At 44.0% G+C, this 121896-nt stretch overlaps 1 long non-coding RNA gene across 1 annotated transcript; it reads right to left on the reverse strand.

Moving 5' to 3' along the window:
* Nucleotides 1-71250: 71250 nt before the first annotated feature.
* Nucleotides 71251-117485, reverse strand: LOC129145695 (uncharacterized). The gene is made up of 4 exons (XR_008551614.1): nt 117385-117485; nt 103110-103273; nt 101215-101874; nt 71251-72458 (listed from the first exon to the last, which is right to left on the reverse strand). It is a non-coding gene; the product is annotated as an uncharacterized LOC129145695 (long non-coding RNA).
* Between the last annotated feature and the right edge of the window lie 4411 nt (nt 117486-121896).

The raw sequence follows: 121896 nt of genomic DNA on the forward strand, positions 1-121896 counted from the left end.
TACTCAAAACAAAACAAAACAAAACAAAAACTTCATGGATTAAGGACAGAATGCATAAAAAAATTTCCAGTATTATGTCAAAGAAACCTTAGTAAATGTCAGGTGTATTTCCAGGTCTATTCAGTCCTTTGTAGGAAAGTATTTTACTCTCAACAGTTCCATCAATAGGAATCTGTTGAGATCTTTTCTCCCTATATTTCCAGAAACAATTTCTGTAGATGTGAAACAATTGAATTATACAATATTACAAGGTGACAATCACCATTGACAATTTACATACATACCAGATACTACTGTTAACATTTTGTACATACCAAAGTTTTACCATTTTCCCAAGTGACAATGCTTCCCTTCCAGTTTTACTTCATTAGGTAAAAGCCAAATAGAACAAATTCATGTAATGCCTTCCCAGGAGGAAAAGGAGAAACTTCGTGGAGTGTCTCAGGAGCTCTACTGAGGTTCCACAAAATTTCCTTGCATCAGTCAAATAACAGGCTACCAAATTTGTACTTGAATTTAGATTTCTGGGAAGCTTTGCCATAAATATCAGAAAATTAACAGAAACAACAATATTCAATCTCTATGAAGGCACCGGCTTAGTTCAGTAGCACAATGTTGACAATCAAACCATAACTTTTTGTTTTTCTCATAACTGGAGACTCTTTTTTTTTTTTTTCCAACATCTATGGGCACCATGTATACCAATTTGTCGATCACTGGAGGTCAAGACGGTTAGACACAAGGACATACAGACAGACAACATATAGACACAAAGAGCTCTTTAGTTACCATTCATCACGCGTGGGATATCCCGTGCAACTGCAGTTTGTCTGATAGGCCAAAGTAACAATAAAAAAAACAAGCAGAAAAAAACTTCAGAAAAAACTTCAAAGTAAAAAAAAACAAAAGTTGATAGGAAATAACAAAATCAAGATTAAAAACCTTTCTATGTAAAAAAAATACTGTCAGCATATGCATGATCCTAGATGTTATTTCACATCTCCTAAACTTTGAAAGGAAGAGATTGGTTAGAGCATGTTAGTTTTTTTTTCCTCAGGGTTTCTTCAGAAAAAAAAAAACGAGTTCTTGGGTATCCTGCAACAATAACTGGAAAAGAAGTCAGTAACATTCAAGTTTCTTTCTGTTTCTTAAATAAATATCTCAAGTCTTCAATGGGTTCACAAGACCAGTGGGACTTCGTCTCTGGGTCAGTTCCTCCTGGCGCTTTCTTAACTCTGGAATGATGTGCCCAGGGTTTTATACCTGCAAGTGTCAGAGGAGTATGTGTGCTCAGCAAAACGTCATATGGACCAGTCCATTTTTCTGACAGCTGGTTTTGGGCATCCCCACTCTGCCAGGTCTTCAGTAAGACCTGATCTCCAGGTTTGAAGGGATGCAATGGTTGATCGGGAGGCATAGAGATCCTCGAGGTTGCAAAGTTATGAATTACTGCCAGAACCTCCTGGATGTGTTTCACATATGGCGTGATCCGGCAATCTTGAGCTGTTTCCGGACTGGCTTTCAGAACTGAGGCCTGGAAGGGTCTTCCGAACACAATTTCAAAGGGGCTTAATTGTAGCCCACTTCTAGGTGCCACTCTTATGCGGAGGAGGGCAAGGGATAGTACCTGGTCCCAACGAAGTTGTGTTTCTTGGCACAGTTTTGCCAAGGTTTTCTTTAAGGTGTGGTTCATTTTCTCCGTTTGTCCAGAAGACTGCGGTCTCCGTGCAGCATGCAATTTCTAGCTGATCTGTAATGCACTGCTTACTGCATGGGTGACGTCAGAGACAAATGCCGGCCCATTATCACTCTGGATAGAATCTGGCAACCCAAAGTGAGGAATTATCTCCTTCAGCAGCTGTTTTGCAACTTCGGAAGCTTTTTCCGTCTTTGTGGGAAATGCTTCCACCCATCCCGAGAACGTATCCACAAAAACCAACAGGTATTTGAAGTTGCCTGTTGTTCTAGGCATTTGTGTAAAGTCCACCTGCCAGTCCTCAAAAGGGCACTTGCCTCGATATTGAACCCCAATGGCTTTAGGGTGGGAGTCAGTCTTGGGGTTATTCCTGGCACATAGTTGACAACCTCGGGTGATCCGTTGTGCTATTTTATGCAAATATGGTCCCTTCAAATATGGGTGCACAGTTTCTAATAAGGCATCTTTCCCATAGTGGGATCCTTCGTGAAGATGTTTTAGCACCGGATATACCAGGGCCTCCGGGAGGAGTATCATCCCATGGGAGTTTACTCTCCAAGTAGAGCTGGGGTCCAACTCAGTAAATCCCCATGCACGAGCTCTCTCCTCATCCCACTCGGTGTATTCAGGAGCATACTGAGTCAGGTCCACAAGAGGGATGAGTGCACTCTGGAGGGCAGAACGGGCAGCGGCCTTAGCTGCCCGATCAGCTGCCCTGTTGCCCTTTGCCAAGTCAGACCCACCCTTTTGGTGGCCAGGACAGTGCATCACAGCGACAGCTGATGGTAAAGCTACTGCCTTTAAGAAGGCCAGGATTTCTAATGGGTGTTTGACGTCCTTGTTACTAGCCGTAAGAAGTCCCCTCTCCTTCCAAATGGCCCCAGGCATGTGGAGAATCATAAAAGAGTATTTTGAGTCAGTAAATATATTGACTCTTTTACCTTTTGAGAGTTCCAAGGCATGGGTCAAGGCTATTAATTCGGCTTTCTGTGCTGATGTACCTGCCGGAAGAGCCTTGGCCTCCACGGTGTTCTGGAGCGTCACCACTGCATATCCAGCACATCAACGGCCTTGATCCATAAAGCTGCTGCCATCTGTAAATAGCTCCCACTCTGGATCCGGCAGAGGCTGGTCCGTTAGATCTGGTCGGCTGGCATACACTGTGTCTATGGTTTCTAAACAGTTATGGATTAAAGTGTCATCCTCAGGTCCGTCTGCATTGCTTGGAAGCAGTGTGGCAGGATTCAGGGAATTAGAAACCTGCAGTTTCACATTAGGATTGTCCAACAGAGCTGCTTGATATTTTCCCATTCGCCCAGCGGTTAACCAAAGTCCACCCTTCCGCTCCAGCAATGTCAAGACCTGATGTGGCAGCCACTGCACGCAAGCATGGAGGCCATCCCTTAGTGGTGTGGTCCAGCTGTTTGGACAGATATGCAACGGGCTGCATTTCTGGTCCCAACAATTGGATCAGCACTCCTAGGGCAACCCCCTGTCTCTCATGTACATAAAGTCTGAATGGCTTCCTAAGATCCGGAAGTCCTAATGCTGGTGCTGAAATCAACTTTACTTTTATTTCATCAAAAGCCTTTTGACATTCCGGAGTCCAAGACAAAGATTCAGAGTCCAGGCCTTTGAGAGCATCATATAAAGGTTTTGCTATTAGTCCAAAATTAGGAATCCAAATCCTACAAAACCCAGCCATACCCAAAAATCCGCGCAACTGTCGCCGGTTACTGGGGATCCTAAGGGCTGAAATTACCTGTTTTCTTTCCGTCATCAGGCTCCGTCTGCCTTTCTTGATTTCAAACCCCAAATATGTCACAGTTTGTTTGCATATCTGTGCCTTGTTAGGTGACACCTTGTAGCCACACTTTGCCAGGTGGTTCAGTACCACTATGGTATTTTCCAGACAAGATTCGTAGTCTGGACTTGCAATCAATAAATCATCTACATATTGCAATAAGACACCCTGGTTTAGTTGAACCTTCCTGAGATCCCTGGCCAGTATTTCCCCAAAAATAGTTGGGGAGTTCTTAAACCCCTGTGGAAGCACAGTCCAGCAATACTGGAGAGTGCTCTTGGACTTAGGGTCCTGCCACTCAAAGGCAAAAAGCAGTTGATCCTGGACATCAGTTGGAATACAGAAAAAGGCATCCTTCAGGTCTAATACTGAAAACCACCCATAGTCACCAGGTATGGCAGTTAATAGGGTGTACGGATTAGGCACAGTGGGATGTAAATCCCGAACAATGTCATTAATGGCCCTTAAATCTTGGACAAAACGGTACTCGCCTGTATGGGGTTTCTTCACTGGCAGAATTGGAGTATTGTATGGTGAGCGACAGGGCCGAATGAGTCCAGATTGAAGGAACCTTTTCAATACTGACTCAATTCCCCTCAAGGCCTCCTCCCTTAAGGGGTATTGCTTCCTCCTCGGGGTTCTGCTCCCCTCTATCACTTCTATCTTTACAGGCGCTGCATTTTTCGCACGTCCTGGGGTTCCATCAGCCCATACCCATTTACTTACTCTCTCAACAATTTCTGGAGGTAAAATTTCACTTTTTGGTGGAGCATCTTGAGTAAGCAACATCTGGAACCGCAGAGCATGCTCTGGAGGCACCTGTAGGTGAAGCCTCTGATTTTTGGGTGAGAATATAATTCGTGCGTTGAGCTTACTTAAAAGGTCACGACCAAGGAGAGGGATTGGACACTCTTCCATGTACAGGAAGCTGTGCTGGAGCTGTGTGGTGCCCGGCCGGCACTCCAAAGGTTTCAGGAAGGGTGTCTGTTGTGACTTCCCTGTAACCCCAGTGACTGCTGCAGTCTTTTTGCTCATTTTAGTTAATTTCGAATTCAAAACTGAGTATGTTCCTCCAGTGTCCACCAAGAAATCAATCAGACGATCCCCCACAGCGAGGGTTACCCGGGGCTCCGAGGGGGTTATTTTGATGGGTTTAAGATCTAGTGGAACCCCTGGGCACCCCTATTCTTCATCTGAACCTTCTCCATGAACTATCATTTGTCTCCTTTCCTCCACACTTGGCTCCCGATTCCTTCTACTCTGTCTATATTCCCTCCTATCTTCACCTGAGACCCTACTCTGTGCTATCACTGGTCTCTTGTCCTCTGTGCTGGGCTCTCGATTCCTTCTCCGTCCGTATTCCCTGTCATCATCTGAGCTTCCACTCTGTGCTAACATCTGTCTTCTTTCCTCTCTCCTTGGCTCCTGGTCCTGTGTGCTCCTCCTGTATCCCCTCCTGTAACCCCTGCGGGAATCATCCTGTCGTGGTGTCCTCTGTCTTCTCTGCTGCCTTCTGTAATTACTGCGTCTGCCGCTTCCCTGTAACCTGGGACAACTGTACTTCCAATGTCCCTCTTCCCTACAGAAAGCACACTGATCTCTTCCTAGGGGTTCACGTCTCTGTCCATTACTGCTTTCCCGAAACCCTGGCCTGTGCTCTCTTTGTACAAAAACAGTCGCAGGTTTCAGTCTCCTGTCCTCTCTCCTGTCCTCTCTATTATTATAAACCTTAAACGCTAAGTCCACTAGCTGGGACGGACTCATCTCTGTGACGCCGTCTACCTTTGCTAACTTTCTCCTGTCTGGAGCACTATATGTGATGAACGCCATAGTGAACACACAAGCATTTTCTGGGGCATCTGGATTTATATCCGTGTGGTCTGTATACGTCTGAATAATCCTCTCAAGGAACTCTGATGGATCCTCATCAGCCCCTTGTGTAAGTTCCAATATTTTGTTAAAATTTTTTTGTTTGGGGATTCCCTGCTCCAGTCCTACCAATAAACATTTTTTATACAGCTTTAACTGCGCCATTCCTCCATCGTTGGGGTCCCATTCAGGATCTACCTCTGGGACAGCAACCTCTGGCTCTGGGGATTGGCTATCCTGTTGGCGGAGACGTTCAGCTTCCTCCCTTGCTTTCCTCACTACTATCCTCCGCTCATCTAGACTTAGTAAAACTTGTAACAACATCTGTATATCCGCCCAGTTAGGGCGGTCGGAGAGAAAAACGGAGGCAAACAAGTTCGCCATCCTCTTAGGAGCCTGCTGGTACGAGGGAACAGAGTTCCTCCAAGTTAGGAGGTCCCCAGTGCTAAAAGGATGGTGCAACCAAAAGTACCCGGCAGGTTTCCCCTCTTCATTCACGCCACCCATCGGCAACTGGCGAAGAGGAAACTGTCCTGCCACAGGGCGATCGTTACTGCCAAAATGGGTGCCGCTCCTAGTGTGGGGAGGAGACGCCATTATAACTACCTCCCTGGAGGGCAATGGAGGCTGTGAAGCCTCAGGAGTCTGTGCGGGAGGGGCCTCTTCACGTGGAAAAGGCCTTTGTCCAGATGAGTTTAAGGTATTTAGCAAATGAATCTCCTCCTCCTCTTCTAACTCTGCTCTTCTGCAGTCCTCATGGGAAGGAGAACATTTATCTCTTCTCTGCACCATTATCCTAGCCTTCTCCTGCGCCATATCCCATTTATGGAGGGCGGCCTGTATCTGGTCCTGCATACTTTTAAAAGCGGACTCAAAAACGTTACGATTTTCATCCCTCACACTGTTAATAGCTAAATCAAAAGCCTGATTTTGTTGTTGCACTCGATCCTGCATGCTTTGAAAAGCTGACTCAAAAGTCTGATTTTGTTGTTGCATTTGATACTGCATGCTATGAAAAGCTGACTCAAAAGTCTGATCTTGTTGTTGCACTTGATACTGCACGCTTTGAAAAGCTGACTCAAAAGCCTGATTTTGTTGTTTCATAGCTAAGTTAAGAGCTTGAATTTGTTGCAGCACATTCTCAGTATGTGAAGTATAACCACTACTTTTCTCATAGAAACAAGAATGTAGCACATGGCGCCTATGCACATTACCAAAAAAACACCTAGAAGCACAGACTGCAAAGGGATGGCTTGTAAACCATTCACATATGTATACAGAATTAAAATCATGTGCCATAAGCTAGGTCTAATCCAATTATTTACACTTATCAAACTGGTGGTAATATTTAACAGAAAAAGGCTACTTAAATTCAAGGCCGGAAAAAAACTAAAAGAACTCAAGTTAGGGATTAAACTGCTGAAGTTCATGGTTGAGGCCACGTTTGGGTCAAAACCACACCCACAACAGCCGTATGTGCGGAAAAAAAAAGACTTTTCAAGACGTGAAACAAAGAGTTTCACTGCGAGTCCTGCAGACCTAATGCGCTTTTATGGTGACCAACGCAAGAAAAATTACTTTGGGCTGGTCAACCATGGGTGAAACTTGCAAATCACGTTGGGTGCCAAGCTGTTAGAGAGCAGCCCCGATATTGAACGGGTTCCTGGCTGTGGGTCCTCACCCGCGCGCTTTAAAAGGGACTTATGAATACTCTACTACAGACACACACAAAAGGTTAATAAAAAGGTTTATTTACAAGAGAAAAGGAAATAAGGAAAATGTACAACTCAGGGAGAAAATAGGGAAATAAAGTCTTTAATGCGTCCTACCCGATCCGACGACCTGGAAACCCAAAGTCACTCTCAGAGCTGGCCGGACGCTGCGAGCTGGCCGAGGGCCAAAAATGGGGGACCCCCAAAGCCCACGTGTCTGCCTTTTATATCCACCTGGCTGCTTAACCCCACCCTCAGGTCCCAGCCACCTTCCCTTTGGTGGTGATGGGATTTGGAGTTCCCAGTGTCTTTGACTTTGACCTAGGGTGGGGGTGGAGTCCACAAAGCCTATATGGAATTAGCTTTGGGACATCCTTTTCCCCCTAACAGTTGTAAGGAGTTACCAATATTTTATCAGAGGCATGGCCAAAGATGGTTATAGTTAGCTCAACCAGTCACAAAACTGCTGTCGATTTATTCTCGAATGTGTACTCTAACAGCTACCATACCAATCAGCCCTAAATAAACAGGAATGAATTAGCAGGAGTCGACTATGGTGCCTTCTGGCTTATCAAGAGTTTTCTTCTGCTTGGAGCTTGGCTCACCTCTGACATTCAACTTTTATCTTTAACTGTAAAGTAAAAGACCTTCTGTGGAACCAAGCTTAGCCGAGGTTTCGCCATTTTGTATATATCCTCCAACTTGATATGTTACTTCTTGTCCAGCCGCATTCCGGAGATAGTTTTAGCAGTCACAACCCTCACTCCACTTGGTGACGAAAAAGCAGACCACCCCAGCCTCCAATGAGGGCAGTCCTATCCATAAATGGGACAGCATCTCTACCTGTCCAATTGTTAGGGGGAAATGATGTCCTGAGTTAATCCCATACAGGCTTTGTGGACTCCACCCCCACTCCAGACTAAATCCGATCGGGTGGCTAAGGCCGCTGCCCGTTCTGCCCATTCTGCCCTCCAGGGTGCACTCATCCCTCTTGTGGACCTGACTCAGTATGCTCCTGAATACACCGAGCAGGATGAGGAGAGAGCTCGTGGGGATTTACTGAGTTTGACCCCAGCTCCACTTGGAGAGTAAACTCCCATGGGATGATACTCCTCCCGGAGGCCCTGGTATATCCGGTGCTAAAACATCTTCACGAAGGATCTCACTATGAGAGAGATGCCTTATTAGAAATAGTGCGCCCACATTTGAAGGGCTTGTATTTACACAAAATAGCACAACGGATCACCAGAGGTTGTGAATTATGGGCCAGGAATAACCCCAAGACTAACTCCCACCCTAAAGCCATTGGGGTTCAATATCGGGGCAAGTGTCCTTTTGAGGACTGGCAGGTGGACTTCACACAAATGCCTAGAACAACAGGCAATTTCAAATACCTCTTGGTTTTTGTCGACACGTTCTCGGGATGGGTGGAAGCATTTCCCACAAAGACGGAAAAAGCTTCCGAGGTTGCCAAACAGCTACTGAAAGAGATAATCCCTCGCTTTGGGTTGCCGGACTCTATCCAGAGTGATAATGGGCTGGCATGTGTCTCTGACGTCACCCATGCAGTGAGCAGTGCATTACAGATAAACTGGAAATTGCATGCTGCATGGAGACCACAGTCTTCTGGGCAAACAGAAAAGATGAACCACACCTTAAGAAAACCTTGGCAAAACTGTGCCAAGAAACACAACTTCGTTGGGACCAGGTACTATCCCTTGCCCTCCTCCGCATAAGAGTGGCACCTAGAAGTGGGCTACAATTAAGCCCCTTTGAGATTGTGTTTGGAAGACCTTTTCAGGCCTCAGTTCTGAAAGCCAGTCCGGAAACAGCTCAAGATTGCCGGATCACGCAATATGTGAAACACATCCAGGAGGTTCTGGCAGTAATTCATAACTTTGCAACCTCAAGGATCTCTATGCCTCCTGATCAACCATTGCATCCTTTCAAACCTGGAGATCAGGTCTTACTGAAGACTTGGCAGAGCGGGGATGCTCAAAACCTGCTGTCAGAAAAATGGACTGGTCCCTATGATGTCTTGTTGAGCACACATACTTCTCTGAAACTTGCAGGCATAAAACCCTGGGTACATCATTCCAGAGTTAAGAAAGCCCCAGGAGGAACTGACCCAGAGACGAAGTCCCATTGGTCTTGTGAACCCATTGAGGACTTGAGATATTTGTTTAAGAAACAGACAAAAACTTGAATATTACTGACTTCTTTTCCAGTTATTGCTGCAGGATACCCAAGGACTCACTTTTTCTGAAGAAACCCTGAGAAAACTAACATGCTCTCACCAATCTTCTTCCTTTCAAAGTTTAGGAGACGTGAAATAACATCTAGAATCACGCATATGCTGCCAGTAATTTTTTTTACATAGAAAGGCGTTCAATCTTGATTTTGGTATTTCTTTTTAACTTTTGTTTTTAACTTTGAGATTTTTTTCTCTGCTTGTTTTGTTGTTACTTTGGCCTATCAGTGAAACTGCAGTTGTATGAAATATCCCACACGTGATACATGGTAACTAAAGAGCTCTTTGTGTCTATATGTTGTATGTCTGTATGTCCTTTCCTTGTGTCCTTGTCTTGATTGACAAATTGGTATACATGGTGCCCATAGACGTTGGAAAAAAGAGTCTCCAGTTATGAAAAAAACTAAAGGTTATGGTTTCATTGTCAACATTGTCCTACTGAACTAAGCCGGTGCCTTCATAGAGATTGAACATTGTTGTTTCTGTTTATTTTTCTGATATTTATGGCAAAGCTTCCCAGAAATCTAAATTCAAGTACAAATTTGGTAGCCTGTCATTTGGCTGATGCAAGGAAATTTTGTGGAACCTCAGTAGAGCTCCTAAGACACTCCACAAAGTTTCTCCCTTTCCTCCTGGGAAAGGCATTAGATGAATTTGTTCTATTTGGCCCACCTAGTAGAGTAAAACTAGAAGGGAAGCATTGTCACTTGGGAAAACGGGTAATAACACCTTGACCTGATATGGATGTAAATTGTCACTGATAATTGTTACCTTGTAATATTGTATACTTCAATTGTTTAATATCTACAGGAATTGTTTCTGAAAATATAGGGAGAAAAGGTCTCAACAGATTCCTATTGATGGAACTGTTGAGAGTAAAACTTTTCTACTAAGGACTAAATAGACTTGAAAATACACCTCATATTTACTAAGTTTTCCTTGACATAATACTCATGATTTTTTTGCATTTTGTTCTAAATCCACAAAGTTTTCTTGTTTTGGTGACCAGGATCTGCAGCAAGGTTGTAATTTTTTTTTTTCCAACAAAGCTAACTTGTGTTTGCATTTTCTCTCCCCTTGATACCAACACAGCATAAAAATAGTGGTAGTAATCTTTTACTACTTATCTCAGAGTCGGTTTTTGCATAACTTCCATAGGGATTTTGTTTAAACTGAAAAAAATTGGACATAAGTTTCATTGTGTGGCTTTGTGTGGAGCTCTTCCAGAAAGTTGAAACAGAGCTGAACCAAGAAGAGAACCTGTTTGCTTTGTTCATAGGGTTCCAGAGACCTCCAAAGAAGGTGAGGAAGCTTGCCTCCATTGGCAGGACTGGACAACCCGGCCAGCGAAAAGTCCCTGGTACCCTCGAGAAGAGGAAAGCCCAGGTGGAGTCTGATGAGACCAACTTGTTCCTGAAGCCTACACGGACCGAATGTCAACAGTTCGCTCTGAATCCTATATGGAGTATTCCAACAAAGCCAGCTAAAAATTGCTGTCAGTTATTTTCTGCCCTGTGATTTTATGCAAAAATAAGAAAAATTGTTTAAAAGTAAATTTAGTTTGCAAACTTTTGCTATGCTGTTAAAAGTTTGGGATCAAGGTTGAGAAAATTTGTTTTACATCAGTTAAACCATTTTAACATTTTTTTCCCTGTGATTTTGATATATTTGCTATCTTGTTTTAGCCAATGCTCCAAATTTTTTCTTTTGGCTTGGATAATGGACTATTTTTAAGTAATGAAACTCATACTGGACATTCATGGACAATGCTGCTGACTAATTGTTCCTTCTCTTACACACATTGTAACCCTGAAAAAAGACTGTCTCCTAAAATTACACCATGAGATCTGTGCCACCATAGATATGGTGGAATAAAAATTAAAAGGGGGGATTGCAACAGGGTGGTCCCCAGGAAAGGGGGAGGTTCCCTGCCCCACCCAAGGGAGGGTGGAGCTGAACAGGAAGAGGAGAAGCTGCAGAAGGGACTGAGGAAGGAAGCAGGATGGAGCCAGAAGGAGACCTGGAGGAGGCTCATGGAGCCTAGAGACAGGTGAAGAGACTGTGCTTGTCTTTTGGTCGTGGACTGGGTGACACAGATGTGGGTGAGACCCGTGGGGAGGTGACCGTGGCAGCTTTTATCTTGATGTTGATTTTGCTCTTTTCCTCCCGGGCTTGTCCGGTTGTTTGTGACCCTTTTCTGTGGGTCCCCACTGGAAGATGCTTTAGACTTGTAGCAGGCTTTGGGGCCTTGTTCTGGGCCGATCCCATTTGGTTGGAGTTTTACCCACAAGGGGACGGGTAACTCTGGATGCTTCATTTAGAAACTAGACTCTTTGCCTTACCTGTATTGTTTCCTAGTTTTATTAAAGTTCTTTCCCATTAAAGTCTCATAGGTTTTGTGTTGATGCGGCGGATGGCAGAACCCATTTAGAATAGGCAGGTTTGCGGGGTTTGGGCTGACCCTCTCCCTGCTCTATAACACAATCAGTTTGAAACTGTAACCGTGCGCGCCAAAATGCCTTTGTAGTAGCCAATGAGTAATTGCCAGCTTCTTTCAAAATTCGTGCCGCTTGTGACCCTATAATTGACCCCTGCTTCCTCTGTTCGGGGCTCTCGACCTCTGCCATTGCATCGGTGCGTGTCCCGGGCCCGGACTCGAGCCGTAATAAACTCCCTTTTGCATTTGCATCAGCTGTCTTTGGATTCTTGGAGGCTATGCTCACCGGGTCTACTGATCTTGGGCACAACATCTTCCAGTTAGCCCTTGCCTTAAATGGCCACATCTCCATACTAAAAGACTTAGCCCAGGGATGTTTACAGCCTTTTGTTCCCAGAAGTTTTTTCACTTGTTCATGTAAGGCCAAATGTTGAATTGCTGCCTTTGGCAGAGAACTACTAATTTTATAAAAAATGTAATATTTGTATCATGCACTGCCATTTGCCATCAAACTGGTTATTCAGTGATTGATCCATATTTGCAGTTTTACTTTTAAATGCGTATTTTAGCAATGGTAGAAACTAGCCCTAAACTAATGAAGAGACTCTAGCAGGAGTCAGCTAACGAGATTCCTGATTTTTCAGAAATCTGCCCCATGCCCGGACTTTTGTCAGATGACATGAGTAGCATGGTCCCCATGATCTTTGTATCCATGCCCTTCTGAGCTGGTCTGATGTTAATGCATTCAGCATTTGGCCCACCCATTTAGACAATCAAGTTGCAACAAACCCTTGCCACCATGGGGAACATCACAGCACACACATAACATTCTCACATCTTATAATCCTGTAGTACACCTAAGAGCAGTTCTGAAAACTGAAGAAGGGAGAGCACTTAGTCAAAGCTCAATGTACCATCTACTCAACTGTAAAATGTGATGATGTATTTTGTCCATCGGGGTGGCCTGGAAGGCAGCCCTTGATGGAAGACTCCACTGTCCTAAGTTTTAGTTCCAATGCAGGAGCTAGTCGTTACTTCCTAAATCTGGTATTTCTTTGTGATGTTGCTTTCTCTCATATTAGGCCCATTTCTTGTTTTGTAGACCAGGGATTATATTTTCTCCTGTTATAGGGATTATATTTTCTCCTAGTGTTATAGGGCAGGCCCAATATTGAACGGGTTCCTGGCTGTGGGTCCTCACCCGCGCGCTTAAAAGGGACTTATTAATACTCCATAGCAGGCACACACAAAAGGTTAATAAAAGGTCTATTTACAAGGGAAAAGGAAATAAGAAAATGTACAACTCAGGGGGAAAATAGGGAAATAAAGTCTTTCATGCGTCCTACCTGATCCGCCGACCTCGAAACCCAAAGGCACTCTCAGAGCTGGCCGGATGCTGCGAGCTGGTGGGGAGCCAAAATGGGGGAACCCCCCCTAAAGCCCACGTGTCTGGCTTTATACCAAACCTGGCTGTTTAACCCCACCCTCAGGTCCCAGCTACCTTCCCTTTGGTGGTGGAGCTTGATAGGGACAAGTATCACCAGTTTTTATTTTAAGACTTATTTATTTATGCATGCAAGAACTGGGGTACAGGCCAAAGGTGTGGGGGGATGAGAGGATTCACCAGAGACAGAGTGGGGAGCAGGACAGGATATACTGCTGAGAGGAGCATTGGGGGAGACAGGAGTGGTCTGCTGTGCCATATGGATTGCTCCCTGGCCAGCCTAGGGTGGTTGTCACTAGCTTGATAGCACTGTCTTTACCCTGTGCCACCAGGGAGGCCCAATATTCAATATCCTTTCATGATAAAAAAAACAGCAGATGGAAGTTCCCTCGACCTGAGAAAGTTATCTACAAAGACAAGCAGGCAGCAACAGACTTATGGTAAAAGGCTGAATGATTTCTCCCAAGAATCAGAGACAACATAGAGATTTCCAGTTTGGCTCCTTCACTCAACACAGTACTGTGGTTTTAGCCAAATAAATTAGAGAAGAAAGAAAATTTCAGATTGTAAAATAATATGTGAAATTATCTTATTATATATAAAATGATACTGTAATAACAAAATCTGGAACAATCCAATGGAAAATTATTAGAAGAGTGAGTTCAATAGGTTTAAAAATCCCTCAGTATAGAAAAATCAATAGTTAAAACACTGAAAATGAAATTAAGATAACGATCTATCAAAAAGAATAAATGCTTAAGAATAAATTTTACAATGGAAATGCAAGACCTTCGCAGAGATCACTATAAAACATTGTTGAAAGCTGTATTAAAGATCTAGATAAATGGAATAATATCATAGCTTCATGGATCTGAGGCTTCATATTGTAACCATGACAATATTCCCTAAAGTGATATATAGTTTCAGTGCATATTTATGAAACTTCAACCTGTCTTGTTTGTGTATTTTTTTGCAAATATTAGCAAACTGATTCTAATATTCATAGGGAAATACAAAGGACTCAGAATGGCCAAAAATATCTGAAATAAGAATAACCAGTTTGAAGGGTTCAGTCTTATTTCCAAACTTGCTAAAATTGAAGATATAAAGACAATGTGATACTAGCAGAACAGCCATAGATCAATGAAATTGTAGGGAAGGTCCAGAAGTAAACCTTTACATTTATGGCCAACTGATTTTTTAACAAGGGTGAAAAGAAAACTCAATGGAAAAAAATTAGTCTTCTCAACAAATGTTGGGACAACTGAATGTCTGTGTGCAAATAAATGAAGTTGTATATCTTAGACCACACACAAAATTTCATTCAACTCCATGCTGAATATCAATATTCAACTTAAAAGGAATATCAAATACTACAAAGTTCTTGAAAGAAAATATAGTGGTAAATCTTCCAGCTTTGGGTTAAAATGGCTTGTTAAGAAAAATATAAATGGGGCCTCCCCTGGTGGGGCTGCGAAGCTGCCCGCAGCCTCTGCAGTGCAGGTTCGATCCCCGGCCACAGGTGAGGGTCCCACATGGCATGCAGACCTCTCCTGCCGCGCACACTGCTCCCCTCAGCAGTGTATTTCGTCAGTCTGCCTGTTATGCTCCCCGCTCTGGCTCTGGTGAATTCTCTCACCCTCCCGCACTTCTGACTGTACCCAGTGCTTGTATAATTAAATAAATAAATCTTAACCAAAAAAAAAAAAAAAAAAAGGAATGAAATTCTGAGACCTGGATGGATTTTGAAAGTCTTATGCTAAGTCAAAGAATCGAGACACAGAACATAACTTCTTATAAGATTCCATTCATTTCAAAAACCCGATGAGGGAGATCTACAGAGAGAGAGAGAAGATTGGATTTCGCCAAGCCCAAGGGTTGGTGCAAAAGGGAAGTATCTGCGTATCTGCTAATGGTCTAGGGTTAATTTGGGGGTGATGAAAATGTTCCAAATTTTATTTTGGTGATGTTTGCACAACTGTGAAGTTATCATTTATTTGTATGCTTTAACAGGTGACTTTTATGGTATTTGGATTATATCTTTAAAAACTCTTAAGAAAAATAATGACTATCACCATTAGGTTGTGCTAAAACAGCAGTACTATGTAGTGATTTTAAACTTCAAATGAACGAAATTGTTGTAATGTCTGAATGTTTATGTGCTGTTGCTCATTTTGTTCTTCACTTAGGAAACATCCTTCAGGCTACATCATAAAATTTACTAAGAAGCACCCTTTGATTGCTATTATTTCTGTTGCTGAAGTGTCAGGGAATGGAGAGACAGAAGAAGTTTTTTTTTGCCTAGACCAAAGTCACACTGTGTGTGATCTGTGTGCACCTCCGCATTTGCTATCTGGGCTGAGTCCACCGTCACTGCCTTTCTTCAGGCCACTCTATTTTCAGCTCCCCTGGGTGGGCTTGCTTGCTTCATGACACAGAATCCTCTTGTGATGGCTGCCTGGAACGACTGCCTTTCTTGGCAATGAAACACCATGACATATTTGCAAGCAGTGACCAAGGGGCTTAGACTTCAGCATGTCTGTTCATGACATGTTTCGCTTGGTCAACACCTTTCTGTTGTTCCTTGTGGGTTTGCTTGTATTTCTTTTATTTGCCTATCAGATCCTCTTTTTTGTATTAACATTAGTACAAATTTCAGTTCCATCACAAGTATTCCAGTTTGCAGTAAGTTCTCTGTTCTCTGAATTCTTTTCTTTTAAAGATTTATTTATTTATGTATACAAGAGCTGGGGTACAGGACAGAGATGTGGGGGCGGGGGCGGACAGAAGAGGCAGATTGACTGAAATACACTGCTGCGGGGAGCAGCGGGTGAGACAGGAGAGGTCTGCTGCACCATGTGAGTTGCTCCCTGGCTGTCTGGGGATGGAACTCATGCTGCACACGCTGTGGACAGCTTCATAGTGTGGTGCTAAACCCCTTGCACTGCCTGGGAGGCCCTGTTCTCTGAATTCTTATCATGTGCATTAAGTGTTTCACTTCTGTCACACAGACCACAAACTACCCAGCACATGTTAGCTTTGTTGAGCATATACTATGTGCTAAGAACTGCACTAAAAGCTTCCCATTTTTTCAGCATATTTAACCATGTAAATTAATCTTGTTTACTTTATTAATAGGCACAACCATTCAGTGAACTTCCATTCTTTTCTGATTGAGTATTTATCTAATTGTCACACAAATTCTATTACAGAAAAGATAGGGCTTGATAAATACTGGTGAATTACTTATTATTTTCTCTTTTCTATTTTTTTTGTCTTTAATTAAGCTACTGAAAAAACCTTACTAAATGTGGTAAAAATATGTTTTGTTCACTCACTGCCACGTCACGTCTCAGTAAATTTCAATTATTTATTTTGTAGTTTTTAAATTAATAGACTTTAGTGCTCGCTTCGGCAGCACATATACTAAATTAATAGACTTTATTTTATGAGTTAATTTTTGGAGAAAAAATGAGTGGAAATTGCAGAGTTCCCGTATATCCCTTCAACCTCCCAAAAACACAGTGTCCCTTCTTATTAATATCTTGCATAGCCACTAATTTTCCACCAATTTAGTGATCCAGAATCTACTGTTACAATTGATGAACCACTATTGATGCATTATCTTTAAGGTCCATATTTTACATTAGGTTTCACTCTTTCTGTTGTTTATTTTGTATCATTTGATAAAGGAATAACTTACACACAAAATATATGTTTTCAAGGCACAAGTGTATGTATATATGTATGTGATAACTTATTTTTTTTGACCACTGAGCTATATAGCTCATTGTCTGAATATACTACAGCTTATCAGTTCATCTGTTAAAGACTATCTTGGTTGCTTCCAAGTTTTAGCAATTATGAATAGAGCCTGTACAAACATTTCTATGCAGATTTTTCTGTAGGACTACTTTTAAATTTTTACTTGAATAAATACCAGTGAGGACAATTTATGGATCATATAGTATGTTTAGTTTTATAAGAACAAAGCAGTTTGTTTCGGTACAATTTCAAACCATCTTCCCAAGTGGCTATGCCATTTTGCAATCCCATCAATAATGAGGAGTTTCTGTTGCTACACATCCTCACAAGAACTTGGGGTTGTTGTGCTTGGGATTTTAGTCATTTTAATATTAATGTGGTGATATTACAATTCTCTTTTAATTTTAAATTCTCTGATGGCATATTATAATTAAAATCTTTCTATGCACCTGTTTATCATGTGGATACTATGGTGAAGTGTCTTTTCAGATCATTTGTATATTTGGTAATTGGGTTGTATTTTTTAAAATATTTAATTTATTTATCCATGAAAGATCTGGGGTACAGGCCAGAGGTGTGGGGGATGAGAAGATTCATCAGAGACAGAGTGGGGAGCAAGCAGAACAGGTGGATTGACTGAAATACACTGCTAGGGGAACAGCTGGCGAGACAGAAGAGGTGTGTGCTACATATGGCTAGCTCTTTGGCCAGGGATCCAACTCAGGCTGCAGTGTTGAGAGTACTGAGGCTTAACCTAGTCCACCAGGGAAGCCCTAGGTTGCATGTTTTCCTATTGATTCTTTTTTAATAAGAATATTTTGTATTTATACTACTTTTTAATCATTTATTAATTCCAGGAGATTTTTGTGGATTCTTTGAGATTTTCTACATTGAAAATAATGACATCCGGGAACAAGGTTAGTTTTATTTTTCTTTTATCAGTCTACATTATCTTTTACTTGCTTCCTGTTTATTTCATTAATCTAGAACTTTCCAGTACAAGACTGAATAGAATCAATGATAAGGGACAGCTTTAATTTGTTCCCAGTTTTTTTTTTTATTTTTAAGATTTATTTATGCACACAAGCACTGGGGTGTAGACCAAGGGTGTGGGGGGTGAGGGGATTCACCAGAGACAAAGTGGGGAGCAGAACAGGCAGACTGACTGAAACACACTGCTGAGGGGAGCAGCGGGGAGACAGGAGAGGTCTGCAGCACCATGCGGGTAGCTACCTGGCTGGGGATTGAACTCGTGCTGCGGTTGCTGGCAATAGCTTACACCACTATCTTTAACTCCTGCACCATAAGGGAGGTCCTGTTCCTAATTTTAAGTGGCATCCAGTTTCTTGTCATTAAGTTTGACTTTAGTTTTAGATTTTTGTAGAAATTTTATAGCTTGTCAAGGAAGTTGCCCTATACTTCTAGCTTATCATGTAAATTAATCTTGCTTTCTTTGTCATTCAAGCTCATTCTTTCATGATTCTATATAGATCAAAGTTCCATTAATACACAAAATTTAGGACTTAATAAGTTCTAGTGAGACAGTAAACTATTATCTTATTATCTGCATTTTATTTTGTTCTGGATTAAGTGCTGAAGAAAATTATCTAATTAATTATGTAAATGTTTTCTGTTTACCTATTGCCACATCTCTGTGCATTTCAGTAATAGTTTATTTTCTTATTTTTCTTTGATTTAAATTTCAAAGTTAGAATTTTCCTAAGAACACTAATTCTTTGAGATGTGTAACCAGTTAATACTGAATGTCCCCATCCTGTTTTGAAAGACTATTATCATACTAAGTCTCCAAGCAACTGCAGCAAAGAATTCTAAATAAGTTTGCCAAATACACCTGACTGCAAAGCTTATTTTTCACTTTCCAACCACTAATTTTCCACCAATTTAGTGATCCAGAATCTGCACCTCAAGGACTGTGTATAAGGTCAGGAAACAAATTAGACAGATTTGTTTTCTTTCTATACTGTATAAAATACTTCACAGACAGAAGATGACACTACTTGTTTTCACAGTGCATAAGTTGGTTTGTTTCCAAGTCAAGATGAGGTGTATCCCCGGCTGAGATGAGGGGAGACATGAATATTGAACTTGGTGGAATCACTCGGTGGTCACCTTTGTAGACCACCTCCTTAGTCCTCATGAGAGGGACATGCAGACACCCTGACCCGATCTGCTGTGTCACTGAACCCCAACCTCTGCTCCTCTCGGGTCTGCTGTCTTCATGTGCCAGAGGGACAGAAATTTCCCCACATCTTCCAAACCTAGAAGATATGGCCAGGACAGGAGACCAGACTGACCGCAGAGAAGCCTCTTCTCATCAGCCCAGCTGGCAATATGGTGGTACAAGGCTCTGCCGGCTGCGAGGACTATGACTCCCTCGAGTTCCTTAGAGAGGCCATTCAGCAGGGCCTCTCCACCCACCCATCCGCAGGACCTGTGGGCACCTTCACTCAGGGTCCTCACACCAACCTTGCCCCCACCTGCTCTGGCTCCTCAAATGCTCCGAGGCCTAAGTGCTGGATCCCACACCCGATGTCCCCTGCAGGATCTGATGCAGGAAGCAAAGGGCTCTGACTTGAACAGCGACACTGACTGACTCTTTCAATGAGATGTAAAAAGGAACTACGCTGTCAGGGTGACATCTGTTTTCCCTTTAACTCTTGTTAGGGAGTTAACAAGGTTCCTCACAACCTAGTAAGTCCCAGTGGAATTTGTATTTAGATTGAAGAAAGCTTTAGAGATCTTTAATGCACTGAGGTTAGCATTGAAGTATTTATGGCAAATTATAATATAAAGTAACAACCTCACTCTGTGGCTGGTTAGCTTGGTAATAGGGTTGTAAATGATGAGCTATAAAACTGGGGGGGGGAATTAGAGGTCACAGTCCTGCAAAGCATAGTCCTCACTCCAGTGAGGACACTCCCTGGTCTCTGGGAAGCTGTCTGAAGCCCTTCCCATCTGTAGGGTAAGGTAAAAGGTATCAGGCTTTTCTGCCCTCCCGCCATCAGGATAGATGAGGGAACCCTGAGATCCTGAATGCATGCCTGATGGCGGGCACCTGAAGTGGGTACACCTGAGCTAAGAGACTGATTTATAAGGGTGGTGCAGCAGAGTGCGGTGTGGTGGTCGTGCGGTGTCGAGGGTGAGGGGTGGAGTGCACGGAGGCGTGCGGCGACTACAAACAACGGCGAAGAGCATGTGGCTGCTAGAACCATTCATAAACCTGCCCGGAATGGGTTGGTTGCTTTACACCATCGCTTGGCACAGTGGGGCTGCCTTCCCGAAAGCCCTGGCACTGACCCGCATGGCTGGACTCCCTTTCAGCTTGTCCTGACACTGACCTTCTTATCACAGAGGTTAGCTGACCATAGGAAACCCCCACACCAAGTGAACATTCACCTCAAATTCTAGACAGAGTCACCCTTTCACCTCAGCAATGCAGCTAACTTTAGGCCCCAGATTCTGGCAACATTCCCCATTTGCAGACCCCTTCAAGTGTTCTTCCTCACTGGTCATTCTGAAGTTAAAGCAGTTTGGTTGTCATCAAGAAAAAAAGGAGTCAAGTGGACTGAGGGGATGAACCCCGAACCACACACAGAGGATGTGGACAAGCAGGAGCCAAAATCTCAAGTTCATGCTGATTCCACTTCAAGGCTTCAGTGGTGCTGGGCCTATCAGCAGTGCTCAAGCCTGTGTGTAGATTGCTGCGCTTACTCCAGGGCAGATCCCAAAGGTGCTGACTTACCAAGTCTGGAACATGTGTCCACAGTTCCTCAGCAAGTGCATGCCAGGTAGCGCTCAGTGCTCATTATCCTGTGTTGTGTGTCCAGGACAGGAGACCAGACTGACTGCAGACAAGACTCTCTTCTCATCAGAACAGCTGTCCCAACAGGACAGTATTGGCTTCACCTGGGTATTGGCGAGAACAAAATCTCTGCTTACAATTTTTTTTTTGTTTTTATTTTTGTTTTTTATTTTTATTTTTTAAATTAATATTTTATATAATTCTTACATCATTTTCATATTTGCACAATGTATGCATTATCATTTTGGTTATATTCCCCAGACAATTGCGCCCCCTTATTATGACCCTAATCCTTCCTCTCCCCGCCACCCCCTTCCTGTAGTGTGTCTCTGGTTTATGGTTGCTTGTTGATTTTGATTTTTACCTTGTATTAATTAGTCTTTTTCCTGGTCCCTTATTTAGGTTTTTCTTAATTCCTGCTATGAGTGAGACTATCCGGTATTTTTCTTTTTCTTTCTGGCTTATTTTGCTGCGCATGATTCCTTCCAGCTCCATCCATGTTGCTGCAAATGGCATGAGTTTATCTTTTCTTGATTGCTGAGTAATATTCCATGGTGTATATGTACCACATCTCCTTGATCCAGTCATCCATTTTTGGGGCATTTGGGTTGTTTCCATAGCTTAGCTACTGTAAATAGCGCTGCTATAAACATAGGTGTGCAGGTGCTCTTTGGAATTAATGTTTCTGTGTCATTTGGGTAAATACCTCTCCAAAGAGGAAATGCAAATGGCCAACAGGCATATGAAAAAATGTTCAACATCACTTGTAACCAGTGAAATGCAAATCAAAACTACCATGAGATACCACCTGACGTCAGTGAGAATGGCACATATTAAAAAACTAGCAACAACAAATGTGGAGAAAAGGGAACTTTCCTGCACTGCTGGTGTGACTGCAAACTGGTCCAACCACTATGGAGAGCTGTGTGGAGATTTCTTGACCTTCTAAAGACAGAGCTTCCATAGGATCCAGCAACTCCGCTTCTAGGTATTTACCCAAATGCTTACAATTTTATATGCCTGCTGTGAGGACTATGACTCCCTCGAGTTCCTTTAGAGGCAATTCAGCAGGGCCACCTACACCTACCTATCTGAGATTCCAAAATGAAATCCAGATTTTGCTCACTTTGATTCCCATTTTCCTAGGATCAGAATTTCCTAGAATCATAAAAGCTCAGGAATGTAAGGGTAAATAATTGCCCTCCGCCATTAGGATTGATGATGGATCCTTGTGGCCCTGAATGCATGCCTCATGGCGGGCACCTGGAGTGGGGTGTGGCCATATGGAAGTGGGATTCACCTGGGCTGAGATGGTGATTATAAGGGCGGCGTCACAGGGATGCAGCAGAGCAGAACAAAACTACCAGAAGAGAATGACAAGGAGAAATAGCAGAGAAGCAGAGGCCATGAGAGAAGGCCAAAGAGCCCAGAAAGACTGAAGACTTGCTGGGGGCTGGAAGGCTTGCCAGCCTCCTGGCCCCCCAGCACCCCTGCCTGCTGTGTACCTGGTAAAATGACAATAAAAGCCTGGAGAGCCACCGAGGTCTCCAGGACTCTCCTTTACTATCTGCTCCAATCATAGAAAACTTGCACTGGCCCTTCCTGCCACTATAGTAAGGAAACTTAAATTCCTCCTGATCTGACCATCCTTTACCTACCAAGTTTGCTGTATTTCTACAAACAGTAGAACTTGATGTTGTATGTTTCTACTTTTAGTATTTTTAGACACTGTAACTCCATTGAAAAAGCCATATTTGCAAACCATGAAGCTATTTATAAATACTGAGAACTTATTGAGCACCTACCACGGACTCAACACAACCCGGGTTCACAGTCTGGAATGTTGCAGCAACTTCATTTTAAGCCCAATTGTTTTGTGATCCTATTTTTATGAAGAAATTAACTGATGAGAAAATATATCATCAATGCTTTGACATGAAATATTTGCTGATGATTGTTCAAGTCTGCTTAACATTATGAAGTCAGACTGTACTAAAGAGACAGGAGGCATCACATGTGCTCTTGCAGAGTGACAGGCAAGGTGTAGCTGCAGATTGGCAGGCTTTTGTTGGAGAAAACCTGATGCTATCTCTGAGGCCTGAGAGAAAGGACGGGTGTTGTGTTTCAAGTTACTTCAAGGGCAGAAGATGTGGCCCACAGTATCCACTTCTGTTCTCTCAGGGAACTGTTTAGAGCAGAGGATACTCAGTCATCTTGAGGGACGGGTTAAAGATGGATAGATTAATGGAAGAGCAGACAACATATGAGTCTAATTTCCATTAGAGCAGAGTCTCAAGATTATTTTTAACACATCAGATTTGTCTCTTAAATGTTAAAGGAATGAAATCTTCTGTTCTTAATTCTTATAAAGGGGAGAGGGGGCGATGGCTGCTGTAAAAGTGCTGTCCGTGGACAAAGTGATTCTATCACCTGAGAACTGGGACCTCCAGCTCAGTTTGCCTCCTTTGTCCTCACTTCTTCACCTCTTTTTATCATTCACACTAATTCAGTAAAACTGCAATCCCAGAATATTTCAGTGTCTGCTGTTGTGACTTTCACAAACATCCTGTTTAGCATAATTTGAAAAAAACAGAAGACTATGTGGACTGTTGTACTACAAATTTATGGTTCCAGCCTTAACTGTGAGAACAAGCCTTCTACGTTGCCCTAAAAGCTGTCTCCCCAGCTCCCTTGAAGGCTTCCCCAAGGTTCCTCTCCATCTCTTCCCCTCTCCTGGCGGACATCCTTCTTCACTATGAGGATGGACTCCTCTCGTGGGGAACGTCCCAGGCACCCACACTGTGAGTGTGTCTAGCCCAGAGCCTTTCCCTGTCTTTGCCCCTGCCCTGCCTGCTTCAGTGACATGCTTCTGTTACCTTGTCTCTTCCTTCCCACCGGCATGGGAACTTGATTCACCCTTTTATTAAAAAAAGAATTCTGCCTCAGTCATAAATCATTTTACTTTCATTCCCATGACTCATGGTAGCTGGGCTCCTGGAAGTGTCACCAGCCTCCCAGTCACCCCTCAGGACGGGGCATCCCCTGCACCGGCTCCATCCATGCTGCCCTGCTGGGCCCTATCAGCTTCTTCAGGTCTGACAGCGCTTGGTTTTCAACCCAGATCTCCCACCAGAAGGCAACAGCGTAGTTTACCTCCTCCTTGTTTTCTTGGTTACCTCGAAACCACATTACCTTGTTTCTCACACACATATTTCTGCCTCCTTCACAACCTCTGCAAAGTATCTGCTTGCTTGCTGTGAGTATTCCTAGGGTTCTAGCTTATGATTTTGTGTTTCTTAATTTTTGTTCTTTTGAGGCGAGCTAGTTAGTCTGATGCCTTCAATTGATACATTGACAACCCAAATTCTATCATTCCAGTACCAATTCCTTGTCTATGTTTTAAGCTTGTGTTTCCAAACTTGTACTGGATTCTGAACAAGGGTATATACAGGTAACCTTAAACCAGCATTCCAACATGGAATTGTTCATTTCTTCTCATGTGCTACAAAATCAAAACTAAGCAAATCAGAAAAGACTGGACTTTCTCTCCAGATTTCTCTCTCTCCTAAGGAAAACTACATCATCATATCTGCCTTTCTCCTTGCCCAGGTCCAATGTTCAGGCATCTTTATCGTACTTCCTGGATGGTCCCATGGGAGTTAAAATGCTTCCATCATAATCATGCTTTTTCTAAAATGTGGCAAAGAGCAGGTACGTCCTGAACATGGGTCCTCTCAAAACAGTGGAGGCGAATTTCACTTTAGAAAATAAATAGTCATACCAGCTGTAATTAGGGTTGCATAGGCATGTTAGTCTTGATATGCTGTGCTATGTTCATAAGGCCCCAAATCCATTGGTATAACAAAGGAACAATTTATTTGTCACTCAAGCAAAGTTCAAGGTACTTGGGTTGCCTTATTTTCCCCTGGTAGTTCTGTCAGCTGGCACAGGGATTCTTGGGTGGGCCTCATCACAGAAGAGTAGGAGAAAGCTAGAGGACCGGGTGGAATATGTTTTAAGTCTAGACCAGGTAGTGGTTTATACCGCTCGTGGCTACAAACCCCTGTGAACCAAGCAGCTTTGTGACCCCACCTGATCATTATGGAGGCTGGAGGTGAGCATTTGGTTGTGCCAACAGTCTCTGTCCTGGCAAGAAATGTCTGGTTTAAAATATCAGATTAATTGGAAAGAATTTTAAATTGATCAAGTCCTGAGCATAAAATATTTTAAACATTAATGAAATTTGACCACTATTAGCAAGATGAAACGCCAGGCCCCTGTTGCTCTGACACTGGTTTGCAAAGAATAAAGCAGAGTGTCATGAGCCTCACTTTGGCTGAGTTTGACCCAGGGTGGGGTAGATTGTTGGTCTCTTTGGCAGCTCATGTCCAACTGAGGATGTGCTCCTGTGCAACTGACCACCAGCACCTGCCACTGAGTGCAGTCAGGGTCTAAGACCACACACTGCGGGTGGCATCCGTGATGAGGGAGAAACCTGGGGCCTCGGGAAACCCTGCCAATGGGAGTGAGGCAGCAGGACAGGTGGCACATGCACAGTTGATGCCACTGTCACCCACTTTGTGCAGGAAGGCTGATTCACCTGCCACTCCTCCTTTTGCAATATGCTGACAGGAAGAAGCGTGTTCATTGGTGAAAGATTATCCTTGAAAGCATGAAAGGATTTATGACATGCAGTTTGGGGTTTAAAATCTTTCTCTAACCTAACTGATGGTACAAATGTCGGCATAATCCATTTGCAATCTCAATATCCACTGCCCCTACCGAGGCTCAGACAGACCACCACCATCCTAATTACTAAAGTGAATACTTAAAATGATTCCTCGCTCCCCTTGAACCAGTGGACCTGTCCTAGAGAGTGAAGTTACTGCCAGTCTCACCTCAATTCATTCTCCCTTACAGAGCCCAAAGTATTCTTCTTCTATATCCAGAAATCTAAACATCACTGCCATGTTTAGAATGCTTCCGCCTGTCCATGAAGCTTCACTTGGATTTGAAAACTGTCATGGTCAGCCCCTTTCTGGCTCTCCCCTTTCACCCTTTGCACCCCTTTACTCCCCATGCTCTGTATAGACTGAGCAGCTTTTACGTCCTTGAAATTGCCAACAAGTCTTCAAACTTCTGATTCTTCATGCGCTCTCCCTTCTGCCTGAAACACTCTTCTATATAAACCACCAAACTCCTGGTAAGCATTCAACTCTCCACTGAAGACTTTCCTGAGCCACAACCACCCTGTGTCTGCCCACTGTCAGCCCCTCAGCAATGTCCACCTCTCCTTTGGAAACAGTTGTTACCCATGATTTTATCACCTCCTAGAATAAAGGTTTATATCTTCACTACTCTATACCTAGAGAATAGACAATAAGATACTAAATCAGTAATTATTGAAGAACCTAGTCTTTCCTAATTTTCCATCTTGCCAACTTTTATTTGTCTTTCTGATCTAAGCTCAGGTGTCACTGCTTTATGAAGTCCCCCATGACCCTGAGTTGGGTTCAGAACACCTGGATTCCCTCCATCCAAACACCTCTCTCACTATGATGGAGAAGGTGCCGACTCCACATGGCAGCCTCGGTTTCTACACAGAACCCAGCACACACTGACACCAAAAAGTAACTGTGGGGGGCAGGAATCCTGTGTCTCCTTCAGTGTTTAAACTGAAGCAGACAAATTGCAGTTCAGGTGAACTTCTGAAACTATCTTAATAATTACAATTAATAAATAATAATAAACAGAAGGTAACACTAATTGATTGACATGCTGAGGCCTAGCTGCCATCCACCCGTGCATGGTGGAGCATGAAGAGCCTTGCAGGCAGCCGGGGCCGTTCTCTGAGTTCTGAGACCACTCCCACTTGACTCCCTGCCTCAGACAGACTCTTCAGCACCTTCTTACTCTGGAGTAGTTAGTTCATTTTGCTTGATCCAGGCACTACTGAGAGGCCTTCTTAATGACTTCAAGTCACTGCCACTTTATGTCCTGATATCTAGAAACCAAGGCAGGCCCATGAGTGTCATTACAGGAAATATCCATGGAGAATAAGCAAGATAAACCCCAGTACTTTACATCAGAATCCTGAATGAATACAGTTCTCAGCCTTTGGTCATGATGCACTCTTAGTCCATAAACATTCGCTGGATACACTCTTGAGTGCCAAAGAAAAGGCAGAATGCTCTACGTCAAAGGACAGCTCATTCTCATAATTCCTTTGAGAGGTAGATGTCATTATCCATGTTTTCAAGATAAAGACATTGAGACTGAGAAAGTTTAAGTAAATGTCATAGGGCACCCAACCCCATGTTTGTATGACAGGGCATTCCGAAGCTATGTATGCCCTGTTCAACAAAATCCTCTCGAATACAGGGCTTGCCATGTGTTTAACCATTGCCAAGTCACCACACAGGGGTGTCTCCCCGCTGGACTGGCACTGTTCCTAGTTCTTTACTCATTCATCATGACCTACTGAGTCCCACAAAGACTCATCCTGAGAAGAAAGCCTCGTTCTGAAGTTCCCAAGAAGAGCCTGACGTAGGATCCTCAGCCTAGGAGCCCTGAGAAGCTGCTGTCTCCTGCCTGGAGCTGCTAGGCTGCTAAAGGGACAGTTTCTTTCTCAGTCAGCAGGCTTTCAGGGTTTCAGTGTTTCCCATCTTTGGCCCTCCTGTCTTCATGACCTGTTAAATTAGGTCTTACATCCAGCCACCCTGCACTCCATGGCAGGGAATGTGCATAAGACTGTTGCTGTGCCCACACCACACTTACCTCTCCCTGACTGACTTTCGTTCTTTCTTCCTCTAGTCACTGTAAGCATAGATTTTTCTCAGCTCACTCAGGTGGCCCCTTTTAGGGTCTTGCTTGGAATCTTGCCACATAAATACCATCCCAATATAGTGGGTGCCACATCCAGATTCCATATTCCTCCAAGAACAAATAGAAACCAAAAGTTCTGTTTCAACCACACAACGAGCCTGGTTCCCCACTCTCTGCTTTGAGTTCAGCCTTGGTGGTCTTCATTTGGCGTCCCTATGGCGCCAAGATCTGGCATTCACATATCTTCCCGTGTCCCCACAGTGTTCTGCTACATCAGCCTCTGGAAGGCCAGCAAGTGCTGGCTGCCTCCCACAGTGACTGAGGCTCGCCCTCCAGGATTTCTGAGTAGCCCAACATGTTCACCCTGCAGTGGACTCACCTGTGAGCACTGCTGTCCTAACCTTCGTTCTCCGAGGAGGTGGGCAGTTATCTCAGCTCTTCTTCCAAAGCCCTCTAAGAGGTTGCAGTTGCCACATCTCTGCTCTTGAAGGGTCAGTGAGTGAGAACTCTGTCTGGTAGTCTCGGTAGACAAAAGTGAGAGTAGATCTCAGGAGTGAGGAAGGAAGAGGACCCACAGGCAGGAGGTCAGAGTGAAGAGAGGTTCTGTGGGCAAAATCTTCTCACAAGTTTGAGAAAAAAATTTCCAGGCAAGGCTAGAATGGCCTGGCTTAGGTGAAGCTGTGCTGGGGCCCAAGGCACCTCTAGGAGCAAGGCACGTGGACATCACACACACTCTTCCGCGTCTGTGCTTTGGGTTACTCCAAACATGCTATGACTTTGTTACCACCAGCATGTGGACTGACATGGGGAAGTGTGTCCTATAAACTTGCCTTGGGAATTCTGGGCCCCTTTGCTGGCTGAGTGGTGTTATCATGGAGGGTCGCTACCGATAAGCCAGGGACACAATCGTTAGTATGAGCCTTGCAGCATTTGGACACACACACAGGCATACATATGTGCATGTGCCATGTAATTTCACAGCATTGACATATTCCAGAAATTATCTCATAATGCAGCCTGATTTGCATTGAAGATCTTTAATGATTTTATAATAGCCATCCAAGAAAACTATAAATTAGCTCTGCAGCATTTATAATGTTTATTTGAATATTTAATAGGGGTTTCTGGAAATCTATTTCATCCTGCATTACTCACACTGCTAGGTGACTTGCTGCTTTATTTGGAGGGCAATGCACTTAGTAATCTTACTACACATAAAATGATTCTTCATAGAGGATATAGTTAAGCCTCAGCCAGGATGTCCTGAGGTGTGGGACTTGATATAAAGAGCATGGGGTGGGAATTTATATTGATAAAATCATTTGATTCCTGAGACAAGCCACCAATCCTTCTAACTCACGGGTCTAAAAAGATTGCCTCTTCATGGTGCCCTAAAACACAGCACAAACGCACCACAGATAGGGGTCAAAGAGGCCCACTTTTATGAGGTGATCTTCCTGGAGTGTGTTGAGAGCCAGATCAGCCTGGAGCCTGGGAAGAGGCAATAATCAGACAAAATTTGGGGTGTTGGGCTGAAAAAGAAGGGAATTGTGCTTTCTCTGTTGCTTTCTTTCTTTGTGATTTTATAATAGGAAAGATAAAATCCGCAGGTCAATTGTAGGATGGAGCCATAAGGAGAAATCAGGGAACACACTTATGGGCCTGCTTATGTGCGTACTAAAGTGTCTCCGGAGTGAAGCCTTAAAACAGTGCAAAGGCTGAGAACAGGTAACGGTGGGTCCTCACCCCTGCACTCGTGATTGCAAGACCCCGCTCAGGCTCATGGTGCAGCAACAAAGGGGTTTATTAACAAAGTGGAGACTGGAAAAAAATAGTTTCTTTTTTTTTTTTTTTAAGATTTATATATTTATTTATTTATACAAGCACTGGGTATAGTCAAAAGTGCAGGAGGGTGAGAGAATTCACCAGAGACAGAGTGGGGAAGAGAACAGGCAGACTGACGAAACACACTGCTGAGGGGAGCAGCGGGAGAGACAGGAGAGGTCTGTCGCACCATATGGGACCCTCGCAGGCGCCCGGGGATCGAACCACCACTGCAGAGGCTGCGGGCAGCCTCGTAGCCCAGCACTCAACCACTGTGACACCAGGGGAGGCCCGAAAAAAAGAGTTTCTAAGGCCACAAGTGGCCAGCTGTCCTAGCCCACAGAGTCCACAGTGTCCAGCAGTCCAAACCAAAGGCTGCTTGTACAAGATGGCATCCCTGTGATGAGGGCCTGAAGCCAGTTACACACTTGTAAGTGGTGCACCAGGATCCAACTCGCTTTGACAACTGGAGGTAACCACAGGGGGTGCTGCTGAGATGGTGCCACAGCAGCAAGCAGCACCTCTCTGGAGGCCGGGCTGGCCAATGACAGATGCCACAATGGACAGTGCCAGAGAGGATAGAGGAAGGTGGTGCTAGAGAATCCTAACAGCGGACCTCTCTCAGAGATACAGGTCAGTGTTGCTGGTCAGCACTGGCCAGCAGGCAATGGTGCCAGAGAACAGGCCCAGTATGACAGCCATTTGAGTGCTGTTGGTGTAATCCAATAGCAGACAACCCTTTTGGAGACACTGGGCACAGGCCAGTGTTGCCATTGTACAGGTAATGTTAGGGCAGGGATGGGGGCAGGAGCAGCAGTAAGGATGCAGTTTGAAGTGGAGAGCAGATGAAAATGTCTGAGGAGGTCTCAGTGTTGACGAAGCTTCCCAGTGAATGTCTGGACCAGTTTTTCCAGAAGTTCCCACTACCCATTCATCAGGTATCTGCAGGGACAGCAACAGCCAGGGTCAGAAGCTGTTGCAATCTGGGGAATTCTGGCCATTTTGCCTCACTGACATCCAGTGCTCTTGCCAAGTAAAGCAGTCTTATTTGTAAAGAGAGCTCTGAAAACACCAGAGTTTGTGGAAGGTAAGGCATACCAGTTTTGGTCATCATAGGCCTATGACTCACATTTTGGCCTTTTATAGCACAGACTTGTAGACAAATAAAGCCCGAAGGACAAGGCAGGAGTGAGAAGAGGTAGCACTGTGGTGCCTGGGAGCTTGCAGGAGACTGCAGTGACTCCTGATGTGTGGACAGAGGTCAGGAAGGACAGTGATCCAAAAGGTGGAATGACTGGGAGTTAGGAGAGTTCATGGGACGCTCTGCTGTGGCCCAACGGTGATGGGAGTGTCCTGGATGAACATAAGTTCCCCCGATAATAACCTTGACTTCCGGCAAGAAAACAGCTGGTTCTTTGGACGAATAAGCAACCCAACGCCTGCTGGGGACAAAGCAGGCCTCTGCAGATTGCATCTTCGAGGTTCCTAGTCTAGAGGCTTCCCCTCCCCCAGTGATTACTTACAGGACCCTCTCCAACTATTACTGTCTTTCTCTAAACAGGTGTAGTTTGCCAAGGCCGTGCCAGGCCAATTTTAGACCTAGGGACCTGTAGGGACGAAGTGAGACTAGGCTGCCCTCGAGGACCCACCCGCCCTGGTGGGCATATGCTGAAGTGGTGAGCAGATGATACGCGTCCATGAAGTTTTAGATCTCTGGTACTCTTTGCGACAATGCCATCGGGTATTGTATATGCAATTGTCTGATGGTTCGTTTTGGCCTAGAAGATTAAGCAACTGCCAACCAAACCCCGCTGTTGGGCATGCTGCTGAGAGAATATAGAGGATGCAGGACTGGCCATGTCTGGCTTCGTATTGGACCTTGCTTCAGTAATTTTAAGAAAAGAAAGTGATTCTAAGTGTGCCCTAGCAGTGATGGGGAGATGGACAGCTGTTCTGCAAACAAACGTATGAATGTTGCACACAACATGTGCATGCTACACTTATTAAATAAATCCAATTCACTGGCATGCATTTTTAATCCTAATATAGAGTACGATCCTTTGGAACTCAGCCATGTCCTAACTGATCTTTAAAACCCAAATAAATATGCTGGCAAAGTTGACGCCGGCATATACAGTAACAAGCGTCTGATTCATGATGAGTGTTTAGGTAATGTAATGCATATACAGCTGGCTGTGCATCTTTCAGTTCTGGAATATAACTGATGCTCCCCTTTAGCATCTCAAAGTGAAGCACACGAGCCTCCCGTAACTGTCCTTTTCACCCCTCTGGCCCCTAGACCCTCCCACTGGTTAAGTTCAGGACTTTCCCTGCTCTTAGGTGTTTCCAAAGACTCCAGGGCCAGGGCACCATCCTGTCTGCCTGGGTCAGAGAATCTCAATGCCCAACAGCAGGTGCTGTGAAGACCTGGAAAAATTACTCACCACTCACTGTCCTGCCAAGACACAGACAGAGCTCAGAGTCCCTCTGGGGCTCTCAGAGGCCACTGCTGCTGCTACTCCTGTCATGATGGTCCCCAATCTGGAGACCCTCTTGCTGGCATCCTCCAACCACCAGGATGCCCTCTTCCTGGCATCCTCCTATACCAGGTGCAGGCTGCCTGGTGGCTCCGGCTTAGGCTGTCTGAGGAGGTCTTTGGCATGACATACAGCCAGACGACTGGCCTGGCCTCCCCAGGGTCTGTAGCAGCCTGCCTTGTTCAGCAGGCCCAGGCCCAGACTCATACCCAGATGTACTGTTGACACTTTGCCCTTGGGATAGTTCTGTGGCTACCATATTTCCTATCTTTCTAACCTCACCAGGATTCTTTTTTTGTTTTTCTTTTTAATTTCAGGGACCTTGATCCCGTCTGTGCATGGACTTGCACAAGGTAACAATCCCAGGCCATCGGGGCCTCCCCAGAACAGAGGTAACTCAGAATCTCAGGGAAGAAGTGTAGGGTACCTGTTGCACTTCTCTTTCCTAGAGACCCTGGGCTCTACACACTATGCCCACTGTTGCCAGGCAAACTGCCAGCTTGGCAAGGACATCACTTCATGACAGAGACTAAATCGGGTCCGTGACTTAGTAGGTTACCACACTTTATTTAAAATTAGGATCGGTCTATTTTATTTTACATTTCATTTTGTTTTGTTTTACTCATTTATTTTTTGGCTATTTATTTTCTCAACAATGTTTTTCATGGCTTTTCAAAAGACAACTGGAATAAAACGAGGTATCTTTTTCAATTCTACAGCCCAGGAAAGTGAACAGAGAGAGGTTCAATTTCACCCTTGCTCCTGCGGGGGGCAGACACTGTGCTGACCTGGAACAGAGACCATATCCCCTGGGGCCTGTCTAGGGTGGAGTAAGGCCCTCCAGCCACTGCTGGTACTTATCTGGACACATATTGCCATTTGGTGTATGCAGATGTGCCCAGCTTTACTCACTGGGGCCTGGAGGTGACAGTAGGAGCCATGGCATTTACTGAATGACCCTGGCCATCCCATCAGCTCCCACTAGATGCACTGATCACACTGCAGGTAGAAGTGCTCATGAGCTGAAGCCTACTGGACAAATGTGAACTGCAGGTTACAGTTGTTATTACTGGTCATACCTGGGAGAGGTCAGCACAGTCTCATCAAGTGTTGGCCCTTGAAATAGCAGACAGATTTAAGACATAGAAACACACTTGATTTTGGGGAGGTGTAGAGCCCAGGCTTCCCAGTACCATTCCCTGTTTCCTGGGTACATTATGCAAATGTTCCATCTTAATTTCTAATGGAAAAGTCAGGTTATTAACCATCCTCACCTCACCACCACGGTCGTTAACATTCTCCATGTGCTCATTTTGATCTGCACATTCTGTTACTCATTGACTCTCAGCTGCGATGGGACTATTATTATCTTACCTCTGTTGGTCAGGTGAAGTAACTGAGAGGTGAAACACTTTGCTCAAGGTTAAAAGGGAGAATGCAGGCCTCCCTGGTGGTGCAGGGGTTAGAGACAGTGCTATCAAGCTATCGCCAGCCACTACAGCACGAGTTCGATCCCCAGCCCACCAGGGAGAAACGCACATGGTGCAGCAGACCTCTCCTGTCTCGCTTGCTTCTCCTCGGCAGCGTATTTCAATAGATCTGCCTGTTATGCTCTCTACTCTCTCTGGCGAATCCTTTCACCCCCCCACCTCTGGTCTGTACCCCAGTTCTTGAATGCATAAATAAATAAATCTTAAAAAAAATAAAAGGGAGAATGCACACAGAAGGTGGGGCTGGGGTGTGTATGGCGCCCAGGAGGAGCCAAACTCATTTGCCACTTCTGCTGGAGTCATGGTCAGAAGAGGAGCTGTCACCTATGGGAGGTGGGAGGAATGCAGGCAGGAAGCTCACAATCACATAGTGACCCAACAAGAGTCACTGTCCCCAGCCTCCTGCCTTATGACTTGTACTGTTTTCTTTCTTAGGTGTGACACATATATACACACACCACACATATACCACACCACACAGGCCACACATATATACATACCATGTGCATGCACACACACCACATAAAACCCCAATACCTTCATGCTGCATATCACACAGAGTACACTCATACCACACATACAGGCCCACACGCGTGCACACACACACACACACACACACACCCTTGAAGCATCACCTGACCAAGTTGGGCTCATGTGCTTCTCCTCTACACATCTTGAAGTCCTGTTTTCTTCCCTCCTACAGACCTTACCACCTGGCAATAGATTGTAAGACCCTGAGAATTGTTACTATTCTCTGTGCATCTCGTAGACCCATAAATAACACAAGTCTTCCCAGAGGAGATAGCTGCAGTGACTTTTAACTTAATTAGCACATGCTTGGGTGAACAATGAAGAGGATATAGTCTGAATTCCAAGTATTTATTCAAGGTTAACCAGCACACTGAGCTGTTGATCAGCCTCTGTTGTTGTTTGCAAAATGGTAGTAGTTTTTCTAGAAGATATGACCAGAAAAACAACAATAGAACATATTTGCAGGTTACTTAACAAATACGACGTTAGGAGAATTGCTTTCAGCAATATGACGGGAGGTATGAAATACATTGCTATGGAAACTGAAGAAAAGTAAAAATAATTTAGGACAGTCATATAAAGATAGACTCCTCTTTTGGAGGAAAGAAAAAAGTCATCCCAATAAAATAACTTTCCCACTTAAGGAAATGTTTTCTTCTTTTCCTTATCTTCCCTGCTGTACTGAGTCAGGCACTGGAACACAGCAGGACAAGTGTCGTGAACCACCATGGGACACAGACACAGATAAGACAGGATGCCTCAGCTCCTCGTTTGGCCACGCAGTAGAAAACTACTGATGTGTTTTCCATCTCTATAATTTTGTTATTTCAAGAATATTATATCCATTAAATAATATAGTTTGTAAAATGCAGGGATTAGATTTTTCAACTTAGCACGATTCCCTTGAAATTCAAGTAATTTGTGGCAATAGCTTCTTGTTTTTATGAATGGGCTGAATTCTATGATATGGATGTATCACAGTTCTTTAATCATTTATCTTTGAAGATCAGTTGGGTACTTTCTAGTTTGGGCTTTTATAAACAAAGATGTCAAGTTTCGTTTTGTTTAATTTCATTTGAGACTTTCTCTTTGACCCCAGGATTACTTAGGAGTATATTGCTTAAATTCCATGTTAGAAGATATCATGCTATCTTTCTGTGATAGATTTCTAGTAGTTTCTTTAGAAGATATGACTGTTCTGATTGGAAAATATATTGTACATAGTTTCAGTACTTTCAGTTTTGTTAAGGTTTGTTTTATGACTTGGAATTTGTTACGTTATTGATAAAACTTCTATGCACATTTTGTTTAAATGTTATACATATTTCTATGTGAAAATAAACTTTCTTTGGGGAAAATGTCATGATCGTGGGCACTTAAATGGATTGTAGATTCTCCTTTTTTACTTGGAATTTTCTCTAAACATCTATTAGATCCTATTGTGAAATGTTATTGTCATGTCTGATTTTGTTCTAATAGTTCTGGTAATTGCTGAAGAAAGATAATTAAAATCCTCAACTATACTTGTGCATTAATCTATTTAGTATTCCTTTTAGCTCTGGCAGTTTTTGCTTCATACATTTTGAAACTTTGTTGTTTGGTGCACGCACATCTATATTTCTTCTAAGTCCTGCTGCTACTCTTCTCTTATCCTATGCCTCTGGCCAGATAAAGCATGTGTTTTTAATCTGTTTGTTGGGTGGTTGGTTCTAGATTGTGGACCTTTCTGGAGCATGTTCTTGGATATATGAGAAATAAAAAGAAAACCCAGGGAAGCCACCACAACACGTCTCTTCAAATGGTAAGTGCCTTGTTCTTCCCCACCCTCTCAGAGTCCTTTTGAGATTATCTGTTAGATTATTTCTAGGAGTTATCACTAAGTTTGCAGGGAAAAGTTTTATTTTTGTCTCTGAACCAGCAAAATCTTATATTTAAATATTTTATTTTATTTTCACCAATGATAGAAATTAAGTAATAAAAATAGTACTTTAAAAATAATGAAATGAGAAATGAAATTATTTTGACTTCTTTCTCCAAGGCCCATAGGGAAGGTGGGGGATGCTTTCCTCTTACACAGCCAAGCCAGAACACCGTGATAAAGGGAGAATCACAGGCCCATGAGGCAGATAAATGAATGTCCTGACTCCTTGGCTGGAAATTAGCTGAGACATAAGACCTATTGTATCCATTTGTTTTTATGGGTAGGAATGTTTTGTTGAATTTTGTAGGATAAGATCTTCAAGAGTTAGGTATTACCAAGAACATGTAATGCATTATCTCCTGGATTTCTGCTCTGGCAGGTGGCCCTACTCTCCCTGTTTCAATTGTCTAAAATGTCAATTCTGATAGGAACTCTTGTTTTTCAGTGTCATTGTCCCCACTTCATAGAGGAGTCAACAGACTTTAAAATATTATGTAAGTTGCTATGATCTTACTGGTGGGATGTGACAAAGTGATACATTAGACTCAGATCTGTTCAGCTCTGAAGCATGTATGACAACTCCTGTTTAAGACACTGGATAATTACAATAAGCAGATCCCTCTGTTGTTCATGTTCTTATGAAGCTTGTAGTGGGTGAGAGAGACTTCAGTAGGATACTCACAAATACGCAAGACAAATAAGCATCTGATCACCAAATGAGACAAGTGCTTCAAAGTACATGAAAGTGGTTCTAGGTAAAGAGGGGATCTGCTTTTGAGTTAGAGTCCCCTGCTGATATGGAGAATGAAAAAATAATGGGGTGAGACAAGAAAGGGAAGAAGGCAGACTCCAGGTAGTGGGAAAAATCAGGTTGAAACTCAAACTCCTAGGAGGTGAAGAAGCCCAAGCCTTCTGGTTCAGGGATTGGGCCAGGAAACACGGGACGCTGAGTCACCAAAAGTAGAAAAGTGGCTTGCAGAAAGGAAATGTTAGAGTTTTTTAGGCACCACACACAAGTCCAAGACAAGAATTTTAGTTTTCACATTAAGTACTAGGTGCCTTCTTTCAATTCTGTAATTGAGACCTTGGATCCACCAACTCACTGCAGTATTTTTCAGGTAAGTAAGAGGTCCATATCAGGGGCTCAGTATATCATATAGATTAAAAACAAAAAAATCAAAAAAAAAAAAGAAGGGACCCTTAAAAAGGCCAGACAGACCTGGCTTCAGCACTTGTTAACCATGAAACTGGGTACATTTAGCTACCTCTAGACCTTTCAGTCTCCTTACTTCACCACAGCAAGAATAGTGCCAGCTTTATATGTTTGTGATGAGGAGTGAATCAGCAAGTGGTGCCCACTCAGCTGAACTGTAGCACATGTGAATACATGACCATAACAGAAATAGCTGTGGTCATTACTTCCCTTCACTGTCCTCAAGAAGGTTATGTTTCCTTTAGATGCTCTGCCCAGAGGGATTTGTCTCACCTCTGGCTTTTGGAGACCTAGTGTGTGCCTCTTCTAAACAGCTGGGATTGCAAAAGTTAAAATTTGGAATTGAAAGCACTCTCCTTTGCCTTAATAATCAGAGCATGAATTTCTGAGCAATTTCATCTGCCTCTGTCCTCATTAAATGAAAACAAACTTCCCTCTAGAGGGGGCCACTCTCTCCTATCACATAATGAACACATAACCATCATGGTTTGGAAAATGAGAAAATAAAACCAGGTATATTAAGAATACAATCAGAGAAATGATGCTAACACATCAAATGTGCCCTTGTTCAGGATGAAAACACACATAACTCTTGTCTCAAGAAGTGCTTGGGAGGAGATTATATGGGGAGAAGACATTTATATTAACAAAGGATGGAGAGCAGTAGTATGCCGCCACTCATACAGGTAGACATATGGAGATATGTCTTCCCCACCCTCTGAACCAGCAATATAAATATTCTGAATTTTAGAATTAAGAGAGTAAAAGGAATTTGGATGGTTCAATTTGGGAAAACCATAATAGTGAAACTAATGGACATAATTCTATTCTTTTCTGTCCAGCTGGATCCATTAAGAGTATTATTGAAACTTCCATTTAATAAGTACCTGCTGTGCTCTAGGACCTGCATCTGTTCTTTGGATCTAGAAAAACACAGATTTTGTGGAACATAGAAGATCTCATTTTTTTGCCTCCCTGGTGGTGCAAGGGGTTAAGCACCGCACTATGATGTAATCTGCAGCCTCTGCAGCACGAGTTCAATCCCCAGCTGGCCAGGGAGTAAACCACATGGCGCAGCAGACCTCTTTTGTCTCACCCGCTGCACCCCTCAGCAGTGTATTTCAACCAGTCTGCCTGTTCAGTTCCCTGCTCTATCTCTGGTGAATCCTCTCACCGCCTACTTCTCTGGCCTGTACCCCTGTTCTTATATGCATAAATAAATACTTTTTTTTAAAATCTCATTTTTACCTAAAATTTCTACCAGGGCTTAGAAGAATGATATTAAAGGAGTCTTCACATTTTCTGAACAGCAATTCCTTCTATGTAAAATGTGGGCAATAGTGCCTACTTATGGAGTTGTTGTTGAGGAAAATGAGATGGCCATCTGTCATAGTGTGGCAAACCCAAGCAGCATAATTGGACTGAGATATGTGTTATGAACATGGCTTACGTTAGTCCTGAGCACAGAGTGCACAGATGTGCCAGGGCTCCACAGTCCCTTTCTTCAACATGTTCAGAGACCATCAGAGCAGGATCACTCCATTATTTCGCATCAAAAAGTAAAGCAAGTCTTTCAGAGATGGACTGACAAGCTAATTTATTTTTCCATATATTGTGATACAAACTTGCAACAGTAGGAGCCAGGGGATTTCCATATATAAAGCTTCAAAGCAGACCATTTTGTTGAGAGTGGAGGGACAATAGAGGGGATTTGGGTAGGTGTGATGGCAACAGGAGCAACAATTTTGGAGACAACTCTTACATGTGTGTGAGTTCTCCTCCCACCTCAATGGGCTCCTGGCAGAGCCCAAGCTGCTGTTTCACCCATCATGACTTTTCCGGGATCCCACATCATTTCTGAGGCTCCCAAAATGATGCACAGCAGACCTCTAACTGGAATTAAGACACGTCTTTATTGTGATTTCACAGGGATCAATAAGCTAGAGATAAAAGAACACAGCACATCCTGCTCTGTGTCCTCAATCTTCTGCTTGAGGGCAGGGTTTCTGTCCCATCACTGACTTCCTGCTGTTCGATTTCATGGGACTTGTTTCTCATCATATCGACTTGTTGCTTCTTCCCCTGACTCTCACCTGTAGGGATAAAAGCATGATTTAGGCTGAGGTCAAAGTGTTATAGGGCAGCCCCAGGGGAAGACAGGGTGACTTGGATGAATCCTGTGATTAAGATCATGGGACAAGAAACTCCCTGGTGGCCCAAGGGGTTAAGATGCAACTTATGAAGCTGTCCACAGCCTCTGCAGCACAAATTCAATCCTCAGCCAGGGAGCTACCCACATGGCACAGCTGACCTCTCCTGCCTCGCCCGCTGCTCCCCTCAGCAGTGTGTTTCAGTCAGTCTGCCTATTCTGTTCCCCGCTCTGTCTCTGGTGAATCTTCTCACCCTCCCCTCCCCCTGCACCTTTAGCCTGTACCCCAATTATTGTATGCATAAATAAATAAATATTTTTTTTTAAAAAAAGGATATTGGGACAAGACCAAAAGGCAGACACAGAGAGGAAAAAAAAATAAATAAAGGTTTATTTGCAGGGAGGATGAGAAGAGGAATGCACAGAGGGAGGTTAATTGGTCAATACACCCTATCCATAACACCATCTGAGCTCAGACCTCAGGGTGCAAGCTGAAAGCAGGGAAAGCAAAAGAGCACAAGCCCACAGGTGTTTAATTTTATACTGGGACTGTTTAACTCCCAGAGGGACTGTTTAACTCCCAGCAGTCCCCAACTCATCTCCCTTCTGGAAGTCAGACTCATGGCATGCTGGGAATTGTAGTCCTTGGTGCCAGAGATCTCTTCATCATGGCGATGGAGTGGAATCTATAAAAACATCACGGGGTAGAGTTCATTCAGGACAAACTGTTCTTCCAACAACTGGTATGCACCAGCCTCATATTCCCACCACAAAGACTAAGGTCAAGTCTACGGAAAAGAGAAACCTTGTCTAGACCAGATACTCATGTTGTGAGGAGGTTCCACTGTTCTCTCTCTGAGTGGTGATCAAATGTCAGCAGACTTACACCACAGGTCAATCCAAGGGCTTTGGAGAGCCCAGTCTATTGTTTCTGTTGAACTCTGGGGCAGTGGAGCAGGCCTGGACCTTGGTAGAGATAGCAAAGATCCAAGAAGAGGTACCCCCTTCCAAGGTTAGTAACTGAATACAACAGGCTTCCTAGCCAGATTCTATCTCCCAATTCTACACTTAGGTGTCTTCACAATACCGGTTCCAGTGTGTGAACAATGACGTTAAGTATTAGGTGAGAGATCCTCCATCTCATCCCACTGCCCATCCCCGCCATCCAGCAGCTGGACCATGCCAGAGAACCAGAGTCCCACAATGGCAAGCTTTCAGGAGAAGGTGATGGGATTGCTGAGTGATAACCTGTGGAAGGGCTATCTGAACTGCAGCACTCACCCTGAGCTTTGCATGAGTGTGAAAGATTTACAGGGTGCTTGTGATAGCAGCTATGAAACAAACCTGGTGAATACAAAGAATGCTCGAATTGAAACCTAAGCTCTGGTCTGTTATTTTTTTTTTAAGATTTATTTATTTATTCATTTTTAAATAATAAATTTTATTTTTATATTCCCCATACAATTGCAACCCCCCCATTCTGACCCCAATTGCTCCCCTCCCGCCCCCCACCCCCAAAAAGTGTCTCTGGTTCATAGTTTTTTGTTGATTTTTATTTCACTTTCTTATAGTTATTCATTTTCCTGGTCCCTTATTTAAGTTTTCTAGATTCCTGCTGTGAGTGAGACCATCCGATATTTTTCTTTTTCTTTTTGGCTTACTTCGCTGAGCATGATCCCTTCCAGCGCCATCCATGTTGCTGCAAATTGCATGTGTTTATCTTTTTTGAATGCTGAGTAATATTCCATGGTGTATATGGACCACATCTTCCTGATCCAGTCATCTGTTTTTGGGCATTTGGGCTGTTTCCAAAGCTTAGCTATTGTAAACAGTGCTGCTATAAACATAGGGGTGCAGGTGCTCTTTGGAATTGATGTTTCTGTGTCCTTTGGGTAAATACCTAGTGGTGGAATTGCTGGATCATATGGAAGTTCTATGATTAGTAGGTCCAGAAATCTCCACACAGCTCTCCATAGTGGTTGGACCAGTTTGCACTCCCACCAACAGTGCAGAAGAGTTCGTTTTTCTCCACACCCTCGCCTACATATGTTGTTGCGAGTTTTTTTAATATGTGCCATCTCGCTGGTGTAAGATGGTATCTCATGGTAGTTTTGATTTGCATTTCCCTGATGACAAGTGATGTTGAACATTTTTTCATATGCCTGTTGGCCATTTGCATTTCCTCTTCAGAGAAGTTTCTTTTTAGCTCTTCTGCCCATTTTTGGACTGGATTATTTTCTTTGTTGTTGCTGAGTCTCATCAGCTCTTTGCAGATTTTTGTGATCAGTCCTTTATCATTGGTGTTGTGTGCAAAAATGTTCTCCCAGTGGGTGGTGTTTCTCTTTGTTTTTGTTATTGTCTCTTTTGCTGTGCAGAAGCTCTTTAATTTGATGTAGTCCCAGCTGTTTATCTTTGCCTTCACTATCACTGCCTTGGGTGATGTGTCTGTAAAGATGTCTTTGATATGCAAATCACGTAGTGTATCGCCTATATTTCCTTCTATGTATTTTATGGTTTCAGGTCTTTGGTCTAGTTCTTTAATCCATTTTGAGTTGGTTTTTGTGTATGTTGTGAGGTAGTAGTCAAGCTTCATTCTTTTGCATGTAGCGACCCAGTTTTCCCAGCACCATTTATTGAACAAACTTTCTTTTCTCCAATGCATAGTCTTTGCTCCTTTGTCAAAGATTAGTTGACCATAAATCTGTGGATTTATTTCTGGATTTTCTATTCGATTCCATTGGTCTGTATGTCTGTTCTTGTTCCAATACCATGCAGTTTTGATGATTATGGCTTTGTAGTATAGTTTGAAGTCTGGGAGTGTGATGCCTCCATTTCCTTCTTTTTTTTTTTTCAGGAGCGCTTTGGCTATTCGGGGTTTTGGTGATTCCATATGAATTTCATCAATAATTGTTCTATTTCTTTGAAGAATGACATTGAAGTTTTTATTGGAATAGCATTGAATCTGTATATTGCTTTTGGTAGGATGGCCATTTTAATAATGTTTATTCTTCCAATCCATGATCAGGGGATGTCTTGCCATTTCTTTGTGTCTTCTTCTATTTCTTTTAACAGTGTTTTATAGTTTTCTTTGTATAGGTCCTTTACCTCTTTTGTTAGATTTATTCCCAAATATTTGATTTTTTTTTTGTTTCGATAATAAAAGGGATTTTTTTTTATTTCTTCTTCTTCAGATTTTTGGTCTTGTTGATCTATCCATTGTTGATAGCAAAGTGTTGAAGTCTCCCACTACGTATGTGTTTTCTCTGATGTCTGTTTTCAGAGACGACAACAGTTGTCTGATATATTTTGGTGCTCCTTCATTTGGTGGGAGTATATGTTAATGAGTGTTATTTCTTCTTGAAGTATTGTCCCCTTGATCATAATGTAGTGACCATTGGGGTCTCTTTTTATTTTTTTGAGTTTGAAGTTTGTTTTATCTGATATAAGTATAGATGTAAAAAAATTCAACATAAAAAAATTTACATTCAACAAAATGTAAAAATGTTCAACATCACTTGTCATCAGGGAAATGCAAATCAAAACTACCATGAGATATCATCTTACACCATCTATACTTTCTTTTGGTCCATTTGCTTGTAGGATTGTTTTCCATCCTTTAACTTTGAACCTATTTTTATCTTTTGTAGCTAAATGTGTTTCCTGGAGACAGCAGAAGGTTGGGTTTTGTTTCTTAATCCAGGTTGCAACTCTGTCTTTTTATTGAAGAGTTTATTCCATTTACATTTAGAGTTAATATTGATATGTTAGTATCTGTATTTGCCATTGTGTTTGTCTTTCCTTTGATTTTATTTATTTATTCTTTTAATAACTTTTTTTTTTTTGGTCTTCTTTCATTGTTATTCGTCCCTCTGATGTTCTGGCTTTAGGATTCCTTGTAGTATTTTTTGGAGTGGGGTTTTAGTCATAATGAAATTCCAGAGTTTCTGTTTGTCTGGGAATGTCCTTATTCTTTCTTCATAGAGGAAGGAGAGCTTTTCAGGTTAGAGTGTTCTTGGTTGGCATCTGTTTTCTTGGAGTCTGTTGACTATGTCGCTCCACTCTCTCCTTGCCCGTAGTGTTTCTTCAGAGAAGTCTGATGTCAGCCTGATTGGTTTTCCTTTGAATGTTATCTGTTTCTTCCCTCTTGTCAGCTTCATTATTTTTTCCTTGTCCTGGGTTCTTGGGAGATTTACTATTATGTGTCTTGCTGTATTTTTCTTTTCATCGTGGAAGTTTGGTGTTCTTCTTGCTTCTTGTATATCAATTTTCAGCTCCTTCTTCGCATTTGGGAAGTTCTCTTCAGTTATCTCCTGGAATATTTTCTCTGTCCCTACATCTCTCTCCTCTCCTTCTGGAATTCCTATAACTCTTATATTTCCTTTCCTCATGGAGTCAGATAGTTCCCGAAGTCTTTCTTGGTTCTTTTTCCTTCGTACTTCTCTTTCCTTTTCTGTTTTGGTTCTTTTTATTTCTGTGTCTTCAAGAGTACTTATTCGTTCTTCCATTTCATCTTTTCTGGTTTCATTGCTTTTCCCAGAATTCTTTAGTTCCTCCATTTTTTCTTTGATCTCCTGCATTTCTTTTACTTCCCTCTTTAGGGACTCAATTTCATTCTTCTGACCATTGTTTTCCCTCTTTAGGGACTCAATTTCCTTCTTCTGATCATTGTTTTCCTTTATGAGTTCTGTCATTTTTTTAATCACAGCAATTTTAAATTCTCTTTCTGGAAGGCTCAGAAGTTCTTCCAAGTTACTGTCGTTGCAATTTGGGGGGTGTTTTTCTTTTTGTAGTATGCTTCTTTCCTGAGGAGTTGTTAGGTTGCGTGTGGTTCCTCTACTCCCTACTGTCTATTTTCTAATTTGTCGTATGCATTGGGACACTGTGTTGCTCGGACTGGCCGGCATCTTGGGTGAACTTCTCCGCTCCCCTCTGGCTCCTCCAGGAGCCATCTCTGGCTTCTGAGGGAGCTTTCTGCTGGTTTCAGGCAGTCTTTACTGAAGAAATGTCCCTGTTCTAAAATGGCAAAGCGGGATGCAGTCCCTGCGCATCCAGTCTCAGTCACACTATTCTGCGCGCCCGGTCTGCCCCGGACGTGGGTGCCTGCTCCCTCTGTGGGCTCAGACTGCTGGTAGGAAGGGGCCTGGCGTGGGCTAACTTCCTAGCTGGCCACTGTGTCCTCCGGAAGCCTTCTGCCCTTTTCAAGAAGTCTTTTCTTAAGAAATTTCCCTGTTCTATGGGGTGTTAGTGACTTTTTTTCTGGTCACTAGGTGGCACCAGAGATCTCTCTTATTGTCCTTGGGGGGCATTTTTTCGACTCCCCCCCCCCCGTGGGACAGGGAACAGAGCGGGAATGGTAGGGTAAACCTCAACGGCTTTGGGGTGCTGTGTCTGCCTTGTGCCCCACCGTCTTGGAGAACCCACACCCCAAATTTCGTGCCCCGGGTCTCAGTTCCAAAGCCCTCAGGTACAGGACGCAGGCTGTAGCCCACTTCAGTGGCGCGGGAATGTGCCTTTTGCACCCCACTCCCATGCCTGGGTGCCTGCTTCCTGCTTACTCAGTGAGGGACTTTCACCTCAGTGAGGGTCCCCGCTTGTCTCCCCACAAGCCTAGGTCACAGGCGCGGGGTCCTGGGCAGCCGTGATACCGATCCGCGTTTGCTTTTCAAGCGCGCCAAGCGTGTTGCTTTTCTGTGCAAGCTTACCGGCCGCCCCGGGGCTGTGTGCGGGTCTCCTCCGGTGGTCTTTGTTATTCTCTAATGGCGCCCGGAGCCGTTCGCTCACCGCTGGCGAATCCTGCAGGGTTCTCCACAGCTCCCGTTCACAGGGTGTGGTGGCTGCAATAGTTCCTTTCCACTCACAGTCCCGCTTGATGCGTAGTTCTTTCTTGTTGGTCGTTTTAGTTTGTTTTTTTCCTCCTCTCTGCTGGTCGGAGAGTGCTGACTCTGTGGGTGGGGGAGGGGAGCAGGGTTCTGCGCTTTTCTCCCTTCTAGTCCTCTTTTATGGCAACTTTCTTCTTCGGGTAGTTTGCTGGAGTCACCCGTTTATCTTCCGTGTCCCAGTTCTCACTGGGACCTGCCGCTTTTCCTCCCTATTAACTTTTTTTAATGGGAGATCTTACTCGCAGCGTCTCCTCGCCGCCATGTTACTCTGCCCCTCAGCAACCCCATTTTTATTGGGGTTTGCCCTGTAACAAATCCAGTGCTCCTGCTTCGAGTTGAGTCTGAAACATTCCTCTCTTTCTCTTCTGCTTTGCTGTTATGACTTTGGGGAACATCTCAGGTCTCCTTTCCCCTGGGCCATGTATGAGATGCCCAGGCATATTTAGATACTGCTCCTCTGGCCTCGCAGCCCCTGACTCACCTCCCTCAGGGATCATGAAATGGTGTTTGATTTGTTGGCTTGTGCTCCTGTTACAGGTGTGCAGTTTTAGTCATTTCATTTTAACCCCCAGTGTATTGTCAACAGAAGCCTTAAAATTTGTTGACTGGGCTAACATTACCGGGCTGGCAACTTTAAAAAGAGTAATAATAATAATAATTTCTTCCACTTACTTGGCCCCGACCACTCTATTTCCATAAACCCTCACCAGCCTGAATTTCAAAAGCATGTTTTGCTGCATCTGTGAAGACATTTGTAGGGAGGGAATCAAGGCATCCAAGCATTGTCAGCCTGGGATTCCTGAGCCAGAGTTTCTGCTCTCCAAGTGGGAGGGCTCCCACGCTGCAGGCTTTTTGACCAAGCAGTTTTGAGTCCCCCACATTAAACAAAATCTACTGGGTAGACCGTCACAGAACAGAAGATCGGTGGTGCTCTCTAATTCCTTGCAGACTCACCAAGAAGGAGGCCTATCTGAAGCTCCACCACGAAACTCAGGGTTATCCAATTCATTCATGATTGGAGAATACAAGGTCAATGTATATAAATATCAACTTTAATCCCATGGTGGCACAGCGGTTGAGCGCTGGGCTGCGAGGCTGCCTGCAGCCTCTGCAGCGCTGGTTCATTCCCTGGCCGCCAGCCAGGAATTCCCACAAAATTCCCACAATTTTGTGGAATTCCCACAAAAAAAAAAAAGTAAAATTTGGTAGTCTGTCACTTGGTGGACTGGAGGAGATTTTGTGGAGCCTCAGTAGCTCCTGAGACACCTCAGGGAATTCCTCCCTTTCCTCATGGTTAAGGCATTACAAAAATTTGTCCTATTTGGATTTCCTGGTGAAGTAAAACTGAAAGGGAATCATGGTCACTTGGGGAAATAAAATGAAAACTTAGGCATGTACAGAAATGTACAGAAAACTTATGCATGTACATTGGATTTCTGAAACTTTCATAAAACATTTCAGTGCCTGATATGTATGTAAATTGTAAATTTTGACTGTTGTCCTGCAGTATCATATACTTCATTGGTTTGATGTCTGCAGTCATGTGGCACTTTTTTGTTTTTTTTTAAAGTGGAGTGAACTTGTGTTTGCATGCTCTCTCCCCTTGATACCAACACAGTACGAACAAGTGGTCGTAATGTTTACTACTCATGAAAGAGTCTATTTTTGCATGACTTCAGTAGGGAAATTTGTCTGCTTCACCTAAAAATTGGAAACGTGTTTCATTTTGTGACTTTAATTAAATGTTTTCTGGAAAGTTAAATTTGAGCTAAACCAAGAAGCGGAGAACCTGCCACTTTATATGGAAGTTTCCAGAGACCTCCAAAGAGGGTGAGGAAGCTGGCCTCCATGGGCAGGACTGGACATCCTGGAACAAGAAAAAAATTTTGGTAACCTCGAAAAGAAGAAACCCCAGGTGGCAGCTGATAAAACCAACTTTGTTTCTGAAGCCTGCAGGGACTGGATGTCACACCTTCACTCTGATTGTATATGGCATATTCCAACAAAGCCAGCGTGAAATGCTGTTTGGTTATCCTGACCTGTGATGTTATGCAAAAATAGGTGAAATGATCTGAAAGTGGATTTAGTTTCCAAATATTTTGCTGTTCTGTTTGAGTGAATGGGGATCAGCACAGATGGTACTTGTTTCTAGATAAGTTACATCAGGTATTATTTTTTTTTCTTCTGGTAATTTTGATATCTTTGCTGTTTTGTGTTGCCTAATGCCTCTTCATGATTTTCCTTTTTAGCATGGACTAATTTCCAGGCATGAAGGATGGGCATACTGGACATTCCTGGACAATGCTGGTAACTGATTATTGCTTCTTTTACATACCCTAAAACCCTACAAAATTCTGTCTCCTAAGGCTACACCCTGGGGTCTTCACTTAAAACAAACAACAAAAGAAGGAGTCTAGAGGATCACTTGTCCCCATAGGTCCTTATATGCAGAGCTTGATTTACATTTAAATTATTGAATGACAATGCTTTGGCCTAACAACTGGTGAGCAACAGCTCATTCCTGATTCCTCTGGTCTCATGGCAATACAACAACACTTTATCCCAGCAGAACCAAGTCTTAGGCCATTGGTTGTAGATCACCATCTGTTGCAAGGACCGATTTGGCTGGGACTTTAAAACATTTAACATCAGGGAGAGGGTTTGTTTCTGTTTTATCACTTATAAAGCCATGTTCAGTTAGAGCAATAAAGAACCAGTCTTATTCCAGAGCTCCAGCCATTATTGATACAGCCACCACCTGGGATGCCACCCATAGGAATCAAAATGAAAAAGAGGATCCCTTCCCATGGACTGTGCAGTCCTCCGGAACATCAGATCAAGACTCAATGACCTTGAGGCTGCTGTATGCTGACGTGGTGAACATCAACAGGTCCTCTGGACATCACAGACTCAATTGTGGTTTGTTGGGATATCATTCTCTCTAACCCCTATCCCTTTTAATGCAACGCTCTCCTGAACAGATGTTCAAAGACAACTTCATGGTATATGGTACATTCCATAATAACCTTGGTCTTGTCATGGAATTTAGAGATAAGTTATTGCAACCATTAGCACAATTGCAACAAAAACACAGATGCCACAATGGCACATTTGAATGACACTGGGTAATGGCTAAATTCAACAAATCCTCAACGTTAAAATTTGGATGTTGTTTAATATTGTATTATTTTTGTTTATTTTTCCTGTACAGGAACTAATTTACACCCATTAAAATTTTGTAAAGCCTTTGGGAATCATCTTGCTGTTCTTTATACTAAATCTTGTTTATGTGCATCTGCTACTCAGTAGAGTGCTCTCCACATATGAAATGAAATTTCATATGAAAATGCCCTGGGAGTAGAAACAACAGCACTTTATTCACTATGAAGGCTTTATTAAAAAACAAAAACAAAAACAAAACAAAAAAACATAAAGGGGGAAATGTTGGAAACCCCTAAGGCATGAAGTGCTGAGACAGGGAGCAGGGCAATATCATGATGGGAAGATTGGTCAACACTGGCTGGAAGACTGGCCCATGTCCAGACCATGATGTCCTTTCCTGTGTCAGCAAAGCTAAGCCTGAGAAGCAAGGGAGAAGAATAAACCCAATGACACAGGACCTTGGTGGTGAGTGTGAGCCTGGACCAAGCTAAGAGAGTGATTCATTGTCTGGTGACTAATGGGGGTTGGGGTAAGTGGAGCGGTTTATTCAATCAACATGAGTTGCACTGGGCACTCGGGATACCTGAGCCCAGAATGTGAGTCAGTTGTCATGGTTACCCCTGCTCTCCCAATCCAGAGACCCATCTCAGCCACCAGCATCTGCCCTGCCTGCGTGCACAGGTCTCATTCCATTCGGGTCCTTTTGGGTCAATTCTCCCAAGTCTCTTCCTCACTGTCACAGCCTTGATGGGTTGAGAGAACACAGACGACTCCTGTCTGGGTGGCCTTTTCTGGGTGGCCTCTTTCAGGCAAGAGGTCGGCATGCTCAGGCCTTCTTTTCTGGCTACCTCCGTGGTCATGGGCTTGAAGACAAGCTAAGGAGTAGAGACAAGCATTGGAGCGGACTTCCCAAGTAGCTTTCAGCAGAGGAAAAAAATGTCATTTCATTATGGTTTTTACTTGGATTGTATGACAACCATGAGAAAAATAAGCCAGTATTTCAGCTTTCCTTTCTCCATGGAAGGGTTGTGAGTTATCTGCTGGTCTGTCCGAGAGTTTGGCTGGAAACACACCCTGTGAGCCTCAGAGCTTTCACCCTGAGGTTCTCTGTGCCTGAAATGCCTGTTCCCTCACTTCCTTCTCCAAGAGCCGCCTCCTCAGAGGGGCTTCCCATGTCCCTCTGTTCAGATGCACCCCCCTCTGTCACCTTCACCTTTCTGCCCCCCCCCTCCATCACACCTACTACTCCCTATATGACTGACATGGCTGATCCCTGCACAACCCCTCATCCTGACCCCAGAGCTCTGTGGCAAATCATGCCGGGCAGACAGTGAGGCAAATCTCTAGCCATGAGCTGTTCTTGCTCGCTCCAGGTGGCTGGGCATTTCCTCCTCCTGAGGGGTCTGGGCTCCTACACCGTCTTGGTAGCCATGAACACAGAGGTTCTTGCCACCCATGGGTGTCATCTCCATTGTCTTCACAGTGTTGGACAGTTTCCAGGGTGCCGGCGGGTCTCCTGGGGATCCCCAATCAGTGCAGGATCCGACCCAGCAGGCTGCATAGGAATGGATGAACAGGGACATCTGTGTCCTCCTTGCCCAAATGGCATCCTGCCAATGCTGGCCAGTGTTCAACATCTAGCCCACCCTCCCCTGGTTCCTCCCTGACTAGTAGTCACCACTCTGCCATCGGCCACCCTCAGGAGATGGCTCCTCACTTTCCCTTCCTTCTCAGCTTACCTTCTTCCCAGATCCAAGCAGAGAGGGTGCTGCCTGCTGGGTCCTGCTGGACCAGGTTCATCCCCTCCCTACCAGGCCCGCAGGCCCAGGCCAGGACTTCACTCCAAGTCTTGTGGAAGCCCTGACAGGAGAGGATGAGAATCACTCGGAGTGGTGACACCTGCCCCACATTCCTGCTGCATCAACACCGTGTGGAAATTCGAGGTGAAAATAGAGGTAAAAAGCCCATGTATCCTCCAAAGATTATGACAGTGTCAAAATACTGAGGTCAGTGGTGAAGTCTTGAGTGTCCTTAAGGTCTTAATGGAAATGTTGGTGAGGATGTCCATTTTGTGGGTCTGTATGCAGTGTCATTTCAAAATTGTTCAGATGGGTTGAGCTTATACTACAACATTCTTTGTCTTCGTAACAACCTTGAAAGTCGCCATGTCAAAAGCAATAAAGTACATGGATAGACACTGCAAGAGGCATCTGCAGCATACTCATGACGCTCTTTCATGGGTGGCTGACATCAATTCATTTAAGAGTGAACTGTTTTCAGATAAAGATAAAATCCCCCCTTTAAAAGAAGGGACTTTAAGTGCTCCCCCGGTGGTGCAGTCGGTTGAGCACAGCTCTGTGAAGCTGTCCGCAGCCTCTGCAGCGCGTTTGGATCCCAGCCGGCCAGCAAAGGTCCCACACGGGATGACAGATCTCTCCTGTCTCGCCCACGGCTCCCCTTAGTGGTGTATTTCCTCAGTCTCTCTGTTTTGTTCCCCACTCTGTCTCTGGTGAATCCTCACACCCTCCCACACATCGGGCCTGTACCCCGGTTCTTGTATAAGTAAATCTTTGAAAGAAGGGAATTTAGATATTGTTGGCATACATATGGTTCCTTGAAATGTCACTGGTCATTCCCTGAGGTTTTATATCCTTCCTCAGTTTTTCATTGGAGTGTTAGCAACCAAGCAATTGACAGTTGGCACGCCTGCCTGGAAGTCAGCCCACGGCAGCACTTACACAAAAGTGGAACTCTGTTTTGCTGCCACCATCTTTCTTGTTGACTGTGGAATCGCTGCTACCATCATCTGGATTTGAGCTCTAGGGGATGACAGAAAATGACAGTGTGCCAGCTAGCAGGACACTGAGGGTGGCTATCAACGTTGTGCAAGTAGACTTGGAACACAGGGATTTCATTCTATTTTATCCCATTATTTTTTGTGGTTTTTTTTTCTTCTGTTTTTGCCCCTTGAGCCTCTCCTTCTCAGCCTTTCCCTGACCCCTACATGTTTACATCCCATCACTGCTCGCGGGTGTGGAAGTGGCCGGGACAAGGCAGCAAGGGCCGGGCAGGCTGGTTGTGGAGAGCTCTGCTCGTGTCATTTTGGGTCCTGGAAGGACATGGACATTCTTGGGGTTAGGACATTGCTGAGTGTGACCCTGTGGGTGCCCAGGGCTCCTAAATGAAAGTGCATCCCCCGAGTGTGCTCCCCGCTCCTTCCTGCTACACTGATCAACCCCTGGGGTGGGTTTTCCGGGCTCTCCGTTCTGTTTATTGACCTGTGTGTTTTATTTTTGTGGAGATTTAGGATGTAATTGGGGAACGTATCGTAAACATTTCTGGGGCTGACACCTCCCTCCCCACCCCAGGTCTAGCAGAGTCATGTCCCAGTCTCCCAGGGTGCAGGTTCTGACACAGTGGGTTGCATGGTGCCTGGGGCTCTGCATTTCTCACATGGGTCTGAGATTCTGCCTCTGCTGGTCTTGGCCTCACATGTGAAGGCTGAGGTGTCACTTACCTGTTGTGCAGCTGATGTGGGCATTCAGAGCCTGGAAGAGGGAACTTTCACCCCTGGAAATTGCCTTATCAGGAGACTTTAGACTCTCCCTTGAATAGAATCCAGGCTTTCCTGAGCCTTGAGTGACCAGGAGCAACATGGCCTGCCACATTCTGGCTACAAGTATTTGATTTTCTAACATGGTTATTATTAACCTATTCAGTGTATTGAAACCTGTGACCATCTCTGCATCACTAAAGGACACCTCTGAGATTCCTACAGAAGGGACAGCTGTGCGCTATCACCAATGGGGATGGAAGGTCCTTCATGGGGAATCATCTGAGACACTGAAGGGCCCATTCTTTTTTTTAAGGATTTTTTTATTTAAATATTTTATTTTATATAATTCTTACATCTTTTTTCATCTTTGCACAATGTATGCATTTTTATTTTTGTTATATTCCCTATACAGTTGCACCTCCCCCCTTATTTTGACTCTAGTCCTTCCTTTCCCTGTCCCTCCCCCGCCTCAGTGTGTCTGTGGTTTACAGTTGCTTGTTGATTTTGATTTTTACTTTGTATTGATTAGTCTTTTTCCTGGTCTCTTATTTAGGTTTTCTAAATTCCTGCTGAGTGAGGCCATCCGGTATTTTTCTTTTTCTTTCTGACTTACTTCACTGAGCATGATTGAAGGTCCCTTTCTTAAGTTCTTAGATATTTTCTCTATTGATATCTGGTGCAAAGAGGATCCCTCCTGTTTTAGAGAGTGAATTAGCTACAATCACCCATTCACCTGGAAAGTGGACATTTTGTAGATAATCTACTTACTTTTTAATATTTATAATCTGTTAAAGTGATAGTACCTCCATCCTTTCATGCTTCCTTTGCACAGAAGTTGAACTCTTCAGGTCACGAGAAAGAAATTGATGTTCATTGAGCACTTGTTGATTACCTGACCCTGTGCATGAAGTTGGTTACTTACGTGATCTCATTGATGACACTATAGAGACATTACTCCTATTCCGTAGTAGAAAATCCTATGGTCCAAAAGACAATGAACTTGTGTAAGATCATTCAAATAAGGACAAAGGTCAGGGATTTTTGTATTCCTTATTTTTGGCCGAATCATAAATTGTCAAATGAGGCTTAACGGTAAAACCGCTCAAGGCCAGGGGGAGGGGAGAATTGTGGGAAACCCTGTGCATCCTCAGAACAGCTCAATGGGTATTTGAGGTCCTTCATAAGGAAGGAGCCTCAAGTTAACTGAAAAAATTAATGTATAATTGTGTTACATGTGCATGCTGAATTTAATGTTGCACATGATTTATTTAATATTTATAGAAAAAACTCTAATGCCAAATGTGATTGCTACTCATAAGAGACTGCCTTTCAAAATAGCCTTTTCTGTAATTATTCCCATGCAGCAGGCTAGCTGCTGTACCTACCAGAGGGAATTCCTGGAGATCTAGAACAATTGATAAGAAAGGGATTCCTCAGAAGTGCCTGCAATATAATTCCGGAAAACATCCCCCTTAATCATTAATGTTTTGATCTATCTAATCTACACAAGTGGGAAACATATTAGAAGCAGTGACTAGTGTCCTCAGGATGTTGGTATTCATGGTGATTGTTTTGATATTCATGTTTCCTGTGTTGATAAATTTCTCAGTGAACTTATGTCATTTTGTGATTAAATTAAAAAAAGGTTATTTACATAGTTCTAATGTTTAGATTCTTGGCTATCACTCTTGGTAATTCTCTTTCAGTATGAAGAACACAGATCCATGCTCTAAAAAGATCTGATTAATTTTGCCATCACAATGAAACAAATGTAAATTGAGTGTGAAGATGTATGTCCTTCTTTAAAAAGAGAATCTCGAGGGCCTCACTGGTGGCGCAGCAGTTGAGCGCTGGGCTGCAAAGCTGTCTGCAGCTTCTGCATCACCGGTTTGATCCCCAGCCAGCGGGCAATGGTCCCACATGGTGCGCAGAACATTCCTGCCTGCCCGCTGCTCCCCTCAGCTGTATATTTCATCAGTCTGACTGTTCTGCTCCTGTACAGGTGGATTCTCTCACAGAATCTCTCACAGAATTTCTCCCACAATTCTGACTGTACCCAGTGCTTGTATAAAATAAATAAATAAATCTTTAAAAGAAAGATAAAAAAGATAACCTGGAGATGTGGGCAGCTCTTCTGCCTGCCTGTGACTGTGCAGGTGTTTCTTTTCACAAACGTTTTCGTTTGCATCTCTTTCTTCTGCTTGTGCCTGTGAACTGTCCTGTATTACCTTCACTTTTAAATTGTCCTTTGGATATAAACAATATGCTAAACAATTCTATGGAGATAAAATTGGTCCAGTTCATCATGATACATGTCCTTAAACATATTGTGACAAATATTTCTCTATCCCAGAACCAGCTGTGATCACCTTCACTAGGTTTGCCATAGTGGGCATAGAGCCAGCTCCAAACAGCAGCCTTAGCAAAATATTTTTTTTATTTAATTGGTTTACTTACACTGCACCAATAAAAGGTAGTGCAGGCACACCTTGTAGATATTTTTGGTTCATTTCCTGAATACCACAACAAACTTAATATTGCATAAATCATGTCACTATTTTTTTGTTGGTTTCCTAGTATGAATAAAATTTTTTCAACCTGTAGTGTTTACTATTAAGTGTGCAATGGTATTTTGTCTAATAAGCAAATACCCTAATGAGATATCACTGAGACATGAGGTGAGTATATACTTTTTTGGAAAATAGTGCTGCTGGACTTATCACAGTGAGGGCCACCACACACCTTCAATTTGTTAAAAGAGGTATCTGACAGGTGTGAAAATGTGAAGCAAGCAGGACGGGGGATGCCTTTATACACACTTCTGAGAATGATTCTTTGGGATTTAATAAAGTATACATCCCTGGATAAGTGGACTCCAACTTAATGATGATGTATGTGCATAACTATTTTTCATCAGTTATGTCAGCACGGGAGAGTGTGTATTCTTTTCCATGATAGAGTTCAATGAACACACAAAGTAGTGAACAAGGATTAGCCAAGTGCCTGCTGTCTGCTAGGGACTGTGATATACACACAGCCATCTTAAAATTTATTGTGGCCTTTTAAAAATTTAAAAACCTTATATCTACCATTGGTTGAATATCAGTTGTAAGACAGTTGTAAGTAGAAAATAGGGAATTTAGTTCTGATTATGTTATTGAAAAGCTACAGAGGAAACACATATGATTTGACTTCTGGCTAAATTGTTCCTCAGGCTGTAAATCCATGTGTCCACAGTGAGGAAGCCAATACTCCCTGCCAACACTCTGATCCTTTTGTTCCCCAAACTGGACACTACTGTCAACATTTGGGGTGATGGTACCATTGCTGTGCTTTGTTGATTTGAATCATTGATGCTATTTTAGATTTTTTTCTATTTATGCATTTGTATTTACTTATGCATACAAGAACTCTACCAATTTCTAATTCAAAATTTGTTTTTCCTTCTATTTAAAGATTTGGTTTATTTTTGTGTAGAAGCACTGGAGTGTAGGCCAGAGGTGTGGGGGATGAGAGGATTCACCAGAGATAGAGTGTGGAGCAGAACAGACAGATCTACTGAAATACACTGCTCAAGGGAGCAGCAGGTGAGACAGGACATGTCTGCTGTGCCCTATGTGGGTCAGCTCCCTGGCTGGGGATCGAAACAGGCAATCTTGTGGGCCACTGTGTTGATAGTGCTGAGTCGTAAGCCCTAGGCTACCAGGGAGGCTCTCAAAGTTTGTTTTGATATTGGATAAGCACAATTATTTGTTAAGTCATTTTAATGTTATGAAATACAATTATAAATATTTAAAAGTTATATTTTAAGGTGAATGAAAAAAAATTTCATTATGAATGTGATTGTGGGCATTGTCTAAGAGGCTTGTAAATGTTCCCTCTGAGAACTGTAGAATTGGTAGTATTCTTTAGATGCAGACTTTGCAATTTGAAGCCAATTGAAAAATTGGCATCTTTGGTATAATGGAAGATGTAGTTATTGCATTTCAGATTAAATAATTTAGAATATCATAATAGCTAATATTCCAAATAATCTGGAATAATTGGGAATGAGTCTGTGTGGGTGTCTGTGGTATTATGTTCTCTCTGAGTCCAGAATAATGCATGTGCTATTGCTTGGACATCCTCAGTGGTCACTTCATTCTGATGGTTTTAGAGTGAACCTCCTGTTCTGTTTGTTCCCAATATTTGGTGCTGAGCTTTCATGGTTTCCACTTGTGTAAAATAAGCTGAGGACTGCAGCAGCCCCTGCCGCTGAACGCCAGTGAACTTACTGAAAAGAGGGAGGCTTTCACTCAGACACTTCCGAGTGAGTAAGACCCCCTTCCCCTGTGCGCTGGACTGGACAGTCAATGACAGGTAAGATTGGGGGCAGACTAAAGAAGGCACTGGCCAGCCTTATGTCTGTGACTCCTGACGACCTAAGACAGGCGCAGTCCCCGAGGGGCTTCATCATGATAAACTTTGGCGTTCAGATCAAACAAGGCCTACATGCCTATAAGCCTAATTTAGGCAACAAGCCCGCAGTAAATAACCCCTCCTTTGATGGAAATAAGGCTGCTAAGAGCATCACCTGCAAGCAAGCCTGATGGAATTACCTACAAAGCAGTTTAACCATTAACCAGATAGTCATTGTTTCAGAAATAGTAACAACTTAGCAACCTGTCTATAATCATACTACTTTTTCGCTTACTTTGCTTTTTCTTTATATGTGTACAATCAGTTTCAGGAAATGCATGATAAAGAAAATTTATCATGTGTGTCTGTCTGTCAAGTCATTTCTGCGCCGAATCCTTGACCGCCTAGCTCAGTCTCTCATCCCTGGGTCAGACTTGCTGCTCTGCCACTGCGCCGGTCGACGGCAGAGGACATACATGTACCAATACTAAAATTAGCCTTTTACCTGGGTCTGCAGTTCATGAATTTTATAGAAAGAACTTGTAGGGTGCATATTCAGCATTAGTGTACACAGAAAGACCATGATATTTGCAGTGGCAGGTGCCTTTTTTCCTTAAGCACCTAAGAGTTCAAAGATTATACTTTTTATATAAATAATTTTGATATGAGCTAAGCAGGCTGAGGTCTGAGTGTCCCTAACATACAAATGCTATGTCCATGTTCAGGGAAAATATTCCTTTCTGTTAGCAGTGTAGCTGGGTGTTTTTACTGAAATGAGTAAGTATTAAGTGTCCCGGTGTGAACCACGGATATTAAAGAATACGGAGAAGTTAACATCATTAGAATTGCAGGAAGATCATCGAGGTAGAAGGAGTGCTTATCATGTATGGTTCACTTCGATGTCTTGGAATGAAACCTTGCAAGTTTTATATAACTGGTTGTGGATGAAGAAGTTTGTGGGTTACAACCCTGGCTGCCAAAACTGCTAGAGCCTGTGTGCTCATGAACCGAAGTGCATTGAGAGGTCAGTGCCTTGTCCTATATGCCTTACTATGTAGAACTCAGAACCAGAAGGAAAACTCAGGTGAGTGTTTGAGATGATTCTTGGTGAGCAGCAGACCAGGTCAGCCAACCAACGAGCAGCCCTTCAGCCATGTTCCTCTTACACCTTGGTATCAGCAGAGCAATAAGCATAAGACAGCTTTTGACTTGTAGTTGTCTAGTCCTTTTCCTAGGAGGATAGAATCTGATAATCATATGATTTATTCTCTCAATGAAATCTTTCTGAAATGTGCCTGACTACCGTGCAGAAACTCTTTGCTATGCTATGAAGGTGAGTGTGTACCTGGATTCTTCCCCCTACTCAATAGATCCAGGTGGGCACTGCAGGTTCATCTCCCCTGAGGTGGCCACTTTCATGACACTTACTAGCCCTGCCAGTTGCTCTTCCTGCTCTTAGCTCAGGCTGTTTCCAGTGTGTGCTGACTCAACACAAGTTTGTTTGTTTGTTTTTTCATTAGGCCCATGTGTGTTCTCTTTCCTCGCTTGCTTTGGGTGCTGCAAGGAATACTGAAGTACAGTCCTCCAATCCTGCATATTCTATCATCAAGACATTCTCAGTAGTGGCCGTAGAGACTGGAGTAGGGTGAAAACTGATTCTTGGAGAGAGAGGGAAGGTTTTATTTGTGTTTGTCTATGTGTGTTGAATACATAAAGTGCATCAATGGATAATTACCTGTGGCATTAAAATTTCATGATGATTAAGGAAAACACCTGCTTTTTATTTCCTTACCCTTTTATTTTACTTCCTAAACTTTGAGATTGCTTTTTTTTTTTTTTCATTTGCTAGTAGTACAGAGCTAATGCTGTTCCTTTTTGGGGAGTGCAAAGTTTTTATATCTTATTCCTAATGAAGCCCTTCGTGTGCTTGTTTCTAGTGCCAAGGTAGCATCAGAATCTTGAAGACTGAACGAACTGTTGGCAAGGGTGAGGCGAAATATGTACTTTCATTCATTCCTGAGGAAAGAATCACTGTTCCGCTATTCTGCAGACAACCGTGAATTTAGGCTATTTATGCTGCCTGTGTTGGTAATTCTATATTTTTGGAAATGACCTAAGGAAAGGCTGAACTACTGGCACAAATCTGTACGTGTGACAGTGTTGACCAGCACCTGCTTATAGTAACAGATAGTTGGAAACATCTGCGTGGAAACCCTCGGGAATGGGTGAGGACTCACCGTGTGTCCGTGGGCCGAGGTGCAGCCCTCAGCGGGCAGCCCATGAATGGGGCAGAGGAAGGCTGGAGGGGTCCGGGGATGCTGAGGCTGAGCACCGGGGGCGCCCCCTGGCGGGGAGGCCGTGAAGCGGCGCCCGGGGGAGTGTGACGGAGGCTCTGGGGTCCGGCAGGCAGGGGCGGCGGTTTGGGGGCAGCGCGGGGAGCAGGAGAAAGAGGAGGGGCGGGGCGGGACGCATGGGGGTGGTTAGGGACGGGAAGCGATGGGCGGGGCGCGCGCGGAAGGGGCGGGATGGGGCGGGGCGTGGGGCGCGCAGGGCGGAGGAGCGGAAGGGGCCGGATGGCCGGTTCGGGCAGGGACGGGCAGGGACGGGCAGGGCAGGGTAGGCGCGACGGGCGGGACAGGCGGGACGCGGGGGGCGGGGCGCAGCACGGGTTGCGCGGGGGGCGCGGGGAGGAGGAGCAGGTGGGCCAGGGCTGCAGGACGGGGGCGCGCCCAGGAGGGCGTGAAGGAGGAGCAGGTGCGAGTCTTTAACTCCAAGTAGACGCGTCCCGCCTTTCGGGGCTCCGAGCTCTGCCGACATTATTTTGGGGCGACGAGGCTGCTGGCCCTGGTCTCTGAACCCTGAAATGCCGGCCGCGGCGGGGGCGTGGCCACGCGAGCGCCCAGGTGTGTCCGGCCGCCCACCTGCCCGCCCCCCTGGCCGCCCCCATGCGCGGCTCCTGGCCGCCCGCTCCGGCGCTCCTGGCGTCCCGGGGCTCGGGGAGGTCACGCTGCGGGCCCCACCCCCAGGACCCCGCGGGCCCCGGCGCGTCGCGGGAGGACGAGGTGAGCCGGGGGCGGGAGGCGAGCGCGTCTCCCTGGGCGGCTGGCGGGAGGGTCCGGTCAGAGGACGGGGGCGCTGGTGCGGAGGACTGGGGGCTCTTTGGGGTTCACACGGTCACGCAGGGGATCGTTTTCATGCCTGAGTGGGACCCCCGATGGACGTGGGTCCCCGAGTTGCTCCCAGCACGAGACTGCTTCGGCCCGCGTGGCTGTCACTGTGGGTGATGATGTCCTTGGCACAGACTAAGATTTTCTGGGGTGACACCCCCTCCCCGGCCCGCGTCTTGCAGGCAGGAGGGGAAGCCACGGCCCGACCCCCAGTCTGAGCAGCTGGACCCGCCGTCCAGGCCTCGGCCCCACAGCGGAAGCGGGTCCTCAACCCCCAGGCTCTGGAGGCCGCAGAAGATGTTGAACCCGCCAGCCTGGGCGTCCCCTCCGGGCTTCTCAGAGGCGGAGATTGAACCCCAGCAGCGCCTCCAGGGAGGCAGCTCAGTCCAGCCCAGCGGGCAGAGCAGATGCCCCTCCTGTCTGAACAGCAGGGCTTCGGGTCCAGCCGCTCACTTTTCCTAGGATCAAAATCCCAAGTCTCAGTTTTTGAAGTTTTCCCGGGTTCAAATCCTCCATTTCATCACTTTACCTTGCATCGCCTGCCCTGCCTGTGTGACGTGGCTTTTTCCATCCCCTCTCCCTGTCCCGCCGCTGTCCCTTTGTCCTGCCTCCACCGCCTGGACCTCGGCACACGACGACTCCTGTCTGTGGCCTTTCTGGGGGCCCCTGTACTGAGGGGTGGCGCGTTTGTGTGTTCTTGTTATGCGCCCCCCCCCCATAGTTTGTTGGCTTAAGGGTGAGCTTAAAAGTGGAAGTGTTTGTGGACTTGGAGGGGACTTCTTGAGTGGCTTTCAGCCAAGGGACAGATGATATTTCATTATGAATTTACTTGGATCATGCGACAACCCTGAGAAGAACAGGCCAGCAATTCAGCTTTACGGCTTCATGTAGCGCCTGTTTCCCCACAGGCCTTATTGATACTGTATGATCAAGACAAACACTGTCACCGCAGGGCTTTTGCACCTGAGGTCCTGCCCTTCATTGTGAAATAATATTCTCAGGGGACCCTTCTCAGGTACTGTCTATAATGCACCCCATCTACACTCACCACTTTCACAGCCTTTTATTTGTAACATCTGTCTACCTGATACTAATTTTCCCCAACCTCATCTCTTTTACCTCATTACCCTTCCCTTCCCTCTGAAGCTCAGAAACCTCACTGTTTATTAGAAGGTGCTGCTTTTTAAAAAAGATTTATTTATACAAGAACTGGGGAACAGTCAGAGGTGCGGGAGGGTGAGAGAATTCACCAGAGACACAGCAGGGAGCAGAACAGGCAGAAGGACTGAAGACACTGCTTCAGGAGCAGCAGGCGAGGCAGGAGAGCTCGGCTGTGCCATGAGGGTCAGCTCCCTGGATGGGGATGGAACTCAGGCCTTAGTCATGATAGTTCCCCAATTTAATCCCTAGGTCACCAGGGAGGCCTGGTTATTACCATTTTTTAGTGATAATTTGGTTGTAAATCTGTGTAGAACTTTGCCTGACATTCCCTGTGCCTCCAGATTCCTTTCTCATACTGATGTGCATTGCAAATGTGTCAGAATTATGCTTATGTTTTCATTGTTATAAAATATACATAATATCTCACACTAGATATTTTTAATCCAGGAGTTTTATGGCATTAACTATGTTCACATTGTTGCACAAATATCCCACCACCCAGGTCTAGACATTTGTAGATGGCAGGACTGGACACAGTGCAGGTTTTCTGTGATCCAGCAGACTGGGGAAAGGAGTCAGAGTCCTCAGTGGTTTTGCAGGTTTTTATTGGGATTACCAGGTACATGGAAGGCAGGAGCACTGGGGGGCCAGTAGGCTGGTAAGCCTCCCAGGCCCCAGCAGGTCTTCACTCTGGGCTCTCTGGCCTTCTCTCGCTTCTCTCTCAGCTTCTCCTGGTGTCCTCATGACGCCGCACTTTAAATGCCCAGTCTTAACCCAGGTGAATCCTACCTACATCTGCTGACACCCTATTCCAGGTGTCTGCTATCAGACATGCATTCAGGACCTCAAGGATCCATCATCTATCCTGATGGCAGGAGGGCAGAAAAGCCTGAAATTTTTTCTTACCCTACAACATTCCATTCCCCCAGGTCAACACTGCTCCCCACTCCTCTTCACCCTCATCCTCTGGCAACTGCATTCTGCTGATGTCTCTGAATTTGACTGCTTGGACCCCTGAGAGAAATGAAATAATAGCCTGTTAGTCCATTTGCATTTTACTAGGATGGATCAGAATTTTCATTTTTAGGGCTGAATAACTGTCCATAGCATATTTTTTTTTCATTTATACCTCTGTTTAAACACAAGTTCTTTCTAGATTTTGACAGGTTGTGAGTAATGCTGATATGATTATGGGCATGCAGATTTCACTTTGTGCGGACGACCAGCCGCAGCAAAATGTCGTGTCAGGAGTCCCTGAAAGAATGAGACGGCCTAGGCAAAACCTTAAGGGCTGAGGGGAAGGGGATGAGGTAGTGAGGAGACACTGACATTGGATGAGGTACAAGTATCTTCTTCTGAGGGTCTCAGCAGGTCTTTATTCATTTTTTGCAAGCAGTGAGATGACATCATCTTATGCATGGAAGCAAAGCAGAAACAATCAGTGCATTCTTTTCTCATAGGATTTTGGCTGCTATGTGCTCTCAGCAAGAAGGCAACCTTCAAGGTTAATAGATAAAAAACTAAGCCTTACACTAAAACTCATTATTTCAGCTAGACAATTACCTAAGACAGTGGATATCTGCCAGTACATCCCTATCAGCTAAAGCCTAAGCATCCAAAGACTCTTCTATTCATATGGCCTTCAGCTGGCGATCAGCTGCTTCTCAACTGTCAGAACTTTTCTACCTAGAAACTCCTTAACACAATTAACTTCATTTAAAAACTTTCCTAAGAAACTTCTTTTTAAAAAAGGAAACTTCTAAAAAAGCAAAAGAAGGACTTACTGTAATTGTTGTGCTGGATTGCTTGTCAGGCATGTACAATAAATTGTCTCCCATTGTCAAGTGGGCCAAATTGTTTAATAACTAATTTCTAAACAGATAATTTTCTGTGCCATTTACTTACAGTATGCTGATACATATAATTTATTGCCTAATGTACTTTTTGAGAAATTTTTCTGGTTTTATGAACAAGAACAAAAAACAAAGGGATGTTATATCTTCAGCCCCATGGTGTGAGGCCCAAGGAATCTTCAGCCCCACGGTGTGAGGCTCTTTTACTTAGCTGTTTGCCAGTGTCTTATCTGGCTGGGGCATCAAGGCCCCCTGCAGCAAGTTTGAGTCCCTGCTTTGAATTCTTCAGAGTTTTCCCTGAAGTGGAATTGCTCTGCCAGCCATTCATTGTATGTTTCACTTACAAAGGAATGGCCAGAATGCTTTCCCATGGCAGCTGTGCCACTTTATATGATGAAATTAATAGAGCTTTTGTTTATTCACCATTCAATGGACATGAATAGTGTTTTGCCACTTGAAAAATTTAAACCCTTCTACAGATGCCATCGTGTAGTGAAAATATTTTCACAGAAGTCCAATCGTACGTGGGTCGCAGGCACCATGGCATCATATGAAAAGTTGGGCACACACTAGCTTATAGAAAATGGTGACTTTTACAATGCAGCAACAAAGTGAAAGGATTTTTATTGATATTCATAAGAGGAAACTAAAAACTAGTAAAGTAACACATTTGAAAGGATTAATTCAAGATCCTTAGAGTTTGCTAATGGTGTAGGTGGGAAAACCTAATTCTCTCATACCAATTTATCAATCTTTATACTGTAAGCATGCTTTTCTATGGTTTGTTGTTTAAATTTAGCTGACATTTTCTTTTTTCTTAAAGATTTATTTATTCATTTATACAAGCACTGGGTACAGTCAGAAGTGCGGGAGGGTGAGAGGATTCACCAGAGCCAGAGTGGGGAACAGAACAAGCCAGGCAGACAAAATACACTGCTGAGGGTAGCAGCAGGCAAGACAGGAGAGGTCTGTCCGGCCATGTGGGACCCTCGCCGGCCCGCTGTGATCGAACAGGCACTGCAGAGGCTGCGGTCACCTTCACAGTGTGGCACTCAATGGCCTGCGCCACTAGGGAGGGCCCAGCATATTCTTTTGACATGCTTTTTATGACCGATGTGATTTTTGTTTAGAACAAAATGGTATTTTTTTTAGAACCAAATATTTTTAGTCAGTTCAACAAAAATCACTTGTATAAAAAGTTACAAAAATATTAAAAGCCAAACATTTCTAATACACACACTCGCACACACAAACACACCCACAACTTTTGGCCTGAGGAACAAAAGATCACCCAGCCAGTCAGGATGCCGTGATTGGCTCATGCTCAGGGTTGTTGAAATGCCCCACCCACCAATGCCCCACCCACAGGTCTTGTTGGCTGCAATTGTAATATGAATATCAAGTCCTCCTGAAGTACTGGTGTTTTAATTGGAAGGACTCCTTGTCAAATTGAGTGATTTGATCTTGTAGAATTAAACTAAGGCATGGGTGTCCTCTCCATCTACATTTTGGCTGTTGTGAACAGTGGTGCTAAGAACATTCCTGTACAGGCTCTGGCTTTAACCCCCACTTCCATTATTTGGGATACACATTTAGGAGTGGAAATGTTCAACCACACAGTTACTCTGTCTTTAACTTTAGTGGAAAATATCCAGCTGTGTCAGGTATAGTTTGCCCAGTGTTTGATTTTCCAAAATCATATTCGCCAGTATCTGTTATTTTATTTTATTTTTAAGATTTATTTATTTATACGACACTGGGTACAGTCAGAAGTGCAGGAGGGTGAAAGAATTTACCAGAGCCAGAGCGGGGAGCAGAACAGGCAGACTGACAAAATACACTGCTGGGTTGAATAGCGGGCGGCAGGAGAGGTCTGTGCACCATGTGGGACCCTCACCAGTGGCTGGGGATCGAACCGGCACTGCAGAGGCTGCGGGCAGCTTCGCAACCCAGTTCTCAACCACTGCGCCACCCGGGAGGCCCGGTATCTGTTATTTTACAATTCTCACCCATGGGATGTGTGTGAAGGGATACGGCACTGTGTATGTACTGAAGGGTCATCACTGTCGCTTTGCTCTGCAGTGATATTTGACATTGGGAAGTGTGAGCCTTGACACTGATTGTTTTTCACTATTGTCTTGGCTGTCTGTGCGCCCTCGGACATCCATATATCAAAGTAGGCTCATCTTGCAGTGTTTCCCCGTTGTACATTTCATAGGAATCCCATTCAATCTGAATATGTCATGATGATTGTCATCTAAGCAATACTGATTCATTCAGTTAACAACTGTGGATGCTTTTTCCCATTTATTTAGGGTTCCTTTCATCAGTGTTTTCTAATTTTCAATGTACAAGTCCTCCACTTGAGGCATTAATGGTTTCTTACATATTTTATTACTGTAGACATTATCTCAAATGTATTTAATATTTTCAAAAATTATTTTCCTTTTTTAACTGGCTGCATGTATACATAATATAGATGTTGGGTTGTATTTGGAAAATTAGCTTACAATTTAACAATTTTTGTTTATATATATATATATATATATATATATATAATGATGTGATCTGCCGTCTGTGAATAGACAGACTTTTACGTTCTCCTTTCACACACTGGATGCCTTTTTTATTTCTTTCCTCATTGCTCTGAAAGAATTTCCAGTAAAATTGGGAATGACAGTGGTGAGAGCTGGTATCCGGCCTCATTCTTTACACATGGGGTTAAGCGCTCAGGTCTCAAAACAGAACATGATATTCATTATTTTTTTTTTGTATAATACTCTATATCATATTGATAAAATTCCCTTTTATTCTTGCTTTTTCAGTGATTATATCATGAAAGTGTGCTGGATTTTGTAGAAAGTTTTTTTCTGATCAGTTGTCACGATCCGTGTCTGTTCCTCACAGTTCATGGGTTTATTGCATGTCATGAGTTTAGGATGTTAACAAACCCAAATGTCTGGGAAAAACCTACTAGTTTGTAGTGTCTCCATATTTTAATAGGCTGTGGTTTCATATTGTTATTTTCTGGAGGATTCCTAGGGATTAAAGGACCAGGTGTTTAGTTTTCTGTTCTTGTGATGAATTTTTTTTTGATTCGACTGAATGTAGTTGAGTGTTCCTGTTTTAGAAAATTAGGGTCATATATTATTTTTTGAGGGGGTAGGGATTAGGAATTCAGGTTTAAATTTGAGTGAGAGTGAGGGTTAATGTGCATTAAGTTTAGGTTATATGATAACTAAGATAATAGTCATTATTTAGGGTTACACTGATAAAATATGTTCTGTTTCTCATTCTGATTTGGATTGTTTTGCAACCAAGAATTTGTGGCCTGGAATGGGGTGAGTATGAATGAGTGTGTGGTTTTATGTTCATTTTTTTTTCCAACTAATCTTTCTGATGTTCAGTGTGATGTTAAGTGTCTTACTAAGTGTATCTTTATTAACACATGATTTCAAATTTGTCTGATATTTAAATTTTTAAATAAATCCTTATTTTATTTTTATATCCTGACTTTCACTCAACAACATGCAGGCAAGGTGACCCACATACTGGATTTAGCTAGAGTCTCTGTATTTTCACTGTTGCATAGTATTCCACTTAATGCAAAGTAACTTCTCCCTTGTATCTACATGCACAGTATATTATTCCGTACGTATTTTATATCCATGCTGGATTAACACTCTTTACAATTTTTTATCTTTCTCCCTTCATTTAACATTATAACATAAGTATTTTTAAAGTCATTGAAAACCAGAATGATGGCACCTAATTGCTACATTTACTGTCACAGATTTGACTGTTTCCTGGACTTCTGATGGAGATTGTTTCCTGTATTTGTTAGTACAAGAAAGTGCTGGTTAGCATTTTGACGGATATACATTTTTATTTGTGTTCACAGCATTTCCTTAGGTCATTTCTCAAACACTGCATTACCATTTCTTTTAATGCACACGCATATATATAATATTCCAAATTCTAATAGCTGAAGTCAAAGTTCCACACAGGAGGGCGATACACAATTTTTCTAAATGAGCGAGAACCCCTATTTCAGCGGGTTCTTGCCTCCACGTCTTTCTGTCTCTCCCTCTTGAAGGCTCTGACGTCACACACTCCCGCTTCCCGCCCCCCCTCACTGGCCTACCGCCTCCACGACTCTCCCAGGCTGCGTCTCCCCTGGGCCGGACTGACCCGCCCCTCGACACCGGCTCCATCCCCCCCTGCGCCCCTGGCCCCACCGGGGCCTCTGCCCCCCATTATTCCTACCGGGCGGCATCGACCCCCCCTCCGGCCACCAGGCGCGCGCCGCGTCTCCGGCCCTGGTTGCCCCCAAGCGCGAGCCTGTCCCGCCTCGGCCTCGCCCGCCCCCTGCGTGTCGCCTCCGTTGCCGCTGCGCTGACTGGCGGGAGCGGGCGGGAGCGGGGCGGGAGCGGGGCGGGAGCGGGGCGGGAGCCGGGCGGGAGGCCGCCCCAGAGCGGTGAGTGACCCGCGGGCAGCGCGCGGGCGGGGCGGGGCGGGGCAGGGAATAACGGGGGGCGGGACGCCCCGTCTCTCCCGGTGGCGGCAGCGGGTCCGGGCCTGTGCGGTCGCGGGTGAACGATCCCCGCGTGTTTTCAGTCGCGGGGCGCGACTTGCTGTGGGGTCGCGTGGAAATTCTGGGTTCACGGCGTCGTGGAGACGCGGGGTGTTCGCCTCCGTGTAGTTGGGTTTCCTGAGCTTCGGCGCAGCAGGACGGGCGGGGCGCCCCGTGAGCCCCGGGGTTCTCCCGCCGCCCCGGCCCTGGGCCCCCGACACCCGCCCCGCAGCCCTGGCCCTGCGCCCGCTCCCGCCTCCCGCGCTGCCGGGGTCTCCTCGCGCTCGCTGCTCCAGACTCGGGGTGAAGCTCTGGCCGGCGGGAGCCCCGTTTCTTCAGGAACCCCCCGGAGCAAGAGGGAGCTGAGGACAAGTCGCTGCCGGTGGCTGGTGCAGGGGGCCAGTCAGGGACCCGGGGCGGGGCGCTGGGGGTGCGGAGCTCTGCGCGGGCCGTTTGGGTCCTGCACGAGGCAGACCCCCCGCCGCCCGCGGCTCCCCTCGGCAGTGTCCTTCGGTCCTTCTGCCTGCTCTGCTCCCCGCGCTGGCTCTGGCGGGTCCTCTCGCCCTCCCGCACATCCCGCCTGTGCCCCGGTTCTAGTATAAATAGAAAAAAAATATTTTAAGAAAAGTAACCAAACACGACCGCCAGTCGCAAGAGACGGCCCTTCGGAACAGCCTCTCCTGCGATGATGCCCACCCAGCGGCCCTGCGGCCCCTGCGGAGGGAGCTCCTGGAGGTCTAGACCAAGGGGAAGACAGGACGCCTCAGCCGACCGCGGGGTTCTCCGGGGTGAGACCCCCGACGGTGAATGTGCTGCTCTAGCCTGTCCAGCGGGGAGCAGAGCGAAGCTGTGACTGGGGTCCTCAGAATGCCGGCACTCCTGGTCATGGCTCTGTTATTCATGCTTCCTCTGTTGACAGATTTCTCAGGGAACCTGTGTCATTTGGGATTAGATTTAAAAAAAGGTTATTTTCGTAGTTCTAATGTTTAGATTTTTGCATATCACTTATCATTATTTAAATAATGGCAGAATTCCTTATAAAACTGAGGTTTTACTGAGTTTAACAATGAAAGTTTGTTAAATAATTAAGTCACTTTGTATAAAATCATTGAGCTTTCAGGTAACCTTTCATTTCTTGTCAGGTAGGAAGCTAATTTTCAATCTCTGAGAAAGCCTGTGCTTATGTCTGATTTATCTGTTCTAAACAGATGATAGTGTAACAGCCATTACATGTTTTACTAAAAACAAAAGATACAATAATGCTAAATAGATGTAAAGTGAGATGAGTGTTTGCAAAGAAAAGCATGTATTAACAATATATATTTTATTATTTTTTTTCTTTTAATAGAGGCATGTATTTTTATTTATTTATTTGTTTGTTTGTTGACACAAGCACTGGGCACAGTCAGAAGCGCGGGAGGGTGAGAGAATCACCAGAGCCAGAGCGGGGAGCAGAGCAGGCAGAAGGAGCGAAGTACACTGCTGAGGGGAGCAGCGGGCGGCAGGAGAGGTCTGCACGCCATGTGGGACCCTCCTCCGGTGGCCGGGGAGCAGCCGGGGATCCAACCGGCGCCGCAGAGGCTGCGGGCAGCTTCGCAACCCAGCGCTCAACCGCTGCGCCACCGGGGAGGCCCAACAATATATATTTTAAAGGTAAAGTAAAAAGTATTAAAGCAAGTGTTAAAGGTCTGAGAGAGGGAGAAAAAGAAATATTAAGAAAGCAAAAGTGTTAACCAATGAGAAAGCAAAAGTGTTTACCAATAAGAAAGCAAAAGAAATGGTCAAAGGTCTGAAAGACAAATTTTAGAAAAAGAAATTTTGTGTGCTCAAGTGACTTAGGGGAAAATATTTTAATTGACTTAAATATCAGTAGTGTACCTATGTAACACCAAATTTTAGTCTTTTTTTATATAACAATCAAGGTAATGGTCCTTCCTGGTGGTGCAGGGAGTTAAGCACAGCGCTGTAAAGCTGTCGGCAGCCTCTGCAGCACGACTTCAATGCCCCAGCCCACCAGGGAGTTACCCACATGGTGCAGCAGACCTCTTCTGTCTCACCCGCTGCTCCCCTCTGCAGTGGATTTCAGTTCAGTCTGCCTGTTCTGTTCCCCACTCTGTCTCTGGTGAATACTCTCTCACACACACACACACATATGCACATACACACACACACCCTGCACCTCTGTACCCCAGTTGTATGCATAAATACATACATTGTTAAAAATAAATAAATAAAATGATGGCATTCTAAAACTGCTTTCTATGGCTTCCTGTAACAAATTAGTCTGTTCAGATCATCTAAAAATCGGGGTGCTCTTTTACCCTCATGGTACTTTGCTGAGCCTTGTCAGAGGAAGAGAGACCTATTCTTGACTCACTCTGAATTTTTTCAATTGACGGACTAATGCTGACCGCACAGCTGCTAGAAGACATTCAGGGGCGGCTGCGGTCAGAGCACCGGTACGGTGCCTCATGCAACTCTACTGGGTTTTTCTTCCCTATGTTGTTGCCATTTCTCCTGAGTGTGGGGAGGGGTCATCTGTACTTTGATATTGAATTTGCTCTTTGAGCTGCTGTCCAGGGCACCCCAGGACTGACTTCTAATAGGAAGGCTTGAACAGATCAACCCTAAAGTGGTACACAAGGTGTGTGGCTCTTTTGTAATTGCTCTAACTAAACTTAGTGTTTTCCAAAGTCTTAGGCTTGTAGGGTGACGACTGGATCCATGCCCGGTGTGGCTGTGCCCGCCAGTGCAGGGCCAAGGCAGCCCTTGTACCCCAGGGGAAGCACCGTGGCCCATCTGCAGGCTGTGGACCTGGGCCTGTGGCTCCTTAGGGTCACCTCCCCTTTGTAGGCAGGGGACCTCAGTGTCTGCTGACCCAGGCAATTTGGCTTCTCTGAGTTCTGCCTCAGTCGGGCAATAACACATACCCCACGGACCTGCCTGCACCTGCACCCCCACATTGGCGCTTGCTCTTCTGCCTTTCCGCAGCAGGAAGGGCCCAGCCTCACCTATGTGACCTGCAGCCCCCGGGCAGCAGAGGCTCCCCTCTCAGACTGAGGAGCCTGTGGCCACTGGCATCTGGCTTCCTGCCCTCCCTGCCTCCCCAGGGTCCCTCCGGAGCACTCCCGGGCTTTCTGCCCACCCCTGGGGGCCCCCAGGCTCCCTACAGCCATCCTCTCCACTCTGCCCTCCTGGTGCAAACCGTGTTCTCCCGCCTGCCTTTCCCCGACCGAGATGGGGGTGTGGTGTGGGGCCGGCGGCCCCTACTCCCGAGGCTGAGGGTGGCCCTGGGCCTGCGGCTTGAAAGAGGGGAGCGGGGGAGGGAAGCCGCTGGCCAAGGCACGTCTGGAGTGCAGGGCACCCTCTGGTGTGTGTGGAGGGCACTAGCGATGAAGACATGGAGGTGCTGCTGAAAGCCATCTTCCCTCAGCGCCCAGGGGCCCTAGGAGGAGACAGTGATGATCACTGAGGGAAGGGAAGGGAAGGGAAGGGCAGCCGTAGTCTCTACTGACTTGCTGGAGAAGCGCTGTCAGTAGTTCTCCTGAAGCCGCCTAATAAAGGTTAAAGGCTCCATTTAACTAAGCCCTTGGCGGGGCCTCCAGGATGGCCTAGGGGTTAGTCTCAGCGCTCTCACCGCTGCGGCCTGAGTTCAAGCCCCGGCCAGGGAGCCACCCGCAAGGAGCGTGGGAGTTAGCCCCCATAAGGGGGCATGGAGCTAGAGCGCATGTGGTGCAGCAGATAGGTCTCTCTTCTCTCTGTGCCTGCTGCTCCACTATGCTCTGTGCTTCAGATCGCCCTTGCCCCCTCCCTCCTTGCCCCCTCCCTCCTTGCCCCTCCACAAGTTCTTCCTAGTAAAATCTAACACCTATGATGCTCCCGAGTGCAATGTGAATATCAGTCAATTAACAACTACCATGCCACTAAACACCCTCCGTATGTAAAGCATCTATTACCCCGTAGTACCTTGAGGTTTATTGGCATAAATCAACTACACCATTTGTTCTTTCCCTATACTGACTGTTTTGTTCTTTAACTCAGCCTTAATATTCCCATACAAATCATAAACATACTGAGTGAGTTCTCAATGAAGTGATGAGTTCCATTACTCTCCCCCTTTTGTGTCCTCCCTGTGATTCATGTTACAGGGTAACGCTGATATAAAATGGGTTGCCTGACTGTGGGTCCTCACCGGAGAACTTAAGACTGAACTGCAGACAGACACACACAGAAAGGTTCATAAATGGTTTATTTACAAAAGAAGGGGGAGTGAAGAACTCAAGGAGAGGGAGATAAATTGGTGAATGCATTCTACTAGCTCCACTGAGTTGGAATCCCTCATGGCACACGGGGCCCACATGGCATACAGAGAGCTGGCAAAATGCCAAGAGAACCCCCACGGTCCACCTATCAGGTTATATACCAGGCCTGACTGTTTAACTCCACCCTCAGTCCCCTCCAATCCTTCCTTCCATGAAGATGGCATGATGGGATTTGTAGTTCCCGGTGTTTAGTCTGGAATGGGGGGGGTAGGAGTCCACATAAACCTGTGTAGTGGAGTTTATTCAGGGCGTCCTTTCTCCCCAATTAATTCCCCCCTTTCATTGTTTGCCCCCATTACTATGTTGCTGAAGGTAAGATGTGTATATGCTGGGTTTCCGGCTCAGATGATAATTTCTCAGGGTTCCAGTTTAGAACAAAAAACAGTCTCCAGGTTTCGTCAAGTGTGGCAAACAAAAGTCCTCTATTCCTGTAAGAGAATTAAGTCCACGCCAAAAGAAAATCATCGGGAGGCACTAGCCAAAACAAAACAGCAAAAATATCAAAATCACAAGAAGAAAAAAAAATCTTAAAAACTGATTAACTGATCTTAAAGTTCTAGTCCACCTTGATCCCAACTTTATCCAACAATATAGTAAAAATTTGCAAACTAAATCTACTTTTTTTTTAACTACTTGGTTGTGAACAAAGGAACCTGATTAGGGATTCATGGGAAATAAAAACTCATTATGTGGTGTGCATTTTCTTCCACGTGGGCAAGTTCTCTGGAAAACATTGAAAGATGAGTCAGGAAAGGCCACAAACTTAAAAGAAGTTATGATGGAGAAATACAGATGGCTGTTTAGGAAGAACAAACAAAAAAAAAAACCTAAATCTACTTTTAAACCATTTAACCTATTTTTGCATAAAACATAGGACAACATAACCAACAGCAGTTTTAGCGGGCTGTGCTGGAATACCCCACATAGGATCACAGTGAACTCCTGACATCTGGTCTGCGCAGGAACGAAGTTGGTCTCTCCAAGTCCACCTGGTGTGTCCTCGTCTCAAGGTTTACCAGGTCTTTTGCTTTTTCCCGGTCGTCCAGTCCTGCCAATGGAGGCAGCTTCCTCACCATCTTTGGAGGTCTCTGGAACCCTACAAACAAAAGAGCAGGTTCTCGTCCTGGTTCCGCTCAAATTCAACTGCCTGGAAGAATTCCAATCAAAGCCTCCCAATGGAACATGTTCCAATTTTCTAGTTTAAGCAAACAAAATTCCCCATTGAAGTTATGCAAAAATACTCTGCCATGAGCACTGAAAATTACTACCACTATTTTTCATACTGTGTTGGTATCAAGGGGAGAGAAAACGCAAACACAAGTTACTCTGCTGGGAAACACAATGCAATATTGCTGCCTATCCGGGTTGGTCAAAATGAGAAAATTTCCTTTGAATCAAAACAAAATGCAAACAAAATTACCAGTATTATTTCAACCAAAACTTAGTAAAAATCATGTTTATCTTCACCAGTCTATTCAGTCCTTTGTATGAAATTCTCACTGTCAAAGTTCCATTAATTGGAATCATTTAGGGTCTTTTTCTCCAGAAACAATTTCTGCAGATACCAAACCATTGACATATACAATATTGTGGGACAACAATCAACACAGGCAATTTACATACATAGGTAATGAAAGGTTTTACACAAGTTTCAGAAAACAGTGTTAACATTTCTGTACATGCCGAAGATTTATCATTTTGCCAAGTTATGATGCTTCCCTTCCAGTTTTCTTTACTGAGGAAACCAAATAGGACAAATTCTCCCCAGAAGAAAAAGAGAAATTTTGTGGAGTGTCTCAGGTGCTCTACTGAGGTTCCACAAAATTTCCTTTTATCAACCAAATGACAGACTACCAAATTTTACTTCAATTTACATTTCTGGGAATGTTTTTTTTAAGACAGTTTTTTTTTAAAGATTTATTTATTTATACAAGCACTGGGTACAGTCAGAAGCGCGGGAGGGTGAGAGAATTCACCAGAGTCAGAGCAGGGAACAGAACAGGCAGACTGACGAAATACACTGCTGAGGGGAGCAGCGGGTGCACCAGGAGAGGTCTGCGCACCATGTGGGACCCTCACTGGTGGCCGGGGATCGAACTGTGCCCGCAGAGGCTGCGGACAGCTTCGCAGCCCAGCACTCAACCACTGAGCCACCAGGGGAGGCCTGAATTTCTAGGAAGCTTTTGTCATAGATATCAGAAAAACAGCAGGAACAACAATGTTTAATCTCTATGAAAGCTCCAACCCAGGTCAGTAATACAATGTTGACACTCAAACCATAACCTTTAGTTCTTCCTCATAAGTGGAGACTTTTTTTTTTCCAATGTCTATAGGCACCATCTATACCAATTTTAAAACCACCAGAGGCCAAAGCAAAGACACAAGACATACAACATACAGACTGTAGATAACTAAAGAGAGCTCTTTAGTTTCACTCATAGACCAAGATGACAAAAACAAGCAAAACAAAAAAACAAAAAGCCTCAAAGATAAAAGAAAGGCAAAGGTTAAAAGGAAATACCAAAATCAAGATTGAAGGCCTTTCTATGTAATAAAAAATAAATTATTAAAGAGAAAGTACTGCCAGCAAAACTGCATGATTTCAGATGTTATTTCCTATCTCCTAAACTTTGAAAGGAAGATTGGTTAGAGCGTATTTGTCATCTCCGAGTTTTTTCAGAAAGTGAGTCCTGGAGTATCCTGCCACAGTAGCCGGAAAAGAAGACAAGAGAGTAACATATAAGTTTTCTCTTTTTTAAAAATATTTCGGGTCCCCAATGGGTTTACAAGACCAGTGGGTTTTTGTCTTTGGGTCAGTTCCTCCCGGGGCTCTTTTAGATCTAGTGGAACCCCTGTGCCCCCTATTCTTCATCTGAACCTTCTCCATGTACTACCATCTGTCTCCTCTCCTCTGTAATTGCCTCTTGATTCCTTCTACTCTGTCCATATTCCCTCCTGTCTTCGTCTGAGCCTCTACTCTGTGCTATCCTTTGTCTCCTTTCCTCTATCCTGGTTCCAGAACCTTGCACTCCATCAGTATTCTCTCCTGGAACCCTTGTATGAATCATCATGTTGTGGTGTCATCAGCCATCTTTCCTGCCTTCTGTCATTATTTTGTCTCCTATTTACCTGTAATTTGGGACAACTGTACTTCCAATGTCCCTCTTTCCTGCAGTAAGTACACTGATCTCTCCCTAGGGGTTCACTTCTCCTGGGATGCTCTCCCCATTCTGTCACTGTTTCTCTGAACCTCTGTCCTGTGCTCCCTCTGTACAAAAAGCATCCAGGTTTCGGTCTCCTATCCTCTCTGTTACTATAAACCCGAAATGCCAAGTCTACCGATTGGGATGGACTCATCTCTGTGACACCATCCACCTTTGCTAACTTTCTCCTTATTTCTAGGGCACTATGTGTCATGAACGCCATAGTGATCAGATGAGCATTTGCTGGGGCATCTGGATTTATATCCAGGTGGGTGGTACATCTCTGGATAATCATTCAAGGAACTCTGATGGATTCTTGTTATCTCTATGTTCAAGCTGTAGAATTTTACTGAAATTTCTTTGCTTGGGAGTTCCCTGCTGCAGTCCTACCAATAAACACTCTTTATAGACCAACATTTCATTCTCCCATTGTTGCGGTCCCAGCTGGGATCTACCACTGGGACAACCATCTCTGGTTCTGGGGATTCTACATCCTGTTGGTGGAGGCAATCAACCCCCTCCCTGGTTTACCTGAAAACCAGTAATACAGAAGTGGGAGACGGAAATAATTAGGCATAATTTAACAAAATGTGAGCAGTGAAGAAGATCCTGTACACATTTGAGAAAATCTACAGTACTCTGATGAAATAAAAACTTGAAAAATAGAAAAACATACTTCCTGTTCACAAATAGAAAAAAATGCAATATTTTAAAGATGTCACTTTCATCCAAATTGATCTACATATTCAACTTAGTCCCCATCACATTTTCAGCCAGTTATTTTGTGGGTGTCAACAAACTAACCCTAAAGTTCAAATGAAAAGACAAAGACCCTACAACAGTCAATACAATATTGAAGAAGAACAATGTCAAAGGAGTGATTCCCTACCTTTAAGATTCAGTAGAAAGCTACAGTAATCAAGACAGTGTGGTATTGGCAAAGCAACTGATAAGTAAACCAGTGAATAAAAACAGGGAGCCTAGAAATAGAGGCACACAAATATATTCAGTTGTTCTTATTCAAAAATGCAAAGGCAATTCAGTGGAGAAAATAGAACCCTTTCAATAAATGGTGGTGGAATATTTTTACATAAAAATATAAATCTAGACATGGACATAAATTTCATAAAAGTTAACACAAATCTGGTCATAAATCTATATGTAAAATACAAAATCACAAAATAATTAGAATTTAACATAGCAAAAAAATTTTGTGGCCTTGGGCTTGTTGATGATTTTTTAGATATGAAACTTTATATATCCTCTGCTTAATTATTCTGCAAATCTATAACTGCACTGAACAATAAAATAAAGACTTTTAATGGTCACTTTTCCTTATTCAAAAATGTTGATTTTAGAACTTATAGATTAGCCAGAAATAATTCTAATTATTCTTAGAAAATATAGTTTAGCCAAATAAGAAAACATTTAAAATCACATATAATTTTTATGGGGAGTTAAACAATGTCAGCCTGTTATATATAGTTCATTTTAATATTCATACATTACGAATTAGATTAATATTTTTTAAAAGATTTATTTATTTATTTATTTATACAAGCACTGGGTACAGTCAGAAGCACGGGAGGGTGAGAGGATTCACCAGAGCCAGAGCAGGGAACAGAACAGGCAGACTGATGAAATACCCAGTGCTGGGGGAGCAACAGGCACAGCAGGAGAGGTCTGTGCACCATGTGAGACCCTCACTGGCAGCCGGGGATCGAACCAGCGCTGCAGAGGCTGCAGGCAGCTTCACAGCCCAGCGCTCAACTGCTGCGCCACGAGGGGAGGCCCACAAATTAGATTAATATTATATCTACTGATTTGTATTCTATTCAATTTAGCAACATCTTGTGATTATCTTGTTATTAAATATTTTTTTCTAAAACATTGTAACTTTGAGCATTTATTTTGTTTCTAATTTTTATCCATACGAAATACCAATATAGTGATTATATATCTAATGTCTCATCATATTTCAAATTAGTTCTTTAAACAAGGGAATGCTTAATTTCCATTGTAATTTATAATTTGAATGGCATTTGCTTTTATTGCTCACAAAATTACATATGAGGAATCAGTCATCTTCAACTCTAACCATCACTGAGCTTTGTCATATTTGACTTATAGAAAACAAAATGAAAAGAATGAGGATATCAAGTAGCTAGGACAAGTATCTTCCTAATTCCAGTTTTCATGAAACTTCTCCAACTAATTAGCCTTTAAATTTAAAGCTGATGGGACTCCCTCGTGGCGAAGGGGTTAAGCACCACACTATGAAGCAATCCACAGCCTCTGCAGCCCAAGTTCAATCCCTAGCAGGACAGAGAGATACCCACATGGCATGGCAGACCTCTCCTGTCACCCACTGCTCCCCTCAGCAGTGTATTTCAGTCAGTCTGCCTGTTGTGTTCCCAACTCTGTGTCTGGTGAATTCTCTCATGCCCCGCACCTCTGGCCTGTACCCCCGTTCTTATATGCATAAATCTTAAAAAACAAAACAAAACAAAATAGAAGATTGAGCCCACATGAAAGGAAACAACTATCAAGCCACCCTGGTGGCCAAAGGGTTAAGCACAGCACCGTGAAGCTATCTGCAGCAGCCTCTGCAGCACAAGTTTGATCCCCAGTCGGCCAGGGAGATACCCACATGGCACAGCAGACCTCTCTTGTCTCGCCCGCTGCTCCCCTCAGCAGTGTTTTCAGTTAATCTGCCTGTTCTGCTCCTCACTCTGTCTCTGGTGAATCCTCTCACCCACCCACCACCCCCCCGCATCTCTGGCCTGTACCCCAGCTCTTGTATGCACAAATAAATCTTTAAAATAATAAATTTAAAGCTGATATTGATATACCAAAGGTTAACAGTCTTATTTACCCAGAATGTTCTAGCCAACACTTAATTCAAGATCTAGGAGAGCAAGAAATCAGCACCATTCTATCAACTTGAGATCACATATCCTTTAACTTAAAAACTTCACTTTTTTTTAGATATATTTTTATTTATATAAAAACTGGGGAACATGCCAGAGGTGCAGGAGGGAGCAAGGGTTCACCAGAGACAGAGTGGGGAGCAGAACAGGCAGAATGACTGAAATCCACAGCTGAGGGGAGCAGTGGGGGAGATAGGAGAGATCTGCCACGCCAAGTGGGTAGCTCCCTAAACAGCCAGGAATCGAACCCATGCTGCAGAGGCTGCAGACAGTCCCACAGCACCGTTCTCAACCCACTGTGCCACCGGCGAGGCACAAAATTTCACTTTTTTTACAAAATAATTTTCAGCACTAACTTACATTGTATAAGTGAATATGCATTATTTATAGAAGTCTAATAATAAACCTGTGCTCTACCTACTAATCTGGTAGCAATACATAGTACCCCACAGTGACAGAAACTCATTTAGGAAATTGCAGAGAAATCAATGCTAAAATTCAGCAAGTCTAATAAAAATTCATATTGGGTTAACAATAAAAATGAAAATCATATTCAGTAAAACACTAAACCTTCATTTTTAAGCTTCTCAGCAGGACTGATAAGTTAGAATGACAAGGATAGAGAAAAAGTCAGAAACATAGACATTAGTTAGACTCACTTTTTAATAGAATTCTTTCTTAAAAATATTCAATGACAATCTATGCACATTTACAAAAGTGTGTGTGCATATGCATATGTATTTCCCCAAAAAGTCCAAATAATGTCTGCATAAACTTTGTATCTTTTCTTTAACAAGACACAAGTCTGTCTTCAGTCCAGTACTGTGTCTTGGAGAGCTTATATACTTATAATGGTTTGGATTAGGATAGCTTAAACATCCTCCTTGTGTTTAATAAGAACTTATTTTTGAAAATAATTCCTTTTGCTAAAGCTATCCTTTTTGTTTTCTGTGACTGTATACAAAACCTTTAGTTTTAGAAATTCATTCTGCAAATTCCATTTTCAGTGAAATTGATAAGTTAAGGTGCTGTGGATGATTGGTTTAGAAGCATCAGTGCTATCAGAAAACATGGCTCTAATTACATTCCTATTGACAGTCCGATTTTTATGTAAGAAAGACCTGTACCATAACTTCTATGACACAGGACCTTTAAATATATACTCAACATCTTGTGACTGGGGAGAGAGGATTTTAATTCAAAAATACCCTCAAGAAGATACTTTCATCTATATTTGCTCATATTTCTATAGGGTTCTTTATTGTAATTAAAGCAAGAGTATATATCAAAATTGTTCTGAATCTCTGAATATTTAAATGTGGTTGTAGGTTCCTACTGCCCTTGTGGGGTTTTCTTTCTCAGGCTCTGATTACTGAAAGATATTGGGAGAAAATGAAATAGGTAATTTATAATCATTTATACAACTAGGTAAGCAGCACAAAAACAAGACTAGGTTGGAGGACTGTGGGTGCTTTGATGGTAGGAAAACTATGGTGCCACACCTGTGGCAAGAAATCCTATATCGTGTAAAAACAAATAAGGAAGTAAAATAATTATACATCATCAATAAATTTCCAGTATTCGTGGGTAGTTAGAACAGCTTATGTTTAAAAAAAAAAAATAAAGATTAGTGTCGTAATCCATTGTAATCAAATAATCTCCCAGAGGACATAATGCAATTGTATCTAAGAACTATAAACTAGGAACTATTACTTTAAAACAAATACATTAAAGTGCACTATAGCAGAAAGATTGTTTTGGGAGTAAAAATATGTTGAAAGAAGATGTTTGGATGCCTTTTGATTTCTAAGTTTTAAGTAAAAATTAGCCGTAGAGTAGCTAACATTTTGCTAGACCACGTAAGGCTTGTGACTTAAAGCAGATGATAGAATTTGAGATAACTAAAAGCATCTTGAAAGTGAGGGTACATCCAATAAATGCAAAGCCTAGCAAAATAAGTGCCCCAATTTTGTGTATAAACTCTGCGCAAATGTTTCATTCCTGAACCATACAATCTGAGAGCTTTCAGCAAAGGACTAACAGACTAAACTGAATTTGAAAAAAATGTAACTTAGAACTGAATTCCTAAAAACAAGTTCATTTCCAGTCCAAAACAACATCTATAACAACAAAATTGTAAACGCTTTAAAATGAATAAAATAGTCCTAAACGTCTATAGCAGAACAATGTTCAAAATATAATACAAAATAACCTACATATGAAAACCAAAATATTTGATCCATTTTGAAGAGGAAAGATAATCCTGAGATAATTCACAAGTTACAATTAGTAGCAAAGTATTTTTACTAGCAATTATAATATTTAAAGATGTAAGGGAAAGTATATAATCAATGAAAAAAGAAAATAGACATCTAGAAAGAGAAAGAAATACTTATTCTATAGGTGAAAATACAAAATGCAAAAATATTTAAAACTTAAGAAATTTAACTAATTGAATGAGAGAAAGTCAGAAAAGTTAGAGAGAAAAAAGTTGAAAAATAAAAGCCTCATAGGTAGACCTATGTCAAAATATTTAGCAAAATATTTAACTGGAGTTCCAGAAGAAAACATGAGTGAATTGGGCCGACAATATATTTGAAGAAATAATGATCAATATTTTTCTAATATGGTGAAATATACAAATGCAAATATTCATGAAGTTTGCAAAAATAAAGCAGGATAAATATGAAGGAATCCATGCCTGTCACTTCATAGTCAAAGCAGCAAACACTAAATAGAAAAAAAATATTGAAAGCAAGCAAAGGAAAACAGCAATTTCCGATGGAGAAATAATAATTTATTTAACACAGATTCTCATCAGAAATCAGTAAACCAAATTCCCGAAAGCAATTAAAGAAAAAAACCTGAAATTCTATATTCAGAAAAATTATCCTTTAGGAATAAATGTGAAATGAATCCACATCTAAATAGAGGAAAAACTAAGATAATTCATTTCCAACAGACCAGTACTACAAGAAATTCTAAAGGACAATGTTCAGAACAAGTTAAACAAATGTACATTGACTGTGGGGCTTATAAGGTAACGTGTGAGTGGTAAATATTTCTACTATGGCATAAGAGATGAATACCTCCTTTCTACAGTTTGTATGAAATGTTATAAACAAGTTGAATGGGGAAAAAAAAAGAATATCTATTGTAATCCTTAGAGCAATCATTATAATAATGTAAAAGATTAAGCTAAAAAAGCTAGTAGTCACATGAAAATGAAATTCTAGTAACACTTAAACAATGCAAAAAAAAATCAGAAAAGAGTAAAATACTACAGAAGTAACAACCATAAAACAAATGGTAAAGCAATAGAACTAAATCAAAATGTTGCCAATAATTGCATTAAATGTTACATCACCAAGCTTTCCAATTTAAAGTCAGTGATTATCAGAATAGACTGATAATAGGCAGATCGACCTCCTCAGCCCACAGTCAGCTCAGCAGGTCGACCTCCTCAGCCTGTAGGCTGGACTGGTGTCAGGCAGCAGGGCGATCTCCTCAGACCCCCGCAGGGCTGGGGCTGACCGGCAGGGAGCCCTCTACAACCCCCAGGCTTGGGCGGGGCCGGTCGACAGGTCGACCTCATCAGCCCCTTGGCTGGACGGGGGCCGGCCAGCAGGTCGAACTCATCAGCCCCATGGCTGGACTGGGGCCGGCTAGCAGGGAAACCTCTTCAGCCCCCATGCTTGGGAAGGGCCGGCCAGAAGGTCGACCTCCTCAGACACCAGGGTGTGCTGGGGCCGACTAGCAGGGAGATGTCTAAAGCCCCCAGGCTAGGGAGGGGCCGGCCACCCAGTGGACCTCCTCAGACCTCAGAGTGGGCTGGCCCCTGCCAGCAGGTCGACCTACTCAACCCCAGGCTCAGGAGGGGCCGGCCACCAGGTCAACATCCATAGACTCGAGGCTGGGCTGGGGCCGCCCAGCAGGTCGACCTCCCCAGCACACAGGCTTGGGGGGGGGCCGACTAGCAGGTCGACATCCGCAGACTGCAGGCTGGGGTGGGGCCGGCCAGCAGGTCGACCTCATTAGCACCCAGGCTGGGAGGGGTCCACGCAGCAGGTCCATATCCAGAGTCTACGGATAGCTGGAGCCGGCCAGCAGGTCCACGGCCTCAGCCCCTCGGCTGGGCTGTGGCCGGCAGAAAGGTGGACTTGCACAGCCCCGAAGCTGAAATAATGAAGTAATGAAAGGATCATTGAATTATAAAAAAAGAACATTGAATGAGAATGAAATATTATAAAACAAGAAAATGCTTTCTAAATAATTAAATAATAAATAATGGGCCTCCCCGGTGGCGCAGCGGTTGAGCGCTGGGTTGCGAAGCTGCCCGCGGCCTCTGCGGCGCCGGTTGGATCCCCGGCTGCTCCCCGGCCACCGGAGGAGGGTCCCGCATGGCGCGCAGACCTCTCCTGCCGCCCGCTGCTCCCCTCAGCAGGGGACTTCGGTCCTTCTGCCTGCTCTGCTCCCCGCTCTGGCTCTGGTGAATCCTCTCACCCTCCCGCGCTTCTGACTGTACCCAGTGCTTGTATGAATAAATAAAAATAAATCTTAAAAAAAATATATAGTAAAAAAAATAAATAAATAAAAAGCAATTCAGTGATTATTTAAGAATGAAATGATGACTAAATCATTAGGGCAAACAACTATAAAATAATTAAAAGATATTAAGATATTAAATGCTGATCAATAATTAAATAATGAGAAAGTAATTAAACTATAATTAATTAAGTAGATATTATAGAGTATTTAAATTTTCATCAGACAACCAAATAACAATCATAAAGTCATTATATTATAATTAATAATTAAAAACTAATTATACCGTAATTAAATGATTATTAGATAATTAAATGACGATTAAGCAATCCTTCAATAACTATTATAAAATAATGAAAATATTAATTTATAATCCAATGTGTATCACATAATTATTAAAGAATAATTACCAAATAATTGAATGCATGAGTAAATTCTCAGCCCGAAGACTAGGCTGGGACATGCCAGCTGCTCCACTACCTCAGTCCCCAGGCTCAGCTGGGGCTGGCCAGCACATCGACCTCCTCAGCTCACAGTTTGCTCAGGGGCCCGCCAGCAGGTCCACCTGCTCTGCCTATAGGCTGGACTGGTGTCGGGCAGCAGGTCGAACTCCTCAGACCCCCGCAGGGCTGGGGCTAGCCGCAGGGAGCCCTGTACAGCCCCCAGGCTTGGGAGGGGCCAGCCGACAGGTCGAACTCATCAGCCCCCTGGCTGGACTAGGGCCAGCCAGCAGGGAAACCTCTTCAGCCCCCATGCTTGGGATGGGTCAGCCAGCAGGTCGACCTCCTCAGACACCAGGGTGTGCTGGGGCCAGCTAGCAGGGAGATATCTAAAGCCCCCATGCTAGGGAGGGGCCGGCCACCCGGTCTACCTCCTGAGACTGCAGAGTGGGCTGGGCCCGGCCAACAGGTCAACCTCCTCAGCCCCCAGGCTCGGGAGGGGCTGGCCAGCAGGTCAACCTCCAAAGACTCGAGGCTGGGCTGGGGCCGCCCAGCAGGTCGACCTCCCCAGCACACAGGCTTGGGAGGGGCCGACTAGCAGGTCGACCTCTGCAGACTGCAGGTTGGGGTGGGGCGGCCAGCAGATCGACATCATTAGCACCCAGGCTGGGAGGGGTCCGCGCAGCAGGTCCATATCCAGAGTCTACGGACAGCTGGAGCCGGCCAGCAAGTCGACGGCCTCAGCCCCACGGGTGGACTGTGGCCGGCAGAAAGGTGGACTTGCAGAGCCCTGAAGCTGAAATAATGAAGTAATGAAATGATTATTGAATTATAAAAATAGAACATTGAATGAGAATGAAATATTAATTATAAAACAAGAAAAAGCTTTCTAAATAATTAAATAATAATTAAAAAGCAATTAAGTGATTATTTAAGAATGAAATGATGATTAAATCATTAGGGCATAGCAACTATAAAATAATTCAAAGATATTAAGATATTAAATGCTGATTGATAATTAAATAATGAGAAAGTAATTAAACTATAATTAAGTAGATAATACAGAGTATTTAAATTTTCATCAGACAACCAAATAACAATCATAAAGTCATTAAATTATAATTAAATAATTAAAAACTAATTATACCATAATTAAATGATTATTAGGTAATTAAATGACGATTAAGCAATCCTTCAATATCTATTATAAAAAATGAATATATTACTTTATAATCCAATGTGTATCACGTAATTATTAAAGAATAATTACCAAATTTTTGAATGGATGAGGAAATTCTCAGCCCGAAAACTAGGCTGGGACATGCCAGATGCTCCAATACCTCAGCCCTCAGGCTCAGCTGAGGCTGGCCGGCACATCGACCTCGTCATCCCACAGTCTGCTCAGGGGCCCGCCAGCAGGTCCACCTGCTCTGCCTATAGGCTGGACTGGTGTCGGGCAGCAGGTCGAACTCCTCAGACCCCCGCAGAGCTGGGGCTGGCCGGCAGGGAGCCCTGTACAGGCCCCAGGCTTGGGCAGGGCTGGCCCACAGGTCGACCTCATCAGCCCCTTGGTTGGACGGGGGCCGGCCAGCAGGGAAACCTCTTCAGCCCCCATGCTTGGGAAGGGCCGGCCAGAAGGTCGACCTCCTCAGACACCAGGGTGTGCTGGGGCCCACTAGCAGGGAGAGATCTAAATCCCCCAGGCTAGGGAGGGGCCAGCCACCTGGTGGACCTCCTCAGACTCCCAGACTCGGGAGGTTCCAACCAGCAGGTCGACTTACTCAGAACCCCCATGGTTGGGCTGGGCCTAGCCTGCAGATAGATCTCCTCTGCCCCCATGCTAGCCTGGGGCAGGACAGCAAGTGGACCCCAGGCTGGGTGGGGCCAGTAGGCAGTTGGACCTGCTCCGCCCCAAGCTGAAATAATTAAATAATGAAATGATTATTAAATTCTAATTATTAAACATTAAAATGATAATTAAATAATAATAATAAAACAATAAAATTGTTAAGGTCTGAATTGGAAAAAAATGTGTGTGTGTGTGACCAGGAAAAGAATCATTTCACATATTAGAAATAAAGCATCTGAATGTTTGTGTATGTAAACTTGCGGAAGACTGAAGAAACTGGTCGTGTTGTGTGTTTGTGACCAGGTGAGCAGTCTGGTCACCGGTGTGTAGGACAACAGATGAGGAATGAAGTCAGGATTCTGTATCCTTGTGGCCAGTTAGGAATTAAGAAGCAGCTTATTCCTTTTTTTTTAAGAATTATTCCAGGCCTCCCCAGTGGCACAGTGGGTTGAGCGCAGCGCTGTGAAGCTGGCCTCATCCTCTGCAGCACTGAGTCGGTTCCCAGCCAGTCAGGGAGATACCCACAAGGGGCGGAAGACCTCTCCTGTCTCGCATGCTGCTCCCCTCAGCAGTGCTTTTGGTCCTTCTGCCTGTTCTGCACCCAGCTCTGTCTCTGGTGAATCCTTTCACCCTCCCCCACCACTGGCCTGTACCTCAGCTTTTGTATGAATAAATAAATCTTTAAAAATAAATCAGTGGAAAAAAAAGAATTATTCCTTTATTGTAACATTTTATTTTGCTTATTATTGCATAAAATAACTGGGGTGTAGACCAGAGGTATGGAGGGGATGAGAGGATTCACTAGAGACAGAGTGGGGAACAGAACAGGACGATCCATTCAAAGACACTGCTAAAGGGAACAGCCAGCGAGACAGGAGAGTTCTGTGGTGTCATGTAGGTTAGCTCCCTGTCAGGGGATCAAACTCAGGCCACTCTGTCTCAGGAGACCGCCTCAACGGCAGTGCTGAGACTTAACCCCTAGGTCACCAAGGATGCCCTGCAGGTTACTGCTACGTGTCTCTCTGTAAGACTGGGCGAGAAATAGAAACTGATAGTGATGCATGTGTGTGAGAGAGACTGCATGAGAAAAGGAAGATACTGTGTATGTGTGACCAGGTGAGAAGACAAGTAATTGATTGTGTGTGTGTTTCTGTGCATGTGTCTGTATTGACTAGGTGAGGAATGAAGTGATTGTAAATGTGGAGAGACCAGGTGTGGAGAGAAGTAACTATGAAACTATGCATTTGACAGAGAAAGTAGATTAGAAATGAAGACCTGTCTGTGAAGGTGCGGCCTTGATGTGGAATGCAGAGCTGATGTGTCTGCAAGATTAAGTGAGGAAACATTAAGTGATCATGGGCTTTGCTTGTGATCAAGGGTGGGAAAAATTAATGGATTGTGTGTTGTGCACCCAGGTGATTTATGAATCATGTGTGTGAGCCTACATGAATAAGGAAGGAACTGTATTGTATATAAAAAGAGGTGATCTATAAAATACTGATTGTGTGATTGTGATTAGGTAAGAACTGATTTGACATGTACATGTGTGAGAGAGGTAAGGACTGAAGTAAATTCTTTGTGTGTACACTTAAGAAATGAAGAATCAGACTGCACATGGTCATACTAAGGAAGAATGAAGAATGTTTCTGTTGCACAGACGATGGAACCATATAGAGAGCCCAGAAAGAAAGCCACACTTATATGGACAACTGATCTTTACAAAGGCGCAAAGGATATGCAGTGGAACATGGACAGTTTGTTCAATAAACGGTGCTGGGAAAACTGGATCTCCACATGCAAAATAGGAAACTAGACCACTACCTCTCACTGTGCGCAAAAATCAACTCCAAATGGAAAAAAGAACAAGACGTAAGGCCTGAAACCATAAAATACATAGAAGAAAATATAGGTGAAACACTGCAAGATATACAGCTCATTAACATCCTTACAGACGCATCTCCCAAAGCAAAGAAAGTCAAGGAAAAGATAAACACCTGGGATCACATCAAACTGAAAAGCTCCTTACATCCAAAGAGATTTTAACCAAAACAGAGAGACACCCCACTGATTGGCAAAACATTTTTGCCCTCCATACAACTGATAAGAGAGTGATCACAAACATATACAAAGAACTCACCTGACTCAACAAAAACAAAGTAAACAATCCAGTCACGAAATGGGCAGAAGAAATTAAAAACATTTCTCCAAAGAGGAAATGCAAACGGCCAACTGGCATATGAAAAACTGTCCAACATCCCTGATAATCAGGGAAATGCATAGCAAAACCACACTGAGATACCACCTAATGCCAGTAAGAACGACACATATCAAAAAAAAAAACTAGCAACAACAAATGTTGGCGAGGATGTGGTGATAAAGGAACTCTCCTGCACTGCTGGTGGGAGTGCAAACTGGTCCACACTGTGGAAAGCTGCCTGGAGGTTCTTTGGTCTACTGAAAATGGAGCTACCATACGACCCGGCAGTTCCACTCCTAGGGATCTACCCAAGGGACACAAAAACATTGATCCAAAAGAACACCTGCACCACTATGTTTACTGCAGCACTATTTACAATAGGCAAAACCTGGAAACAACCCAAATGCCCAAAAATAGATGACTGGATCAGGAAGATGTGATACATACACACAATGGAATATTACTCAGCAATCAAAAAAGATAAACTCATGCAATTTGCAGCAATGTGGATGGGGCTGGAAGGAATTATGCTCAGTGAAATAAGCCAGGAGAACAAAGGAAAATAGTGGATGGTTTCACTCACAGAAGGAATATAGGGGAGCGAATAAGACATCAGTGTCAAAAAATAATATTACAAAACACAACAAAGCAAAAACAGACAATTATAAATCAGAGACTACTGCAGGGAAGGAGGAGGGAGGGGATCAGAGGGAGGGAGGGAGGAGCACAGGGGAGTGAGGTGAGGGTGCACGGGTGCACTGGGGAAGGAAATTCTATGGGGACTACACCTGAGGAGGTGGGAGAAGCAAATATTGTGTAAAAATGAACAATGATGTAAAAATTTTTAAAAAGAGAATGTGTGTGTTGGAGAAACTATGTCAGGAGGTAATTTTTTAAAGATTTGTGTATTTATGCAGACAAGAACCGGGGTACAGGCCAGATGTGCGGGAGGGTGAGAGGATTCGTCAGAGACAGAGAGGGGAACAGAACAGGCAGACTGATGAAACACACTGTTGAGGGGAGCAGCGGGGAGACAGGAGAGGTCTGCCACGCCGTGTGGGTATCCCTGGAGAGCTAGGATTGAACCTGCAGAGGTGGCAGATGGCTTTACAGCACTGTGCTCAACTGCCTGTGCCACCAGGGAGGACTGTAGGGAGCTAATTGTGAGTATATCTGTGTAGTGCTGGGTGATGAAGTAATCCTGCAGGAGACAGACAGACAGGCTAGGTCAAAATGAATTAATGGGGCATATAAGTGAATTCAGTAAGCAATGAAGCTATCCGTGTGTATGTGTGACTTGCAGGGAATGAGATTCATTGTGTGACTGTGGACTAGTGAAGAAAGTTGTGTCTGTCAAAGAGCAGATGAGGGAAGAAGTAACTATAAACGCATGTGTGACAGTCTCACATGAGGAATCGTGCAAATGTACTTGGGACTGGTGAAAACTGATAGAACTGCAGCATTTTACTAGGGAGGAGGAAAATAATTTCTCGTGGGTGTATTGATCGAACAAAGTGAGGAAAGACGTGAAGGACGGTGCAATCCACCTGTTCTGCTCCCTACTCTGTTCTCTGGTGAATCCTCTCACCCCTCCCATACCTCTGGCCTGCACCCCAGCTCTTGCATGCATAATAAAATCAATAAAAAGCAAAGGACTGTATTTGTGTACATGTGGTTCTGATGACTTGCAGTAATTGTGAAGCATATGTGTGTAACTCCCTAAAGAAAGAAGTAACTGTGAAAGACTAGGTAAGAAATAAATTATGTGTGTTTGTGAGAACAAGTAAGGAAAAAAGAAACTGATTGTGTGTTCATGTGACGCTAGGTAGCAAACATAGTACCCACATGTGCGTGTGACCCCTTGGGGAATGAAGCACCTGTGTAAGTGTGTGTATGTCTATGTGAATACACAGAGAAAGTAGGTGGCTGTGTGAGACCAGGAGAAAAATGGAGTCGCTGGTATGTTTGCATGTTACTAACTGAGGAATGAAGGAACTGTGTGTCTCTGTGTGAGGAATGAACAAACATACTGGATGTGTACATGTGGTAAGTGAGGAATAAAACATCATGCGGCTAGGCAAAAAATCAAGAAATTGATTGTGTGACTAGGTGAGGAGTGATTCTGAATGTGTGTTTGTGGTGAGGTAACAGATGAGGTTACTGTGTGTTATTGTGCTTAACTTCAAAGGTAAGGGATGAAGTGATTTTGCGTGTGCATTTGCCTGTGACTGTGTGTGATTGTTGGGTGAGAAATGGTGATTATGTTTATGTGTGTAAAAATAGGTGAGAAAAAAGTGACCATGTGTATGTGTGAGAGACAAGGTGAGCAATGAGAAACTGTCTATATGTGTGAGTAGGTAAGGAATGAAGTAATGGATGGGGTATGTGTTCACAGATGAGGAACATAACTGTGCGTGTGGAAGGTGACACAGAATGAGGTGACTGAGTGCATGTGCGTGGTCCAAGAACAGGAGTGGAGTAAAGGATGATACATCTGTGTGTGTCCAGGTGAGAAATCAAGTCATGGCAAGTGTGTGTGAACGAGTCGGTGAGAAAAAGTCAGGATATATTGACACGTGTGGGCACGACAAGGTGAGAAATAAATACTTGTGTGTCAGCGTGTGAGAGGTTATGTGTGTGTGAATGTGTATCTGATGAGACCAGGTGAGATGGGAACAAAACAACTGTGTGTGGGAGCGAGGTCACTGATGAAGACTGACTGTGTGTGTGTCACTAGGTTCACTTTTCCTTCCCCTCTTCCTCCTCTTTACCTCTGTACTTACCTCCCCTCACCTTTCCTCACAGCTCCTTACTTTTTTCCACAGGGTCCGATGTAGTCTCAACACCGAGTGTTGACTGCGCCTCACCTCTTTTCACGGAGTCCAGTGTAGTCCCAACACCAAAGTGCTGCGGTGCCTCTGCTGAGGCCTCAGGAAACCAGCTTCTCTGTGTGGGCACAGCCAGGGCCCCTGGCAGACGACCATGCACGGCAGGGATCAAAGTGGCTCCGGGTGCTCCGTGGGGGGTGGATACAGTAGTATGCACAGCATTCACAGTCCCCACCCCAGACTTTCTACTTCAATGTCATGAAAGGATGGAAATTCAAACAAAAAGGGAAGCAACTTGATACATCCAATAAGAACGATGGAGTGACGAATTGTGAAACAGTGGGAATGAAATGAATGTGAACACAAGTTTACAACTTACACCAAGTATCACCAAAATTATACATAAGCAAATAAAAATGGTCAACCATAATTATTAATCATAGTAGAAAACAGAATAAATGAATAGTGTAGACTTCAGAATATCAAATATTTTCTGTGACTATGTTTTGTGAAAGGACATGTTCAGAGAACCACAAGCCAAGAAGAAAAGTGGAGCAAATTTGCAAACCACGAATCTGAACAGACATCTCACCAAAAATATACAGATAATGAATGGGCACAAAAAATATATTCATTGTCATATATGACTAAGGGGTTGTTAATTGAAACAAGGAAACATCACTACAAAGAACTGTTAAGCTCCCAACATCACTTTACCAGTTGACACACTGCTGGAGGGTGAGAACAGCAGGAAGACCCCTTCATTGCCGGTGGAATGCATGGGCAGATGCTTTGGAGGGCAGCTGGGCAGTGTTTCCCAAAGACAAAAAAAAAAATCTCACCTTCAGAGTCAACAATCAGGCCTCCAGTATTTAGACAACCACCTTGAAAAACTATGTTCAAACAAAATCTAGCATGTTATTATGTGCAGATGCTCCATTCATAATGGCTAAAATCCTTTCTAAAATCAAGATGTCCTTTAATGAAGAGTGCAAAAGCAAACTGTCATTCCTTCAGGGAAAGGGAGCAGAACGTGACCCCACAGAAGCCTCTTTGGCATAAGACCACTTGACAACCATAATATGAATGCAGAGCCTGTCTCATTGGTGTCAGGATTATTTGGGGTCTATTTTTAAAAACAGCAGATTGGGAGAATCTCTCAAAAACAAGAAGTTGCCCCTCTGTGAGAGTTGCACACTCATAAGGGAAATCACCAGTCCTGAGGTTGTCTGCTCTCTACCAGGAACAGAAGAATAACAAATTCAAACCAAGCCACCAACCTCATCCATGGCAAGCTCTGGGCATTCATTTAAAGAGCAATGACTCCCTGGCTGATTTTTCTTTGCCTGATCACCTTCCATGGCTTTCCCCCTCTCCTGACATTTTCCTGTTTTGTTTTTACCTGAGGATGGCACTGAGGCTGATCGCTTGGGCCCTTCTATGGAGTTATTAGGTTTCCCCTGCTATCCCTCATGTATATAAGAAATATAAATGTTATTAAAGTTCAGTTTGCTTTTCTCCTATAATCTCTCTTGTATGGCACGTGCAGATTGAACGGGATTCCTATGAAAATGCACAAAGGGCTTTGAAGGGAACATGTGCAAGATGATCCTAACTTTAATATATGGATTTTCAAGGGCCCACAAACAGCCAAGAAAATAGTTAAAAAAAAAAAAACAATGTCAGAGGCTCATACTTCCCAATGTCAAATGTCACTTCAAAGCAAAGTGGCAGTGCACGAACCCTTCAGTACATAAACAGTGTCATGCCCCTTCACATACATCCCATTGTCAATAATTGTAAAATAACAGATATTGTTTTGTTTTGTTTTTTGTGGGACCCTCGCCAGCGGCTGGGGAACGAACCGGCACTGCAGAAGCTGCGGGCAGCCTCGCAGCCCAGCGCTCAACCACTGTGACACCAGGGGAGGCCCCCAGATATTGTTATTTTATGTATGCTTGAGGAAATCAAATATGTTTTAGGAAATCAAAAGCTTGGCAATCTACACAGGACATAGCTGGACATTTTCCACTAAAGACAGAGTAACTGTATGGTTGAACATTTCCACCCCTAGATATATAGCCCAAATAACTGGAAGTGGGTGTTAAAGCCAAGGCCTGTACAGGAATGTTCGTAGCACCACTATTCACAACAGCCAAAATGTAGACGGAGAGTAAACCCACGACTTACTTTAATTCTGTAAGATCAAATCACTCCATTTGACAAGAAGTCCTTCCTATTAAAACACCAGTCCTTTCGGAGGACTTGATATTCACATTACAATTGCAGCCCAGTAGACACTGCGGGTGGGGCATTGGTAGATGGGGCATTTCAGCAACCCTGAGCATGAGCCAATCACTGCATAATGATTGGCTTGGCGATCTTTTGTTCCTCAGGCCAGGAGTTGTGTTGTGTGTGTGTGTGTGTGTGTATGTATATATGTATGTGTGTATATATATATATATATATATATATATATGAAATGTTTGCTTTTTGATATTTGTGTAACCTTTCGTAAAAGTGTTTTTTGTTGAACTGCATAAAAATATTTTGTTCTAAACAAAAATCACATCAGTCATAAAAAGCATGTCAAAAGAAAATGTCAGTTAAACAAGAAACTATATAAAAACATGCTTATAGTATAAACAGCAATAAATTGGTACGAGAGAATTAGATTTTTCCCACCTGCGCCATTAGTGAACTCGAAGTGATCTTGAATGAACACTTTTAAATTTGTTACTTTGCTAGCTTTTAGTTTCACCTTTGGAATATAAATAGTCTCTTGCTTTCTTTATTGCTGCATTGTAAAAAAATCACCATTTTCTATAAGCTTAGTTGTGTACCCAGTTTTTCAAATGATGCCGTGTTGTCCATGACCCACATACGATTGGACTTCCGTGACACTATTTTCACCAAACGATGGCATCTGTAGAAGGATTTAGTATTGTCAAGTGGGAAAATACTGTTAATGTCCATCGAATGGTGAATAAGCAAAACCTCTATTAACTTCAGTTTGATTCTGTCATTTGAGGAACAATATGACATGGCACAGCTGCCATGGGAAAGCACTCTGGCTGATTCTTTGAAAATGAAGCATGAACTGAATGGATGACAGAGCAATTCCACTTTAGGGAAAATCAAAGAATTCAAAACAGCGACTCAAACAGACATCTGTATGCCCACAGTCATATCAGCATTACTCACAACCTGTCAAAATCTACAAAGAACTCGAGTGTTGATGGAGGAATAAATGAAAAAACGAAATGTGACATATAAGTGATGGACTATTATTCAGCCTTAAAAATGAAGAAAATTCTGAGACCGCACATGCAAGAAAGTGCATCTCCGACTCGCCATTTTAGAACAGGGATCTTCCTTCAATAAATACTGCTTGAAACCAGCAGAAGGCTCACTGCAGAGCCAGAGGTGAGCTGGGAAGCACCCCAACACCAGGCCCCTTCTGGTCAGCAGTCTGAGCCCAGAGGGGGAGCGGGCATCCAACCCCGGGGGCAGACCGCATATGCAGGAAAGTGCATCTCCGACTCACCATTTTAGAATAGGGACTTTTCTTCAATAAAGACTGCTTGAAACAGGGAGGAGGATCCCTGTGCAGCCAGAGGAGAGCTGAAGGCCCCCACAAGCTTGGTCCCACCTGGCAGGAAGTTGGAGCCAGTGGGGGATCCAGTGAGTTGGAGCCCAGAGTGCAATCTAGCCACCCCACCTCCAGGGCAGTCTGTGGGACTTCAAGACACATCTTTGGAATTAAACGCAGAAGGAGGTGATATTCTGTGACAGCGACCATTAACATACTCAAAGTACCACTGCCTCACTGGACTTCTGGCATAACAGTATTTGACTCATTTGGACCACCATTTTCTGAAATCCCAGAAAGAGCACACCAAAAAGATGCTGGCCAGTACCAGTGACACAGTGTCCCAACGCATAGGGCAAATTAGAAAACAGGCAGCAGGGAGAAGAAAAACTACATGCAACCTAGCCACTCCTCAGGAAAAAGACACCACAAAAAGAAAACCACCCACCAGATTGCAACAACAGTGACTTGGAAGAACTTCTGAGCCTTCCAGAAAGAGAATTTAAAATTGCCATGATAAAAAAAAAAAACTGACAGAACTCATTAAGGAAAACAACACTCAGAAGAATGAAATTGAGTCCCTAAACAGGGAAGTGAAGGAAATGCAGGAGATCAAAGGATTAACAGAGGAGCTACAGAACGCTGGGAAAAGCAGTGATAACAGAGTAGCTGAAAGGAAAGAATGAATAAGCACTGTGGAAGACACAGAAATAAAAAGAACCAAAACAGAAAAGGAAAGAGAAGTACGAAAGAAAAAGAATGAAGAGAGACTTTGGGAACTATCTGACTCCATGAGGAAAGGAAATAGAAGAGTTACAGGAATCCCAGAAAGAGAGGAGAGAGACCTAGGATCAGAGAAAATATTCTAGGAAATAATTGAAGAGAACTTCCCAAATGTGAAGAAGGAGCTGAAAATAGACATACAAGAAGCAAGAAGAACACCAAACTTCCATGATGAAAGGAAAAATACAGCAAGACACATAATAGTAAAGCTCCCTAGAATCCAAGACAAGGAAAAAATAATGAAGCTGACAAGAGGGAAGACACAGATAACATACAAAGGAAAACCAATCAGACTGACATCAGACTTCTCTGAAGAAACACCACGGGCAAGGAGAGAGTGGAGGGACATAGCCAACGGTCTCCAAGACAACAAATGCCAACCAAGAATACTCTATCCTGCAAAGCTTTCCTTCCTCTATGAAGAAAGAATAAGGACCTTCCCAGACAAACAGAAACTCTGGAATTTCATTACGACTAAACCCCCACTCCAAAAAATACTACAAGGAGTCCTAAAGCCAGAACCAACATAGGGATGGATAACAATGAAAGAAGGCAAAAAAAAAAAGGGTATGAAAAGAATAAATAAATAAAATCAGAGGAAAGACAAACACAATGGCAAATACAGATGCTAACATATCCATAGTAACTCTAAATGTAAATGGACTAAACTCTCCAATAAAAAGACACAGAGTCGCAGGCTGGATTAAGAAACGAAACCCAACCTTTTGCTGTCTCCAGGAAACACACTCTACCAAAGATAAAAATAGACTCCAAGTTAAAGGATGGAAAGCAATCGTAGAAGCAAATACACCAAAAAAGAAGGCAGGAACAGCTATACTTATGTCAGATAAAACAGATTTCAAACTCAAAAAGGTAAAGAGACCCCAATGGTCACTACATTATGATCAAGGGGACAATACTTCAAGAAGAACTAACACTCATTAACATATACTCACCAAATGAAGGAGCACCAAAATACATCAGACAACTATTATCATCTCTGAAAACAGACATCAGAGAAAACACATACGTAGTGGGAGACTTCAACACACCACTATCAACAATGGCTAGATCAACGAGACAAAAAATAAGTAAGGACACTAAAGCTCTAAATAAGGATCTAGAGCTCATGGGCTTAACAGACAACTACAGAACACTAAACCCAAAAAAATCTGAGTACACATTTTTCTCAAGCGCACAGGGATCATTCTCCAGCATCAACCACATACTGGGACAGAAGACAAACATCGACAGATACACCAAGATTGAAATCATATCAACCATCTTCTCTGACTGTGAAGGCACCAAACTAGAACTAAACCATAAAAAAGAAGGCAAGGAACTCTCCTACCTCATGGAGATTGAAACCCATATTACTGGAAGACCACTGGACTAATGAGGACATCAAAGAAAAAATTAAAAAATACTTGGAGTTGAATGACAAAAAGGACACCAATTTCCTAAATGTATGGGACGCAGCAAAAGCACTAACAAGAAGAAAACAAATAGCAATAGAGGCTCACATCAAGAAACAAGAAAGAACTCAAAGAAACAACGTAATCTCAAAGATCAACGAACTAGGAAAAAAAAAAGCCAGTAGAAGAAAAGAAATAATAAAAAGCAAAGCAGAAATAAAAGAAATCGAAACTAAAAAAAAAAATCCAAAAAACCAATGAAACCAAAGGCTGGTTCTTTGAAAAAATAAATAAAATAGACAAACCCCTAGCCAGGCTCACAAAGGAAAAATGGGAGAAAGCACAAATAAATAGGACCACAAATGAGAGAGGAGAAATCACAGCAGACACAACAGAAATCAAAAGAATAATCAGAAACTACTATGAACAGTTATATGCAAACAAGTTCAACAATCTAGAAGAGATGGACAAATTCCTACAACTCTACAATCACCCAAAGCTACATAAAGAAGAAACAGAACACCTAAACAGACCAATTACAAGCAACAAAATTGAAAGGGTCATCAAAAACCTCCCCAAAAACAAATGCCCAGGACCTGATGGATTTACAAATGAATTCTACCAAACATTCAGAGACAAATTAGTGCCTATCCTTCACAAACTCTTTCAAAACATTGAGAAGGAAGGGATAATACCAAACACGTTCTATGAAGCCAACATTACACTAATACCAAAACCGAACAAGGACAACACACAAAAAAGAAAACTATAGGCCAATCGCTCTAATGAACACGGATGCAAAAATCCTCAATAAAATTTTAGCTATCAGAATCCAAAAATGTATCCATAAGATAATTCACCATGACCAAGTAGGATTTATTCCAGGGACACAAGGATGGTTCAACATCCGAAAATCAATCAACATTATCCAACACATCAACAAAAAGAAATACAAAAACCGTATGATAATATCAATAGATGCCGAGAAAGCTTTCGACAAAGTACAACACCCATTCATGATAAAAGCCCTTGAAATTCTCGGGATGCAAGGAACATACCTCAACATCATAAAGGCCATCTATGACAAGCCCAGAGCCAGTATCATTCTCAATGGCGAAAAGCTCAAAGCATTTCCATTAAGATCTGGAACAAGACAAGGATGTCCACTCTCACCACTGCTTTTCAATATAATACTAGGAGTCCCAGCCAGAGCAATAAGACAAGAGAAAGACATACAAGGAATCCAAATAGGAAAAGAAGTTAAACTATCACTATTTACAGATGATATGATAATACACATAGAGAACCCCAAAAACTCCACAGGAAAACTAATTCAACTAATCAATCAGTTTAGTAAAGTGGCAGGATACAAAATCAACACGCAAAAATCAGTAGCCTTCCTATACACAAACAATAAATCTGAAGAAGAAATTAAAAAAATCCCTTTTATTACTGAAATAAAAAAAAATCAAAACTTGGGAGTAAATCTAACAAAAGAGGTAAAGGATCTATACAAAGAAAACTATAAAACACTGTTAAAAGAAATAGAAGAAGACACAAAGAAATGGAAAGACATCCCCTGCTAATGGATTGGAAGAATTAACCTAAAATTGCCATCCTACCAAAAGCAATATACAGATTCAATGCTAGTCCAATAAAAATTTCAATGACATTCTTCAAAGAAATAGAACAATTATTGATGAAACTCATATGGAATCACCAAAAACCCCCAATAGCCAAAGCTCTCCTGAAAAAAAAAAAAAGAAGGGAATGGAGGCATCACACTCCTGGTCTTCAAACTACACTACAAAACCATAATCACCAAAACTGCATGGTACTGGAGCAAGCAGAGACACACAGACCAATGGAATTGAATAGAAAATCCAGAAATAAAGCCACAGATTTAAGGTCAACTAATCTTTGACAAAGGAACAAAGAATATGCACTGGAGCAAAGAAAGTTTGTTCAATAAATGGTGCTGGGAAAACTGGGTCACTACATGCAAAAGAATGAAGCTTGACTATTACCTCACACCCTGCACAAAAACCAACTCAAAATGGATTAAAGAACGAGACATAAGACCTGAAACCATAAAATACATAGAAGTAAATACAGGCAAAACACTACGTGACATGCACATCAAAGACATCTTTACAGACACATCACCCAAAGCAGTGACAGTGAAGGTAACGATCAACAGCTGGGACTACATCAAATTAAAGAGCTTCTGCACAACGAAAGAGACAATAACAAAAACAAAGAGACACCCACCAACTGGGAGAACATTTTTGCACACAACACTAATGATAAAGGACTGATCACAAAAATCCACAAAGAGTTGATGAGGCTCAATATAAACAAACAAACAAAAAAATAATCCAGTCAAAAAATGGGCAGAAGAGCTAAAAAGAAACTTCTCTGAAGAGGAAATACAAATGGCCAACAGGCATATGAAAAATGTTCAACATCACTTGTCATCAGGGAAATGCAAATCTCATTTGCATTTGGTACAAAAACTACCATGAGATACCATCTTACACCAGTGAGAACGGCACATAAAAAAACTAGCAACAACAGCTGTTGGTGAGGTTGTGGAGAAAAAGGAACTTTCCTGCATTGTTGGTGGGAGTGCAAACTGGTCCAACCACTATGGAGAGCTGTGTGGAGATTCCTCAACCTACTAAATATAGAGCTTCCATAAGATCCAGCAATTCCACTCCTAGGCATTTACCCAAATGACACGGAAACATTACTTCCAAAGGGCACCGGCATCCCTATGTTTATAGCAGCACTGTTTACAATAGCTAAGCTATGGAAACAACCCAAATGCCCAAAAATAGATGACTGGATCAAGAAGATGTGGTCCATATACACAATGGAATATTACTCAGCATTCAAAAAAGATAAACACATGCAGTTTGCAGCAATATGGATGGAGCTAGAAGGAATCATCCTCAGCGAAATAAGTCAGAAAGAAAAAGAAAAATACCGGATGGTCTCACTCATAGCAGGAATTTAGAAAACCTAAATAAGGGACCAGGAAAAAGACTAATTAACACAAAGTAAAAATCAACATCAACAAGCATCTATAAACCAGAGACTCACTACAGGGGCGGGGGAGGGGCGGGGAGAGGCAGGACTAGGGTCAAAATAAGGGGGGTGAAATTGTATGGGGAATCTAACCAAAATTAAAATGCATACGTTGTGTAAAAATGAAAAATGATGTAAGAATTCTATAAAATAAAATATTTTTTTTAAAAATGAACAAAATTCTGATACATGCTACAACTGTAGGAACCTTAAAGTCATTACGTTAAGTAAGACACAAATGGACTAACAGAGTATAATTCCATTTCTATTAGGGGTCCAGAGCAGTCAAATTCAGAGAGAGCAGTGGAATGTGGTTGCTAGGGGATGAGGTGAAGAGGAATGGGGAGCTTTGTTTAACAGGGGGAATGAAACATTCTAGACCAGGATGGTGGGGTATTTGTGCAACGATGTCAATGTAGTTAATACCATAACATGCCTGGCTTAAAAAGTATATTTAGTGGTAAATATTATGTAGAATTTACAACAATGAAAAAAATTGCACATGGATCTGACACATTGACAACACACATCAATATGAGAAAGGAATCTGGAAGGCACAGGGAATGCCAGGCAACCTCCTCCACACGTTTACAGCCAGATTATCACTAAAAAACGGTAACAACCAGGGCTTCCTGGTGACCTAGGGGTTAAGTATCAGGGCTATCATGACTAAGGCCTGAGTTTCATCCCCGGCCAGGGAGCTGACCCACATGGCGCAGCAGACCCACCCTGTCTCCCCGCTGCTCCCCTCAGCAGTGGATTGCAGTTAGATCCACCTGCCCTGCTCCCCACTGCACCTCTGGTGAATCCTCTCACACACACCCCTGCACCTCTGGCCTGTACCACAGTTACATGCAAAGAAAAAACAAACCTGAGTGCTCACTGACAGAGCCTTGGATCAAGATGTGGTGGATCCACACTACAGAATACAAGTCGGCCGTGAAACCATGAAAGGTTACCATTTACAGCAACATGGACGGAGTCTGAGGCAATCGTGTGCGGTAAAGCCAGATAGAATGACCGAGAGAAACACTGGAAGCTTCCATAGCAAACAAATCCATAAAGCTAATTACTAATAAAAGCCGCACCTGCTAATAAACAGTGAGGTTGAGCTTCAGAAGGCGGGGGAAGGGCAATGAGGTAAAAGGGATGAGGTGGGGGAAGCGTCTCAGGTAGAGACAGGTGTCACGAATAAAAGGCTGGAACTGCGGTCAATGTCGGGGGGTGCATTACAGACAGTACCCGGGAAGGGTCCCCTGAGAATATTCTTTCACACGAAGGACGGAACCTCAGGTGCGAAAGCCCTGGCGGGGGGGGGGGGGGGCGCATAAGGAGAAGGCTGTCCTCACAGGGGCGTCTGCTCGCCCCAGGCCCGAGCCCCTCCCTGGAGGCGCTGACGGGGTGCAGCCTCCGCCTCCGAGAAGCCCGAGGGGCCCAGGCCGCGGGTTAAGCCTCCTCGGGGGCCTCCGGGGCCGGGGTCGAGGAGCCACCTCCCTGCGGGCGAGGCCGGGGCGGCGGGTCGGGCTGCTCAGACTGGGGGTCGGGCCGGGGCTTCCCTCCTGCCTGCTAGGCCCGGGACGGGGGGGGGGGGTCACCCCAGAAAACCTCAGTCTGCCCCACGGACACCATCACCCACAGTAGCAGCCACGTGGGCGGGGGCAGAGCAGCGCCCAGAGCCCCCAGGCGCGGCCTCGAGCCACGAGGAGCCGGGAGCAAACTCGGGGGACCCACGGCCGTCAGGGGTCCCTCAGGCATGAAACTGACCCCCTAGGTGACTCCGTGCTCAAAACTGAACCCCAAAGAACCCAGTTACCCTCACCAGCACCCCGTCCTCTGACCGGGCCCCTCCCGTCAGCCGCCCAGGGAGACGCGCTCGCCCTCCCGCCCTCCCTCCCTCCCGCCGCCCTGCGGCTCACCTCGTCCTCCCGCGACGCGCCGGGGCCCGCGGGGTCCTGAGGGGCGCGACCTGCAGTGCGACCTCCTCGTGGCCCAGGACGCCAGGGACGCTGGAGGGAGCCGCGCGCAGTCGGGGCGGGCAGGGGGCGTCAGGGGGGCGTCAGGGGGGCGGGCAGCTGGGCATCAGGGGGGCGCGCAGGTGGGCGGGCAGGTGAGCAGCCCAGACACACCTGGGCGCTCGCGTGGCCACGCCCGCCGGGCCGGCATTTCAGGGTTCAGTGACCCGGGGCCAGCGGCCGCGTCTTCCCCAAAATAATGTCCCCAGAGCCGCGGGCGCCCCTGAAAGGCGAGACGCGTCTATCTGGAGTGAAAGACTCGCGCCTGCGCCTCCCTCACGCCCTCCTGGGCACCGCCCCCCCTGCTCCCCCGCCCGCCCAGGCCGCGCCCCGCCCCGCGCCCTCCTGCGCCCCCGGCTCCTTCCCGCGGGCCCGGCCTCCGCGTCTCCCAGCGCCTTGGCCTTGGCGCCGCCTGGTCCCCGGCTTCGCTTCTCGCCGGTCCCCCGCACCCCGCACCCGCCCCCACCCGCGCTCACCACGGGCCGCTCCGCCCTCGTCCTGGCGCCCCGTCCCGCCCCCGCCCGCTCCCCATCCCCGCGCCACGCCTTCCCTGCCCGTCCCCGCCCCGCCCTGCCCCGCCCTGCCCCGCCCGCTCCTCCTCCCCGCGCCACGCCCGTCCCCGCTCGGACGCCGCCATCACACTCTCCGCGGCGCCGCTTCACGGCCTCCCCGCCAGGGGGCGCCTCCGCCGTTTCTCTGCCTTTGTCCCCCCAGGACCTCCAGCGTTCCTCTGCCCCCCAGTCCGGGTCCCCCCTCGAACTGCTGCCCGTCATCAGATGGACATACAGCGATTATTCACCCGTTCCCGAGGGTTTTCATGCAGATGTTTCCAGACACTTGTTGCTATAGAGCAGGTGTTGGTCCGCAGTTTTATACGTAGATTGTATCAGTGTTTCCAGCATTTCCTTAGGTCGTTTCCCAAAAACAGACAATTACTAGAACAGGCAGCAGAAATAGTCTAAGCTCACAGTTCTCTGCAGAAGGGTGGAGCAGGTGTCCTCTCCTCAGGGATGAATTACAGCACATAGTTCACCTCACCCCCGCCAACACTTCATTCCGTCTCTCCATCCGTCTGCTTCAAGATGCTGACGCCACCTTCGCACTAGAACAAAGTGCTACAGGGCATCAACACAAAACATATGAGACTTTAATGGGAAGGAACTTTAATAAAACTAGGAAACAACGCATGTAAGGCAAAGAGTCTACTTTCTAAATGAAGCACCCAAAGTGACCCATCCCCTCGGGGGTAAAAGTCCATCCATATGGGATCGGCCCACAACAAGGCCCCAAAGCCTGCCATAGTCTAAAGCATCTTCCAGTGGGGACCCACAGAAAAGGGTCAGAAACAACCAGTCAAGCCCAGAAGGAAAAGAGCAAAATAAACATCAAGTTAAAAGCTGCCATGGTCACCTCCCCACGGGTCTCACCCACATCTGTGTCACCCCGTCCACGACCAAAAGACAAGTGCAGTTTCTTCACGTGTCTCTAGGCTCCGTGTGCCTCCTCCAGGCTCCTTCTGGCTCCATCCTGCTTCCTTCCTCAGTCTCTTCTGCAGCTTCTCCTCTCCCTGCTCAGCTCTACCCTCCCTTGGGTGGGGCAGGGAACCTCCCCTTTTCCTGGGGACCACCCTGTTACACAAGGACACAAAAAGTTCCATTATGTATAAGCAATAAATACTTTAGACTCTCAAAAAGGAACATTAGCTCAGTATACTAGCAAATGAAAATGAAATTAAACTATCTTAAAGTTTAGGAAGGAAAATAAAAGGGTAAAGAAATAAAAAGAGGTTTTTTTCCCTAATCATGAAATTTTAATACCAAAGGTAATTATCTGTGGATGCACTATATGTATACACACCCCACACACACACACATATAAAACTTTTCCTGTGTCTCCAACAATCAGTTTGTTCCCTATTCCAGTCGCTACTGACACCACTAAGAAAGGTAGTTCTGTATCCTTGTAGCATCCCAAGCAAGTGAGGAAGGAGAAGACACATGGGGCCTAATTTCTGGAGACCCGCTCCTGCTGAATGTCGTGTCAGGAGTCCCTGAAAGGAGAGAATGGCATCGGTGAAAACATGGGGGGCTGAGGGGAAGTGGAGTGAGGTAGACACAGACACTCTCTCTGGTGCAAGTATCTCCTGCTGAGGGTCTCAGAGGGTCTTTATTTATGCAGTCAGGCAAGCGGTGAGATAACATCAACATAAGCATCGAAGCAGAACAAAGACAATCATTACATATTTTCTCATGAACACACAGAGACTCCCTTGGTCTCATACCAAAAGGGCATTTCTTTGGTTGCCTTAAAAAACGTCAGGGACATTTACTTTTCTTAGTCCAGCTCATTTTCTAACATGATCAATTATTTCAGACAGCACAACATTTGGTGACAATCATTCTACTAAACTTTCCTAGTTTTGGAGTGGGCGTGAAAGCCCTAGTCTATATTCTATTACTGAAATCAACCTATCTCCTTAGCACTCGATTAACTTGGCTAATTTATCAATTACTTCAAAGTGGCCTAAAGCAACTCATCAAATCTATGTTAGTTCTATGAAAGTCTAACTCTCCACTATAAATACCTAACCTCCACACGGCCTGCGAACTACTGACACTTTGCATACACCAGGAAATGTACTGCTGCCGCAAACACATACCCCCTGGGTTAGGCTACGGTTTCCAAGCACAGCTGGTTCAGGGCAGCTTGTTCTCCATAATTCTCAGTGCCAAAACATTTCTCCCCTGACTATACCTTTAGCATTTTTTACTTTCTTTAGTAATGATTCGAGCGTAAGAACAATAAACCAGTTATCGCCTAGGTCCGAATTAGGTTTTTACAAGCCAATTTATAACTAACTTACTTCTGCATTAACCAAGAACAGACAGGAGAGCATTAGCAGGCGTTGCCATGGAGACTCCCTAGTTCAGGTCTTCTGGGAAGTGCAGGAACTCCCCTCTTCTTGGGAGTCTCCCCCAATGCCCAGACCTTGTCAAGAGACAGCATGGGTAGCACAGCCTGCCGCACCTAATGAAAGAAAAAACACGTGTTTAGTCAGCATAATCTGGAGACAGCCTGAGAAAACAGCAGGAAGAGCAACTGGCAGGACTAGGAAGTGGAGAAGCGTCAGCAGTGCCCGCCTCAGGGGAGAGGCGTCAGCAGTGCCCACCTGACCTATGGAGAAGATGGAAGAATCAAGGTACACACTCACCTTCCTATCATGGTAAAGAGTTTCTGCATGGTAGGCAAGTACACTTCAAAAAGATTTCATTGAGAGAGTAAATAATGTGATTATCAGATGTGATTCTGACAGGAAAAGGACTAGGCAGCTACAGCTCCAAAGCTGCCTCATGCTTACAGCTCTGTGATTCCCAGGTGTAAGAGGAACACGGCTGAAGGGCTGCTCCTTGGCAACCTAACCTGGTCTGGTGCTCACCAAGCATCAACTCAGACACTCACCTCAGTTTTCTTTGGGGTTCTGAGTTCTACACAGGAAGGCATATAAGACAAGACACCGGCTTCTCAGTGCCCTTTTGTTCATGAGCGCATTGGCTGTAGCAGTTTTGGCGGCCTGGGGTGGAAGCCACAACCTTCCTCATCCCTGATTAGTGATACAAAACCGCAAGGTTTCATTCATAGACATTTAAGGGAACCGTACACGATGGCCACTCGTTTCAACCCTTGATTGTCTCCCTGCAGTCTTAACTAAGGTACCTTCTATATATCCATTGATTATCTGTGGTTCCCATAAGATCACATAAGATTTATTCATTTCAGCAGAAACACCCAGATAGCCTGCTAACAGAAAAGACTGTCTTCCCGGAACATGAGCACAGCATTGGTATGTTAGGGATACTCAGACCTCAGCCGGCTTCGTTCACATAAAAATTCTCGATACAAAAACTATGATCTTTATATTGTAAAGATTCTTCTTTTTTAAAAAAGATTGATTTAGGGGCCTCCCCTGGTGGTGCAGGCAGTTGAGTGCCACGCTGGGAAGCTGTCTGCAGCCACTGCAGTGCCAGTTCAATCCCGGCCAGCCGGTCAGGGTCCCACATGGCGCGGCAGACCTCTCCTGTCTCACTCGCTGCTCCCCTCAGCAGTGTATTTCATCAGTTTGCATGTTCTGTTCCCCACTCTGGCTCTAGTGAATCCTCTCACCCTCCCGCGCATCTGGTCTGTACCCTGGATCTTAAATAAATAAATAAATAAATAAATAAATAAATAAATAAATAAATATTTTTTAAAAAGATTTATTTGGGGCCTCCCCTGGTGGCTCTGCGGTTAAGCGCTGGGCTGTGAGGCTGCCCACAGCCTCTGCAGCGCCGGTTCATTCCCCGGCCGCCGGGGAGGGTACCACGAAAAACAAAGATTTATTTATACAAGAACTGGGGTAGAGTCAGAGGCATGGGAGGGTGAGAGAATTCACCAGGGACAGAGCGGGGAGCAGAACAGGCAGACGGATCAAAGACACTGCTGAGGGGAGCAGCAGGCAAGGCAGGAGAGGTCGGCTTCACCCTGTGGGTTGCTCCCTGGCTGGCCGGGGATCGAACCCACACTGCAGAAGCTGCAGACAGCTTCACAGCGCGGCGCTCAAGCCACTGCGCCACTGGAGAGGCCCCTGTAAAGGTTCTTCTTGTTCTCTTCCAGTTCTTAAGGAAAACAGGCACCTGTCACTGCAAACGTCACAATCTTTCCAATGTACACTAAGGATAAATAAGCACCCTACAAGTTGTTCTATACAATTAATTACCTGCAGTCTCAAGTGAAAGGCTACTTTTGGTGTTGTTACATGTATGACCTTAGCTTATTTTCCACAGTGTGGAAACCATGAAAACTCAACACCAAATATTGGGAACAAACAGTAGAGGAGGTTCACTAAACCCACCAGAACAAAGTGGCCACTGAGGATGTCCAAGCAATAGCACAAACTTTGAGGACCTCCCTGGTAGACTAGGGCTTAAGTCTCAGCACCATCACCACAATGGCCCACAATACAGCCTAAGTTAGACCCCCGGCCAGGAAGCTAATCCACATAGGGCACAGCAGACCTCTCCTGTATTACTCACTGCTCCCCTGAGCAGTGTATTTCACTAGATCCCTCTGCTCTGCTCCCCACTCTGTCTCTGGTAAATCCTCTCATCACCCGACACCACTGACTGCACCCCAGGTCTTCTACACAAAAATAAATAAAATCTCTAAACAAAAAGAAAAACAAACTTTGAATTAGAAATCGGTAGAGTTCTTGTATGCATAAATAAATACAAATGCATAAATAAATAAAGATAAATCTTTAAAAACACCAACGATTCAAAGCAATAAAGCACTGCGATGTTACCATGATCCCAAATGTGGACAGTAATGTCTAGTTTGGGGAGCAAAAGGTTCAGAGTGTGGTGGCAGGGAGCACTGGCTACTTCAATGCAGACACATGCATTTACAGGCTGGGGAAGAAGTCAAGTCATATGTGTTTCCTCTGCAGCTGTTCAATAGCATAATAAAACTAAACTCCCTATTTTCTACTTACAACTGAGATTCAACCAATGATAGCTATAAGTTTTTGACATTTTTAAAGGACCACAATGAATTTTAAAGAGGCTGTGTGTATAGCCCAGTCCCTGGCAGACCGCAGGCACTTAGCTAACCTTTGTTCACTACCTTGAGTGTTCACAGTACTTTCTATCATGGAAAAGAGTATACACCCTCCGGGGCCTCCCTGGTGGCGCATTGGGTTGAAACGCAGACTATGAGGCTCTCTGCAGCCACTGCAGCATGAGTTCGATTCCCCCTGCCTGCCAGGGAGTGGCCCACATGGTGTGGCAAACTCTCCTGGTTAGCCCGCTGCTCCCCTCAGCAGTGTGTTTCAGTCGGTCTGCCTGTTCTGTTCCCCGTTCTGTCTTTGGTGGGTCCTCTCACCCCCCCCAACACATCAGGACTGTGCCCCAGTTCTTGTATGCATAAATGAATAAATCTTAAAAAAATACACACCCTCCCATGCTGACATAGCTGCTGAAAAAATAGTTATGTACAGACATCATCATTAAATTGAAGTCCACTTATCCAGATGTGTATACTTTATTAAAACCCGAAGGATCATTCCCAGAAGTGTCCATCGTGCTTGCTTTGCTTTATCAGATACTGCTTTTCACAGATTGAAGGTGTGTGACAACCTGGACTGGAGCAAGTCCAGCAGCGCTATTTTCCCATAAGTATATGCTCACTTCATGTCTCGGTGATATGTAATTAGGGTATTTTCTCATTAGACAAAATACTATTGCACGCTTAATAGACTACACTATAGAGCTAACATTTTTTATTCACACCAGGAAACCAACAAAAAATTAGTGACTTGATTTATGCAATGTTAGGTTTGTTGTGGTATTCTGGATTTGAACCAACAATATCTTCAAGGTGTGCCTGTGCCACCTTTCATTTGTTGCAGTGTAAGTACACCTATTAAAGCAAAGAAATTTATTTTGCTAAGGCTGCTGTTTGGAGCTGGCCCTATGCCCACTATGGCAAACCTAATAAAGATGGGAGGCGATCACAGCCTGTGCTTGGATGGAGAAACACTTGTCACAGAATGCTTAAGAACATGTATCACGATGGAATAGACCTATTTTCAACTCCAGAGAATTTTTTGTACTTTGCGACAATTTAAAAGTGAAGGTAAGTAAAGGACAGTGCACAGACACCAGCGGGCAGAAAGAGCTGCAAACGCAAAAGGTTTGTGAAAAGAAACACCTGCACAGTCACAGGCAGGCAGGAGAGCTGCCTCGATTACAGGGCATTTTTTTAAAGTAGGACATATACATCTTTACACTCAACTTTACATTCGGTCCATTGTAATGACAAAAATAATCAAGATCATTTCAGAGAATGGATGTGTGCTCTCCAATACTGAAAGATAATTACTGAGAGTGATACGCAAGAATCTAAACTTTAGAACTATGTAAATAACCCTTTTTAAATCTAATCACAAAATGACACAAGTTCACTGATAAACTTGTCAACAGAAAGAACATGAATAACAAAACAATCACCACGAATACCAACATCCTGAGGACACTAGTCACTGCTTCTAGTATGTTTCCCACTTGTATAGATGAGACAAATCTAAACATTAACAATGAAAGGGGGAAGATCTCCCATTAAAAAAAGTTAATAGGGAGGAAAAGCGGCAGGTCCCAGTGAGAACTGGGACAGGGAAGATAAACGGATGACTCCAGCAAACTACCCGAAAAAGAAAGTTGCCATAAAAGAGAACCAGAAGGGAGGAAAGCGCAGAACCCTGCTCCCCTCCCCCACACACAGAGTCGGCACTCTCCGACCAGCAGAGAGGAGGAAAAAAACAAACTAAAATGACCAACAAGAACAAACTACGCAGCAAGCGGGACTGTGAGTGGAAAAGAACTATTGCAGCCACCACACCCTGTGAACGGGAGCTGTGGAGAACCCTGCAGGATTCACCGTGGCGGTGAGCGAATGGCTCCGGGCGCCATTAGAGAAGAACAAAGAGACTCTGGAGACACGCACACAGCCCCGGGCTAGCCAGTAAGCTTGCGGAAAAGCGGAGCACTTGGAGCGCTTGAAAAGCAAACGCGGTTCGGGATCGCGGCTGCCCAGGTCCCCACGCCTGCGACCTAGGCTTGAGGGGAGATGCGCGGAGGCCCTCACTGGGGTGAAAGTCCCTCACTGAGTAAGTAGGAACCAGGCGCCCAGGCACGGGAGCGGGGTGCAAAAGGCGCCATTCCCGCGCCACTGAACTGGGCTACAGCCCACGTCCTGGACCGAAGGGCTTTGGAACTGAGACCCAGGGCACGAAATTCGGGGCGTGGGTTCTCCATGACGGTGGGGCACAAGGCAGACACAGCACCCCAAAGCCGTTGAGGTTTACCCTACCATTCCCGCTCTGTTCCCTGTCCCACGGGGAGGGGGAGGCGAAAAACAGCCCCCCCAAGGACAATAGGAGAGATCTCTGGTGCCACCTAGCGACCAGGAAAAAAAAAGTCACTAACACCCCATAGAACAGGGAAATTACTTAAGACTGCTTGAAAAGGGCAGAAGGCTCCTGGAGGAGACAGTGACCAGCTGGGAAGTTAGCCCACGCCAGGCCCCATCCGACCAGCAGTCTGAGCCCACAGAGGGAACAGGCACCCACGGCCGGGGCAGACCGGGCACGCAGAAGAGTGTGCCTGAGACCGGAAGCGCAGGGACTGAGTCCCGCGTCGCCATTTTAGAACAGGGACATTTCTTTAGTAAAGACTGCCTGAAACCAGCAGAAAGCTCCCTCAGAAGCCAGAGATGGCTCCTGGAGGAGCCAGAGGGGAGTGGAGAAGTTCACCCAAGATGCCGGCCAGTCCAAGCAACACAGTGTCCCAATGCATACGACAAATTAGAAAACAGACAGTAGGGAGTAGAAGAACCACACGCAACCTAACAACTCCTCGGGAAAAAAGCACACCACAGAAAGAAAACCGCCCTCCAGATTACAACGACAGTAACTTGGAAGAACTTCTGAGACTTCCAGAAAGAGAATTTAAAATTGCTGTGATTAAAAAAATGACAGAAGTCATAAAGGAAAACAATGATATGAGAAAAATAATCAACGATCAGAAGAAGGAAATTGAGTCCGTAAAGAGGGAAGCAAAAGAAACGCAGGAGATCAAAGAATTAATGGAGGAACTAAAGAACTCTGGGAAAAGCAATGAAAGCAGAATAGATGAAATGGAAGAACGAATAAGTACTCTTGAAGACACAGAAATAAAAAGAACCAAAACAGAAAAGGAAAGAGAAGTACGAAGGAAAAAGAATGAAGAAAGACTTCGGGAACTATCTGACTCCATGAAGGAAATATAAGAGTTACAGGAATCCCAGAAGGAGAGGAGAGAGATGTAGGAACAGAGAAAATATTCCAGGAGATAATTGAAGAGAACTTCCCAAATGTGAAGAAGGAGCTGAAAATTGATATACAAGAAGCAAGAAGAACACCAAACTTCCATGATGAAAGGAAAAACACAGCAAGACATATAATAGTAAAGCTCCCAAGAATCCAGGACAAGGAAAAAATAATGAAGCTAACAAGAGGGAAGAAACAGATAACATTCAAAGGAAAACCAATCAGGCTGACATCGGACTTCTCTGAAGAAACACTACGGGCAAGGAGAGAGTGGAGGGACATAGTCAACAGACTCCAAGAAAACAGATGCCAACCAAGAATACTCTATCCCGCAAAGCTCTCCTTCCTCTATGAAGAAAGAATAAGGACCTTCCCAGACAAACAGAAACTCTGGAATTTCATTACGACTAAACCCCCACTCCAAAAATTACTACAAGGAATCTAAAGCCAGAACCTCAGAGGGACGAATAACAATGAAAGAATGCCAAAAAAAAAAGTTACTAAAAGAATAAATAAATAAAATAAAAGGAAAGACAAACACAATGGCAAATACAAATGCTAACATATCAATATTAACTCTAAATGTAAATGGACTAAACTCTTCAATAAAAAGACACAGAGTTGCAGCCTGGATTAAGAAACAAAACCCAACCTTTTGCTGTCTCCAGGAAACACATTTAGCTACAAAAGATAAAAATAGGCTCAAAGTTAAAGGATGGAAAACAATCCTACAAGCAAATGGACCAGAAAAAGAAAGCAGGAACAGCTATACTTATATCAGATAAAACAGACTTCAAACTCAAAAAAATAAAAAGAGACCCCAACGGTCACTACATTATGATCAAGGGGACAATACTTCAAGAAGAAATAACACTCATTAACATATACTCACCAAACGAAGGAGCACCAAAATATATCAGACAACTGTTGTCCTCTCTGAAAACAGACATCAGAGAAAACACATACGTAGTGGGAGACTTCAACACACCACTATCAACAATGGATAGATCAACAAGACAAAAAATAAGTAAAGAAACTAAAGCTCTAAATAAGGACCTAGAGCATTTGGGCTTAACAGACATCTATAGAACACTAAACCCAAAAAAAACAACGGAGTACACATTTTTCTCAAGTGCACATGGATCATTCTCCAGGATCGATCACATACTGGGGCACAAGACAAACATCAACAGATACACCAAGATTGAAATCATACCAACCATCTTTTCTGACCATGAAGGCATCAAACTAGAAATAAACTATAAAAGGAAGACAAGGAACTTTCCTACCTCATGGAGATTAAAAACCACACTACTGGAAGACCACTGGACTAATGAGGAGATCAAAGAAGAAATTAAAAAATTCTTTGAATTGAATGACAAGGAGGACAACAATATCCTAAATGTATGGGATGCAGCAAAAGCAGTAATAAGAGGAAAATATATAGCAATAGAAGCTCACATCAAGAAACAAGAAAGAACTCAAAGATGGGCCTCCCCGGTGGCGCAACGCTTGAGCGCTGGGTTGAGAAGCTGCCCGCGCCATCTGCGGCGCTGGTTCGATCCCCGGCTGCTCCCTGGCCACCGGAGGAGGGTCCCACATGGCACACAGACCTCTCCTGCTGCCCACTGCTCCCCTCAGCAGTGTACTTCAGTCCTTCTGCCTGCTCTGCTCCCCGCTCTGGCTCTGGTGAATTCTCTCACCCTCCCACACTTCTGACTGTACCCAGTGCATGTATAAACAAAAAAACAAACAAACAGATAAATAAATAAAACATGCCTCTATTTAAAAAAAACAAAAAGAACTCAAAGAAACAACCTAATCTCGAAGCTCAAAGATCTAGAAAAAGAACAACAAAAAAAACCCCAAAACCAGTAGAAGAAAAGAAATAATAAAAACCAAAGCAGAAATAAATGAAATTGAAACTAAAAAAACAATCCAAAAGATCAATGAAACCAAGAGCTGGCTCTTTGAAAAAATCAATAAAATAGACAAACCCCTAGCCAGGCTTACAAAGGAAAAAATGGAGAAAGCACAAATAAACAGGATCACAAATGAAAGAGGAGAAATCACAACGGACACAGCAGAAATCAAAAGAATAATCAGTAACTACTATGAACAGTTATATGGAAACAAGTTCAACAATCTAGAGGAGATGGACAAATTCCTACAACTCTACAATCACCCAAAGCTAGATAAAGAAGAAATAGAACACCTAAACAGACCAATTACAAGCAGCGAAATTGAAAGGGTCATCAAAAACCTCCCCAAAAACAAAAGCCCAGGACCTGATGGATTTACAAATGAATTCTACCAAACATTCAGAGACGAATTAGTGCCTATCTTTCACAAACTCTTCCCAAAAATTGAGAAGGAAGGGACAATACCAAACACGTTCTATGAAGGCAACATTACACTAATAATAAAACTGAACAAGGACAACACAAAAAAGGAAAACTACAGGCCAATCTCCCTAATGAACACTGATGCAAAAATCCTCAATAAAATTTTAGCTATCAGAATCCAACAATGTATCCATAAGATAATTCACCACGACCAAGTAGGATTCATTCCAGGGACACAAGGATGGTTTAACATCCGAAAATCAATCAACATTATCCAACACATCAACAAAAAGAAATATAAAAACCATATGATAATATCAATAGATGCTGAGAAAGCTTTTGACAAAGTGCAACACCCATTCATGATAAAAGCCCTTGAAATTCTTGGGATACAAGGAACATACCTCAACATCATAAAGGCCATCTATGACAAGCCAACAGCCAGTATCATTCTCAATGGTGAAAAGCTGAAAGCAATTCCATTAAGATCTGGAACAAGACAAGGATGTTCACTCTCACCACTGCTTTTCAATATAATACTGGAAGTCCTAGCCAGAGCAATAAGACAAGAGAAAGACATACAAGGAATCCAAATAGGAAAAGAAGAAGTCAAACTATCACTATTTGCAGATGATATGATAATATACGCAGAGAACCCCAAAAACTCCACAGAAAAACTAATTCAACTAATCAATCAGTTCAGTAAAGTGTCAGGATACAAAATCAACACGCAAAAGTCAGTAGCCTTCCTATACACAAACAATAAATCTGAAGAAGAAGAAATCAAAAAAACCATCCCTTTTATTATTGAAACAAAAAAAGTCAAATATTTGGGAATAAATCTAACAAAAGAGGTAAAGGACCTATACAAAGAAAACTATAAAACACTGTTAAAAGAAATAGAAGAAGACACAAAGAAATGGAAAGACATCCCCTGCTCATGGATTGGAAGAATAAACATTATTAAAATGGCCATCCTACCAAAAGCAATATACAGATTCAATGCTATTCCAATCAAAATCTCAATGGCATTCTTCAAAGAAATAGAACAATTATTGATGAAATTCATATGGAATCACCAAAAACCCCGAATAGCCAAAGCTTTACTGAAAAAAAAAGAAGTAAATGGAGGCATCACACTCCCAGACTTCAAACTATACTACAAAGCCATAATCATCAAAACTGCATGGTATTGGAACAAGAACAGACATACAGACCAATGGAATCGAATAGAAAATCCAGAAATAAACCCACAGATTTATGGTCAACTAATCTTTGACAAAGGAGCAAAGACTATGCATTGGAGCAAAGAAAGTTTGTTCAATAAATGGTGCTGGGAAAACTGGGTCGCTACATGCAAAAGAATGAAGCTTGACCACTACCTCACACCATACACAAAAATCAACTCAAAATGGATTAAAGAACTAGACATAAGTCCTGAAACCATAAAATATATAGAAGGAAATATAGGTGAAACACTACGTGATTTGCACATCAAAGACATCTTTACAGACACATCACCCAAAGCAGTGATAGTGAAGGCAAAGATAAACAGCTGGGACTACATCAAATTAAAGATCTTCTGCACAGCAAAAGAGACAATAACAAAAACAAAGAGAAACCCCACCAACTGGGAGAACATTTTTGCACCTAACACTAATAATAAAGGACTGATCACAAAAATCTGCAAAGAGCTGATGAGACTCAACAACAACAAAGAAAATAATCCAGTCCAAAAATGGGCAGAAGAGCTAAAAAGAAACTTCTCTGAAGAGGAAATGCAAATGGCCAACAGGCATATGAAAAAATGTTCAACATCACTTGTAATCAGGGAAATGCAAATCAAAACTACCATGAGATACCATCTTACACCAGTGAGAATGGCACATATTAAAAAAACTAGCAACAACAAATGTTGGCGAGGGTGTGGAGGAAAAGGAACTCTCCTGCACTGTTGGTGGGAATGCAAACTGGTCCAACCACTATGGAGAGCTGTGTGGAGATTTCTGGACCTACTAAACATCGAGCTTCCATAGGATCCAGCAATTCCACTCCTAGGTCTTTACCCAAAGGACACAGAAACATCAATTCCAAAGAACACCTGCACCCCTATGTTTATAGCAGCACTGTTTACAATAGCTAAGCTTTGGAAACAGCCCAAATGCCCAAAAATAGATGACTAGATCAAGACGATGTGGTACATATACACCATGGAATATTACTCAGCATTCAAAAAAGATAAACACATGCCATTTGCAGCAACATGGATGGCGCTGGAAGGGATCATGCTCAGCGAAATAAGCCAAAAAGAAAAAGAAAAATGCTGGATGGTCTCACTCATAGCAGGAATCTAGAAAACTTAAATAAGGGACCAGGAAAATGAATAACTACAAGAAAGTAAAAATCAGAATCAACAAAAAACTATGAAACAGAGACACTTTTGGGGGGTGGGGGGGCGGCAGGGGAGGGATTGGGATCAGAATGGGGGGGTTGCAATTGTATGGGGAATATAAAAATAAAATTTATTATTTAAAAAATAAATAAATAAATAAATAAATCCAATGGAGAAAAGCAAAAAAATAAATAAAAAATAAAAATCTGACAATAAAAAAAAAAAACCTTCCCTGTTTACTATAAAAGTGCTAAGGACATTGTTTATGACATGCCTCAGTGCTTAGTATATTGACACCTTGAGTGAGTCTCTTTTAATCTAGAGCTAAATAAATCTTCCCCTGAAGAACTGAGTTACTTTCTCTTCTCTAATTAAGACAATTTTTCATTGGTTATGACCAACAGTCAAATCAAAGCGCAGTCCTAGTATGGATGGCATATTTGTATTTTCCTTTTACCTTGGTTCTGGTTTTCTATTTATAGTTTGTCATCTAATCTGAACTATTTGTGATATAAATTAATTTTTACATTGAGATGGAGCATAAATATTTTTTACTCAGAAAGGCATACTATTTTTGATGATTAATAAAACACATAATCCTTTCACTTTCCCAAACTGCCAAATCTTACTCCAAATCTCCTTTTTCCATTACCTTATGAGTTATACTGACTAAACTTAAATCCAGTTACACAAAACACAAACCAGAATGTCCTCAACATTGCCCAAATAAACTGGAAGTTTCATACAGACGTATGAAAGGATAGCTTGAATACAATAAATGTAAATACCAAATATAAAGGAACAGTACCCAATAGTTGGAGTAATCCAAAGATAGGAAAAGACTGCCTGATTCTCAGGAGTTTGCTCTGTATGAGATGCTCATTAGCTTTGTGATAGAGGTAAAGGGCCCAGACACATGTTTCCATGCCTCTCACCAGCAACACTGTGCTGTATCCTCGCCTCTGGCCATCTCAGTGTTAGACAATGTCACTGAATTATATTGCCAATGCTCAGGGGCAGGAAACTTGATGCCTAAGTCTCTCTTTTATCCCTTCCCTATCTCCAAATTGAAGGTCAGCATTAGTCTCATCGGCTGTTGGCTGTCAGTCCAGGTCACCATGGAAGAATATCTACTCTGTCTGTAGCCTTGGTCTGGTGGGTGACTGTTTTCTGGTCCTCACCCATTACATTGATTAGCAAGAAGATATCTTCAGAGAACAAAGAGTATCTACATCAGCATCTCTTTTTGTGTAAAGAAAGCTTGGGAAGTTACAAAGTATATATATACATTAAAATTGGCACATGGGCTCACCTCAATGTCAGAATCAGCAGCAAGTCAGAAACCTAATACTGACCCCAGCTGCTTTACAAGAAGGCCCTAGTAATCATCTAGTATGAGCTAGTAATCATCTAGACATCATCTAGTATAACCGTTGGAATAATTTGTAATCGGTTTTCACACATTGCTGAGTCATATACAGTACCCATTTCTCTCTTATTTTAGGGGATTTACTTAGTTAGCAAACATTGTTTCTCATCAGCATCTTTTCTGAGGTTTTGAATGAATTTGCAAAATCTCAGGGAAGAAATTTCAGAGGACTTGAATCATTTAAGGAATCACACAGAGCAATGCCATATAAAGTCATGGAATAGAGAGTCACTAAACAACAAGTTGCTTTAATTCTGAGGGTGGAAACTGTGTAGTGATTCATTCAGACCATAAAGGGTTCTAGTGTCTGATATCCACCATATGCACTCAGAATTCAAATTGCCAACCTGTTGGAGATGAAGAGTGGGAAAAAGAGGAAAAGATAAATTTGGGGCTAAAAAAAAAAAACAATGAAAGGGGGGCTCTTATCCTCAATATCCTGCAGGCACTGCTGAGGCATCGCTTCTTATCAATTGTTCTAGATGTGCAGGAATTCCCTCTGGTAGGTACAGCAGCTAAGCCTGCTGTATGGGAATAATTACAGAAAAGTCTTTTTTGAAATGCGGTGTGTTACAAGTAGCAATCACCTTTGGGATTAGAGCTACTTCTAAAACTATTAAGTAAATCATGTGCAACATTAAAGACAGCATCTGCATGTAACACAATGACACATTAAACTTTTTGTTTTAACCTGAGGCTCCTTCCTTATGAAGGAGGAAGCCCAACACCCATGGAGCTGTTCTGAGGGTGGACAGGGTCACCCACACGCCTCCCTCCCCCTGGAGTTGAGGGGGTTTACGGTATAGCCTCATTTGACAATCTCTGACTCGGACAAAAATAAGGAGGCCAAAATCCCTGATCCTTGTCCATATTTGTATGATCTTAACACAGGTTCCTTGTCGCTTTTGGACCTTAGGATTTTCAACTATGGAGTAGGAATAATATCTCTATAGTGCCATCAATGAGATCACATAACTTAAGTAATGAACTTGTTGCACAGGGTCAGGTCATGTCCAGCAGGTGCTCAACAAACATTGATTTCTTTCTCCCACCCTGAAGAGTTCAAAGCAAGCATAAAAGGTTTTACAACGGAGGAGGTAATATCAGTTTAACAGATTCTAACTATTAAAAAGTAAGTAGATTGTCCACAAAATGTCCACTTCCCAGGTGAATAAGTGATTGTGGATTATTCACTCTCTAAAATGGGAGGGATCCTCTTAGTGCCAGGCATCAGTAGAGAAAAGATCTCAAGAGCTTAGAAAAGGGCCCTTCAGTGTCTCAGATGATTCCCCATGTAGAAACTTTCCGTCCCCATTGGGGATAGCAGCAAGCTGACCCTGCTGTGGGAATCTCGGGTGTGTCCTTTAGCCACAGAGCGACGGTCACAGGTTTCAGTATAGTGAATCAGTGACTACAACCCCATTTTTGAAAACCAAACATTGTAGCCAGAGTGTGGCAGCCGTGTGGCTCTTGGTCATTCAAGGCTCAGGAAAGTCTGGATTCTATTCAAAGAGAGTCTAAAGTTGCCTCCTGAGGCAGTTTCCAGGTGTCAAAGGTCCCTCTTTCAGTCTCTCAATGGCCACATCAGCTGCACAACAGTAAGTGACACCTCAGCCCTCAGATGTGGGCCCAGAACCAGCATGGGCAGCCTCTCAGACCCCATGGGATATGCAGAGCCCCAGGCACCATGCAACCCACTGGGTCAGAACCTGCACCTCGGGGAGACTGGGTCACAGCTCTGCCCTCCTGCCTGCTAGATCTGGGGAAGGGAAGGTGATGTCAGCCCCAGAAAAGTTTACAATATGTTCCCCAAATTATAAATCTACAGAAATAAAACACACAGATCAATGGAACAGAGTGGAGAACCCAGAAAACCCACCCTGGGGGGATCCTCCTAGTGTAGCAGGGCGGAACCAGGAGCAAACACGGGGGACACACTTTCATTCAGGGGCGCTGGGCACCCACAGGGTCACACTCAGGAATGACCTGACCCCCATGTTCCTGCAGGACACAAAATGACCCGCGCAGAGCTCTCCACAGCCAGCCCGCCCAGCCCTGGGTCCCCTGACTCACCGCTCTGCAGTCAGCCACCTGCAGGGACTTGTCCTCACCTTCCCCTCGCTTTGGGGTGGTTCCTGAAGAAACCAGGTTCCCCTAGGCAAGAACTTCACCCTGAGTCCTGGGAAGCAAGTGCCAAGGTGAGCCCAGCAGCTGAACAGGCAGGAGCCACGCGTAGGCGAGGGGCTGCAGGGGCGGGGAGCAGGGCTGCAGGTGCAGGGCCAGGAGCGGCAGCAGGCGCGTGGGGTGGGGCTGCAGGTGGTTGGAGCAGGGCGGCAGGGGCGGGGAGCAGGGCTGTGGGTGCGGGGGTACAGGGTGGGGATGTGGGGGCAGAGGCCAGCGGAAAAGCCCCGGGTGCTCACGGGCCCGCGGCCGCCGGTCCTGCTGCAGCCGAAGTTTAGAAAATCAAACTGAAATGCAGACGAATCTCCCACATCCCTGAAAATACTACTAACCCAAAATGTCCACGAGTCATTACAACAGCAAATCGTGTCCATGTGCTTTAAAGACCTGCGACCACAGAGGGCCCCCAAAGCCCGCTGCTCACCCCACAGTGAGAGAAGGGGCATCCCGCTCCACCTGCCCGGCCTTTCCGGCCACAGCGCCTCCTCACGATTCCCCGCGAGGCCGCACTTCCCCGCCTCGCCACCAGGCGGCGCGCGCGCCCCTCACCCCTGCGCGCTGCCCCGGGGCTTCTCCTTCCTCGGCCCGCGGGCCCGCTCCGCCGGGGCGGGCGCTCCCGGCTTTCGCGTCTCCGCCAGGTCAGCGTGCAGTGCCCTGACGTCAACACGCAGGGGGCGGGGCGAGGCCGAGGAAGGAGAGGCTCGCGGGGGAAACCAGGGCTGGAGCAGCGGCGCACGCCGCCTGGTGGCGCGGAGGGGCGGTGCGGCCGAGGCGGGGTAATGGTGAGCGGAGGCTCCAGGGCAGGCGGGAGGCGCGGGAGGGGGGTTGGGCAGAGCCGCGGCCAAGGGGCGGGTCGGCCGGGCGAGGGGGAGATGCAGCTGCGGAGAGTGGGGTGGGGGAAAGGCCTCGCAGAGGGGGAGCAGGAAGCAGGAGTGTGTGCCGGTGTGACGTCAGAGCCTTGAAGATGGGGAGACAGAATGACATGGAGGTAAGAACCCGCTGAAATCGGGATTCTCGCTCTTTCGGAGAAGAGAACAAATTGGTATCACCCTTCTGCTGGGGAAATTTGAATTTAGATATCAGAATCTGGAATATTATCTATATGTGTATGTATTAAAAGAAATAGTCATTCAATAGTAATCCCCAATAGTAATTGGGAAATGACCTAAGGAAATGATTTTGTCAGGGGGAAAGGATGTCCTGAGCTAATTCCATGCAGGCTTTGTGGACTCCACCCCCACTAAGACCAAAGCCATCAAGACATTGGGAAAGGCGAATCCCGTCACCACCAAAGGGAAGGTGGCTGGGACCTGAGGGTGGAGTTAAGCAGCCAGGTTGGGTATCAAAACCAAACACGTGGGCCTTGGGGTGCTCGCTCCCTCTCCTCCTGGCTTCATGGCTCCTGGCTTGCGGCCAGCACTCACAGTGCCATTTGGGATTCCAGATCCGCGGATCGGGTAGGACACATTTAAAACTTTGTCTCCTACTTTTCTCCCTGAGTTGTACATTTCCTCATTTGCCCTTCCCTTGTAAATAAACCTTTTATTAAACTTTCGTTTGTACCTGCAGTAGCGTATTGATAAATCCTTTTAAGCGTGTGGGTGAGGACCCACAGTCAGGCACCCTGTTTTGTATCGGGGCTTCCCTGTAACAGTTTGAACACAAATAAAAATCTTTATTTGTAAAATGCTAACCAGCATTTTCTTATACTAACAAATACTTGGGAACACTCTAAATCAAAACTCCAGGAATCACTAAAATACATTACACTATATACATAAAGCAAATGTAGAAATTAGGTACAATAATTCTGAATAGTTTTCAATAACTTGAAAAACATGTATGTTATAATGTTAAATAAAGGAATAAAGATATAAAATTGTAGGTATAGTGTTGTTTCAGATATAAAATAAACATAATATGATTTATTCAAATCTTAAATACCAGACAAAATTAAAATTGTGTCTTAAGTATGCATTTATTGATACACACTTAGGTGATGAATTGTCATGAAGGGCAAGGAAAATAATTATAATGACTGACACACATTCATGAGGAAGATTAGTGAGGAAGATTATGATATAGTGTGGTTGTACATTTCCTCACTCAGCTAATGCGAGTTCATTTTGTAATTCTACAATTTCACGTTTATAGTCTCTGCCCATACACATGGGTCTTATAGTTCACAGTTCAAAATACTGAAAATTATGAGGAAAAAAGTAAGCTAACACACAAAACTATCTCTTTTAAAAAGATTTATTTATTTATGCATACAAATACTGGGGTGTAGGCCAAAGGTACAGCGTGTAAGAGGACTCACCAGACACAGAGTGGGGAGTACAACAGATAGATCCACTGAAATCCACTGCTGAGGGGAGCAGCAGGGAGACAGAAGAGGTCAGCTCTGCCTTGGGAGTCAACTCCCTGGCCAGGGATCAAACTCAGGTCACAGTGGTTGGCAATAGCTTGACAGTGCTGAGATTTTAACCCCTGTACCACCAGGCAAGCACTAAAAGTATTTCTCTTTTGATGAAAAAATCACAGTTCACTGTTCCTCATTGTATTTTATTCTAATGTTCATATTTTCCACAATGTACACAACTCCTTTTCAGTTTCAGAACCAGCCAACCAAAGCTAATTAAAAAATTAGTGCAATCAGTGGTTCAATTAGCCCCCTGTTCCTTGGCAGATGAAAAGTAACCATAGAATATTTTTTAAAACCAGTCTTAAGAATTCTGTTGTGGGCCTCCCTGGTGGTGCAAGGGGTTAGCATGCAGCCTGTGGAGCTGTCTGCAGCCACTCAGCATGAGTTTAATCCCCAGCCAGGGAGCTACCCATGTGGCACAACAGACCTCTCCTGGTTCCCCACTGCTCCCCGAAGCAGTGCATTTCAGTCAATCTGCCTGTTCTGTTCCCCATTCTGTCTCTGGTGAATCCTCTCACCCCCCCCCAACACACACACACTACTGGCCTGTACCCCAGATCTTGTATGCATAAATAAATAAACCTTTAAAAAAGCATTCTGTTGTGGTTATGTAGCGGGGTGGTGCCCAGGAAAAGGGGGAGTTACAGGTCTTGCCTCACCCAAGGGAGGGTGGAGCTGAGCAGTGAGGACAAAAGCTGGACAGGAGACTGGAGAAGGAAGGAAGCAGTATGGAGAGCAAGATGGAGACCTGGAGGAGACACATGGAGCAAGGAGACATGTGAAGAAACTGTGCTTGCCTTTTGGTCGTGGACTGGGTGAAACAGATGTGGGTGAGAGACCCGTGGGGAGGTGACAATGGCGGTTTTTGTCTTGATTTTGATTTTGTTCTTTTCCTCCCAGACTTGTCTGGCTATTTCTGACCCTTTCCTATGGGTCCCCCTGGAAGGTGCTTTGTGGCAGCTTTTGGGCCTTGCTCTGGGCCAATCCCATTTGGCTGGACTTTTGCCCAGAGGGGATGGGTAACTTTGGGTGATTAATTTAGAAATTATATTCTTTGTCTTTTCTGTATTGTTTACTAATTGTATTAAAGTTCCTTTCCATTAAAGGTGTTATGTTTTGTCTTGATGTGGAAGATGGCAGAACCTATTTAGAGCAGGCAGATTTGGGGGTTCTGGGGTGCCCCTCTCCCTGCCCTGTAACAGTTATAAAAAATTTAAGGGTGAAAATATGGCATTCCTGATAGTAAAGCAGGGGTGGACAGAGCAGCTGCATGTCAGTTAATGTCAAGCTCACCTCGTTTTTGTTTGTGTTTTGTTTCCTGTTTTATTACTGAGGGGTGATGGATTATTGGAATAGAAAGATTTAGAAAGGAAGATACTGTAAGGACAATTTATAAATCTTTATTAACCCAACTATGGAAGGTTCCAGCAATCTAAGGTGGGGTCAGAAAAGATGATCAGCCAGAGGTGGGAGCAGAGAGGATTATCAAACTTAGAAGACCAATCCATTCTGACACCAAGGCAATAATTTCCACAATAATTCCATCAAGGGACCTTATGAAAGAACGCCCTGTACCCTGGTAAAATGCGGCTTTTTTTTTTCTTTCAGAAGCCTGTGTCTATGCAGACGTCTCTCTTTGCTGTTCTCTTTTCCTCAATAAACATGATGCGTGCTAATGAAAAGGAACATTACTCAATTATTTGTCAGAGGGATCCAAGAAGCACCCCTATACTGAGCCCTATCACCTGAATTCCATCAAGGGGTTTTCAATTTTTAGTTTGAACTGAGGCCCCTACTCATTTGTTGGTCCAAATGAACACATTTTACCCTTTTTCAATTTTTAAAATATTTATTGTGCTTAGTCAACAAGCTTCATATAGTTATAGGTAAAAATAAAAAAAGATGGTGAAAATAATAAGGCACTAATTCAAAGTTCAGACCCTTCCAGCTTTCGATACAAGATGTCTGGAGCCTCTCTC

Source organism: Talpa occidentalis, unplaced genomic scaffold (genome assembly GCF_014898055.3).
Source record: "Talpa occidentalis isolate TD23 unplaced genomic scaffold, MPIMG_talOcc4v2.1 talOcc4.14, whole genome shotgun sequence".
NCBI classification, from domain to species: Eukaryota; Metazoa; Chordata; class Mammalia; order Eulipotyphla; family Talpidae; genus Talpa; species Talpa occidentalis.